Raw genomic sequence first — 144,179 nt, 5'->3', positions numbered from 1 at the left:
AAACATCACACCATCACACGTGCATCACACTTCCATTACATCCATTACACTTCCATCACACGTCCATCAAACCTCCATCACACGTCCATCACACTTTCATCATAGCTCTATCATGTGACCATCACATTTCTATCAAACGTCCATTATACTTCCATAAAACGGCCCTCAAATGTCCATTACAGGGCCGTTAAACTTCCATTACATTCAATACACATCCATCACACGTCCATCACCCTGTATGCATGTTCATTAAATCTAAACATAGCTATCAACCTAAACTGTAGTAAACATGGAGTAGAGTTTTCTTCTTTTTTGCTACAGAATGCTTGTGCACTGAAAAATCACAAATAAATACTAATAATCAGGCATTAAATAAAATCTATAAAAGCCTGGGCTAATAATCTGCCCACTAACAAACTAACAGCATTCCACTCTGCTCATAACCCTGAAGATAATGTTCCTGCACATACAGACTCAGCCTCGGACAACCTCTCCGCCGTGAACACGTTTACACAAACCTGCATCGATCTCTACGAGATGATTATGATGGAACGTCGTTATGGTGACTGAGAGTTTTAATCCGCCAGTAATGATTACAGCTAGCGGGCAGCCGCGAGACCGGGGGATGTTGCGTGCTTGCAGAGTAACTGATAGATCCGAGGAGCTTAGTGAGATCACATGAAGCCCTCGCTGTCGCACAGGATAAGCTCTTAATTAGTGAACTTGTGATCAGATACAGTTTGATTGGCGCATGCAGGGGGTGGGGGTGGGTGGGGTGTACGCTTTTCCAGTTCTATTACATTCCAATTTGACAAAAATCAGGTTAGAAAAGGCTCTAAGGGGGGGGGGGGGGGGGGGTCCATGTCTTACTGCACCAATATGGCAGTGGTGAAGATGGCACCATGGGGGTAGTTTTTAAAAAAGGAACTTATTCCTGTTAAGAGAGTGGTGGTATGTCCTCAGAACAAAATATTCCTTGTCAATCGATCAGCCTGTTCTGATTGGACAAATCATTTAAGCAAATGACTGATCCCTTTGACTGATTAGGACTATTAAAAACAATACTTCAGGACGTTAAAACTCTGAAGCTGAAATGTCTGGAGCACCGTTTTTTTGCCCCCAGGTCAGCTAATCCTTTAAAACTGCCATGCTCATCTTCCAGGGGAAAGAAACCCTTCCGCTTATATAACGTTTTCAACAAGGAGCGTATCTTCTCAAATCTCCTTTAAGCTCCTGTCTGGTTGCGAGACTCTAAAGTGAGTCTCAGCACAGTGAGACTATACGGTGATATGTTTCGAACATAAATACCCCCCCCCCCGCCCCCTCCCCCTTTATTGTACAGCACCGGGACCTAATATTACACCTTGTGATAAAATACGGCGGGCAAATGGAAAGAAGATGAAATAGAGAGAACATGAGATTTATTTCCCCAAGGCATTATGGCACAAACAGTGAAGAATGGACCGTGATCATCAATACGACCACCTAGTGATCCATCTCAACTCCGATTGAATCACGTTTAGTGTGTGTGTGTGTGTGTGAGACAGGGGAGGAAGCCATCATTCCTCTCTCACGTGAGCAATCCTTACAGCTGTGTGTTTTCTATCTAGAACCCACAAATTTTCCTTCGGTGTATTACATCACTCAGCCTAAATGCCTTTATGTCATAAAGGCGTCCATGGCAATAACAAACACATTTTCCGCTATTCCACTTTTCTCAAGCAGTGCAGTGGATAAAAAACGCTTTGATATATTTGAGCTCACTGAGACCTATGATTGGCTGATGCTGCTGTGATTGACAGGAGAGAGTAATGACATCCCTCCCACCCTGAGAACATGGCTAATTGTGATCCCTTGGCTCTGATTCAATTGTTTCCTAGTGCAGGAGTTATTGTTGTTTTTTTTTTTTAAATCCCTGTCACTTTTTGACCATTATTGGTGAGCCAAAAGTATGTGCACCCCTGACCATCACTCTCACATGGGGCCCTTCCCCAAATTGTTTAGATCGTCTTTGCGTACAAAGCCCCTGTAAACAAAGCTTTATCCATGAAGACATGGTTTGCTGTTAGAAGTGGAAGAACTTCTGACTCTGACTCAACCCCAACTGAACCCCTTCAGGATGAACTGGAACACTGACTGCACCCCAGACCTCAGGATCTAATCTCACTAATGAACTCAAACACAAATCCTCAGATCTAGTGGAGGTTATTCCAACAGCACCTATGGGTCTGATGGTCATGTGTCCACAAACTCGGGGGCGGGGCTTCCATAGAGCACCGGGTATCAGATGTTCAAAAATGTTGATTGACAGCCAGATCTTTTGCTTTATTTTGTAATAAACATCTTCTAAATATTTAAATGTTATTTTCCATCTCACACATCTCATGCTAGACAGCGCAGATGCTAATTCATCACCATCATCTTGTCGTAACATTGCAGTTTAACAATAGAGAGCATTCCCCCGGTGACAAATTAGAGCTTCATCTAGCAACTATTCCATCTGGTTAATTAATCGTGTTAATTTGTTCATTTGCGTCTGACAGACCATGACTTTTTTTTTTTCCCCCATATTCCAGTGAATGCAGCGTCCCGATCTGTACCGCAATCGGTGTATGAAACAGCAGTGTAATCTCCTGTAGTCTGTAAAACGGTCTGTCGACAGAAAAGCTGCTGGGCGCCAAATGTTTGGAAGGAAGTCACTCTGAAATCCATCTGTTGCATTACCCACATCTCTCAGCGGTGGCTCGGTTGTTGGAGGCGCTCCGTTTTCAAAGCCGTGTGGGCCTCAGGGCCTGTTAAGTGCCCTTGGAAATGTGTATAATGGGCTTATTTGTTTTGACATATATATCAGAGTGAGGCTCTGGATTCATCCGTCTGCTCGGCTGCTAATAGGTGAACTGTGAATCAGAGGGAATCGGTAGGTGTGTGCCGGTGAGCGAGCGTGAGCTTAATAAAGGTGGCAATTAAAGGAAAGACGCTGCTGATCTCTGGTCTGGTAAACGGATTGGTGAGTTCTGTCACGGACATGCAGAAGACACACACACACACACAAACGTTTTTCCCCTGAGCATGCTCAAACATCCACACCAAATGAAAGACAGCATGCAGCTAAAGGATGGCAGCTCCTGGGGCTAATCTGATTTGGGATTTGATTTAGTGGCTTGCACAAGCTGCACTGGCCACGTAAGAGCAATTCATATTTATTACTGTAATCAACAGGACACACGTTTTTTTTGCCTGTAGCTGTAAACTAGTGCTGTCTCTCATGCGCGTCTTCAGTCAGGTTGCGCTCGCATGTTGATGCAGTATATCATCACAAACCAAGGAGGTGGTGTCAGTCTAATATAATATTTATTGCGTAACACGTAAGCATACCAACATCTGATACCATGTGATACTACAAAATGTTATGTGATGTCACACTTACGAAGAGATGGCAATGATTTAGCATGTTTCACCATTAATGACTGCTAATGATTTGTTTGTTTGTTTTATAATACAGGGAAGCTGATTGAGTGTGTCAATCACAGTGTCTGACTTGAGAGTGTAGCTCGGTACCAACAAGTATGGTCATTAAAATTGTGCGTAAGGTTTCAGGAATTGTGTGTAGAAACTGCTGAATGTGAGAGTAGTTCACTTCAGCGAGCACTGAAATAAATAAATAAATAAATAAAGTAGTCGGATATAACGTTCTGTGGTTCTATTTGTCTGAATACAAAGCGCACTACAGTACATTAGATCTCATATGATGCGATAAAACTAGGCCTGTTGTGTAACATTTCCTCATCTGTTCATCAGATTGCCGAAAACACCTTTTATGCTGGCACTCTACAAGCGTCCAGACCCCACGGACCCAATAGTGAGAACTAACACTTCCATGTGCCGCAGCACGTCCGGTGTCGATGTAAACAGCGTCTGTAGGTAAAGCTCGCACGCCCACCGCTTCGTCGGGCCGGCACGGGCGCTTTCTACTCCACTCCACATGCAGAAGCTCAAGTGGAGCTTTGCAGGAGTGTGAGTCATCAGGGCTAATTAAAAACAAGAACGATCGCTGTGTGCTCGCAAAAAGGTATAGCTGAAGAATTACAGAAAAGGGGGGAAGTGAGAGAAGGAAAGGCAGGGGGACGGTGATGCAACAGTTGGCTTTGTAGATGGAGTAGACGTAAAAAAAAAAAACAGCGCAGGAGACAGGAATGATTGAGAGAAAGCGAGAGAGAAAGAGAGAGGGGGGGGCAGAGAGAGAAAGAGAGAGAGAGAGAGAGAGAGAGAGAGAGAGGGACAGAGAGAGAGAGCAAGAGAGAGAGGGACAGAGAGAGTGAGAGAAAGAGAGCGAGAGATAGACAGAGAGAGAGAGAGAGAGAGAGAGAGAGAAAGAGAAAGAGTGAAAGAGAGAGAGAGTGAGTGAGTGAGGAATATGAGAGTACAGCATAAAAAATCAATATCACATACTAAAGTGTGTTACGAGAAAAATGGTATTGAGAGAGAGAGAAAACAAGGAAAAATACGAAAATGTATATTGATGGAGTAGAGAGAGAGAGAGAGAGAGAGAGAGAACTAAAGAAAGAATCAACAGATGGAGGAGATCTGAGCAAGGATCTGTAAAATCTAAAATTATACCAGAAATGAGCAACAGGAGGGAAAGACTACAATCAGACAGTCAGTACTCACTGGAGTCGTCCGAGTCGTAGCCCTCCATGTCGGGTTCTTCCTCCTTCCTGCTGGGTGGAGGCAGGGCGGAGGCAGAGGCGGAGGCGGAAGCAGAGGCGGCGCTGAAGGCCCGGTCCAGGTCGTCGTCGCCATCTCCATCGCCGTCATCGTTCTTTTCTCTGCCCGTCTCGCCGGCTGAGGAGGCAGCGGCCGGGGCTGAGGACGAGGACGAAGAGGATGAGCGCAGGGAGCCGGCACGCCTCAGGACCGGGGCTGCTGTGGGAGGGAAACCCCGCGGGTAGCGGGGGAAATAGTCAGAAATCTGCTTGATGGGCTGGATAGGGCCCGGGCACACGTCAATAGCCATGTGCTCCTGGATGCTGATGGTGGGCTTTTCGCCTCGGCGCTGTGTCATGCATGCGGCCGTGCAGGTGACGCCCCCCAGGAGGCGGGGCGGGTGTAGAGATCGGCAAAGCAGAAAAGTGTCAAAAGAAAAAAAAAAGTTACAAAAATGTCCAACTTGATTGTCTACCTGAAGAAAGGAAATAAAAAGCCTTGATGAGATGGACGAGCCCGATGCTGTGTGTATCTGTGTGTGTGTGTGTGTGTGTGTGTGTGTGTGAGAGAGAGAGAGAGCTGAGAGTAAGCAGTTGCAACTACATGGAGAGTGCCAGCGGAGTGGTACTGCGAGCTGTAAGCATGCCGTCTGCCTCAGAGCTCTGCTCAAAGCGCTACAAAACGCACTGAGGCTGCCTGAGCGCCAGCCACTGGAATAAGTGGAGAGAGACAGAGGAGGAGACGGAGGTAGAGAGAGAGAGAGAGAGAGAGAGGGAGAGAGAGGGAATAAGTGAGAGAGGGAGGGGACGGGATTAGAGACAGAGAGAGACAGAGAGAGAGAGACAGAGAGAGAGAGAGAAGGACGGATTGGCTGATGTCAGTGCTTAGCAACGAGGCGATAAACAGGAACCGCCGGTGAGGCTACTTAATTATGCTATTAGTCCTTCCATCTGCCAGAGAGAGAGAGAGAGAGAGAGAGAGACAGCTACAAAGAAAGGGAGGGGCGAAGGAGCCAGTGCGTTCTCTCCATTCCTCTAGACTAACAGCAGCATCATCCCTTCACAGACACAACAAGCCGACTACAAAATCCAGCGCAACAAGTGGTACATTCCTGCACGCTCTGTATCACTGACGCAGTAAACAAAAGATTAAATAAATAAATTAAAAAAATCTACCATTTTATAAACTAATCTCCTCATACGTAGGAAAAAAGGAAAGGAAATAATTTCCTTCTCATGTAGTCTCAGGGTGCTTTTTCTTGTTACTCTTAAAAAAAAAAAAAACACCCTTCTATCCAAATAGAATTGAATAGAAATGTTGGAATTTATTGATTACAGGAATCACAAATACATATGCTAAATATATATCATTGAGAATTAAGAGGCTTACACGATCAAATGTTTCCCAAAAATAGGTGAATTGTTAATTTTTTCAGCCATTTTCAAATAATGATTAATAATCTAACACTGTGAAATTTTTAGAAATTAATAAATGTTAAATATATTAAGAACAAAATGTAATTCAGGCCAATTAATCTGCTCGAGTCACTGACAGTGCACCTGCCCATAATTTTGTAGACAAAAATAAATAAATAAATAAACAAAACCTCATTAATTCTCATCCTATCTGTGTAATCCCTTCTGGAGGACTTTCAGAGATGGGGAAAAAAATGTTTTTTTCTCACTGTACAAAAATAAATCCAAATTTATCCAGAACACATTTAATGTCCTGATTGAGAGAAAAAAATGAGGAGCAATTGAGTTGGAGTAGAAGAAGTGGCATGCGGAACACTGGACATCATCCATCCATCCATCCATCCATCCATCCATCGTCTATACCCACTTTATTCCTAATTAGGGTCACAGGGATCTGCTGGAGCGTATCCCAGCACACATTGAGCGAAAGGTACACTGGACATCATTCAGTATTAAAATAAACAGCAGAGCAATGCGTAATGAAACGGATGGAGGATGTGAATAATGATGGAGGAGAAAGTGATGGTATATGATACAGAGCTGATTATAAAGTAAATCATATCATGTGAACGTCACAAGTTCTCTTCATGATCAAACACCAGGTTCTGTAAACAAACATTAGACCAAGCTGTTTCTACTTCCTGTTTAATTTCTAATAGGTGCTTAACAAGTGGGTATGGTTTGTGGTTGTATTTTTAGAGGGAGAACTGTATTTGCTTAGATTTCATGTTTTGAATCAGAAAGGCTAAGAGAATTCGTATCTGGGTTGCTGATGTTTTCCGTCGATCTCACAGGGTAAGGTTTCAATGATAAAGTCACCTAATTGTTCAGATTTGTCACGTACACAACCGTACGCCGTATGCCGTGGAGTGAAATGCTGTCTCGACTGTCTGCATACTAAAGATACAATCAATACAAATAAAATAGAATAATAATAAGAAATAAGACTAAGGATAACATTTCAATAAAATTGTAATCAAAATAGAGAATTGACTAGTGAATAAAATAGATAATACAGTTTATAGGAAAAGACAATAAAACATATGGAAAAATATAAATAATGTATACATGATTTATACCAATCAGGCATAACATTATGACCACTGAGAGGTGAAGTGAATAAGACTGATGATCTCCTCATCATGGCACCTGTTAGTGGGGGGGGGGGTATATTAGGCAGTAAGTGAACATTTTGTCCTCAAAGTTGATGTGTTAGAAGCGGGAAAAATGGACAAGTGTAAGGATTTGAGCGAGTTTGATGAAGGGCCAAATTGTGATGGCTAGACCACTGGATCAGAGCGTCTCCAAAACTGCAGCTCTTGTGGGGTGTTCCCGGTCTGCAGTGGTCAGTATCTATCAAAAGTGGTCCAAGGAAGGAACAGTGGTAACCTGGTGACAGGGTCATGGGCGGCCAAGGCTCATTGATGCACTTGGGGAGCGAAGGCTGGCCCGTGTGATCCGATCCAACAGACGAGCTCCTGTTGCTCAGATTGCTGAAGAAGAACTGTAATGAAGAACTTAAGTCCTGTAAGGGTCCTTTAAGTCCTGTAAGGGTACTTTAAGTCCTGTAAGTTGCGAGGTGAGGCCCCACCTTGCAACTTACAAGACTTAAAGGATCTGCTGCAAACACTTTGTTGCCAGAGTCCATGCCTCAATGGGTCAGGGCTGTTTTGACAGCAAAAAGGGGACAAACACAATATTAGGCAGGTGGCCATAAAGTTATGCCTGATCAGTGTATATAAAAGTACATAATATGCAGCTGATGGTTTCTGTGGGGAGATGGAAGGAGTCTCGAGTGTCAGTGCTTTAGAAAATTCAGAGCTAAAGCTGTTCATTTTGACAACTTCTGTAACTTTGCAATTTCTCGGTAAGATAACAAGGAATATTTTTTTGTCTTATTAACTCCTAGAGAAAATAAAAGAGAGGCTAGTGAGAGAGAGAGCGAGAATTCTTATTTATTTTGAGCTATTGTGAAGCAAGTAATAAATTGTTTCATGGATGTTCTTCTGTAATAATCAAAAACAAATAGAAATGAGTATAAATAAAAATAATTGCCTGTGTTGGCGTGATGTTTAAGGAATACACCACTACAGAAAGGTACTGATAACTCTGTGTGACATCAGACAGTGTGGTTGATTGTTTTCCTACAGAAGCGCAGCCTGAAGTGTTTTATTCCTTACTTCAACAGCTGAGTCTGAAAACTGAAGATGGCAGTGTATTCCCTCGCCTTTCATTTGGCATCTCTTGCATTCTTCATCCTCCCACTGTTTTTCATCATTTCACTGAGCATACTCACACTCACACACACACACACACACACACAAAGACACAACACGTGAATCTCCTCCAGTTCACCGCATGCTTTTTCATCACGCCGTAACGACTCTTTCACGACATCGTCAGTAATTGAATCTGGGCTGAAATAACAGCAAGATGAAATAGACGGCTGGATGTTGGATGGAAGAACTTTGCAAATGTCATTCCGAGACTCCAGACATTCACAGGGAGACGTGGATCAGAGGCAGTGTGAGCAGGAAAGTTCATGAGTGGTGACATTTCTGTGCAAAAGCATGGCAGACACAAACTGTTTTTTTTTTTAAGCTAGTCTGCGAGGAACAATCGTGGACTGGAGCTGAGGAGCTGAGGGTTAGGTGACACTGTGTGCAAGAATTTTAAATGATTCACAGAATGATGCTTTTATAATGGGCTTTTTGAAGGGTAGCATTTGTACGCACAAAAAAGGGAAAGAAGACCGGCTTGTAAAATGCTCCTCTTATGTGGGAATTTTAATAACACTAATAGGTTTTTGCTTTGGGAACTACAGTGGGTTCGGAAAGTAAAACGTTACTGAATATATTCAATTTAAAATGGATTAAACTCATTTTTTGTCTATCATTTTATGAAAACCTTTTTATTATTTATTTTTAAAATATCCCATTCAGACCCTCGGCTAAAGTCACTCCAAATGGAACCCAGGTGCATCGCTCTTGGCTTTAAATATTTTGAGATGTCTCTAAAACTTGTCTGGAGTCCACATGGGGCAAATGCACTTGACTGGACATTATTTAGAAAGCACTCACGTTTACGGCATTTGCCAGACGTCCTTATCCATTTAGATGACTGAGGGTTAAGAGCCTTGCCCAAAGGCCCAGCACTGGCAGCTTGGTGGATCAGTAGTCCAACATCTTAACCACAGAGCTACCTTTTCCTGGTGGAATGCACAAAAGGCACACACTTGGGTATATGGTCCCACATTTCACAGTGTCTGTCAGACCTAACACCAACCATAGAGCCATTTAGAGCTGGGTACTCACCATAGACCTCTGGGATGAAATAATGTTTATACACAAAGGTATAAATCAAAGGCAAAGATATAAAACAATTTCTATAGCTTTGCAAGTTCCTATTCAAAGATGCTAGTCTAGTATGACAAAACTAGAAGTTGCTAAGCTCTCAGGATTATGGGAAAATCAGGTACTACTCATTAACTGGTGATACAAAGCCTACAGGGAAGCACAGTTGTGGAAGCATTATGCTATTAATATCAGTTACTGATCAGAAGAAGTATGGTGAAATTGGTCAAAATTGAGGGAAGGATGAATCCAGAATGTACACAACTTCAGACTGACAACAGCCAAGACAAGATGTTGGAGTGACTTGGGGCAAGTATTTGTACTAGGGTGGCACTGCCAAAGCACAGGCTTGAACCACCTGGAATATCTGTGGAGAAACTTGAAAATGAAAATGGTAGCTTACAGAAGCTCCTCATCCTATACTATCTGACTGGGCTTGAGAGGGTCTGACAGAAAGAATGGGTGAAACTGACCAAATCCAGGTAGGCAAAGCTTGTAGAGACCAAATACAAAAGTACTTCTGCCCCAGAACTTCAAACTGACAGCAACTTCAATACAGTCAAGACAATCGCTTGGGGCAAGGTTTTGTGTGGCCTTGAGTGGCACAGCCAAAGCCCATGAAATATTTATGGAGAGACCCGGAAATGGCATTTTACAGAGGCTCATCATCCTATCTGACTGAGCTTGAGAGGATATGCCGGGAAGAATGGGAGAAACTGTCCAAATCTAGGTAGGCAAGGCTTGCATAGACCAAATACAGAAGTACTTCGGCCCCGAACTTGAAACTGACAGCAACTCCAGTACTGCTAAGAAAATGGTTTGGGGCAAGACTTTTGTGTGGCTTTAAGTGGCACAGCCAAAGCCCATGGAATATTTATGGAGAGACCCAGAAATGGCAGCTTACAGATGTTCCTTGTTCTATCTGATTGAGCTTGAGAGGATCTGCCAAGAACAATGTGAGAAACTGTCCAAATCCAAATAGGCAAAGCTTGCAGAGAGCAAATACAGAAGTACTTCTGCCCCAGAATACACACAACTTCAAACTTTCAACTTCTGCCCCAGAATACACACAACTTCAAACTGGCAACTCCAATACAGCCAAGACAATGGCTTGGGGCAAGGCTTTGTGTGGCTTTGAGTGGCACAGTCAAATCCCATGGAATATTTATGGAGAGACCCAGAAATAGCAGTTTACAGATGTTCCTCATTGTATCTGATCAAGCTTGAGAGGATCTGCCAGGAAGAATGGGAGAAACTGGCCAAATCCATGTGTGCAAAGATTGTCGAAACCAAACAGAGACAAATCCTTGACAATCTGCCCTAGAATGCACACAACATTGGACTACTGATCCAAAGTTAGACTACAGATAGAAAGGTTGTGATTTGAAACCCCAACACTGCCAAGCTGAAACTGCTGGGCCATTGAGCCCTGTTGTATAAATCTAAGTCAAATCTGCCAAACAGCATAAATATAAACAACTTAAGCCAAATAATTCAAGTACAGACACAAACAAAACACAGCCAAGACAATGTTGGAGTGGCTTGGGGCAAGTCTTTGAATGTCCTTGAATAGAACAGCCAAAGTCCAGACTGCAGCCACATGGAATATCTATTGAGAGACCTGAAAATGTCAGTTTACAGATGTTCCTCTTCCTATCTGATCAAGCTTGAGAGGATCTGCCAGGAAGAATGATGGCCAAATCTAGGTGTGCAATGCTTGTAGAGACTTAACCAAGATGACTTGTCAATGGTGCTTCTAAAAGTAGTCGATGAAGTTTCTGAATATTTATCATATTGAGAGAGTTCAGTTTTGGATTATGGGTCTTCATTATGGGTTATTGTGTGTAGACAGAAAGTATGCAAAAACAATCAAAGGGGGTCTGAATAAACTCACTCTATATCAATTCCATATGATGTTAAAGCAAATATTCGGAAATATAAGGATGTGCTCTACACAGCACACACACAGACAAAAAAACGATCAAGCATCCCAACTGGTTTATTGATCTGGCTGTAACATTGTCCTCTTGCTGAGAACAACAGGTCCACCCACACTATAAAACACGATAGAACACTGGTTAATAGCCAAAACTGCAGGGGGAGGGAAGAGAGAAATGTGTACAAGCAGGGTGATTCAAGTTTATTGGTTTAAAGCTTGGCCACTTTGGAGTAACACGTTTGGCTGGACATTATACTGACTATCTACTATATAAGTACACAATAATAAAAGCTTGGTAGCTTACTCATGCTTTTACCAATTAGCAGTCATTACACATATCATCAAATCCTATTACGAAGATACTGCATTAAATAATTAATTAATCCACTTGTTTACTTTACTAACTACAGGTCCAAGTAACCATGCAGAAATAAAACATCACACTGAACTTCTGTCATTCTTAAAAGGTTAAATGACAGCTTGAGCTCACCCATGAGGGTCGCGCAGCAATGAAACAGTGCTGTGTGCTAATTGTCTAGCGTAGATTTTAATGGACCTAATCGTCCGTTCATTTATCTTCATTAGCTGTTATGCTTCATAAATTACCAACAGTCATCTAAAGGGTCCGAGGTCTCATAGGGATCAGAACATGTTTAAAGAGACAGTACGGAGATTCAGATACGTCAAACATCACCAGTTCAGGCATGAAAGAAGCGCAGCTACATGGTGAGAGACAGGAGCTAGCAACCAATCAGGAGCGTGAATTCTGGCTTTTTTTCCCCCTTGTTGAACAGGCAAAGCCATTTATTTGTTTGTTAGCCAGTTGAGACGTTAGTGGTGGTCAAATGTTAGCAAAGGAAGTGTTGAGGGTTTTTTCCACATTTTTATTTGAACTCAATTATATCGGACGTGAGCGACAGAGCGAGCCCTCTTGTGCGTCTTTTTATATTCTCGTCACAGTTTTAACTACCGTGACAATTCATTATGATTTTCTGCCAAACATTTTTGACTGGCTACACAGCAAAACACACAGATTAGCTAATAAAATACCAAGAGAACACAGATACTATGACTATGACTAGCTTTCCCATAATTTTTTTTTTTCACTAGCTAGCTAATGTTAAGTGATTCCTTTATGTTGCAGACCATGTGGTGTTTAGGATAGTGCATAAGGATAGGCATTGGACAAGCACTACTGCTCCCTCATCAGGGAGAGCTAAACAGCAAATGGTAGCTAGGTTGATACTGTGAGAGTCATACTGACAAACAAAATAACGTTATTTTATTCACATGACACTTCTGTAACAGAATGCCACAAATACTTTGTCTGCGTCCGAAATTGCATACCACTATATAAATTTTATATAGGTGTTAGCATTTAGATACACTACTTAGTGTGCATTGTGCAGACTGGGACATAGAATTGAATTCTATCTGTGAATGTAGGAAAACAGTGCAGCATTCTAGAACCAGCTTTCAAAAAAGCATTTTTCTCCCAGACAGAGGAACCATTCAAAAAATGGCAGATTTTTACATCAGGGTGGATTCAAGAGTTCACAGAGAGGTCAGTTACCCAGAGGTCTCCGAGTGGTTCACTGATCAGGAAAGGGCAGGCTATGTATTGCACGCTGGGCAAATTGCCTTCCGCCGGTTGAAAATAGAGAAATTAAATAAACATCTTTTTTCTGCCACAAATCCAAATATCTACACGATGGAAAAAAAGACAAAAGATAAAATGACAAATATATCATCATGCTTCATTAAATTTTGCGCTCATTGTTCTGAATTAATCGGTAGCGTATGCTGGAAGTGAACGCCGTCTGTTTGATTTCCAATCGTTTTCCCTTCTGGAAAGAACAAACGGTAACACGGGACACCCACAAAACAGAAGCCTGTGTGAGCGGCTCGGCAAACACATGTGGAACTGTTGCTTCGAACAAATCCCAGATGCCACCATTGGAAAACAGAGAGGCGAGCGGCGCCAGAAGAAACTGCTACAATTCAGGGAAACAACTAGCCTAGAGAAAAAACATTTAAATAATTCAGTGCTTTGACCATTTGTTGCTATGCAGGTCACATGACCCTGACTCTCTATAATTACAGAATCTATGATTTGTCTTTCTGACATAACGACTATACTCTGCCAAGCTCCCCCTACTTCTAAATGATATTATAAGACTAATGTCCATAAATTCTGTATACCTGTCTCATCCCTTATGCTGACGTTCAATAGCTTTTATGCTCTTTTCTCGTTACAAGTTTCAGAGTCTTGCAATCAGTAATCTCACTGGCTGTATGAATATTCACGCATCACAAGTTTTCTTGAACACTGTCCCATAACGGGCTTTCTTGGGGCAGGTTTTATTTCTGAAAGAGAGTAAACAAAATCTTAAGTGCTGTCAAATGGTCTGTGGTTGGACATTGTGAGTCAAATTGCTGGTTGTAAAGGTAGGTGGTTCTTTACTAGATGTACTGATTATACATACTAGATTCTCCAGCAAATGCTAGCATTGTTAGTTCGCGCACTTTTGTATCACATGATCAAATTTCCAAAAAGTTCTACTGAGAACCCTGTGTGAAAGGCAAGCACCGAACCTTTGCAGATTCTCCATAGAAAAATGCCAGCTCTTCAAAGGGTATACTTATTTTTTGTGTGTAATCTGGTTGTTCTACCATGTCATTACACTTTAGGTGAGGAAAAATGATCTTCTAAAAGGAATACAACAACAACAGAAACAACAACAGAAACAGCAGTAAGACATTAATTAAGCCAGCATGTTCTACAGGCAAAACAAACAAAAACACCTAACAAATTACACAGAGACCCGAATCAAAGCACAAAGAAATCCTACCTAAGCGAAAATGTGTGTGTGTAATGATGGACACACCAATTTCCCTACATCATGAATCATTATCTGTAATCACCACTATTCATCTCTCCCTGTCCATCCTGACATACGTGCAAAAACCCTACATTTCCAGCACATTAAATGCAGGTCACATACTGAACACAGGCATGGACAGGAGCATCCCACTGCACTTGAGTCCAACACATGCCTGAGGCAGGCAAGTCAAGGTAAGAGTAATGACCACCCATTTGCCCTTGACAAGTTGGTAAGGCACGGACCACACGTCAAGCCTCTCCCACGCAAAACAATAACCAATAACCAATAAACATTCAGTTGCTAAATTACCTTCTGTAACTCCAGAGGCTTATTGCACAATTTAAGATTTTAGGGTTAATTAAATGTCTGTCAGTGGTCCTATTCTGGAAAATTCATTACCATTATGACTCAAAGACAATTCAGGCAATTGATAGCTTGTTAGTTAACACTTCATTATGCAGGACCATAATCTGTGGGGGTTTTTTTTCTTCTGGAGAGCCCCTAGGCATGCTTCAAGCCAGGAGTGTACACCACGAGCCAATTACACCCCTGGCCTTTTAGAACCTGGCAACAACAACAGTCACTAGATTCAATGACAAAATAGACAAAACCGGTAATTAGAATTGCAACTCTATTGAACATTGTTGGAAGGTAATGGCAGCTTGTTGGAGGGTAGTGCCAGGTGAGTGCATCTTTATACAATTTAATACTGATTCTCTCTTCTTGTGTTAATGATAATGATTAGCACCTATTTAGGTTTGTGTTGTCTCCGGCATTTAGTACCTTTTCTGAATGTTGGTTGCAAAAATGTCTTGAAGATTGGGTGAGCAGCCATGCTTTTACAGGATTCTCTTGGATATTGGGGTGGTCTTTACACACCCAGACCTTATTCTAGACGGGAAAAGTCCAGGGTTCGATTTTATCCCTTGCAAAAAGTGCCATTAGATCACTCAGCCCTCTCCAGGTCATTCCATCAGTTTTCTATGGAACCGAGATCTGGCTTCTCATTGGCCATTTCAAAAGTCTGATCTTCCGATTCAGAAAGCATACTTTAAAAAATGAAATTCTTCCATGTTTTCAGTTTTATGTCACTGACCAACAGGTCTAGTGACATTTAGAGATATCATGATGCTACCACCACCATGCTTCACAAAACATAGTGTCCTATCTGCTGTTTGTTTAGAGAAACAAGCCTATTCAAGGCAACGTGAACTGATGCCTGCTGAACCTATTACAATATGTTGCTCCTCAAGATTCTAGGGTAATGTAAACTAGTAATGCAAACTTTATCAGCACAAACGCTTGGAGGGAGAAGGCTACAAAGTTAGCGTTTAGCTTAAATATTTTTCTCTTTCAAGGATTCCAACAGTTTAATTCAAAAATTTTTCTGTCGTTTTTAGATTTAACAGCCAGATTCACAGAAGTAACCATTACCATTTAAATGAAAGAGTGCAGTATTGCATGAAAGCAATTTGTACTAAATCAAACGGTGTATTAATTTTTAAAACATTATACCTATAAATCTTTGATACAGTGAGATGGCAACACAGAAATTATGATTACAAGAATACGTGTACCACAAAACCTAGCACTCTATGACTAAACACCCATAACTCTCGGAGCATTCAAATCCATTTTCTGTGCTTCATTAGTGCCCAATTTTGTGTCCATCTCACATTAGAAGTTCACTGGTGCCGTCTGACGCAATTGCTGGTAATGCTGGAAATGTGACTGGAGTAAGAACGTGGGGGCTAAAACAATATAGTACACTGCTACGGAGTTCAACTGTGCTTCAATACTACTACTATTCCTACTACTACTACTACTAATAATAATAATAAAACGTATAGGTCATGTAAATACATTGCGGTTTATCATTGATCATCATTTAGCTGACTAAACATTTTTGGAAAAACAACCCCGACCCAAAAATCAGCAATGGACAATGTGGAACAAAAAGCTTTTTAAAGAACCAGCCTTGGACAACGTGTCCGATTTGAATTGCAGTCTGAAAATGAACCTGCAGAGTAGGTAATGCTGGCTCTAGAAGCACTTCAGTTGATGGCACTGGAGAGTGTGGGGCCATTACTACAGCCTGCTGTGCAATACAGGGCCCATAATAACCCAGCTCGGTAGGGGAGGTTTTTATGTGCACCTGCACAACAAACGCTCATTTTTTACTTAGTCCACCCGGCAAATATAAATTTGCAGTGCGAGTTTCCAGGCACCGTCGACGTGTTGATCGACGTTCCGGCTGTTATTTCGTCCGCTATCTTTATTTGTGTAATCTAACAAACGGTCCTTTCTCGGATCCTAAAAGTTAAATAATAAGCTAAACGCAATCGTTCAAATGTAATTTGAATGAAATGACGCAACATAAAAATACAATTAGGAGGCAAACAAGTGTTGAGAATAAATGAAGTAATGAAAAAGAAAACAAAAACATTACAAATGAGGATGTAAGTGGTGATAAAAACAAAACTCCATGGAAAGACAAATGGATATTAAATCAGCTCCAGAATTATTGGCAATGCACTTTACCAATATACCACCACTAAAATCTCTTGTAGTGCATGATATGAATGCTTGAGGAACCTGAGAGAAGTCCTTAATCCAGAATCTCTCCAGGGTCCTAGAGCCATTCCTATAGACTAACCTCTTCAACTCACCCCACAGGCTTCCAGTCACAATATTGGAGTGGTCATGTCAAGACCTTGATTTTACTGGACTCTAATTCATGGTCAGTGTCTTGATTCAACCATCACCCAATTGAAACCTCATGGCAGAGGCAGCTTGGTACTTCATGGAGTCCATCTTGACATATACCAACAAGGTCACAAACCTGGTTCTTCACTGTTTAACAATCCTTCTGTTTATGCCAACCATTGGTAAAAGGCTCTATTTTTGTCTTATAACCAAATTCCAGCTAGAAGGATCCAGTGACCTCCAGACATCTTGTGTTTGTGCTGGATGAAATATAAGTTCAAGTGACATCACTGTGCACAGCCCTCTTCAGGTTATTCCACCAGTTTTCTATAGAATTGAGATCTGGCTTCTCAGTGGCCACACCAACACTTTAATCTTCCTGTTCCTATACCTATAAAGTTATCATGTTGGAAGACGAAATTCCTTCTTATCTTCAGCTTTCTGACACTGACCAACAGGTCTAGTGATATAAAAAGCTAGTCATAATCCCAAAAGAAGCAGACTTATACCGTGATGCTGCCACCACTGTGCTTCACAGGACATATGGTGTGTAGATTTTTCATATCTGTTAGAAAAACAAGGCTGATCTGATGCCTGCTAAAACTATTATATGTTGCTCCTCAAACATAAATGGAGACAGAATGATTCCACAAGGCAACACAGACTGAGACTGAGAACACAATTCCAGCCAATAGTATCTATCGAACTATAAATGTCTTTTGATTTGTGGTCAGGTGAGATATAAGGATTTCTCTGCCTTTGAAATAGTTGAAGTTTGTGTGTAACTGTAGGATCTGGGAGCTTGGTGAATCTCCAACTGTGATCCTTGTACAAATGTTTCATCTCAATCTCTGTGATGAGGGATAAAATACGCTCGTGTCCTCATCCAGACAGCTTCTTTCCAGTGCTGGTTGTCATAAACTTTATTATAAATGCTCTAACGATGGTGATGAATAATATTATAGCCATTACCTGATTTAGGAGATACACACATTTGTCTTGTGTGTATTCTGTAATCTTCCCTGTGCTGACTAAAGGGAATTTGGCATCTGTGTCACTTCTTGTTTATCTCTCAGTGAAACAGAAAGTCATAGATGATCATTTTGTTCTTAAAAATTTCTGATTTTAAAATGAAAAAATTCACTGACGGACATTTTTTTTTAAAGCTAACCACAAACCATAATTTCATTTTTTTTACACTCATCTTTGTTTATAATTCCATAGCCGACTGCACGGCTCATTATAGAGCGATATCTCAAACACACTGCTGTGGAAGAACACTAATATGACCTCCAAGAACCGCTATTATATTTCATCCTATCAGCACCCATAAAAATTCGGCAAAGAAAGGAGGACGACGCATCAGAAGAAAACGATGCAGAAATGATGCGATTTGGACTCCGCAGCCCAAGGCTTGACAATCGACTTCTTTAACCAGAGAAGAGAAATGATGTGATCAGTCAAACCCCAGCAGCCTTAAGGACACATGCTGGTGTATGATCTGTCTGTTGGACTCCTTGTAGAATCTGATTGATCATTGAGTCCGAGTCTGGCTGCACGGGGATGCAGCACGGTGTTCTCTATATAAAATTAAAAAAAAAATGTCCAGTCCATGTCATCTAAGCCCTTTCTTTAATCACACTAAATACCATTCTGATAATGGCATGGGCAGGACTGAATTAAGATTAAAAGAGGCTGTGTCTCTGATAGTGGTACAAATCCTGGCCTGGAAGTCTTATTTGCTGTAAGATAAGCCTAGAAAATCCATCCTGGAGAATTTGCAAAAAGATTTCTCAAATGATCTTCATTTGGAGTTTTCTTCCCCGATAAACAACCATTTACATTCCTCATAAAAATCTGCTTAATGGTAAGAGATCTTTGTGTGAATCGGAGTCTTTAATAAGTTGTTTTTTTTTTTTACCTGCTTATACAAAACATTGCCGTCTCTCTGATCCACATACCATCTGTCCTGGCATGCAAGCTCAATTAACGTAATCTCCAAACCGTCCAAATTATTATTTGCTTTTATCATTTGTTCACCAAGACAGGAACAATAAACTGCTCTCCCATTAACAGGCAGAGCCAAAAATGCCTGCTGAAGCAATTATCTCATATGCAAGCTGTTTCCAAATATCCCTTTCCATTCGATTCAATTACATTTTATTTGTGTTGCACGTCGTCACAAAGCAGCTGTAGAGAAAACAGGATGTAGATTTCGAACCCTGATGAACAAAACGGTGATGACACCAGGAAGAAACGTCGACACGACCCAGGCTTACAAACTACTTCGAGTTAATCCTGGAAGTAAATCAGCTGAAATACTAATTCTTTGAATGATCCCATGCTCGCTCTAAGAACGTTACAGGACAGTTAACAATGGTTGCCAGGGTGACGTTTTTTACCCCAAGTGGAAGAGCAGACTATTTGTCTATGATGTACAGAAAAAGAGTCCATAATGTCCATCAATCAGAAATGAATCTTGCACAAAAGTTGAGAACCTTTATTTATTTTTTTAACAGTCTGATTTGAAGCCTGAAACGCATTCTAGCCGGTTTCTCTGCCCAAGAACTACTCTCAGACAAGGATATTGCCAAGGCAACCAGAGGGTCTGGCATACTGACCTCCCTTATACAGTATGTGGTTATTTCCTTACACTGTAAGTCACTTTGACATCTCCAAGCACAAACCCCATGGCTTAATCTTCTCTAAAGTAACGTTAATTGACCATTTCATCAATTTTTTAATTACACAGTAACATCACTAATGCACACTAAGTAGCAGATTTCTCATTTGGCACCCGGGTCATCCAGAAGGTTAGAATTAATGATAAAGGCAAGAGTGATGTTTATTGATTGTGACTCGGTTGTTTGTGCTGAAAGACTGAGCATCAACACAACACGTGTCACGCTTGCAATCTGACAAATAATAAGATATTTTTAAGCTATTTGGATTGGAAAACCAGACAATGACAAATGCAAATGAAGGGCTCATGGTAGAGGGCTATAAATATGCAACCGTGGTTATGGCTGGAATTTAATTGCTGAGAATTTACATATAAAAAAATATTCCTATTACAAATGGACAAATTAAGACAAAAGTTTGCCCTCGCCTTGTTTCTAAATATTTTTATTTTATTTTTTATTTCTATTATTGATATCTTAACCTACTCTGTTGACCATTTTTTCGTTTCTTGATCATGTACAAAATCTTTTTGCAATCATTTTTCCCAATGCTTTGCATATTTTTGGTAAAACATGGCACCCGTCCCCGTCCGTATGTGGCATTAAACAGAATTAAGCCCATCTGAAGCGATTACTTCGCGTCCATGCTTGTGTTTTCCCTGGCAAGTGGATTTCGACTGAACGGGGTTTAACAAGGCTTCATTAAGGATTGCGGCTAATTCGGAAAAAAAATCAAAAGCATGCTGAGAAATTCTAATTATTCTCAAGCTGATGCAGCTAAAGATTTACATTATCTCGATGATAGACTGTAAAATCCTTGACGTTACACAAACCGGGATGATTAAGCTGTTTGTTAGACCCTGAGTCAAGTAAATCATAAAGCAAGTCTGACAGTCAGATTAACGTAGATGAATTAGATTAAAGCAATGGAAATGAAGAACTGTTCTAATATAAATAATCTTTAAATGATCTCCGGGTGTCTCTAGGTCCTGTGGAATGTGTTTACTCTTCAGAAAGTGTTCCCAGTCCCTCATTAGCAAGCTAAGAACACTTTGCACGGTTGAATGCTCAAATCTGATTGGTCAGAGTTCTGTAATATGAACACAAGGTTAATATTAATGGGGCTTCTAATGCAACATCCACATGGGACTTGTACAGCGGATGCTCCTGATAATTCTAATCATGAACAGATTTACAAATGTGTTGTTTAACAAAGTAATCGTTGATGTGGTGACTTTTTTGTTTTTTCTTTGGTAGGAGACATTTATGTAACATTAACGTTTATGGAAGGAGTCTCGGTTGTAAGTGCTCTCAGTCTTGGCTACACTTTCCATTTTCTTGGTGAATTGACAGGCTGTGCTTTTAGTGCGTCTGAGTGTGTGTGTGTGTGTGTGTGTGAGAGAGAGAGAGAGAGAGAGAGAGAGAGAGTGGAGTGAGAATGACTATTTATCGCAGTGATAACGTTAATGAGGAACTTGTCTCTTGGACGTTTCACATCATTAAATCTAAATATAAACCATTATAATGTGTGATATGTCATTCTTTAATCAATTAAACATTGTAATTATTGGCAAATAGCCGTAGTTTAAGAAGAATTGCACATTCCAGACCGTGCCGTTATATGAAATTCATTCAGAATGAGATTGGCAACCCAGTTGCGCGTTGTACCGAATCAAACCGCCCTGGAGTGCTTTATTTTCATATAAGAGCGCAGTCTGTCTGTTTTGTGTTATTCGTCACCTACTTATCCACTGAAGTCTTTAAGAACCTATTTTTCTAAAGGTGAGGTTTGTTAACAACAACAACACAAGCTAGGCAGTGTCACAATTTTCATGTAAATAAGGCAACAGAAACCCATTAAATAATGACTGATAAGTCAGATAACTCTATCCAGATAAAAAAAGTTGCTCAGTTTACTCACACCTCGTTTTTTTTTTTTCTTTACCTTTGTTGAATTTCACGCTGTTGCCCGTCATTTCTTGTAGGTCACAAGAGAATCAGAACACTTTCACAATGTACTAGCTGTAGGCTGGGATCCTGCAGGTATCAAAGTGAGTTAGATTAGCAAGTCAGTGCTCTCACAGTAAGAGAGATGCTTATCGAGGGCTGTTCTGTGGCTGCTGTGTAATTAGAGAGTGGACTGGACCTTTCCAGTAGACCATTACATGGGAGCAGAATGAAACCTGGAGAAACAGTGTGGGTGGAGATATATACGAGTCTGTCGATAGGACTCTGTCTAAACTCAGCCACGCGTTTATACAGTGGCGGTCGAACATGGAGACAAACCATGTAGTAAAAAAAAAAATAACCGGGTTATGGAGTAATGTAATTACAATCAGAGGGTCTATGGGATTTTGGTGTTTTTCCTCAGATACCATTGACAAGAGTGATAATTTGCTCTTGCAATCCATTTGCATGTCAATGTGTGAAATGTGCCGCCCTTCTGAAATGCTTTTCTGCTCAACGTGGTTGTAAAGAGTGGTAGTTTGCATTGCCCTTCCTGTCAGCTCGAACCATTCAAGCGTGCAGAAAGGGCTAAGGTTAACGTTCATGTCTCATGTGACAATATATTGAAATTGGTGGCAGGATATCCTTTCTTTAGAAAATCACACTGAGGATATAGGAAGAGAATAGACAATCAGACAAGCACTGATACATACAAACCTGTCAGATTCTTGTTGGCTCTACAGAAGCAATGTGTGCTTGTCAGTATTACTGGGGACGACAGACAGATAGAGACAAACACGGGGATAAGAGTGTGAAGGAGGGAATATAATCCTGAGATTAAGTGCCACAAATGTGATTCCTTCTGCCAGTCACGTTTAACACTTTCCGTCTGTCATGGTACTGATTTTGAATGCCAGCCATACAGCATACACCCCTGTATTTCACTTGTCTTCAAGTCTTCCACGAGCTTTGAAGAAGCCTTAACAGGGCTCGGCAGTGCATGTATTTTTGCACTAAATTGGATTAAGTGAGTAATTTAACCACGTATTATCAGGCAAGTCATTTAACTGTTTCTTTAAGGGATGATGAAAGTGGAGTTGTACTTCTCAGTGCTTTAGAAACATCCCATAAAGGTTCAATGATGATTTAATCTGGTGCTTGAGGAAGCCATGGACGGCACTTCAATTTGGTGTTTAACAAACCGTGCTTGAATGAATTTAGCAGTAAGTATGAAGGGGTTACCTTCCTGGAAGATGAGAAAAAAAGACATCCAGTAAAACTGCCATGTATTTATTGCCTGTTATACGGTCACGCAAAGCAAACACCGGATCTAATAATACTTGGCATTGGCATTGTGGGTTAAAAGCATCCACTGGAAACATGAACACAGATTATTTTCTCCCAGATTTTCAGGTGGTTCTTACACCAAGGTATTCTTTCTATAAAAATTTGGCTTTTGATATGAAAGATTTCCTCCATTAATTCCAGTTTTGTGAAGGTCCAAATGAGGTACAGTATTTGTTGAAACTAGTGTCCAAATCTGTAGCTATTTTCGAGGTCGTACTTGTACCTTCTGGAAAGTTTGTTCCTGTTCCTGAGTGTCTTCTTGTTATCACTACATGCCGTCTGGCCGTGTTTGAGATACCCCACCACTTTTCAAAAAGTATCCCTTGAATATCCTCATTCAAAGATTTGTGATTGATGCACCTGGAAATAGGGCATCCACTCATGGGCATCTGTGGGACTCAATCATGTTGACCTCTGGTTAAGCTGATACATGTCACTAGTCCAGTCTTTTCCTCAAAGGGTCAGTGTGAATGCAGGTTTTCGTTCCAATCAAGCATGAGCCACACCTGATTCCACCTGTTTAATCAGCTGATCTTGTTTTTGTTTTAGACTCAGGGGTGGCTTCTGCTTGGTTGGAATAAAAACCTGCACCAACACCAGCTCCGGATAATTGGACGTAGTGGGCTTTGTCCAGATGTAAGTTATACCACCTGTACTGTATGAGGGTACCAACAATTCAGACACAACACAAATGACCCAAACTAAAGACCGGACATCTAAATGATCAAGTAAACAGATTTTATGTCACTGTTTTAACATATCTTTTAAAATCCAAATTTTTATTTTATACGTTATTAGCAAAGAATGAGTTAAACTGCACTGCAGTTAAAAGCTATACGCAAGCTATGAGTTTTTAGGCTACACTGAAAACAAATCAGTGCAATACATGTACAAAATAATATCTCCATAAGCACCATGCTGCTTAAAAAACCTCACAGCTGAAACTGTTGATTCTGAAACTCAAGAGTGCGCAGTGTGGTAGCTCGTGTCCATCATCAGTTCACTCTCTGCTACCTCCACCCTTCCAACAGCAGCTTAATCTATTAGTTGACCGATCCTTATAACACTAATTCTTAATTTCTCAGCATGCTCCTATTAAATAAAGCAAGCTCTGGCTATGTAAATCTTATTTAGAACTGAAACCTAGCATATTGTGTTCTATGTATCTGCGTGAGAGCCGTAGCTCCCTGCAGTGAAAAACGAAGGTGAAGCAGTTTGACTCATTTATTCCTACCATGAGGCAGAACCTACTACAGCAATTCAAAACGAATCATATGCTCCCTGCCCGTCGTACAGAAGAGTAGTTCTCAGCTGCTATATATATATATTTTTTGCATGCTACTCAGACAACACGGCGAATCTGATTCTTTCACCATTCGCTTGGGATCACAGCCCGCTGATTATGTCCACATCCAGCTCATAGACTGCCACATACCCAGAGAAATGAACTGTCACACCGCCATCAGGACAACAACGGAGGCATATTGCTGCGCCGTAATTACTGTTTGGAAAAATAGATGTAGTTTTCTGTCTGAGCCACGGCAAGCATGACACACCGATAACGTGCACCGACAAAAACATCATGTCAATTGGATATTCACGAGCAATCTCATTGTGATGCTGCAACTACATCAATAATCTTGTTGATTTGGACATTTTATAGTTTCTCGGAGCTCGCATTTCTCCTGTTGCTTAGAGAGGTGTTTATGTCACGTCACGGTATCGAGTGAAGCCTTGTGGATTTACTGAGGTGTCTGAGCAGAAGGAGCACGGGATTAATAAGAGGGTGATCGATGCGTGTCAATGATCGATGATCCAGGCCCGTCTTGGGGCTTGTTCTATACAGAAGGATTGGGCTTCAAAGGGAGATAAGTGGTTGAAGATGATTGCACAGTGGCTGTTAGATGTTTTGGTGTTTTATAGGACTTGAGGGACAAAACAATGGAAGATAAAAAATGTTTGGCTTCGAGAACTGGAGCTAGTTAGGAGGGGTTACGTTACATGAGAGCAAATATCTGTGCTACCTTTATTCTCACAGATTCCCGGAAAGACCTTAAGGCACATACAAAAATACCAGCAAAGGGCTTTTGTGACTGCATCGACAGAGTGATTCAGCGCTCTATAGGTAGAGCAATACTGAATCAAATGCAAGACCCCATACAACTCAGAGAGAGAGAGAGAGAGAGAGAGAGAAGGCTCAGAACTGTACTGCTAAGAAGTCTTCAAAAGTTTCCCCAAAGAATTTGCCGGAATGATTCCACCATCTACCCATACGTTATGTACAGTCACTTTAGTTATAAATACACAAACAGAAATACAAATAAACTCGATGATCATGTCTACGGTTGTGTGGCAGCAGTGATGTGCATAATATCAGAAAAAAAAAGTCATTGCATGACTTGCCAGATAGGGTTGTTTGCCTGGGATTTTTTCCTGCTTTGGCTTTTACTATATATAAAATGCTGCCAAAAACATTGAAATAAACAAAAAAACTCTGTAATCTTTTTCCAATCTTCAAATATCCATGTATCTGGTTTATCGTTAGAATCCTGTTCTTGGGATCGGAGATGCTTTTCTGCTCATCGTGGTTGTACAGAGTGGATATTTGAGCTACTGTTGCCTTCAGGTCAGCTCAAACCAGTTTGCCCATTTCCACCTACTGACCTGTTTCTCACTGCATGTGACAATTTTCTGGCGTATTTCTGTTTACGGTCATTTTCCTGGTACAGGGAAAGATTTTAAGAGCCAGACAAAAGACTATATTGAAATTTGATGGCTTCTTGAAAACTGGACAAATCAGGAAGTGAAAAAATTAGATGAGGAGAAGCATTATTCATCTCTGCTCGAATATTCCAAAGATCCATTAAATCCTTAATCTAACCCTTGTGTCTTTCAGTATTGGCGACATTTTCTCTGCCCTCTTTTTCACTGCATGCCAGACTGTTTGCTCTTCTCCCCTGTCAGCCTATTTAGTAGGGAAAAAGATGGAGGTGCAACACAAACAGGACCACAGGAGGACCGTATCTCACTCTCCCTCCCCAGCTGTCAGGCTCTTTGACAGCAGCCCTCTAGGAGATGCAGTGGGTCAAACCGAACAGCAGGATCCGAGCGGCAGAATGGCGGCTCGGCTGTAACGCGCAAGGGGAGATGGAGACGCGGCAGACGGTGGAGACGTGACCTTGGTTCGGGATGGTGGCTTTCCGTGCGGTGTGGGTGTGTAGAGAGCGTATTGTGGGGAATGCAGTTAGGTAATAAAAAAAAAAACTGCATGTCCTGATTCGGGGGGAAAAAAGCTGCTAGCATTTTATTTATGATACCAATCGAAGGTGTTGATTATTTTTTCGTAAGAGCATCAATGACATCCGTTCCAGCTTTAATTCAAATGTAACGCAGATAACGGGCTTGCGTTTCTATAGTAACAGCTCATTCACATGGAATGGTGAGGAGCGAAAGATCCACATCATTGAAGGCTGACAATAAACAGATAACAACAACAACGACGGTGCACAATGAATGAAATGCATTCATTGACACGCTGAAGCATGATTCTAAATGAAAATCACGTTTCAGTACCTTCTCAGACAAGCCAGGTTTATAACCCGGAGTCTGAGGATTTAATTAATTTAATTTCATAAAGGTGAGCCAAGTTTCTGGAGAAATGATGAGGACAGAATGCATTCTCTTTTGAGTGACTTACAATGCCCTCTGATGTAGCAGGAGGAGCAGTTTGAAAGGATGTATTTGGCCTGGAAACGTGTGGAAAAGTGTTCACTTTTAGCCTTTCTGGTTGGTTGCTTTTGTATAAGAGGAAGCTTAGAGTATGTGGTAGTTTAGTAGTTAAGGTGTTTGACCACTGATCGGAAGGTTGTGAGTTTGAATCCACCAAGCTACCACTTGAGCAAGGCACTTAACCATCAATGAGATAAATTGTAAGTTGCTTTGGATTAGAGCATCATTTACAGAAATGCCTGGCTGGTGAGCAAGAATAAAAAAAAAAACTAACAAAATACCTGAAACAAACAAAGCTCCAACATTCACAGAATTTCTAACAAAAAGGAAACCTGGTTGGAAAAACGACGAGTCACACCACACACTTTTGTGCTCTTTTCCCAGGACAGTGGATCACAGGTACGAGAAAGACAGAACGTGATTAAAAAAGAAAGTCAAAGAACTGGCCGTTATGACAGTTTGCAAAGGTCACGCTGATCATTTGGATCCCCTTCACTCGATTCTCTTCTCTTCTCTCGTCGATTCATTTGCATATCTACGCTCCCCAGAAAAAAAAATAACTTTGCGTCTTCGGGCTATCATTAATAGACCATTAATCACGAGGAGGCAGACACTCCGCACACTTTGGACTTCCCGCTCTTGTTTAATCTGGTGGTGGCTTTTTTAATAGGAAACTTTCCCAAAGGGAAAACATGATGGACAAAAGAATAGAAAGCATTTTTTCCCCCCAAGATATATGGTCCATTAGGACAATGAATCCCAAAAAAACGCACTGCTTAGATTTCCTTTATCATATTTTTTCAAAGATAACCATCTGTTGCCAGAAAATACTTCAAGATTAGATATAATAAAGATGATTAAAAGATTACTGTGTAAAAGTCAGTCAGAGTGACACTAACCAATCACTAACGTGTATGAGTTGAGGTATGTGGAAGAGGGTAGAAAGCCGTGTTAAAGTACACTACCAGTCAAAAGTTTGGACACATCTTCTAATTCCATGGTCTTTCCTGATGTTTATTTCTTTCTACATTGTAAAACAATGCTGAAGGCGGCCGAAATACACAATAATGTCCTTTGAACAGTTGATATTGAGATATGTCTGCTACTGATGCCTTCATACTGTAAAGCCTTCATAACGGCTCTAATCTGAGGTGCTGTTAATTGGTGATTTCTGAGGCTGGTAACTCTAAATGAACTTCTCCTCTGCAGCAGAGGTAAGTTTTGGTCTTGCTTTACTGGGATGGTCTTCATGTGAGCCAGTTTCATCATGGTGCTTGATGGGTTTTGCAAATGCACTTGACAACACTGTTCCTGCAAGAACTGTTCCAGAACACCTGACCTTCGTGTCTTAAAATAACAACTGACTGTTTTTTGTTGTCATTACATATGGATTACTGAAGTCCATGTGAGTTATTTCATAGTTTTGAAATCTCCAGTATTGTTCTAGAATGTAGAAAATAAATCCCTAAACAAAAAACATTGAATTAAAAAGGTGTGTCCAAACTTTTGACTGGTAGTGTAGCTGTTGAATGCAATATGGAAGAGCTGTCTAGTGGGTGGAAATTGGCCAAGACAGAAAATAAGGTAGTGGGAAAGACTAGTAAAAAATTGTGAGGTGGAGAAATGGGCAAATAGGCAGTTCCAAGTATATCAGAGCATCTGCCCCAGCTTTTCTGTGCTGCATTACCACCATGAACAATATGTTATTGATATGGAGTTCAAATCCCAACGCCACTTAGCAGAAGGTTGTGAGTTCAAATCCCAGCACCAGTAAGCTGCAACTGCAGGGTCATTAAGCATAGTCCTGCTCAGTATTTTTCTTTTTTAATGAGATACAGCGGAACCTTGGCATACAAATGCAACCCCTTGCGAATTTTCACCTTAATAATTGAAATTTTGCAAGAAATTTGCATCGGCATATAAAGCATTTTGGGCACATGAACGAACTGAACCGAACGCCATCTAAGTTGCGCGTACATCTAGGAGCCATTTAAAACTTGCTTGAGTCAGCGGAAAGCCAACCGAAACGAGTTTACGAATTTTACATAATTTTTCCAGTCAGTGAAAGCTGTTTGGAAAGAGTCAACCCATGATACCAATGTTGCCTTCATGTGTTCAGAAGCTAGGTGATTTTTCGGGTGTTTTTTTGCTAACAGATTGGTGCCGTGGTTGGTTCTATTTTTAGCCCAAGCTTTGTGGCACGACTTCCTGTGAGGACCCTTGACATGAAATGCTTGGCTTGGGTCAGTTCTATGTAAGCAGCCATACAGTTTACATACGCTTTGTATTGGTAATATTGGTCATATTTTTGGGTGGAACTGATTATCTCCATTTACATTATTGCTTATGGAAAAATTGGTTTCGCAGTAGTTTTCACCTTAAGAACTTTAGAACGAATTAAATTTGTATGCCGAAGGTTTCACTGTAAAACTGTAAATGTAAGTCGTCTGGATAAAGGTGTCTGCCAAACGCCATAAAAGTAAATATAAATGTAATAAAAGTGAGAGGAATTCTAAGCATCACATTCTGTCCTCCTCCTCAGACAAAGCAAGTTCTAGGTCATGAAACTTGTTCTTGAGCCAGAAGGACATGTATATTAGACAAAGTCTCAGAAAGAAAGAGGAAAGCTTTGTGTTACACTAGGAACTCCCTAAAAAACACAAGAGATAACCGAGTGGAACTAAATGATAAATTAACCCGGGCAGAGAGTGGAAGGACACGGCGGAGATCAATTGTAATTAAGGTGCTTGTGGGAATTTGTGGCTTTACGGCAGCCAAAAAATGACACGCAAGCTCGAGGGTTACAGAGGAGAGAAAGAGCGATGATTGCAGTGAGAAAGCGCTCTGTGGCTCATCCTTTTAACGCATGCATCTTAATGAGGCAAGGCCGAATCATTAGAGATCAATATGATTCACTTCCTGCACACGGAAGATTTGGTTCACGCCGATAGATTTCTGTGGGATGGGATTAGCTGCAAATCCTCAAGTTAACCCCTTAAACCTATCATAAATACATACCTTTACTATTCTGCAGTATTATTTATTCTTTCAGGGTGCCAATCATTTTGGAGTTAGGAAATATACAAGCAGAAAGGCGATTTTCCATCGCACAGGACATTTGTAGGACCCATTTTAGATCAAACCAGGATTCCTGCAGTAACACGCGGGTTGTGCGGGCTCTGGTCTGGTTACCATGGCTACATACAGAACGCTAGCCGTCTCATGCTAGTGAGAGACAGACTGCAAACGAATGTGATTACTTTTATCACAGCCTCCATCAAATGTGCTTTATCTAATCGCCGGCCACCACAGCTGCACATCAAAGGCTCGAACGCAGGCCAAGGACAGGAGGCCTCTGTGAGCTAGGATTCCTCTGCCGGTCATGCACCATCGCTAGCGTGCAGGGAGCAATGTTTTTATGAGTAGAACAGTATGCCACAGGGTGTGTGTTAGCGATTTGGAAGCGTATACCACATAACAGAGGATGAATACATGTTAAAAGTGTTACATATATTTATAATAATAATAATAATAATAATATAATCAAGAATCACGTCTTTCTAGACTTATTGAGCTCCATAGCACTATTACTGCACCTAGTGGTCAAAATGGGAAATACAGAAATCACTAATAGAGGCCACAAGAGTCACGCTGCCCCCATATTTGCTCTACGAATATTTTTTTTTTTTTTTAGTAGAAGAGGAGCAGTGGACAGATCAGCTAATGACAGAGTTGCCAGGTTCATGGTTTTTACATTGATTTGGGGATGGTTTCAAATTTCTCTGTAGCTAAAAAAAGATCTTTTTTATACAAGTAGAATTATAATCGGTAGATTTTTTTTTAATAGTCAGAATTATGCCAGAGATACACAACGACTAAGAAAATGAAAAACAAGTCTGTCAATGCAATAAATTAATAAATAAATACATAAAAGTAATAATAATAATAATAATAATAATAAAAACATTTTATTTTAACGTTTAATTTTTAGGGCTGATTCAGCCAACAAAATCTTTTTTTAATTTTATTTATTTATTTATTTATTTATTTATAATAAATTTGATATGAATCTAATAAATCTCTGCAAACAAAGTCTAAAGATTTCTGTTGTTAGATGTATTCTGATATAAGGGGCGAGGGTGGATGATGTCTGAAATGCATGTGGCCTTGTTCTCCCACATAAAGCCCAAAAAAACGAAGAAAATTTTGCCAATTAAAAAATGTAAAAATAAAATAAAATAAAATAAAATAAAAATAAACGATGTACTGGAAATTTTCCTGACAGCTGATGGCAACCATGGATAATGAATTTACCTCAAACACAGCTGAAAAAAAAAGATATGTCTTTTTAAAAGAAAAAACCTTCTTAAAACATAAATGTATTTAGAAGATTCTCTGTAAAAATATATTTCCTGAGAAATGTCTTGCTTGGTGTTTTATACGATGACTCAGAGTTACACGCTCACATTCAAATCATTATACCACATTCTATCCCTGGGCTATGGAGCCCAAAAAAATGTTCAAGATCAGAGCTGAAGCTAAAATGGAGCTAAAGTGTGTGAGTCATCCATGTCATAGATGTTAGTTCGAGTGCACCAAAACCAGAAGGATTCAAAACCTCTGGGATTTGAGGCTTTTTCTACATGAATTATGGGATGCTAACCTCCAGAGTTCCCAATATAAGAGGCAACTGTTCAAATGAAAGGAACAGCTATTCCGTGACCATACTATAGGACAGATAGTAGCATAATCAGGTTGAGGTGAAGCTTGTAAAAAAAAAAAACCTTAAATCTCATTTTATACAGTGTTGTGGGATTATTGTAAGTGTAGGAGGAAGACTGACACTCATTATCCTGTAGAAAATGCACTAAGAGTACTGTATGTCCCCAAGTGTTTTACGCCTCTTATACCAGAACAACTGGCCAACAATTAATTTTTACTTGGTTTGATCGGAAGATTCATGAGCATTTCGGAACAACTGGTTCCTAAGATTCCTGAGCATCATCTGGAAGTGTGTGTTGGTTGTTGGTGTGTCTTAGAGGAAGTTTTTGGATACTTGACCATAACACCAAGAGACCATGTGCCACTTTCTCCAATCATCAAGGTTTTCTACAGATTTTCATATGTGACTGTGGGGATTTTCTCATTCAGTCACAAGAGCATTAGTGGGGTCATGCCATGAGGTTTATTACAGTTTATCCTAAAGATGTTCGGTCTGGTTGAGATCATGGGAATTTTGTCATGCTGGAAGATGTTTGTGCCCATTAGTTCCAATGAAGGGAAATTGTTATAATAAAAGCTATAGCATACAAAGACATCCTATACAGTTGTAAACTTTTCGGCAATAGTTTGGCAAAGAGCCACATATGAATGTGATGATCATTTAGTGTCTCTGGGCTCTATCAGATTTTCAACATTAGTTAAGATCTCCGGCTTAAGCTGAATGTGAAACTTGGTTAAAATGAAATATAGATCTTGTTACCGACCCAATTTTCTCCCTTGTCAATTCCCACCTACTAGCTAGCTCTAAAACATGGCAGCTTCTTACTGTGCTTCCTCTGAGATACATGAGAGCCAGCAACGACAGTGTTTCAAACTGCTGCTCATGCAATGGGGAGCACTTGGAGAAATCTTCATGTACATGAGCTCACAGATGCCCACGATTAAAGAAGAAGCCTTTATTATTGTCACATATACATTACAGCACACTGAAATTCTTTCTTCGCATATCCCAACTTTGGAAGTTGGGGTCAGAGTGCAGAGTCAGGCATGATACAGCACCCCTGGAGCGGAGAGGGTTAAGTGCCTTGCTCAAGGGACCAACGGTAGTGCTGGGGCTTGAACCCCGACTGTCTGATCAACATACCACTTGAGCTACCACTGTCACCGTCACTGTAGCCCTTGGTTGGCTATAAACTTCAGAAGCGATCAGCAACAAACTTCAGAACTCTCTGCAGTATAAATAAGTGAAATGACTTCTAATGACCTTGAAGCTAGCGAGCCAAACGGAGGCGGAGGGATGATCTTCTGCATGGTAACAAGTGCGTAAGTGATTTACGATAGAAGAATAAAGCCAAGCACAAACACATGCGCAGACCTTGTCCGTCGTCGCACATAACAGCCTTCCTGCCCACACCTGACCTCTGCCGCCGCCTCCCTTCCAACAATCTCCCTCTCCCCTCTCTATCTCTCTAATTGAACGTGCACTGTGTAAAAAAAAAAAAACCTTGGCTTTTTTCAAAGGATGCTGATTTCATCAATTCATCGCTTGATTGGCTTTCGCAGCAGTGTAAGAACTGTTTTTTTTTTCTCTCCTTCCAGAGCACACAGAAAAACTGTTCATGCATTACAATGGACAACATCTTCCCATTATTTTACAGTGCTGCACTGAGAACCTTGGGAATTGTACAGTGCAGAGAGTTGAATTGCAGCTTTAATTGAAGAGGCTGTCCGATAAAACTTCAGTTTGCTCTCTGAATAAGAGCGATAGACTCCGAAGGCTGCCGAGTGGATCCAGGACCGGCTCTTAAATGCACTCGATGACCGTGCTAAATAGAATTCAACAAGTGCAGGAGAGGCTGGATTTCCTTCAGCTCTGAATACACACGGGTCACTACTGTTTAGAGTGGAGAAAGCTGTCCATGATGCTTCATAGGAGTCGACCGAGGAGGCTGAGAAGCATAAAACCCTGTGCAGGAGAAGGCTAAAGTTTGTAATGACTTGTCTGATTGTCCATATTATCTTTAAGCTATTTGCATGTGCATGAAATTTCAATCACTGGCTTTAACGTCAGGATTTTCTTGTCTCACCGGATGCCATATCCTGTGGAAAAATGGAAAAGAAACACTCATTGTTCGAATCATATATGCAACCCTTCTGTGCTGAATTATCGACAAAGACTTCTATTTTTGTTGCCTCGTTCACTCCAAAAGAGGTCTGATTTGCCTAAGAGCTTCTCGGTGCTGTTTTTTTTTTTCACATGAAGTGTAGAAACAGATGATTATGGTGCAGTTCATTGCTTATTGTTCTCTAGGTAGAGCAACTACCTTCTTCATCATCATTAGTCTGAGAGAATGTTATAAACTCTCACAGTCCAGGGACGAATATTGAACTTTCCACGTGCATATTACAGAACCTGTATCATTACTGTTCAGTATGTTTGCATTTGAAGGACATTTAATAACATTGCCCCTGAAAAATTCAGGAAGATCATTCACTTTTGGTGTGAAATCTTCCCAAGCAAAAGCGATATATGCCGTGGAATTACAGTAAATAAATCCAGTACCTAATACAGTATTTTCCCCTCAAATATACCAAGAGATATTTGTACAATGATTTTGAGATTCCGTAATGTGGCCACGTTTCACAATTATAATTTGGATTAAATCTATATTTTTGACATAGTTTAAACTTAATCTCTGCTCTTACTGTGTGATTTCCTCACATCAATCAGGTATCTAAAACAAAATCGTCCTCCATCAGCGAGCCTGGCTACATAATTTGAGTTAATATCTCTGTCAAAGCTGAGACAGGAGTTGAATTCGTCCAAATCAAAAATGATTCTCTTTTCTCCGTCCACCTGGTCAAATCATCGAGGTCGCTCTTCCATACACACGGGTGGCCTAAACACCCCCATCGACTCTGATTAGAGCCTCATAAGCAGGACCCATGCGAGGAGACAGGAGTGCTTTGTTACCTTAGCAACAAGGGTGTAATTGGAGTGGACTCCTCATTCGAACTGACCTTCAGGAGCCTCGATGGGGGTAAAGCGGACAAAGCTGAGCGGTGAAGGCGAGGAGGTAAGTTATGGAAAGTGGACGTCTTTTAATAATACCAAAAACGCTGCCATTACCTTCTCCATCACATTGTTCATCATCTGCAATAGAGCACAAATGGCCTAGACCACAGCTAATGGACAGCTAAGGGATGTGGTTAGCATTGTTGTGGTTAAGTAGTGAAGACACAGTGTCTTAATGTAAGGTCAAGTCATCGATGCAGTTCATTTAGCAGCTGCGGATGGGAGGAGTGAAATGAAAAGACATAAATGAATGAAAACACATGGATGAAGGACGATAAAATTTCTTGTAGCATGAATATTGTATGATTAAACTCAAATTTCTCATGAGAGATAAAAATTCTCTCAACATGGAAAGATTTCTCTCTATCAATGAATGTTTGAATGGGGATGTGTCCCAACTAACCAACTGACATGATGAATTTGAAAACAAACAAACAAACACTCATTTCCTTGTGTTCAAAGTGTCTCAGTGCTCGCTGAAAAGAACTGCTCACTCACACTCTCTATTAAGGATGCTGTTTAGCCCTAGGTGTTTTTATTTATGTGACATCACAGGATGCTTGGTTTGTTTGTTTTTTTGGATTGGCTAAGAATGATATCCCTCCTCAGTGCCCCGCCCCCCAATTTCTGAAACTATTCATACTTTCATTCATATATAAATTGTATAAACACATGATATCACATCACCCACCATGTTTAAATACCAGACTCTTGCTATGATTTGCAAGAAACAAATGAACAACACAACACTGCAGCGATCACCATGGCAACCGACACCACATCACATCACACCAGGGTGTGTCCCAAAAACTGACAAGATTTTTAAAGGAGCTTTAAAGAAGCTTGTTGTTCAAGCTTAAATAAATGTGCACTAAACAAATACACCAACTCCTTCCTTCCTTCCTTCTCTCGCTATAAATAAATTCCAAGCTGATGAAGGCTTGCTACAGATGTCCTGAACGTCTCGGTGTCTAAACGCTACACAATATTCCTATTCCTATGTACTCAGGAAGTGATTAAGGCATACATTCATTTCTGGTGCTCAAGATCACAGCGGGAAATGTGAAAAGGTCCTAATTTGGCTTCATTATTCATTCAGATGAATGCTAAACTAAACTGAATGATTGACGATAATAATACGGAATGCTGTTATAATAATAATAGGATAGAATAAGGTATTTATTGGGACTGGAGACTTGCTGAGGTCCGATTCCTCTTTTAACACCTTTAATCAAAATTTTGGGGAATTTTTTTAATGCTGATCGATCAGAAGGTGTTGAGTGTATATACCTGCTATGCCATCACTGATTGTTCGTTATTGATCATTGGAACAGAGGGAGATCAATGATTGGTTATTGGTTAAGAATGGTGATCACTGATTGGTTATTGAAAACAATGGTGATAACATTAGTTTTTGATTAACAATGGTGATCAGTGATTAGTTATTGGTTAAGAGCAGTGATCAGTGGTTGGTTATTGGAAACAATGGTGATCAGTGATTGGTTATTGGAAACAATAGTAATCAGTGAGTGGCTATTGGTTAACAATAGTGATTAATGATTGGTTATTGGAAACAATGGTGATCAGTGATTGGTTATTGGTTAAGAGCGGTGATCAGTGAGTGGTTATTGGAAATAGTGGTGGTCAGTGATTGGTTATTGGAAACAATGGTGATCACTGATTAGTATTTGATTAACAAAGGTGATCAGTGATTGGTTATTGGAAACAATGGTGATCAGTGATTGGTTATTGGTTAACAATGGTGATCAGTGATTGGTTAACAATGGTGATCAGTGATTGGTTATTGGTTAACAATGGTGATCAGTGATTGGTTATTGGTTAACAATGGTGATCAGTGATTGGTCATTGGAAATAATGATGATCTGTGACTGGTGATTGTAAATAATAATGATCTGTGATTAGTTATTGCTTAACAATTTTGATCATTAATTGCTTATTGGTTAAGAGCGATGATCGGTGATTGGTTATTGATTAACAATGATGACCCATGAATGGCTATTGGAAACAACTGCGATCAGTGATTAGTTATTGATTAACACTGGAGATCTGTGATTGGTTATTGGAACCAATGGTGATCAGTAATTTGGGTATTGCTTTACAATAAAGTCTATTATTTTCTATTTTCTTTTCTGATGAAACAGACATTTATTCTGGCTGTACATCAAATCACAGTTTTTATTAACATATTATTTTTTTAAATATATTTTTTATATATAGTTGTTCTATATTAACAACTAATTCACAGAAAATAAAAGGATATGCCATGTAATCTAAGCCTTAAAAACAAAATAAAACACATTATATACAAATAAAAAGCAGAAGTAAAGCTGTAGCTTTATTTATTTATTTATTTATTTATTTATTTAATTTATTTATTTTAAAAATAATTTTAATGTTATAAGCATTTTCTTATAACAGCCCACCCCCAGAGTGTTTAATTCCTTACCTAACACCCTCTTGAAAACACACAGTAGGCAACAATAGCCGAGCGTTCGAATGTTGCACTCGTCTGGGTAATTTGCTACATGATTAGATTAGTCGGATCACTTGTTCTTTTGTTGTGCGGTGTTTATTCCTTAATGCGTCTTTCTTGTTTGTTTTCTATAAACACGCCGACACGGGTGACTTAAAAAGCAAGCCAGATTTGTATTTCCCTGGATCACAACGTTTCTGTGACAGTGCCAGTAAATCCCTTTTTAAGATTAAAGGTTGTATATGCAAGCACTATGCTTCAAGAAACTCTCAGATTAGACGGACGTTGTTTGTAGGCCACTTCAAATGTCTGTGCATCTGAAGCCAGAGAGAGAGAGAGAGAGAGAGAGAGAGATGGGTATGAGTAAGAAAGAAAGAAAGAAAGAAAGAAAGAAAGAAAGAAAGAAAGAAAGAAAGAAAGGAGAGAGCGTCTTTGTGTTGGTGTTGAAAGGTCAGCTTTTTGATGTGCTTCTGTTATGAAGACAGCATTCTTTGATTCTTTGATTCGCAAGCTGTGTGTCTTCATCATTCTTTACCAGCCTTTATTACATGTCTGCTGACAAGTAAGGAATAAAGGGTAGGATAGGATATGAGAGGACATGATGTTATAGGAAAACAGCTGACGAAGGGCGGACGCGATACGGCTATCCGAAGTAGATTATCTGATTATCCGTATAATTCAATTCAATTTATTTGTATAGCGCTTTTAACAGCGGACATTGTCTCAATGCAGCTTTAGAGAAGTATAGAAGCATAGAAAAGATTATAGAGTTTAAAGTTTATGGTTACTGTTTATCCCTAATGAGAAACCTGAGGTGAGGAAAAGCTCCCTGAAATTATCTGAGGAAGAAACCTTGAGAGGACCCAGGCTCAGAAGGGAACCTCATCCTCATTTGGGTGACACTGGACAGCAAATAATGTAAATGTTAATGATGTCCTTTCTACAACAGCAATCAAGAGCTCTTGAGGAGCTAGTAGGTCAGTGTCGTTTCTGACTTAGCACTAATTCCTTCCTGCTGTAAGCTGACTGAGGCAATGGCTGTTCACAGACGGCGTGACAGTCTTCAATTGCAGATCTATCCCCAGCAGCAGTGAGCATCACCAAGTGACCAGACTCCAACCAGGGGTAGAGTGTCTGGACAGATCAGGCAGATCCGGAAAGAAGAAGTGGTCACACTGGGAGCCCAGATCACTGGGACCTCAATAAGTGTTTAATTCCTCTTAATATTATACCCTCAGTGCCTCCACACTTCTCTTCTGGAACCAAGATATAAATTTCCTTTGTAAGATTTACCCCCTGATTATCTCATTTCCCAAAAACAGTAGTGGTGGTGGTGGTAGTGGGGAAGGACCTGACCATTCCCATTGGCAAACACTTGTATACAGTTCTGCTCACACAGCTTGCGATTTCCTTTTAACAATCGCTCCATCTCCTCTCGCTGTAGATTGACAGATGTCACCGAAAATGAATGATGTCCGGCTGCTCTATCACGTCTCATCCCTGCCTGTGTGTCTGGCACGTTAGAGATCGCTAATGAACTGGAGAATGTAAGTAAAAGCAGAACGATCGCCTTGTTCTTAATGGACTTATATCATGCTTGAACAGCACTGCTTTCTTCACAGCTCTTAAGATTCAAGTTCAGAAGCGAATGGATTCATTTGCTTCTTCGTTTTTTCTTTTTTTTTAAACACAGAGTTAATTAACGAGAGATGCTGTAGCTGGAGTTCAGGAAAACGCATCCAACTATGCAATTAAAATCATTACAAAACATGGCTGATATTCAATAAGAGATTAATTAATCAGATTTAATTAAGCATCAAATAGGTCAGACAAATAAATTTGGTTATTAAAATCTGGGCAAAGGGCCAAATTATGATTATGAACAGCTTCGTATAACTAGTGGATGTTTCCGTAGACCAAACAAGGCAACCTTTAATCATTTTCTTTTTTTATCAAAGCTACTCTCTACGGATTTAAGACCTGTGGTGCCCCTCTGGGAGGTTACAGGCCAACATGACTCATCTGAGCACGTCACCGTAGGGGATAAAAACTGTTTTTTGCCTACTGGTGATTCTCAATTTGCAGTTTTCTTTCCTCTCTTACTCTCGCACTCACTCGCTCTAGCTACCACTGAGAACACCTCTGATACTGATTTGGGATTTGCCAAAACGCCCTCCAGGATATAATTAATCATTAAGAGATGATTCATCAAAACTGGAGAATAATAGCAGGTGTGAGTGAGCATGAAGCATATTGCTATAGTGGGCTGAATTCTAAACAAACACTAATTAACTGCACGGGAAACAATGAATGTAAATCATTTGCGTCTGAAATGCAAGGCTCACGGGTGACGTTATGCAGGTCTGCTATTGCAATCATTTCAAAAATTCAACTAGGGAAACATCGATACCAGCACTGTTACTGGATGTTTGTCTAATAAAATGCTTTGTTAAAATATCAAGCATCTTCCTTAAGTTATACATACACTATATTGCCAAAAGTTTTGGGATGCCTGCCTTTACATGCACGTGAATGAAATATGGAGTTGGCCTGACCTTTGCAGCTATAACAGCTTCAACTCTTCAGGGAAGGCGTTCCACAAGGTTTAGGAGTGTGTTTATGGGAATTTTTGACAGACACTGATGTTGGACAAGAAGGCCTGGCCACACCAAACTCCTCCATCCATCATCTATGTCTTGGACCTTGCTTTGTGCACTGGTGTGCAGTCATGATGGAACAGAAAGTGGCCATCCCCAAACTGGGAGCAAGAAATTGTCCAAAATGTCTTGGTTTGCTGAAGCATTATGAGTTCCTTTCACTGGAACTGAAAGGCCAAGCCAAACACCTGAAAAATAACAATTGAATTCAATGATTTGTAGGGGTGTCTCCGAAACTTTTGGCAATATATTGCAAATCTTAGCACAAGGTAGTTAGCTTAGCTAAGAGTGTGTGATATAACGACTGTAATATTCCTACAGTGACATTTGCTCCAATTACATTATATAACCACACCCATTTTGAGCAGTTCCAAATTTTAACAAAGAAGTACACCAGTATGACTTATTGTTCATAAAAACCGAAAAAATTGCAGTCCACAATGTGACTGAAAGCCTCACCTCCTTCCCCCATTGTACAGGTTCTCCACTAGATGAACATATTGAGTTTAAAATAATGTAAAATAAAGTCTGCCAATGTACGTTTGACTCGGCTAATGAGGGAAAATACTGTATATATATATTTCATTACCGTACATTAGCTACAATAAAAATTTCACCCAAAAATGGTCCAAAAGGGAACTTGAGTTAAACAGACCTAAAAAGAAATCAGTCTACAGATAATGCAGTCTTTCTTACATTCATTTAATGTGTTGCCTGGTGTAATGGTGTCAATGATCTTTCCTGGATGATTAAATCGTCATTTTTCTAAATTTGTATATCACAAAAAAGGAAAATTATTACAAAGAAGGAGCCTAGCACCATGCATGTGCTCAGTATAAACCGAGGACACATAACTAGAGTTAAATGAAACGTTACTTAAAAAAAATGATACATTCATAATCTCAATACAATATGCTTCATTACAACCACCAAATTGTGTAATGATGTGTGTTGTCTTCTAAATAACAGAATTAGCATAATAGTGGGGAAAGAATAAGAAGGCGCACATTCAAATGAACTGGGTTGAAATACAGTCGGTGCATGACTGTGACAATACCGAAGCTCAACAGTGCATTAGGCAGGCGGTCTGCTCTTTCTCAGCAGGTCGCTGCTGAGTGTAAACGGATCTGAGCTCCCCGGGCCTAGCAGATTAATTCTGCTGCTTTGTGTCATAATGTCACGTTCATGAGAGGAGGCAGGTAACATGCTGAGCCTGTGGCGAACCGTCCATTATGAGTCTCCGAGCAACCAGAGCCCCTTTCTTTAAGAGAGCGCCTTTATCAAACATGGATCAGATACCTGATCAGAGAAGCTCTGATATGATACACACGCATACTGTAGGCAGGCCAGGGTGATGTTATCGCTGTCAGCAACTAATGACTTCGACAGTGTGTCTTGACATGGATTGCTTAAAGAAGCGAAGGCTGCGGCAGAAATTAGCAAAAGTGAAATGAGGACAAGTTTTGGCTTTAGTCATTAAAATAGTGAAGCCGCTGAGATTCTCAGTTTGAGTTTGACCAGAAATAGTGTTAGAATACAAACCGAACTTTTTATAAATCAATATGTGCAGCTCACACTGAAGAAATTAATATTGTGAGCAGCTCCTCGCTAATCATTCAGGGGCTAATTGCTGGGTTGTAACGCGTGAGGCGGCTGAACAGGCGTGCCACGTATCATTGACAGACAGAGGTATCGATTTGAATTATGTTTATCTATTGATCGTGTTTTGGCATTTGAAAACGCAGTGGGACGGCGTTAAACCAGATTATTGGTAGTGGGTTAATGGGGAGTAGGATGTGCTGTGCATTCAATAAATGCAGGCCAGTACTTCGAGGGCTTCTTGTAGAATTTGGGTTTGTAAGGAAACTGGGAAATATGAGCTATCTAAATATGAGAAATAGCAAAGAGCCTGTTACTTACTCTGGATACAGAAACCCTGATGGTGTGTAAAAGATGCTATTGGGTTCTTGCTCATTCCGACAAAGTGACCTAATCCAACAGTCATCCAAAAAATGGTGATCACATAAACACTCAGAAATTTCCATTTTTTAACACAAGGCATGGATGTAAAAGGGGAGGGAGAATCCATGCCGATGCTACCAAGTTGCTACTGTAGTGCAAGACCAATCTCTGTGGGTGGGGTATATACACTATATTGCCAAAAGTATTCGCTCACCCATCCAAATAATCAGAATCAGGTGTTCCAATCACTTCCATGGACACAGGTGTATAAAATCAAGCACCTAGGCATGCAGACTGTTTTTACAAACATTTGTGAAAGAATGGGTCGCTCTCAGGAGCTCAGTGAATTCCAGTGTGGAACTGTGATAGGATGCCACCTGTGCAACAAATCCAGTCGTGAAATTTCCTCGCTCCTAAATATTCCACAGTCAACTGTCAGCTGTATTATAAGAACGTGGAAGTGTTTGGGAGCGATAGCAACTCAGCCACGAAGTGGTAGGCCACGTAAACTGACGGAGCGGGGTCAGCGGATGCTGAGGCGCATAGTGCGAAGAGGTCGCCAACTTTCTGCAGAGTCAATCGCTACAGACCTCCAAACTTCATGTGGCCTTCAGATTAGCTCAAGAACAGTGCGCAGAGAGCTTCATGGAATGGGTTTCCATGGCCGAGCAGATGCATCCAAGCCAGACATCACCAAGTGCAATGCAAAGCGTCGGATGCAGTGGTGTAAAGCACGCCGCCACTGGACTCTAGAGCAGTGGAGACGCGTTCTCTGGAGTGACGAATCGCGCTTCTCCATCTGGCAATCTGATGGACGAGTCTGGGTTTGGCGGTGGCCAGGAGAACGGTACTTGTCTGACTGCATTGTGCCAAGTGTAAAGTTTGGGGGATTATGGTGTGGGGTTGTTTTTCAGGAGCTGGGCTTGGCCCCTTAGTTCCAGTGAAAGGAACTCTGAATGCTTCAGCATACCAAGACATTTTGGACAATTCCATGCTCCCAACTTTGTGGGAACAGTTTGGAGCTGGCCCCTTCCTCTTCCAACATGACTGTGCACCAGTGCACAAAGCAAGGTCCATAAAGACATGGATGACAGAGTCTGGTGTGGATGAACTTGACTGGCCTGCACAGAGTCCTGACCTCAACGCGATAGAACACCTTTGGGATGAATTAGAGCGGAGACTGAGAGCCAGGCTTTCTCGTCCAACATCAGTGTGTGACCTCACAAATGCGCTTCTGGAAGAATGGTCAAAAATTCCCATAAACACACTCCTAAACCTTGTGGACAGCCTTCCCAGAAGAGTTGAAGCTGTTATAGCTGCAAAGGGTGGACCGACGTCATATTGAACCCTATGGATTAGGAATGGGATGTCACTTAAGTTCATATGCGAGTCAAGGCAGGTGAGCGAATACTTTTGGCAATGTAGTGTAAATGTTCTAGGAAGACATTTAAGACATTTGTGGCACCTTGACTGGCATCTTGAAATAGTCTGTAGTGTATGAACAAATGTGTAATTGTGTGTGTTTGTGCCCTACTTGTCCAAGGTGTCCCCCACCTTGTGCTTCCTGGGAGTACCCTGTTCTAGGCTCCAGGTTCTTCCTGACCCTAAGTAGAATTAGGGGTACAGAAAATAGATGGATAGATGGATCTTGTCAATCCGTTTTTGGTATGCAGGTCTCTCACTGTCCAAGCAGATGGAATAAAGATGAAGGTCTGCCCAAGATGGCTGCCAAGTGGACAGACTTGTTGATATACCAGGACATCCCCCACATGTAACCTATGTGTAGGAAACAGTAAACCACAATCCCACACAACAGATACTTAAAAAAATATCTCTACTGTGATTGATTTACTGTCAAAATACTTCGGGCTGCACTGCAAATGATGACCACAACCATTAGTTGGACCCCAGTAACACAAGGCGCTAGGACTAAACACATAGCACTTAAGTGCTCGGGATGCTGCATAAACAAGAAACTGACCAGTCATGGATCAGCAATGAAGGACAGAATGATGGATCGATGGATATGAACATGCCACAGGGCTCTTCACTGCTTCACATCCATTTAGTTAGCACTAATAAATCATCTTTCATTGTAAGCAAAGTTTTATGGATATTAGAAAGGCGCCTTGCTTGAGGAATTTATTCTGGTTCTTAGGGGGAAAAAAGAAAGAATTCTTGCTGTAAGCTTTCACAAGCCTTTCCTCTGAATATGCTGCAAGTGAAAGATTTATAGGACTCTCTGCAGGACGTGAGAAATGATTCCTCAGCCAGGGTGATTTTAGTCCGAGCTAAAAATCCATTCTGCCTTATTGAAAATGAAGACTTTCCATCAGACTAAGCTCGATCAACCCGTGGCTTGAAACCACAAGCCCTTAGTATTTTATTTTTTGCAGCTTGCATCTACAGCGAGTATGTAGGTTTCTTTTAAAGGTAGCATGCTCGGGAGATGCTCGAACTACTCAACCGTGAAGCTGTGCTCTGGGTTATACTGTTGGTCTCAGCGACACTGTGAAAATGATAGTGTTTAAACCCCACCATCACAGATATGTAGTAGGAGTTCAGGCAGTATTGCTATTTGGGTGTCCACAAAAAAAAGGTATCTATTGGCGTAAAAGGAAAATTATTGGTTGGCTTGAAACAACGATGCTGAATACTGTTCAATGTGAGCACCATGGGGAGAGATTATATCACAGAGAATAATTCCCAATGACCATGCCCAGGGTCAGGGGTCAAATACTTGCACCCTTATCAGCCTCTCCTGTCACCTCATTCATTATGGAGCTGCAATCACTCCACTTTTAAGACAATCCTTTAGGTCATGTTATATTATTATGTGGTGAGTTGTTTTGAGGATTTGAAACTGTTTTTGTGAAGAATTATGCCAAGGATTTATTTGCTTGGAACACCAGGCACATTACCAGCATCCAAGTGTAATGGAATGGAATAAATCCCCCCTCCCCACATACACACACATTTGGTGTCCATTGGTTTTCCTAACTTTATGCTCTCCTGAGGTTCTCAGGGTCGTTACCGCTTGCCGTCACTCATCTGCTCGATCCCTAATGAGGGTACGCATTTAGCCTGTTTAGCGACTCATCATGGCTGCCATGTTTACGCGTCGTTAGAGCTCCACTTCCTCTCTCTCTGTCTCTCTCCTGGAGAAGAGAAAAAGCAGACGCCGGATCTTCCGCAAGCCATCTCCCCCTTGCTGCACACCCGTCGCCTCTGCGTGCAGCTAATCAGAGGAGACTGGAGTGGTATTAATTACGGCTGTTAAGAGACACCCATCCGATCCCCCGCCATGCTACAGCTTCTTTTAGAAAATGGCACTGGTTAGTTGCTTGGCAAATATTTGCAGCCACATTTTCTCCTGGCTTCATTGGTATTCTGGTTCAAGTGCAAATCGTAGGTCATTCTAGTCTAGTGTGATACAAACATTCTGTATAGGCAAACTTTAGACTTAATGTGGGTTTAAGTGTAATATGTAATTCTAAGTCATATAAGGGCCCCAAGCCAACAGGGGTTGCTGTGACAAAGTAGTCTATCCATTCAAAATAGTAGGAATTAGTTGACGTCTACAGAGTTTCAAAAACAGGGTTTATTACAAGGCTGAAATGTTTGTAGAAGAAACATTCTGCTATCTCATCTGTCATGAAGACTTCAGAGCAGCGGAAAACCTCTAAATATATAAACCTTTAAATATACACTGATCAGGCAAAAGACTATGCTGCCTAATATTGTGTTGGTCCCCCTTTTGCTGCCAAAACACAACAAACTGTGATGCACCATTTATTCTGACACCTTTCTATCAGAACCAGCATTAACTTCTTCAGCAATTTGAGTAACAGTAGCTCGTCTGTTGGATCAGATCACACGGGCCAGCCTTCGCTCCCCACGAGCATCAATGAGCCTTGGCCGCCCATGACCCTGTCACCGGTTCACCACTGTTCCTTCCTTGGACCACTTTTGATAGATACTGACCACTGCAGACCGGGAACACCCCACAAGAGCTGCAGTTTTGGAGATGCTCTGATCCAGTGGCCATCACAATTTAGCCCTTCATCAAACTCGCTCAAATCCTTACGCTTGTCCATTTTTTCCTACTTCTAACACATCAACTTTGAGGACAAAATGTTGACTTGCTGCCTTATATATCCCACCCACTAACAGGTGCCATGATGAGGAGATCATCAGTGTTATTCACTTCACCTTTATATTATTACTCTACACATTTTAACCAGAATGCTCACATTGACAGTCCCTTTAAAACAGCTGTTGCTTTAGAAATTCAAGCACAAATGATTCCAAAAAATGCATTAATATCTCACTGTCTCGTTTTCGGGGAGACGCCGCCAGATGTGGGGAGTTCGAGTTCGATCGCCCACAATACCGTAAATCAGACCCGAGTGCAGGACACCAGTTAACTTGTAGTCTATTACGTTAAAACAAAACATGACATGACCTGGACATAAAATAAAGGAAACATGATTACCTGGATACATAACAGCGTCATTTATACCATAAGAGGCGCGATATGAAAAACCATAAAGTGTCTAACAAAACTAATGTGAAATTGTTCAATGACTTGACAAAGACAGATGCAACAGGGCAGGTATATATATGGCAAAACATTAGGATAAATGGGGGACAGGTGACAAGGTGGGAAACAGGATGATAGGAAGTGCGTGGCAGAACACACAGGAAATCACAACGTAAAAATGCCATAAAAAAAACACCTGATAGCACTCCCCCTGGTGGTCTGGTGTGGAAATGTCCCAGTAGTTCCAGCCACACATGCTGAATAAGTAGAAAGACTTTACTTTGTACATATCTTACTGAACTGAAAGTCAGAGTAAATTTCATGTGAAAGTGAAAAATCAACATTAAAATGAACAGTCCAAACATGAAGGTTTAGTTACATTAACAAATATTTTGCTATGTCAGAGAATTTGGCTTGCTGGTTAATGTTTAATTAGCAAGGTTTAGCAAGCTGCAGATTTACCAAAACTTTGGTAAGCTGTATTTGGTAAACCATTTTGTTTTTGTTTGTTCTTTCGTGTCATGTGAAAGAGACACCATCTTTTATGAAATACTGGAAAATCTAACGTTAGCTTAAAGCCTGATTAGCACAGTTGTGTGCGGTTTCATTTAACGTTGATTGAGAGAACAGCTGACTAGGGAAGAAAAGTCTAATGAAAAATCTAATGGCATTTTGAGATTTGAGTTCTCTGAATAATAAACATGAAAAATAAAACAATTTTGTCAATAATAAAAGAAAATGACTTGAGTAAGATTACTAATAAGGATATTTTAGTGATACTGGAGTAAATTATAGTGCTCACATAAGTACAGTAAAGATGAATAATTCTTCAACACTGATTAATAAACTAAACACATAAGTCAGACTGTAGTATGAGAGTAGAAAGAAGCACTTTGAATAACAAATGAACATTTTGTGCACATCTTAACCATAACCGTATATGCGGCACTAATACTGTAGCGGTTCCACATCCAGGCCCTTTAACTCTATTGTGCTGATATCAGTCGGTTCCTGAGTGGCTTCTGGCTTTGGTAAAATCAGAATAATGAACGGCAGAATCAAATTGACTCTGGTTCGGAAAGCTCCGAGTCGGACCACTTGGGACTGATAGTGGCAGAGACGCATAAAACTCGAGAGCGGCTCCCAGACAAGCATTGGATTAACTGGGGTTTAAATGGAAGTGCTGCCGACTGGCCGTGTCTGGAGTGGGACTGTTACTGGCTTTGATGGCTCGGGGAAGCACAACGGTCCGATTTCAATTCCCGGGAGCGTGTCAAGGCGGATGGGGCTAGGACGGATTTGCAGGATTGACATGCCACTCGAATTCTGAGATAGCAACATAAAAAAAAACAAAAAAAAACCCATATATTCCTGGATGGTACTGGTCTCTCTAATATCACTTTATAAATAATATTCTTCTTCTCATATCTAGCCAACTACAAGTTTACATTTTCAGTCATGGTACCTGACATGGTACCTTACACAGCAGAGAACAGACTCTCTGATCTCTACATGTTTCTATTCCTGAAAACTTTTCTGTATGCGACTTCTGAATCAGGAAACTCAGGATGTAAACAGCCGTTCGGTTTGGACAAAAAGCTCAGGCGCTGTTTGACCATGAAGAGCAGAACGCTTCTCATTCAGCAAGAATTCCGCAAATCATTCATCACGCCGCTCACACGGCTGCTGCTGACGCGCACGGCGACATAGAAATGGCAGAGAATGATGAACCGCTGTTATGTAAGCCGGCGGAATGAAAAGACGCAAAAACTCTGAAAATGTCAAGGTAGATTAAATAAATGAAGAGGGAGGGAGGTGTGTGTGTGTGTGCGTGTGTGAAGAATGGCCTCCAGTTTAAGAGAAGGCGGAGGAGTGTGGTTTTAGAGTCAGACGGACCCACGCTGGTGATTTCGCTTCTGGCTATCAGCCAAGTTAAAGGAGAACTCTGCATCCCTTCTGCAAGCACATTTACGCCTATTTTTTCTGTCTTTTTTGGCCTTCCCTCCCTCTCTACTTTTTGTTTCCTCTCCCCTTCCTCGCTGCCAATTTAAGGAAACATTAAAGTGAAGCAGGATAAAAAATGAAATATTTTAAAAGCACATAAAGATCGAACGGCTCGCCAGGCCGAGGCACAAAAAGCAAGCAAAAGTGGGGGGATAAAAAGTTAAAAGTTTTAATTGGTTCATTTGCAATGAAACTGCATCGGGTTTAAAATATACACAGCTTTAAAAGCTGAGATGAGTACAAATTTAATGCCTTCTACTCTTCTGTCGTGATTTTTTTTTGCTGAAGTTGGCACTGAATATGTGGTCAAAACGTGATGTTCAGCTTAAGCGATTTTCTTAATTACTAGATTTAATGATATACAATGACCGTGATCATTTCACGTAGTAAAACCTAAACCAGTTACAGTATGAAATCTCACCAGGATGTTGGTGCTGATGCTGGAAGTATGAAACTGTGTTAACATTACCTGGAACTAATGCACGTACTTGAATTAAAAGAGAAGTTCACTTTCAGAACAAAAATCTACGAATAATCTCCTCACCCTCTTCGTCATCCGAGATGTTCATGTCTTTCTTTCTTCGGTCGTAATGAAATGATGTTTTTTGAGAAAAACATTTCAGCATTTTTCTCCATATAGTGGACTTCTACGATGCCCGCGAGATTGAACTTCCAAAATGCAGCTTTAAAGCTCTCTAAACCTCGATCCCAGCCCAGGAAGAAGGCTCTTATCTAGCCAAATAATCGGTAATTTTCTTAGAAAAATAAAAAATTGTATAGCTTTTAACCCCAAAAGCTCATCTAGCACTAGCTCTGGGATGCACGTCCGTGACGCTACGTACTACGTAATCACGTCGGAGCTACAGAACCAGTGTTTACTAGTGTGGAGAAAGAGGACCTCTCTGAAGTTGTTGCATGTGGAATGACACAAAGTTATATGCACCATTTTGTTAGTAAAGAGCGTTTGACTTATTTGCACTTCCTTGGTTTTTGCACGTTCGCTTTGTAAACACTGGGTCTGTAGATATTTGTACATTTTTGTTCGATTCGGACTTGTTTTCTACTTTGGGTATTTGCTTTTCTAATATTTAGTTATTGTAACAATTTAACCACATAAACAGATTCTTCACACGTTTTCTGTGTCTCCAGTGTCAGCTCTTGGCAATAGTAAGAGATCATGCTGCAATATATCCAGAGAAAATATATGCTGTTTTTCAGATGTTTCCATAACATGTAAGTAATTATGAACAGATAAAAACTGAGAAATTTAGTGAGACGCAAGTCTTGGGAAGTATGGGAATATTGGAAAGGAAATACTTTTCAGTTCAACATGTTGTAAATCTCCTTCCATTCACTCATTTATAAATCTCTTAGACTTCTCAGTCGGTTCCCCTTAATTTACTTCCTAATTGCTGGAAAAGAAGCTCTTGATGTATGTTGCGACAAAAAAAAAGAAAAAGCATCCAGACAAGGCATTTCAAACTGCACAGTTCAAACACACATCGAGAAAATCACTATCTGCATACATGACCTCATGGATGTCCATGTAATTGACAAGGAAAGAGAGAGGTAGAGAGAGGTAGAGATAGAAAGAGAGAGAGAGAGAGACTCCACTCCTCCATTACAGATCCAATTCTGCTATCTCAGACTCCCAGCTACAGATCCCAGGGATTCGACTCTTTCTGTCTTTGTTTTCATTCGTTTTTTCGATTGTGCCATTTGGGAGCTCTAGATGGCAGGCTTTTTAAAAGCACTCGCATCTTCCCCTAGGACTAAGTGTGAAAGCACATTTAGGCAGAACGAGTGCACGCCTGTAGACGACATACTTCATTACAAAGTGATTAACGATGCTCCGATGCTATACGGTTCCTGAAGAGAGAGAGAGAGAGAGAGAGAGAGAGAAATCACCTGGAACTAACCGTCTCGTCTCCTTGAAGCCCACTCTAAATAATTAGCGCTGTTTTGAACAGAGAGAAGTGATCACCGGGTCCCACCCCACCTTCGGCTGGGAGACTAATAAATAAAAACGCTCGACGTTTCCTCTGCGCCTCGTGAACGGCGAGAAATTTATTGACGTGGTGTTGGACGGCGTGGTTTAGGCGGAGGAAATGGAGTCGTCTTGATGGAAAGCGTGTGAAGAGAGAGGACGCTGGGAGCTGTAGAAGTGAGCAGTACAAATTGGACAGAGAAGAAGGCCAGCGCGCATGCCATCGCTCTGCAAATGAAAGCTAATTGGGCATGTGAGAATGAGTGGTTTGGCAACGTTGAGTTCGATAGCAACAAGAGAGAGAGAGAAAGAGAGAGTGAGAGAGAGGAAGCTTATTAGAGAAGCACAATAAAAAGCGAAAATGAGGTTCATTTACATGCAGCCAACATTAAGACATGAGGAATAGTGTGCACGTGCTGTATAAACACTGATAGCACGCAAGCACGCTCATGGAAAATAGCTGGATGTCCCTCGTTTTGTCCCTCTTTTTGTCCCGAGTGACAAAACTCTCTAAATCCTGGCTACTCAATTCTGCATGTATTTTTTCAAGGTATGAAGGATACGAGATCTTCTCTCACTCGGGCTTCACTAAAATGATACAGGCCATTAACTCTGTCTTACATGAAAACCGCTGCCCTGCGGGATGAAAGACATTCACACCAACAACCTAAAAATGAAAAACTGTTCTGTTTTGAAGAACATTTACTAGATTTAACCTTCCTACATTTTTTTTTTTAAATGAATATAGTCTAGATTTAAAAAGTATGTATTTTACAGAACAATTAATTTGATCAATTTTGCCATTTTTATATAAATAAATAAATAAATGAATGAATGAATAAATTCCGTGTTGATAAGATGCACCAGAAATGCAAAAATAAATAAATAAAAACAACTGGTGATATACCAATTTTGACCACAAGACACTACTTTTGTCCACTCATTAATCTTTAGGGGAGATATGATATAGACCTGGTCTGGATCTATATGATGTCTTAGTGCCCTAATATCTAGTGCCGTATCTAGGAAAGCTAAACCTAATACTTATTATATGTAGAATACTTAAGATATGTTCTTATACCTGCTGCATTTTTACATGACAGATTAAAGTGCTATGAAATCCTTCTATCTCTAGCTGGAGCTGAGCTTAGGAAGTTGGAGGACAGGAGGAAAGACACTGCCCTGTCCATTAGAGCAGTAAGTGGGTTAAGAGTTTGTGTGTGTGTGTGTGTGTGTGTGTGTGTGTGTGTTTACTTACACAATGACGTACGGCCCTGCTCCATGTCTTCGTCCTCCGGGGCGGGGGCCAGGCTGCCACGGTCACTGCCTAGACTGGAGTGGCTCCCAGACAGGAAGCTGGCTCGGGATGGGCTGCTCAGGATGGACTGCAGGGGCATGAGACCAACGCTCCCGCTCGACTCGGACAGAGCTGATTAGGATGAAAAAGAAAACGTGGTTTTAAAAAACGAATCTGAACAGTTAGATAGGATTTCCTAGCATATGTGTAAGAATGACGACAGCACACAGTTCTAGGCACGGGCTGCCGGAGTGAGCTTATAGAGTTACCCGAGTGTCGTCTTTTGATGCTCTCTGGGATGAAGGTCTTTCTGTCACTGCTGGCATCACTGAGCTCCGAGTCACTGCCATCGCTCTCACTCGAGTCGACTGTGGAGACAGAAAGAAGAGGGTGATGGAGGGGGGGATGTTGCAGCGGGTTTCAATTTGATCACATCTCTATGAGGGTATGATCCTGACTCTATGGGATTTAATTCTGAACCGTATTCTAAACACATGCCATATATTTAAATTATGTAAATTATGTATCGCAAAACAAAAATTTAAATAATAATAATAATAATAATAATAATAATAATAAAAATCCCACACGCAAGGAAGAATACAAGGAAGGAACCTTTAAGGCTTCTAGATGCTTCCTACAAGCAGGTAACAATCTCCAACAGCCACCAACTGGGCATATAAACAGTCCTGCAAGTGCATTTTGTCCTATGTAGTGCACATACACTGACCAGGTATAACATTATGACCACCTGCTTAATATTGTGTTGGTTCCCCTTTTGCTGCCAAAACAGCCCCGACCTGTGATGCTCTGTGTATTCTGACACCTTTCTATCAGCATTAACTTCTTCAGCAATTTGAGCAACAGTAGCTCGTCTGTTGGATCGGATCACACGGGCCAGCCTTCTCTCCCCACGTCCATCAATGAGTCTTGGCCGCCCATGACTCTGTCGCCGGTTCACCACTGTTCCTTCCTTGGACCACTTTTGATAGATACTGACCACTGCAGACCGGGAACACCCCACAAGAGCTGCAGTTTTGGAGACGCTCTGATTCAGTCGTCTAGCCATCACAATTTGGCCCTTCACCAAACTCGCTCAAATCCTTACACTTGTCCATTTTTCCTGCTTCTAACACATCAACTTTGAGGATAAAATGTTCACTTGCTGCCTCTAATATATCCCACCCACTAACAGGTGCCATGATGAGGAGATCATCAGTGTTATTCACTTCACCTGTCAGTGGTCATAATGTTATGCCTAATCAGTGTATATAGTGAATACTGAGCCATTTTAATTGTTTTAATTTGATGCCCTTATCCAGAGCGACTTACAGTTTTTATCTCATTTTATACAACTCAGCAATTAAGGGTTAAGAGCCTTGCTCAGGGGCCCAGAAGAGGTATCTTGGTGGACCTGGGATTCAAACTCACAACCTTCCCACCAGTAGTCCACGCCTTATCCCTATGAATCATTTAAGATCGCAACAAAACAAGATTTTTGTTGCTCTCTTTCTGCTTAAAAAATTAACAGTTTGTGTTTCGGGGGCATAGTGTAGCGCTACTATGAATATCCACTGTGTCTGTGGGTCATTCATTAATATTAAAGCAGATTTTTTTTACAGAAATTAAATTCTCTCGATTTCCAGAAATGCCATCCGGTAATATTACCAAGATGATTAACAAGTCACTGTTCCTACAAAACGAAGGAATAAATCAACACGCTAGACTGAACGACGGTGGCATTAGAACAGTTCGAATTAACCTGAATGAATTAATTAAACTGAACAGTGGGGGACGGCGATGAAAAATGAAATGTAATAGTGCAGAAAGGCAAGAGAGAAGCCGAGTTCAGAAGACAGGAAGAGATACGGGCTCAAAAACACGGAATGCTAATTTTGGTTTGAAAGACTTCCCATTGAACTGAAAATAAAAATCATTGTTTGGTTCGCAAGGATTTTTGTATTTCCATCACCATGCATACTAATGAAACGTATCATCAGCTCGTAATTTGTTGTGGGAGAGCTCGGCACCGTGAGAAAGGGGGAAAGAAACAACACAAAGAGGCAGAAAATGTGAGTGTGATTGCCTCCGTCAACCCGTAATTTCATTCCCACTAGGTCTCTCCGGCATCAGACGTAAGCAGAGGCAGAGGCAGCTGACAGCCAGGCAGAGACACCTGCATAGTCACACCGGTGCACATTTTGCACCCGCCAGTGGCCTGTGACCTACCTGAAAATTCAAATGTTTATTTTTTTATTTATCGGCACATGAAGAAGGCAAGCCTGAGAGCAGCAGAGCTCTGGCTCTCGATTTTCTGCACCCCATCTGCCGTGGTTTCAATCAGAGCAGAGGAGATGGGAGACTCTCACTGAGTGTGTCTGACTGAGATTTACGCTTCCCCTGCCTCCCTTCTTCACAGCCACACTCTTGTTATACGCACAAACAACACACACACACACCACACACACACACACCACACACACTTATGCTCTGTGAGATACCACCTGCCTCTCCAATCTGGCTTGATGGATACAGCCAAAGCAACAGTGACTTCTGGCTTACTGCTGACTCACTGTAACCCCTTCTGCAAACACACACACACACACACACACACACACACACTCACTGACATGACGTTTTCTTTTTTTAATAACCAAATCTAGCAGAACATGAGTTGACAGATCAGATCTTTCAAGCTGGAAATGAACTAGGAAAATAAAGAGAGAGCCTTAATAAACAAGTAGTGAAACTGAAAGAGCAGTTCATGCCACTTTTATCCCTCCATTTTGGTGACCAGCCAGCACTGCTCATCGTACCATCATATGACAGCTACCAAATTCGGCTTCTCACAGCGCAGCAAAACACACTATCTACCCTCTTCCATATACTTGAGCTCAGAGATTACCATGATTGGCTGTTGTCGCTGTGATTGTCAGGAGAGAGAGAGTGTTTAATTTTGCTTGTCTCCTAGCCATGGATGGCTGTAGAAATATTGGGATTTGAACTCATGACCTGATGACAGGAGTCTCACGGAAAACCTGCAAAACGTACATAGTCCTTGATTCAGTAGACTGTGGGTGTAGCAACAACCGAAGAAAGAAAAAGAAAAATCATTCTCCGTTCACTAAATAAATAAACACTGACCTACATCTGGACACATGTGGCGCTGGAGATAGTTTAAGATGATGTTTTTCCAATCTACCCCAGAATCCAGGTCTGGGCCGAACTAAGTGTAGCCTTATATTAAAGTTCAGTATATTGTGTTCTGAGAGCTGGTATTTGATTTACTGTAGCCTTCCTGTCAGCTCAAATCAGTTGTCTGGCTACTTTTACTCTGCCATGTCTTCTCAAAAAGATGTTTTCCGCTCACAAAACTGCTGCTTAGTTGAGAGTTCGTTTTTCTGTACAAACGCTGGAGACTCTTGTGTGCGAAAATTCCAGGAGATCTGAAGTACTCAAACCAGCCAATAAGCATGCCATGATCAAAATCAATGATCCCCCCCCCCGCCTTTCTAACGTTCTACATGAACAGGCATGAATTGATAATTGAATGAAGTGTGAGTGTATACCTTAAATTTCAAGTAAAATAAAACTCAAGGCAGTGATGAAATGTTTATGCAAAGCATGCCTTCAATTTATTTTTCAGGTCAAGAGCTCTGTAAATGATGCTTGAAATCGGTAGTTTGTCCTTCACATGGCCGCCACATGGAAGAACATGATTTATGAGAATTTATAAAAGAACAACTAAAAGGGAGAATTCTGTTTGTCCTAATCATCATTCTAACCTTAATTACAGCATACCGACACACCGATGCCTTTTAAAATTTCCCCTGGCTTTGACAAACAAGGATATTAACAGCAAAATAAGTAACGCTATTTGTTTCGTGCTCTGTTAACTGTGATACAATTAGCCTGACAGAAGAAAACAAATAAAAACTCCGATCTCAGTTCAGCGACCTGCTAAAAACCATTCATCATATGAACTATAATCAGAGCGACAATGGGAGGTGTATTCATCTCTTTCCTTTCTACCTTCCTTTGCCTTCTAGTATTGCCTCCTTCAATCACATTACAGTCATGACAGCACAGGCGCACGGTACGAAATGAAGAAAAACTCAATAGTGCTGGAGGCTATTTGATTACACTTTCCTCCAATTGAAATGCCACGTGTGTATCGGATTTACGGTTAAAGGTCTTGACAAGCACGATATGACTGTTTATGTTCGATCAGAGCCATGGAGATAAGAAAATGCGGGGTCTTAAGTGAAAACGATGGTGTTAAATTAACAGAGATGAATAGGGGGTGAACTTTAATGGATAGAAGCGTTTGTTTGTATATGTGTAGAAACAAAACACTAATAAAAGACTAATGTGCTCTGATTTCCTCTCCTAGTCTACAGACATGAGCTTCAGGCTGATTGGCATCTCTAAACTGTCTGTAGTGGGTAAGAGTGTGTGTGATTGTGCCGTAAGATAGACTGGCATCCTGTTCAGGATTTACCTTACCTTGTGCCCTGATTCTCCTGGGACAGGCTCCTGGTTCTCCAAGACCCAGCAGGGTAAGCAGTGTAGACAATGGATGTATGGATAAAAGACTAAATATAGTGGAACCTCGGCATATGAATGCCCTCCCTTACGAATATTCACCTTAAGAATTGAAATTTTGCAAGAAATTTGAATCACAATACAAAGAATTTTTGGCATATGGCACGACTTCCTGTTAAGACCCTTGACATGGAATGCTTGGCTTGGGTCAGTTCTTCAGTTGGGTCTGTAAGCAGCCATACAGTTTACATACGCATCATATTGGTAATATTTCTGGGTGGCTGGAACGGATTATCTGCATTTACATTATTTCTTGTGGGAAAATCCGTTTCGCAATACAAATTTTCGCCTTAAGAACTCTAAAATGAATTAAATTTGTTTGCCAAAATTCCACTGTACTTCATCTACTGTACAGTTCGGGACAGGAAAACGGCCAGGCTGCAGCAGATTAAGCTGGAAGGAAGCAGAAAATCTAAGACAACTAATCTAACAAGTCTTAACATCCATTCTAAGCAGGAAAGCATATCCAAATGCACAGCATATCCAAACCTGAGATGGACGGGCTAAAACAACCACTTCAGGTTTCTCCCCTGTCAATCGAAAAGAGGAATCTAAGGCTACACAGGCTGGCTGAATGTAGACGGCTAAAGAAATGATGCAAAAATGTCACCTTGTCTGAGGAATCTTATAGCATGAATCTGTGAACTCGACCCGCCTCGTGTCAACAGCTCAGGCTAGTGGTATAACCAGCTGAAGCTATCAGAGGAAGGCTGCTGAGCACCGGAATTACTTTATGGACACAATTTATCCACAGCAGATTCAGTGTAATGATGCGGCATGTCAGCTATTACTATCTTTTACATGACCATCACCACTGTGCTGCAAATATTTGCCGTTATAGTTCTAGAATGCCTTCAGTAAGGATGTTGTTTTGTTTTTTTTTGTCATTTTTCTGCCTGTTTTCCTCTCCTGCAGATTCTTTATCCATTCTGTTGGTTACTCATAAGTAAACACACCCGTATGCCTTTAATCTACAGCCCTGTGATCATACTTGTATGTTTCCTTGTCTCCATTCGGTAGATTTATTGGCTAGGCTTTGGATCTATTGGTCAAAGCCTTGATTTGCTGTCAGCTTATGTAATAAATAACTAGAATACTTCTAGAGTGATACAGACAATCACTACAGACATGATACAGACATGACAATCATCTGTCATGTCTGCACACACCTCCCCCCAGTTTGGACCAATTAACTGGAATCTTGTTAGAAATATACCCCAGCATTCAGTGTCTATCAAACCTATCATTTATTGGTGCCTAGAAAGCATCTGGGTTTTTTTTGGAACCAATACAGCTATAGGCTTGCCCAGCTTCCCCAAATTTACAAAGCAATCATCATTTTATAAGCTTGCTCAGCATTCTTTAGCAAGATTATGGTGAAAAAGTGTCAGTAAACCACAAAACCTTCACTAGCAGCATGTCTTTAAAACCAGGCTTCGAATCAGGCACCTAGTCGCTCTGATTTGACAGGTTGATGTAATGCAATAGTGCTGTGCTCTGAGAAAACCCAAGTGCTACCTGGAGCTCCAGTCTGGAAGAAGTCAAATCTGACCTAAAGTCTGGCCTTTAGAGCTCCTCCTCTCAGATAAATCCACCGAAGCCACAAAAAAATGGATCAACACTTTCTCTGTGTATAGTGATATTTGTACAGGTCTTCGACCTCCCTGTCTTATCAACAGCCTAATGAGCCCACATTACCGTATGCAAAGCCCATCAGGTTAGCGCATTACCATCACAGATCTGGTATTGCTGCCAAATGCAAGATGTTCATGCAATTCTGATGAGAGCCATCTAAACCATTTACATAAATTCAACCTGATTAACCCACCAGCATTAATTCACGAGACTCTCCAAATGGAATATGGAGGCCCGGACCAGCCAGGATGAAGGGCCGAGAGAGAAGAAAGAGAGAGAAAGAGAAAGAGATGCTGAGAGCTACTCGAGAAGCCATAAACAATACCGGCTATGCAAAGAGCACTCTTCTTCTTGACCCCAGCTTGATGATCATCTTTGAAGCACAGTATCTCTATAGTCAGAAATGATGAAAACAGGCATCTCAAGTGAGCTCAAAATGTATCTACTAATCAAATTCATTTGCCAACACACTATGACTGTTGATATTGAGGCAATACTGTTGAAAATGCTCTAGGGTGCTGAATTAAACCCTAAGTCATATGACAATGTCTTGAATATGTCGTACCGTGAATAAAGAGATGATGTTAATGAATGCATGGTTAAGACTATTTATTTCTTTATGCAAGGAACACAACATAATTAAACATGATGTCTAAGGAAAATAATCAACGATTACTTCGTAAAGCTCCTGTCCTGTTGCTTCCAATGATCTAATTCCTTCTGACCCTTTAATATCACAGCAACATGCCAACAATAACAATTCTTACAGAATGCTACACATGTACGTTTTGTCCTTTTACAGTTACACTTACTGATCTGAAGCAGAAACTCATTTTCTAAGCTCAACACCTCAACAGAGCTTTATCTATGAAGTGCTCACACTGGAGACTCCTTCCAGAACCTCGAAATAAAAATCCCTTCACAGAAAACTTACTCACACACCACCACTTCATCCACCATTTTACAGATTTTTCTCATCTTTTTTTAAAATCTGTTCATGTTGTGCGTCTAGCACAGGCATCCCTGCACACGTTACAAAAACAACAAAAGGATTAATTGACACCTCCCAGCCAATCAGATGTGAGATTTCATTAACAGCACTCTGGCAAAATACTTCAAGCTATGAGTGAGAAAAGTCCTTTGTGCGTATTTTTTTTATAGTTACAAAGAAATCATACAAACAAAAGACACCATGCCTCCACATTGGCTTTACAAGGTGGTTTTAATGTTGTCTAAAATTGCACCGTTATTGTTTTGACACACTGCAGTGGAATATTGACTTCGGGACACCTGCGTAGCCCCCGGCCGAGCGTCTTCAGACACTTCGATGAATTCCAAATTCATAACGCATCACTCTAGCCAAAAACAACACATGCAAAAATGTTGCCTTAGGGGTTTGACAATAAACTCTCTCTCAAAACAAAAATAGTGAGCAGAATCAATGTTGTTTTTTTACCAAAAACAAATTTATACAATCATTTTCAACCTTCATTGTACATACAGTACTTGCAGCCAAAAAAAAATAAAGTTTACTCTTAAATGTATTCACTCTGTACCACCATGTTCTAGACTACACTTCCCATAATGCCCCTGTGGCATTAAGTTTCTTGTGTCCACTGCCGCAAACAACCACCACTTGAAACTGTCTCAGCTATCCTCCGCCTCATCATTATTTATAGGTGTCTCTTGATATTTGCTGTAGTGACGGATGTATGATAAACACATGATTCGCGTATGCCACATGTTATGCGCTGTGAAAAAAACATGGGGTGTGAAAATAACACATGCGGTTTTTGTCATTCCGACAGAACAACCAGCATATGTGTGTGGGCATCATGACGACGAGGCGTATCCATATTCATATCACCTGCAGCCAGATTTAGCATTAAAACGGGGAAAAAATAATAATTAAAAAATTCTGTAGCTTATTATTCTTCAGCATTTTATTAACACCTCCGTATTAGCATTAAGAAAATTAAAAAATATTGCATTTTTTCTGATGTTTGCTAGTTTTTAAAAAGCTTTACCGGGCTTTACATTTCTGCTGCTATGGATAGTTTATTTATTTATTTATTTTAAGATGAACCACTGATGTATACTAATATACTTATTAAATCTATGATATAAATTAAACGAATTTTAAAAACATTCTGCTCAGCATGCAATTAAAATAAATCTAATCTCTCAACCCGCCTTGGGAGCCACATGTTATACAGCTGGAGATGCAGCTGGGTCCCCAAAGCCCATTTTAAACACTAATACCGCTCCTAATATGTTATGCTATAATGCTTGTGTTCCACAAAAGATAAAGTGTGGGCAAAATAGTAATTTCTGGTGCGACACAACATATCACACACAACCAAAATGAATAGTAGAATAGAACAGGAGAATAATACATAGTAGAAAATAAAACAGAACAGAATACAATTCACAAGACACTAACTCTGAACCTTCCCCTAATCAACAATAAAACAGAACTGGATAAAATAAATCATAAAAGAATAGAATAAAGCAAAACAATACAGAATGCAAAAGAGCAGAATAGAATGTAACAGAATCAAAACAGATAAGAGTGGAATAGAATAGGTATAATAAAATATTAAATAATAATAATAAAAAATAGTGTAATAAAACAGAATAGAATTGAACAGAATAGAATAGGTATAAAATGCAGAACAGAATAGAATGTAAAAGAACCAAAATAAAACAGAATGGAATAGAATAGAATAAAATAGAATAGAATATGTATAAAATGTAGAATAACAGAATGGAATGTAACAGAACTAGAATAGAATACAACAGAATAGAATAGAGCACAGAAATAGAATATAATAGAATGTTTAAAAAAACTAGAATGGAATCTAACAGAACCAGAATAGATTAGAATGAAATAAAATGGAATAGAATAGAATAGATATAAACTGTAACAGAACAGAATGGAACGTAACAGAACTAGAATGGAATAGAAAAGAATAAAATACAGAATAAAAAATAAAATAGAAAAGGACAGAATAAAACACAGCAGAAAAGAACAAATTAGAATAGAATATTATAAATAATATAAATAATAATAATTTAAAATATAACAGAACAGAACTACATAACAAAACTAGAACAGAATAGAATAGAATAGGTATAAAATGTAAAAAAACAAAAAAAAAAAACAGAATGGAACGTAACAGAACTAGAATATAATAGAATGGAATAAGGCATGGAACAGAATAGACCCAGAATAGAATAGAATAGAATAGAATAGAACAGAATAGAATAGGTATAAACTGTAACAGAACAGAATACAACATAACAGAACTAGAATGGAATAGAATAGAATAAAATAGAGCATAGCAAAATGGAATTAATTAGAACAAAACAGAACAGAATAGAAAAAAAATAGAACAGGTATAAAATGTAACAGAACAGAATGGAACATAACTGAACTAGAATAGAATAGAACAGAATAGAATAGTTATAAAATGTAACAGAACTAGACCGGAACGGAATAGAATAGAACAAACCATAGCTGAGTAGAATAAATAAGAATAAAATATATATAAAATGTAAAAGAACAGAATGGAATGTAACAGAAGTAGAATAAAATAGAACAGAATAGAATAGATATAAACGGTAACAGAACAGAATGGAACATAACAGAACTAGAACAGAACAGACTAGAATAGAATAGAATAAAGTATAGCAAATGGAATAAATTAGAACAAAGTACAGAACAGAGCAATAGAATAGAATAGAATAGAGCACAGCAGAGTAGAATAGAATAGAATAGAATAGAATAGAATAGAATAGAAACATAAGAGAACTGAGAGAACACATCAAACAGTAGAGAACAGTATAGAAGCTGCACCTTTCCTGTGGGCCCATGTGTAGGTGATGGGAACACTCCTGGCCACTGGCTGCTCCTCTCTCTCCATCACAGCCCTCTGGTCCATGAAGGAGTCCTTCTCTGGGTGAATGTACTTAGGCAGAGCCTTGTAGAACCATGCACCTGACCTCTTCCACACCTGGAGGGAGAGAGAGAGAGAGAGAGAGAACATTTTATATAGACTAAAAGACAAAAAAAGTGAGAGAAAAGAGCCAGGCTGGATTTGAGATAAAACAGAGAACTGTAATATCTTTGGGGAAAACATGTATCACTGTGATTCAGGAGGTTTAACACAGGGAGGAACCGAATGTAGCAAATAATGGAGTAAGTGGTTCTGAGCAGCAGGGGTCCAGAGTACCGAGAAAACACCCTGTGTTTCTAACAGCAAAACCGCTCTGTTTCTTAGAGCTATGGTTCTCTAATTGACATCTGTGAATTTTTATTATTTCGTTTCATCACAAGCCATTACATTTGTGATAAAGTTCAGGATTTGTAAACCACATCTGTAACTGCATAACTTTTTCAGGTCCCCTATCTTAGAGAGACTGAGAGTCTGGCTTCTTGTCCTTTGTGTAGAGTGTCTCTGTGTTTGTTTCTGAGTCAAATGATTGGTCTAGACATCTGTTCTGCTCAGGTCTGTGCACAGAGACCAGAACCAGCCATCATGGGCCACTAAAAATAATACAGTTCCATCCAAAAAAAACCCCACCGTGTCACCCTAATAGCCAGTTGGAAGCCCATGATGGATGTATAGCCAGAGTTTGTAATCAAAGCAGAAGGACGCTTCATGAATCTGAACCAAAATGGGCGCTACTGTTAAATCCTACCTAACGACGGCCATCGGAACGTGTCGGAGTCTTCTGCAGACCTGTAAATTGCAGGTACGCATGATGAAAGTGTTGTGTTACAAAAACAGCTCGTGCTTCACTCTCATGCCTGGCAGATGGCTATATAGTGACAGACAGCAGGTGCTAAAATGTCAGGGTTGATAGCAGCTGCTGCCATGGGTTTGGCAGGGACCATTACCCAGCTGGAACGACTCCGCCAACCATCTCCATCACCCCAAACCTCAAACCTGCTGTGAACCAGCCATGCTGATGCGAATGTGTCCCACCTTGACACCTTGCCTTTTCTCAAAAAAAAATCCATGATCCTTAAATGGGAACTCCATGCAAAAATTAGCAGCTGTTATCACTCGCCATGTCAAACTAGTTGATTGCTGAAGCAGAATTTTTCAATAGTCAAGAGTTTATGCCACCATAAGGACGGCTGATACAATATAATATCTATATAGTGATAAATCGATGCCTTTCTGAGATTTTTATCCTAAACATGTTTCAGTGTTCAGGGATGTTGGGACCTACATAGCCTTAAACATCACATTTACATACATTATCTTTTAAAGATAAATAACTAGAAATATGACAAGAAAGAGATTTCTTCCTGAGCTGATATTTAAAAAGAGTTGAACTTCAGTGCAACTCTGTATAGTCTGTGTCCCTGGATGCCAGTCACGATGCTCATCACAAGACAGATTCCTGAAGGTCAACAGGACAGACAGTATAAGTTATGCACAATGTTAAGCTTTAATACACTGAAATCTTTATAAAAAGAAAATGAACTTTGAACATGAAATTTTTCCCTCAAAGTCTCTACTTCACAGAGACTGACAGAAAGGCTAATTTATTCCATCTGATAATGCTGGAAATCATTATAGATTGAGATGCTATTCATGTTTTCTTCAATAGGACAAGACAGAAGTGCCACACACACACACACACACGCAGATAGGATAAAAGGCAAATGAGCTGACAGGAAAGCAAAGCAATCCACTTTTCTTTTTTTCTACAAAAATAGTGAGTAGAAAAGCGTCCAGGCTGGAACATGGAACAAAATCATAAGAGCATCCGAAGTTTACTTGGGATATCTGGGAATTTTTCAGTGCTGTATGCACAAAAAAACTAAGTGTACTTGTTTGAGTACCTAAAAAGAAAACACCCCTAAGTAGGAGTCCCTGTGTGAGCTCCATGAGGTTGCTTTCATACTAGCCAGTGTTTTTCACAAGTGATTTACGAGCAATCCATCAGGAAGCAAAACCTTTTGACGAAAAAAAAAATACTAATAAAAAATAATAATAGTAGAAATGTCGGCAAGAGGTTTTTGTGTCCCGATCATTATCCCATTTGCAGCTCAGAAAAGAGAATAAAAATGTGATGGACAAAGCCAGTAGGGGAAAAAAAGTCTAGTGAGATACTGATAGTTCAACTGTAGATATTTCAGAGCTTATAATTTAACACTGCAATGTAACTAGACATAACAAATATGAGCTAGGTTTGTATGCTGCTCTGGTCTACTAGCTAACATTACTAGAAAGGCAAGTAAATGAGACAAAACAGTAAATAAATACCAATTTGCTAATAATTCTGAGTCTGACTGTATAACCCTTACACAGCGAAGTATAATGAATAGACTTTCGCTTTTTGCCCCTTGTCAAATTGAGGATGTGTCCAATGAATAGCAAATGACTGCAAAGCATTTGCTCTCTTGACGTTTTAATTAGCGGCATGATAATATCGCTAATTTGCAATAAGAGGGAGAGGCAGCGTTTCGTGAAATTAGTTTCTCTGGATTGTGGATGTGCATCCGCCGATGACCGGAACCTCTGGTTGAGCCTCGCGGTCCAGGACCAGTGAGCCAGAACTCTATTAGTGCCGCCCAGTTCCTGTGAGTGGCAGCTGGACAAAAGGAGAAACCAGGTTCTGATATGGGGGCCTGTGAATAATCCGGACTTGCTAATGGGGGGGAAATGGAGATCAGCTGGCCTGGAACTGGCTGAGAAATGGTTTGAAAGTTCTCTTGAATGTCAAGTGTCAAAGCATTAAGGGTAAAAAAAAATGTATTTTACATGAGAGCATGTGTCCAGATCAAGGGGTGAAAGAGGTCTTCAGGTCTTGGTCAAATCAATCAACAGAATAAGGAAAAATTTTAATCATGGTACAGCTGTTGGTGTCTGGGTTTCTCATGGAAGTTTCTAGAACTTCTCTGGAGACTGGTCAGATTAGGTCGAGCTGACAGGAAGGCTATGGTTATATCAAATATTCACTATTTGTGTGGATATTTGTGTCACGTGTGGTGAGCAGAATAGCGTGACATGATAGCATGATTCTACTTCTATTCTGTCTTCAAGTGGTTAAGGCTCTGGGTCGTTGACCGGAAGATCGGGGGTACAAGCCCCAGCACCGCCAAGTTGCCACTGTTGGGCCCTTGAGCAAGGCCCTTAACCCTCTCTGCTCCAGGGGTGCCGTATCATGGCTGACCCTGCGCTCTGACCCCAACCGCCAAGGCTGGGATATGTGAAGAAAGAGTTTCACTGTGCTGTAACATATATGTGACAAATAAAGGCTATTTCTTTCTATAGATCTTGGCCTTTACATCAGATCCTGGAAGAGTTCAGAAAGTTCCAGGTGGCTACAATACAAAATATAATGTTCATCCTAGATTTTGCAGCATCTGTCTATAATCTAAACCGAATATGAGATACATTACGGTCTGGATCTTACTCAAGCAGGAGCATAGACAGGCACAGGTTCAAATCCAAACTACTTCACCGAATTCAATATCACACTAAATTAATGAACTTGATGCGATCATATAAGAGTGGTAGTGTTTTTAAAATGGGGTCACTGACTGAAGAATTTTGATCCTCAAGTTAAATTCAGGGCTTAGGACTGTTTCATAAAAAGTATAAAATGCAGTACAGGATCATTTGTTCTAGCCTTCAGGCCAGACTAAGCCTCTGAAGACCAGTATTCAGTCTGATCTAAGAATTTTATGTAGAGGCACAAGTCTGGGATAAAAGCGGATCTGATGGCATGTACCCGACATATGGACTTCAGTCTTTTACCCATCTTTTACATTTTATGGGAATTTGCCTGATTTAAGTGCATCAACACCATGTGATGATTATAAAGAGATATTGCTCATTGGGCACCACTGCCTGCCAGACAGCATTAATGCCTCTGAGATTTGTTTGCAGTCCAAGTTTGCTTTCAGAAAAACACATTATGAAACTGCATCTTAGCCTTGCATTAAGAGGGTGGACTATTTATTTTTCATAAGCATGCTTCTGGGACAAAAAAAAAAGAAAAAGAAAAGCTTATTGTTCTGACTTGTTTAAGCAATAAACCACAATACTGCAGACTTTTGGGTTTTCAGAGTCAATAGTAATGACACCAAGTAATAAATTATAGAAAAGCTTCGGTCAGCACCGATTTGTTAAAAACGGGTTTGATAAAAATGTCAACAATTTGGCTGCGATATTTGAGAAATGAGTTTCGGGAAACGTGATGTTGGAAAAAAAATAGTCTATTTCCCAGCAGGCTTAGGAGAGATATTTCTCGCTAGATGTTATGCTGTTTGCTCTTGCAGACCCTGTGAAAGTCTGATAAGGTTTAAGATGGCCTGAAGGCCCCGTACGGCCGAGCCGCCATCATGCCAGAGCTTGGTGTGCAATCCGGATGGTCCTCCCTATCGAGCTCCAGACACAGCGTCCCTGTGCCCAAACGTTTATTCCTGTCTTATCTCCTGGATTATCAGGAACAAAAAAAAAGAAGCAAATGCCATTCCAATTTAGTGTCTCTTACGTTCAGAAATGGTGGGGACGTACAGATGCACTTTCTGGAATAAACGAGTAAGCAATGTGATTACATTTATGCAGTGCTTGCACTGCAAATACGACAGAGTGCATATATTTTCCATGCACCCTAGAGGCACTTATAAAGTCGAGCTAACATTTTTCATTATCCAAATCAAACCGTGGCAAATTTGATTGTCAGAGGGCCAGGATAAAAGCTAAAGACAGCAGAGGCAGAAATAAAGACGAACGAAGAGACGTTAGAGCTTCGATTTGATTACTTATTCCTCGTAAGGTGAAGTTTGATTTCCGACGCATAAATATCGGCACTGCCTGCTCTTGACAGAAGCTGTTAGCAAGGTATTATTAATCAAAATGAGGCCAAATGAACAATGACGGAATACAAATAAGTTCTGTTTTCTATTCTGAAGTGATATAATTTCTCTACACTGAACATCCACTTTATTAGAAAGACATTAGAAGTACACATGCAGTGATCCAATCAGCCAATCATGCAGCAGCCAATCATGCAGAAGCTCAATGCAAATAATAATGCAGGTGCAGGTCGAGAGCGTCAGTTCGCATCAAAAATCAGAAGGTAGGTGATCTCTCTGAGACTCGGATCATAGCATGGGTGTTGGGATTTTCACACACAACAATTTCTAAAGTTTATACAGAATGGTGCAGGAAGAAAACAATGAAAGTGGCGCCTTTCTGTGGTTTCAAAGAGATCAGATGAGAATGGACAGATTGTTTTGAGCTGCCAGTAACTCATGTCATTACTTTTTACAACCATGGTGAGCAGAAATCCCCCAAACATTAAGATGGATGGTCAACAACAATCAAAGTCCACTCTGGTCAGGCAAGAACAAGAAAAAGAGGCAGTCATAGACACAGATACAAAAAAATCTGTCTTTTTTCCCATCACATTTACATTTCTGGCATTTGGCAGATGACCTTATCCAGAGTGACGTACATTTTTTAGCTCATTTTATACAACTGAACAATTGAGGGTTTAGGGCCTTGCTCAAGGGCCAAGCAGTGGCAGCTTGGTTGACCTGGGATTCATACTCACAACCTTCAGATCAGTAGTCCAATGCCCTAATCACTGAGCCACCACATCCTCACATTTTTCCAGTCTTCAACTGTGCAGTTTGGGTAAGTCGGAGCCCATGATAGCACCAGATTCTTGTTATTGGCTGACAGAACTTGGACCTGATGAGATTTTCTGCTGTTGTAGATCATCCACATCGAGGTTCGATATTTTGTGTATTCCGAGATGCTCAACAACAAACCCTGCAGACCTTCTTCTCACAGGAAGGTTTTCACACCATTCTGTGTAAACTCCTGTGTGAACATCCCAGGAGATCAACAGTTTGTGAAACACTCAAACCAGCCCACCTGTCAGCGACAATCATGTCACTTCATTTCCCTTCTTCTGATGATTGAAGTGAATGTTAACTGAAGCTCCTGACCTGCATCTATATGAGTTTATACACTGTGGTGCTGCCACATGATTGGCTGGTTGGATCACTGCACAATCGAGCAGGCGTTGTACATGTAGGTGTACGAGTACATGTGAGTGTAGATAAGTCAGATAAGCAGAAACATGAAAGAATCAAAAGACTTTAAATAATGTCCTTCCATTAGCATTTGTGGACCAAGATTCTTGTTACAGTTAAGAATACCTTTGTACAAAATCTGAGGACGATAGAGATTTAATTAAACAATAAAATAAAAAAGTAAGAGCACACGTTTGTTTCAAAGACCAAAACAACAGATTTGAACATATTTGTTTAGTCATCTTGCTCAAATAACAAGTAAAGTTCTCACCCTTCTAGACAGAGCCATAAATAGCTGCAGCAATTAGGCAATCAGGAAAAAAAACAATCCAAAACAATGATAATGTTATTTGCATTAAAAATAAAAGCTGAGTGAAACGTACTAGACGTTACGGCCTCATACTACATTTCACTCAAGGGGCTTGAGTTGTTGGTTTTTTTTTTATGATGATGATGATAATGATTATGTAATATTCATCTACAAACAAGCCACAATTAAGCTGATTAAGTCACACAATAATCAACTATTTAAAAATGCCAGATGTAAGAAATCCCTAAACCGTAAGGAATTCTTTTCTCATTTAGCCTTCTGAGATTAAGAGATGGCGATATGATAAAATTTCCTCCCAAGATACTTTTTTCATGTGTATGTGACATTTTTCACATACTTCTCAACAAGCAGCAAAAGTTGTAACATAAATTATTACGTATAAATTAAGAGCACAAAAAAAGGCAGGTTTTCTCAATGTAAAAATAGAAGCCTAGACAAATAATGTGAGATCTTTAAGAGCAACTAACAAGATTCAAGTGAAAAATAAATAGAAACCTTGCCACCCAAAGAACATCTGAAGCATGGTGATGGCAGCATCATACCATAATCCTTAATCCTTTAGCTAGGATTGTGACCTGCAGGTTTCTGTTACACAGCTGAGTCTGAGGAAAGAAAATTTCACTTTCCGGCTTGATTATTCCCCAGGGCATAAAGTCACAAATCAACAAAGGAACAGCTTAGAAGATTAACGGCCCAGATATAAATCCCATCGCAAACCTGTGGAGATCCAAACAGTGCAGTACTACAAGCAAAAGGTGTTTTACATTTAACACAGTAAAACATTTCAATTTCATCTGAATATTTGTGGGTGCAAAAGATCTCACATGATTTATCACAAAATCCTGTGGTTTTAACAGGAGTGTATAGACTTTTCATATCCATATCCAGATATTTTGTTCGGTTATTCATAATTTATGTCACTGTAGTGGCATGAGAAGAATAATACACTGCTGTTACAGAAAGTAATCAGCCTGGCCCTATTATTGTCCTATAAAACAGACCTTTTATTGCTTACTTTAAAATGTTATAAAAGGATATCGTGGTACACGGAGCGTATTAGAAAAGGGCTCTGAAGAGGCTAAACCATCTGTCGCAGAACGACTTGTCCTTGTTTTCCTTCCCACAGAAGACTATTCTCGGTAGTCGGTCTACAGCAGGTAAATAAATGTTTCATTTCAAACTCCAACCACAAAGTTAAAATCCATCATTCTAACAATCTACCTCAGATAACCAGGAAAGAAGACGAAACCTCCTGTTACATGTCAAGTCTGAAGAAATATCACAAACTATTTAAAAATGTGCTCCTCGCCTTGTCTCTGTTTAACCTCTGAACGCCTCCATCAGACAAATGGAGGTCTGGAGGAGGACGAAGAAAGGGAGCAGGAGACCAAGATCAGCACTGAGTGACTGTGATAAAGCAGCATATTCAGGAAGGAGAGCAGCAGCCCATCTGATAACAGGTTCTGACTAAGAGCATTCACTGGCAACTGGCTGGCTGAACAGTTGGTACAAAATGCAGGAGCTCCCCTGACTCTGTCTGTAAATTTCATAGCAGACAGATAAGCATGTAAGAGACTGGCATTCAGAAATATTGCCATGTACAAAAAGGTATTATATCAGGCAGGACTGTTTTGCAAAAGGGAAAAAAATAAAAAAAACTATTATCTGGATTTATACAGTATGTCCTGAAACGTTCTCCGATATTCATCCGAGTCGATGATAAATACAGAGGCCTTGAGGCAGAACGTCAGACTAATCCTACTGTATTACAAGCCTGTGGTGTTCAAGTAGAATTTCTTTTTTTAATGGACTGACGCAAGTGTTCCTGTCGCTGCGCTGGATTTCAAATTCATTTTTAAATAAGATGATTCTGTGCACGGTGGGGCTCTTCGGAGGTCACGTCATATAATGTGCACACCAGTAAAACTCAGCAAACGCAATTACATAAACCGCCCATGCTTTACCGTGTCTCTTATCGGCTAAAAAAGCAATTAATCATAAAATTATAGCATATATATGGAGCTGCGGCATGTATTATATGATATGTAATACCATATGCATGGATGCATGGTGGATGCTGGTACTGTGTAATATAGACCCCATACTGCTAATCAATCTAAGGTAACGGATGTAGCGGATGAAACTAGTGCACTTCATTTAAATGTTGGAAAGAATAAACATAAACAGAGCTGAACCCTATAACATGTTCTTTGGTGTTTCTGATTGATTAATACCAAATACATTTTCAATATCAATACACTGGTATCCAAGAATATCCCTGCACAATAAACAGGAACTCAGTGAAGATCCCTTTGCTTTTAAATAAACTCTTTGAAATGCAAAAGCTGATAGTCGGCGAGCGAGTTGTTAGAAACATATTGGAGAACTTGCCATATTTTCTCCACAGACTTTGGCTGTGACTTGCTTCCATCTCTTCAAGGAATCCCAGACAGCCTCCATGATGTTAAGTTTAGGGCTCTGTAGAGGCTATACCATCTGTCGCAAAATGCCTCGTTGCTTTTTTTTCTCCATTCCCACGGAAGATTGTTCATGTTGGGCGATAGCTGGTAAATAAATATTTCCAAAAAGTTTGGCAAAAACGTCAAGTTAAAATCTAAAGACGTGTATAAATAGTATAAAAACCTGGGGGTGCCAAGACTTTTGCACAGCCCAGGATTTGGCCATTGACAGCTTCTCCATAGCTTAATTTAAAGCTTTCGCTTCATGAAGTCTTCATACATTCTAAATCCCACTGAAGTACTGAATATCTCTTTGACTGACCGATGAGCCGATATTGATTTATTCACCTTTCTAATGCAGTTGTGATGCTGTGTCCCATTTAGCGCTATTTAGTTATTACAGCCTAGTGGTAACAAATGGAATTGCAGCAAGCTCTAGTAGAGGCCCAGTGGGGTGGCAATCATGCTGCTCCATGCTTTTGGGAACAGCAGCAAACAGAGAGGACAGGGGTGCCAAGATTTTTCTGAAAATTGGGGTAGGTTAAAGATAGCAACCAGTATCTAGCTTTACAGCAAATAATCGAAATTAAATCTAATATACAGCATTTCTGTGTAGGGTCAGTGTAAAGATAGAATAAACCATTTCTATTATAACGCATATTGCAAAAAAACAGGACAGAGAGTGTGATTATGAACAGGAAATTGTCCGTACAACGGTTTAAAACTGCTCAAAATTCACAACTTGACTGCTGGATATGTGGATTGTCTATTACAGGGTCACTTGAAAATTTCACAAGATGGTAGCCTATAGCATAAGACAAGTGTTTCAGCCTCTTGACTTAATTTGGTTTGAGACCGGATTGTTATTCATTTCTTCCTCCTTCACCCAAATCCATCATGCTGACTATCTATCTATACATTTCAGCCTCTGTGTCTTTGTCTAGCCAAGTTTTTTTTTCCATAGTCCTCCTCACTCTCTTAGCCATGTCTGCATCAGTCTTGACAACAGAACTGAGTGTATGAGAGCGCACGCATGTGGTTAATTGGAGTGCTATTATGTGTTGTGCTGAATGCTAAAGGCTACGTTATTGTGCATGCCAAACTCCACAATATCTCTGGGCGACAGGGAGCTGAGTTTAAAAAATGTGTGCGTTTGTTTTTTCATCAGTGACAGGCTCGAGGAAAAAAATGTGGAATTAGCATGCTAACATCCAGACCCAATTTGGGCAATGTACTATATGTACAAAAGGCAATTTTTATCCATGTTGCACTCATGGGGTTCAGGTCAGGGAGACATAGTAAAAAAAAAAGAGAAATAGATTATTTGGTTTATGCACCAAAGAACATGAGGAGAACTTTAACACAGTTATTAGTGAGGTCATGACTCAGGCGTTGTTTTTTTATTTGTATTAAACTTTGTGTGTCATTGGTAGCCTTACTGGTTTTAAAACCTCTAGTGCAATTCTAACAATTAAATGTTTAAACACAAAACATTTATGGCATTTGGCAGACGCCTTCATCCAGAGCGACTTACATTTTATCTCATTTTATACAATGGAGGGTTAAGGGCCTTGCTCAGGGGCCCAGCTGTGGCAGCTTGTTGGACCTGGGGTTTAAACCCACAACCTTCTGGTCAGTAGTCCAACTTAACCACTAAGCTACCACATCCCACACAAAACACTGCATGGTCCAATGTACTAACAACTATTTACCAAAATTAACTTATAAATTCCCTGTTTGAATGAAGGACAGAGACACTTCTGTGGGCAAAAGTTCAAATAAACAATCAGTACAAACTAAAACATGTCCCTGTGTGCTGCTAAAAATAAAAACATACCATTCTTATCAAGAGTTTTTACTCCATTGTTATAATTATTAAGTGGGAAACAGTGAGTGTAGACAGGTCAACACTATCAATGACTGGGTCATGTGACAAACAACTGAAGCCTAATTAAGAAACCTCAGATGGATTTAATCAACACTGTAAAATCCTGACTTTGCAGATGACTTGGCAATGTTTTTCCACACCTACTGGCACAAACATCTTGTGTAAGCACCTTTGCGAAATCAGAGGTGAGGATGCTGATGCTGAACATGCCGAATGTGGCAAGAATACTACACAATATTTGCCTACATTTGAAGAGTTTTCTCAGCAAACCCAGAAATACCTTTAAAATGTTGACCAATATACAGAGGTCACTCCTGTACAGTATCAACACCTAGTTTGGATTATACCAGAGATATGTTCTTTGTACTTCAAATGCTGGAGAATGATGAGAATGAAAATGACTAAAACTAGCTGTAGCTACATTACAGCACGATGGAACTGTTTTCTCCGCATATCCCAGCTGAGGAATTTGGGGTTAGAGCACAGGCGCAGCTATGGAGCAGGGAGGGTTAAGGACCTTCCTCAATTGCCCAGCAGTGAAGCTTGGTGCTGGGACCTGAAGCCTGATCCTCCAATCAACAACCCAGAGCTATAACCACTTGAACCCCCAGTGTCCCCCATGGGGCAAAAAGAATCCTATAAATCTTTGACCCCAACACCACTGCCAACCAGAAACTACTCTTCTGGTGCAATCAAGAGAGTGTAGACACCCTCATTAGAAGGTAAAACATATCTAGGGAGCTCATCTGAGGAATAAAGGACAACATCCCACAACACTCCAAGATGCAAAAGAGAGCATACCTGGTGGACCATAATGAATCAGACATAGAAGAGAAAAGGAATGAATGTTCTTTGCAGTTACACATGAAGGACACAGGATGGATGTATGGATGGATGAATGGCACGAGGAACTCACTCGATGATTGGAACATCATCGTTGGCAGATAACTCGGCTAAATGATCTGAAAACCGGTGAATGTTCTGACGCCAAAATCCATTGCGCCTCTGTTCATAGAGTGGACCACTAAGTTTCTATCAGGTTTGACTTCAAGCATCACCCCCTTAAATTAGTGTGAGAGTTTGTCACAATCTGAAGGCTCCCCAGGAGAAACTGAAGTGATCGAATTGGACATGTGATTCATTGAAACGGGCAGGCAGAAAAAAATCAGCATGGTAAATTGAACTGAACGGTTACTTTACCAACAACAACCAGTTACAGTTTCTACTGCAAAGAGATACAAGAGTTTCTACATCTTAGCTATGCAGGACTGACAAATAATGCTGAATAACTCAAGTGAATGTAAAAAAAAAAAAGAGCTTCTATTCTACTCCTCTTTCCTCCCTGCCAAAAACAAATGCTAGTGCTTTTACCATATTTTATAGAGACACAAATCCTATCACTCACCAAACATGTATTTCATTACACCCGTGAGCAAATAATTCGCTGACCTTTTCAAAGCACGGCAGTCGGCAGAGAGTGAGCTCAGTGCGGCTGCCTGCTTGATTCCAAAGTATTCAGTCGCTGTGTTTGTTACGAACCGTAAAGCGTAATGTTCTGCGAAAATGGAAATTTCGATAAATCTGAATGCTGTACCTGCAGCACACCAAGAGGATCCTCTAAAGCAGAGAATACCTTAATTATAGCCTCAAAAGCCAACTGGAGGAATTTGTCAAAATACGACTCAGGGGAAAAGCAGCAGGGGTATAACAATCTCTTCCCAAATCCACCCAAGAGCAGTCATTTTGACAAGAAGCTTCCGTTATCTGTCTATCTATGATAAGATTAGTCGGTACAATGTCAGTCATATTCGCCGCTATCTCCGTAATACAGCTTCACAAGTGACTCACAGTGTTGCTCCAGGCAGCTGAATATAATCTCGGAATGTTTTTGGAAAACTTTTTTTTTTTTGGCATGCAAAAATATTCACTGTCGTTATAGTTTGACAGTGTGACGTTTGCTTGCTCAAAACTCTTCCAAAAAAAAAAAAAAAAAACCTCATGAGATATTGGTTTGACTACCAAAACTGTCCAAGCTTCTTTCTTTGCACTGCCGCCTTGAAATGCATCGCAGTCACACGTGCATTGGTGGAGGCGTTTTGTTTTCATTTACATACACTGTTTACTGCTCAAACGTTTTCTACAGCACTGTTTAAATGTCATGAAGACAGCTTGGAAATAATCTATGGGTTATGATTTAATGTATAGAATATATTAAATACACTGATCAGCCATAACATGAAATAACACTGATTATCTCCTCATCATGACACATGGCAACATTTTGTCCTCAAAGTTGATGTGTTAGAAGCAGAAAAAATGGACAAGCGTAAGGATTTGAGCGAGTTTGATGAAGGGCCAAATTGTGATGGCTAGACCACTGGATCAGAGCATCTCCAAAACTGCAGCTCTTGTGGGGTGTTCCCGGTCTGCAGTGGTCAGTAATCTATCAAAAGTGGTCTAAGGAAGGAACAGAGGTGAACCGGCGACAGGGTCATGGACGGTCGAGGCTCATTGATGCATGTAGCTGGCCTGTGTGATCCGATCCAACAGACGAGCTACTGTTGCTCAAACTGCTGAAGAAGTTAATGCTGGTTCTGATAGAAAGGTGTCAGAATACACAGTGCATCACAGTTTGTTGCCTATAGGGCTGCATAGCCACAGACCAGTCAGGGTGCCAACAACAAAACAACAACAACAAAAGTGCCAACAATGAGCATCAGATCTGGACCACGGAGGAATGGAAGAAGGTGGCCTGGTCTGATGAATCACGTTTTGTTTTCAGTGACATGGATGGCTGGGTGCATCGCTTACCTGGGGAACACATCGCACCAGGATGCACTATGGAAAGAAGGCGAGCCGGCGGAGGCAGTGTCGCACTTTGGGCAATGTTCTGCTGGAAAGCCTTGGGTCCTGCCTTCCATGTGGATGTTACTTTGACACATACCACCTACCTAAGCATTGTTGCAGCCCTTTCATGGAAACGGTATTCCTTAATGGCTGTGGCCTGTTTCAGCAGGATAATGCACTGTGCCACAAGGCAAAAATGGTTCAGGAATGGTTTGCTGAGCACAACGAGTTTGAGGTGTTGATTTGGCCTCCAAATTCCCCAAATCTCAATCCAATCGAGCATCTGTGGGATGTGCTGGACGAAGAAGTCTGATCAGTGGAGGCCCCACCTCACAACCTACAGGACTTAAAGTAACTGTTGTTAACATTTTGGTGCCAAAGGCGGACCAACACAACATTAGGCAGATGGTCATAATGTTATGCCTGGTCAGTGTATAGAAAATCCTTTGTCTGCTTATGTTGGAATTATAGAAATGTGCGGAATCCACGGTGTGGCATGTGTCTTCTCAGTTAATTAACATTCAACTTATAACATATCCATTTCATTTCTGTTTGACATGTAGAACACGCTTCATATGCTTTGGCAACACATCAGAGCTTCACACACCAAATAATGCTTTCATGAAGGTCTGTGTGTGTAAAAGAACCCCACAGCGGTAGCACTCTGCACTCACCTTGTCTAATGAGAGAGCTGGGTTTGTGTCATGCTGTGGCTTATCGAAATCCACCTGTTATATCTAACCCAGATCTGTGCTTTAAGGTACATATGGTACTGAACTGCTGCTCCATAACAATGAGTGATGGCAAACATTTGGGTTCATCAAGTTTAAAGCAAAAGAAATTTTAAAAAAAAGGTAATTTTGGTGTTGGTAGCATTGTTATTATGTTCTGGTGTAAATGTGAATAATTACCCTAGATTGATGGTGCATTTTAATATTAGCTTTTCTATCTATCCATGTATAGCCTTGGAGTTCTAAGGAACAAAATGTTATCTGGAGCATGATGGATGACCCCCAGAAAACATCTGCAGAAGGCATCCAGCTCAGACTAAAGGAGATTCTCTGGCCCGATCAATTCATGCTGACCTGACTGGTCTTTGATTTCCGTTCGTATTTCCCTCAGGACCCGTGCTCTGTCAATGCCCCGAGCTTAAAATGCATGCACCCTCAAAGACCCCAATCAACGTGAAGCACGGAGCATCAGTTCACATCAGTTCACTTGCTCCTCTTCGATTTATAATGGACATGGAGTGCTGGACTACCGATATGTGTCTATTCACGTTCTATCAGGATGCACTGAAGCGCCCGAGGTTGTCGCCCGAGGAAGTTGCCCGATGTGTCGTCCTCATCGAGCTTCGCAAAGCACCGATTGTATTTTTCAGATTAAGTGGGGAAAATGCTGAACGGTAAAACTGTTCAGTCTGGCTTTACCTCTCTCTGTTCACTGCAGATCTTGCAGAGCCACTGAGCTCTCTTCTGACTGCAAGCCGTCTCAATCCCACACTTGGTGCACACTTTCTGAAAAAAGGAAAGAAAAAAAAAAAACACATCTGTATGAACTCTCTTTAATGCAAACTACATGAAATGCTTGAAGAAAGCTGATTGGCTCACATCTTTTTAAGTAGCAGTCATCAGTCAAAAAAAATAAAAAAAATAAAAATCCAGTTACCACGATGATGCAAAACACCGAATTTCAGCTTGGTTAAATATACAGTTAATATATAATAAAACTGCTACACTCCACAGATTCTTGTGAATCCATGCACTTGACTCCGCCCCACAATGATTGATTGGCACGTGGTGGGCATAATGTTGAATATCCATCTATTTATTTTATTATATATCCTACACAGGGTCACATGGAACCTGGAGTCAGAGCACAAAGTGGGACATAACGGACAATTAAGACGTGCCAATCAGCCTTGGACTAGCAGAGGAAACCGAAGAACCCAGGGGGAAACCGCGTGAACCATTCAAACTCCGTCCACGCAGGGCAGAGGTAGGAATCCAACCCGCAACCATGGAGGTGTGAGGCACACATGCTAACCACCAAGCCACATACTGGTTAACTAACTAAATTCCAAGAACTAGTTTGCAAAAGTAACTTTCATTTTTTACAGGAATCATCTTCATCAAGAGTGGGCGGGGCTATATTGTGCTAAAATGTATATTGGCTTGAATATTTTTTCAGGACACTCAGTATTTTACAGTACTGTGGTAGAAATCTGTAGTAAATTCAAATGATTGGAATTCAGATGAATGGACTCTCTACTTAAGCAACAAATATTAGCGTTTCTTTATCCATCCAGCTTTGTTTATAAAGAATCTGAAAGATCCTATAAATACGTTTTACGTGCGCTGCAGAGAGACTATCTTTCTTCATTTAAATACAATTGAAACGCTGCTCCGTTTCAAATAGTAGATGAGATCAATACATGTTATGTTACGTGTCTTGACAAAGGTTTTAAATCAAACAGTCTGGAAAATATCCAGCACGCAGACAGTGATATGGTCAAGCATGCTCAAGTGTGGAAGCACACATACTGTAAAATCGTGTATAACCTACTGATGCTGGAGAAAACCCTTCTATATCCTCGCTAAAGAAAATTAATTACTACAAGATATTGGAATGGCTTCTATTGGACTTGAGGCCAGGAATAAATTGAAATGCAAAAGATTTCAAGCGAAATCGAAACAGGAAAGCAAGCAGAACCTTTAATCAAGCTTTCCGTAAAGAAAGACAAAAGCCTAAAGTAATTACTGCTCCTTCTTCCAGGAGTCCTGTCTATTTATGTAGCATTGAGAGAGGGATTCAGATTGAAAGAGTGCAAGAGAGAATGAAAGCAAACAAGAGAGAGAGAGAGAGAGAGAGAGAGAGAGAGGCCACTCAGAAAGCCCTTCAATTTTCCACAAGCTCTCCAAAAGGAATCCTAACAGTGAGCATGAATGCCTTGCATAATTTGCTTCAGGCTCTGAATGGCAACTGGCTCCAGCTCCACATTTTAGTGGTGCTTACAAAAGGCTAGATTTAAAGTACACCTGAATTCACGGTGTTTTCATTCCTGTCCCTTCGGAATTTTGCTCACCAATACGATTAGGAAAGTTAGAGATCTAAAAAAAAATACATTTCATAGATTAAATTCTACTTCAGAGAGAACCATTTGTGTACTAATGCAATTAAATTTCGCAACTGATGCAATTATCCAATCAGCCAATCATGTGGCAGAAACACAATACACAAATTGATGCAGATGGAGGACAAGAGCTTCGATTAATGTCCACTTCCAACATCAGAATAGGGGAAAAATAGTGATGTTGTGATCTCAGTGGCATGTCTGCTGGTTTGAGTGTTTTAGAAACTCCTGGAATATTCACACACACAAACACACATAAAAAACAATACACAATGGTGCGGAAAACAAAACACATCCGATGAGCAGCAGGTTCTGTGGGTGAAAATGCCTTGCTCATTTGAGAGGCACAAACTGACAGCAAAGTATAACATCTGGGATTGGTGCTAGAAACATTTTTAACATCCAGGGTATTGAGACAAAAACATGCCTGATGGGAGTTTATGCTCATTCTGAGATGCTTTTCTGGTGGTAAAGCGTGATTATGTGATCAGCTGTAGAATTCCTGTCAGCTTGAACCAGTCTGGCATTTCTCCTCAGACCTCAATCTTCAACAAGGCATATAGATCCCCAGAGCTGCTGCTTTCTGAATCACTCCACAAGAATCATCATCATATGAATCATATAAACATATGTAGACAGTAAAAAGGCACCAATTATGTATTATTCCCAGTCGAAAGCAAATACAGATTAAGGTACCTTCAGAATTTAAACACACATAATTACCAAAACAGGACAAACATGTAGTCAGGTTTTATCCTTATTCCTTCTAAAACAAATGAGTGTGTGTGTTTGTGTGTGTGTGTTTGTGTGTGTGTGTTTCATGCTGAATCACTCCTTCCATCTGGCACCACTGACCCCAAAAAGCTGGGCAAGGCTTTCGACAAATAACCTGAACAAATCCTGAATCTCAAAGCAATGAAGAGGCTGTAGTGTGTAAGTTTAGACACACACTGCCCCCTGCTGGTGCTACTAGTCACTTGCATTTGGACAGAATACCTCGAAACAGATTAGCGTTTTATAGCTCTCTGCTGCAAGCTGATGGATATTTAGTGCTACTGCATCAAATTAGAAAAAGACTATGGGAAAAAAAAACAGGAATATTTCTTCCCACTTAATTTTATATATATATATATATATATATATATATATATATATATATATATATGCATATACTGTATCTTCTATATATTATAGCGTCTACACATATATACACTATATTGCCAAAAGTATTCGCTCAACTGCCTTGACTCGCATATGAACTTAAGTGACATCCCATTCCTAATCCATAGGGTTCAATATGACGTCGGTCCACCCTTTGCAGCTATAACAGCTTCAACTCTTCTGGGAAGGCTGTCCACAAGGTTTAGGAGTGTGTTTATGGGAATTTTTGACCATTCTTCCAGAAGGGCATTTGTGAGGTCACACACTGATGTTGGACGAGAAGGCCTGGCTCTCAGTCTCCGCTCTAATTCATCCCAAAGGTGTTCTATCGGGTTGAGGTCAGGACTCTGTGCAGGCCAGTCAAGTTCATCCACACCAGACTCTGTCATCCATGTCTTTATGGACCTTGCTTTGTGCACTGGTGCACAGTCATGTTGGAAGAGGAAGGGGCCAGCTCCAAACTGTTCCCACAAAGTTGGGAGCATAGAATTGTCCAAAATGTCTTGGTATGCTGAAGCATTCAGAGTTCCTTTCACTGGAACTAAGGGGCCAAGCCCAGCTCCTGAAAAACAACCCCACACCATAATCCCCCCTCCACCAAACTTTACACTTGGCACAATGCAGTCAGACAAGTACCGTTCTCCTGGCAACCGCCAAACCCAGACTCGTCCATCAGATTGCCAGATGGAGAAGCGTGATTCGTCACTCCAGAGAACGCGTCTCCACTGCTCTAGAGTCCAGTGGCGGCGTGCTTTACACCACTGCATCCGACGCTTTGCATTGCACTTGGTGATGTATGGCTTGGATGCAGCTGCTCGGCCATGGAAACCCATTCCATGAAGCTCTCTGCGCACTGTTCTTGAGCTAATCTGAAGGCCACATGAAGTTTGGAGGTCTGTAGTGATTGACTCTGCAGAAAGTTGGCGACCTCTTCGCACTATGCGCCTCAGCATCCGCTGACCCCGCTCCGTCAGTTTACGTGGCCTACCACTTCGTGGCTGAGTTGCTGTCGTTCCCAAACACTTCCACGTTCTTATAATACAGCTGACAGTTGACTGTGGAATATTTAGGAGCGAGGAAATTTCACGACTGGATTTGTTGCACAGGTGGCATCCTATCACAGTTCCACGCTGGAATTCACTGAGCTCCTGAGAGCGACCCATTCTTTCACAAATGTTTGTAAAAACAGTCTGCATGCCTAGGTGCTTGATTTTATACACCTGTGTCCATGGAAGTGATTGGAACACCTGATTCTGATTATTTGGATGGGTGAGCAAATACTTTTGGCAACATAGTGTATTTTATTTTTTCACATATACTATATATATACACTATATTGTACTGTATTATATTAGTGTATTATATTTTTGTTTTTTTTTATATTTAGTTTTTATAAAGCAGTTTTATATTTGTATACATTATATATTATATTACTATTTTCTGTTAATATTTTTATTATTATTATATTATTTTATTTTTCTTATTTTTCATATTTATAATATTTACTGCTATTGATATTACATATATATCTATTATATACATATATATCATATATATATATATATATATATACACATATATATATACACATTGACATATATTTGCATATGCATATCTGACACTTGACTTTCAAGTTATTTTTGTTTGTGACTTCTACCATTTAATTTTCCCTACTTTTCCCTATATATTCTTAACTATATCCCCTTTTTTTCATGTCCAAATTTAATTTTAAATTTTTCTTTTTTTTTTACTCTTTCTTTTTATGTAAGACAGTCGTAAAAAGCATTTCACTACATGTTGTACTGTGTATGATTTCGTATGTGACCGATAAAATTTGAATTTGATTTTGAATTATACTACATACAGGACAATGTTCTGGAAGATCCGCTTTGGTCAGAATTTACAATATTCCTGTGTCTTATAACAGCCTGTGTTGGGATTTGTGGAGTGCAAACTACACTGATACCAATGCAGCTTAAATGTTTGGCTTGTAAACAGTAATATGAGCTAAATCACTGAAGAAGGATCACTGTACTAATACTGAACTGTATCTAAATGTGGCTGAGATTTTTATTTCTGTATAGCATTTCTATTTAATCTCAACAACATTACACAGATACTGAGCCTTTACAGTCATAATGTTTGATTAGTTACTGAATATTTTACATACTATACACCACATATACACTGATTTTTTTTTTGTCCGTCATAAACACTGAATTTCTTTTGTAATCTTTTTTTGGCCACGAGCTTCGGGATCTTGTTGCTTTCTGAACGCATGCTGAGATCAAGCAGGGAAATTTTTTTGAAAACCAAGACACAACCAGCTTTTGCTCATAAGCTAGAGTCATTAGATTAGTGCTAGGGCTAGCTTTGTTTACGTTTTTATTTAACTTATTTTTATTGTAGCATTCAACTAGCTTTTATTCGCCTCATCTTTATTGTCGTGTTACCTTTACATTACTTTATATAATATTTTAATCATTTAATTGTATTACTTTTATTATACTTATTACTACTGTTATACTTTAAATGATTTATAATATTTTTATTGATTTATTTATTATTATTTTTTGCTTTGTCACTGCTTACATTTATTGCATTCTTCTTCTTATTATTATTATTATTTTTATTATTGATATTTGGTTAAAAGAAGTTGGAAAATTATAATCTACTCTTTAAGTCTATATTAAATAGTTAAGAAAATTTATTTAAAAAATAAATAAATAAACAAACTGAGAAATACACGAATAAGGTGAGTAAATAAGAAACCTTCCATGTTTAAAGGTAGGCTTTGGGAAAAGCTTTGTGCCTCATCATCTGCCTTGTCAGTCAAATTTCTTCTTTCTTAACAGAATGTGCCAGACTCGCTCCTGAAAGATAAACGCAGCGTCTTTCTAGAGAATGCTATCTTCTGAACTTGAGGATTCAGGAACAGTCTTGTTCCAGCCCTGAGTTTTCATATCATCCCAGAGCTACTCATTCAATAGAAAACAGAATAAAGAAGCAAGGCAGCGGACTCTCTCCAGCTCTGCGACAAACAATGAACACATTTCCGTTTCCCAACTGTAAGTTCTCCTCTTATCTCAGAACCCAAGGGCTGTGTGAAAATATTGTGAATTGTGATAATGAACAATCCCACAGCGCAGTGAAAGGAGTTGAAGGTGGTGGTGTTGTACCTTGCAGCAGTCAAAGCAGAGGACTGAAGGAGTTCCCAGCAGCCCGAGAGCCTCTCCACACAGCAGGCACTGAGACAGGCCATTCCCCACTGCTGACCTCCTCATGTTATCCAAACGCTCCATCAGACGCCTGCAAAACACAATCGTCCAGCTTTTATATCCACGCATAGATGCAAAAGAATCCGATACGTTAGATACGCCACTATAAAAATGCCAGGATCCGTGGTTAAACTCCGCATGCACAAATTAAAGGTCATAACCTTTACCACTGTGAGTACATTTCATGTATATACAAAGATGGTCATCAAAACACCAGCAGTGAGTGAGAAGTATGAGAAAAGGGCATTTGTGGAGAAAGACTGATAAGATTTCTACCCGATTCTGTGCTGCTCGATCAGGTCGAGCTGCTCGGCTCTGTGGATGACGCTCAGGATGATGTCCAGCTCCCGCTTGCTCAGCACCTGGGTTTTCCGCTGCCTTTCTGTCTGGAACGTGTGCACCGACCAACCCGTGTGGAGTCTGTCAAAAAAACATTATGGTGACTATAATTAGGCTAAAAAAATCAGCATGGTCCAAATTAGTTTTGAGATAAAGATGCATCCTGATGAGAATCAGGTGAAAAACAACAAAAAAACTGGTTTGAATTGAAAAAAAGGGAAATTGTGGGAAGCTTTAACTCTGAATAATGTCATTTTTCAGGATAGGAGCTGTGTCCCAAATGGTGTACTATACAAAATACACTTACACTATGCACTACCAGACAATATGAATAGGTTCATTTTAAGTGTTGTTGGCCGTCTCTAAATGTTTTTCTCACCTAGTGTCAGTACCTGGTAGCCCCGCCCCTCTTCTGCTATGTAAACAAAGCTGTGAGTGTTGTGTGCATGAAGTCTCCAATATTCCGTGAGTGCATCATCTGGGTGCTTTTTTCTTCTTGGAAATTTTTTGTGTGAACAAAACACTACTTTAGGCTATTTATACTTCAAAATGGCATAAAATAGTGTATGATTTGGGACGCAGCTCTGGATGTGTCGTTAACATTAGTGACAATACATTTATTTCCTTTATTAGATCAGTGAACTGTACAGTTCTAGACTTAGACTAACTAATGTGTCTCTAGTGATTGATGTGGATGACAACATATGCTGAACTTTTTCCAGAACCAACAAAGCAACATGTAAATAAAAAATGATCTGATTATAAATTGTTGATGTTATTTTATAAATAATGTTATGGATGTCATTTAAGGTGGTCCAGCTTTGTATCAATGAACTGGATCATACACCGATCAGGCATAACATTATAACCACCTGCCTAATATTGTGGTCCCCCTTCTGCTGGCAAAACAGCCCTGACCCGTCCTGCACTGTGTATTCTGACACCTTTCTATCAGAACTTCTTCAGCAATTAGTAGCTCGTCTGTTGGATCGGATCACACGGGCCAGCCTTCACTCCCAACAATGAGCCTTGGCCGCCCATGACTCTGTCGGTGGTTCACCACTGTTCCTTCCTTGGACCACTTTTGATAGATACTGACCACTGCAGACCAGGAACACCCCACAAGAGCTGTAGTTTTGGAGATGCTCTGATCCAGTCGACTAGCCATCACAACTTGACCCCTCATCAAACTCGCTCAAATCCTTACGCTTGTCCATTTCTCCTGCTTCTAACACATCAACTTTGAGGACAAAATGTTCACTTGCTGTCTAATATATCCCACCCACTAACAGGTGCCATGATGAGGAGATCATCAGTGTTATACACGTTAACTGTCAGTGGTCATAATGTTATACCTGATCAGTGTATTTATTGAAAGTGCTGGATCTTTTAAATTCCATATGCTTGGAGTAGATTATCTTCTCTACACGTTAGAAAGTAAAAGTTACTTACTTGGCTCTGAGAGCGAGTTGTCGGTCATTGGGGCAAACCCACTGGTGGTTCCCGTTTCCAAACATGGTGTCAGTCATACCTCAGGAAGACTCTGTAACGGAAAACAATACCTGCACATGAACATTTGACATTTTCAAGCCTTAAAAAAAAAACACAGTCACTTAAAAACATTAATTCCTTATAATTAATCTCTAGACTGAAATGATTTTTGCCCAGAAAAAAAGAAGGCATAAAACCTTCTAAAAGCTGGTGTTACGGCGCCTAATGTGTTTCCCATTAATGTCAGTCAGCTTACAAGGCAACAATGTTAGATAGTTGCCACGGGGCACCAATTAGCCGTGACACTGCCGCTGCACATTTTCCACATCGAAACAAAAGCTGCACAGCTGTTTAGTGCAGACGCACCGCTTCAGAGACAACCACATGACCTTATCACAAACAAGACTGGAAGACGTTTATAACGAAATTACCAGCCCTAAAGGCATGCCGCAGTCAAAACGCTGTGAGGTTTGCATTTAGATGTGCTTTGTGTTTATTTAAAAAAACAAAAAAACAGGCTTGGTCCTGACAGCTGTTCCTGGTCCTTGTTTGTGTACTAACTGACTAAACTGTCCAACTACAGAGAAGAAAAACAGTTTAGAAAAGCAATACAAAGTTTATATACAGCAAACAAGCGGAGAGAATATGAAACTTAGCTACAATATTAAGCGTAATAGCTTGATTGTAATATGACAAGTCATAAAAAAAAACACCTGCTACACACTCTTTTTCTCTCACACACACACACACCACGTTTACTAAGCAACTGAAACTGTTTACATTTCCATGCAACCTATTGCCCTTTGTCCAGCTCTACTCTTGAGCACAGCTGTTTGTAAGACCTTACAAGAGTACAACCCTTCGCAATTCAGCAGCCCGAGAAAGCTATTAAACTCTGTTTAAAAAAAATAAATAAATAAATACGACCCCTAGAACGTGAACCGGCAGCCCGGGACAAACAGCATGCCCAGGAAAAAGCCACTTTTGAAGGCTGTGAGCAAACAAAGACATACAGCGAAAGAAAAGAAAACAATAGAGAAAGTGTTTACCTCACTGAAAACCGGCGACGCCAAGCGTTAACAAAAAGGAAACCAATGCTACACCAAACCCTGCTTCTGCTCCGTGATGAGATTTCCTCATCCACATCCCGATCTCGATGTGAAGCCAAGCCTGATCTCAGATCAGCGCAGCTCTGTGGCTAAGCTCTGTCACATGATGGTTGAAACAATCCTTTTAAAACATCCTGTTCCTCCTCTGGCTGCTGTGATTAAAATGCATTACAGCCAAGTGGCCCCTGAAGATACGCTTCCCTTACATGAGCCTGGTTTAAAACGATTACTATTGACCTGGCCTTTAAATCTGGGTGCTGTGTGTCGCCGTGATCTCATTTGGTCAGCGGGGTCTGGAGTAGCCACCAACCAATCCAATATTGAAAGTTAAGAGAAACAACCTGATTATTTTGTTTTTGTTTGAATTAGCAGTCATTGAAACCCGGTGCTGCAAAAGAGACGTGGTTTGATTTTCTTTAAAATAATAAGCAGAGGTCTATTGCTGTGGAGAATTTATAAAGTTATAGCTTCATCAAAATTTGTAAAAAAACCTCACACATCTGGAAATACATGTATGTTTAACTTCATAAAAAGATTTGTGCCGTGTCTAAAAAAGCAATAAACTACTATTCAATTTCTATTATGAACTAAATGGACACAAAATGGACATGCTTTATAAAAACTGACAATTGCATAATAGAAACTTAATTCAATACAGATGCAAATTGTGCGTGCTTATTTAAAGAGTTTAAAGCTTACTTCTAACCAAAATAACAAACAATACTACTAACTTCATATCATAATAACACACCAGACACACAGCAGTTGCTTTCTGAAGCCAAATAAGATCAGATAATAAAATTAATAACATCTAACAGGGTGTTATTTCTTTAATTCAAAAGTTTGACCCAAAAAATAGATGTTGTGAAAGCATTGATAATATTGTGGAGGTTTTGGAGAACCCTGGTAACTCATGACTCAAACTTTTAGCATAAAAAGCCATTATATAATATGTTAAACAACCGATTAGGGTCAATGTATATTTTAGTGATTAAAGCAAACCATTTAAAGGTCAAGGCTTTGTACATTTTTGGCTGCTCTAAGGTGCATTTAGGTTATAGTGCTCAGTTTTCCACATGAATCATTAAACCCTGCCATCAGAAGAAGGTACAAGTGAAACAAATCTGGAAACCCATTCATTCTCCACTCCTTTAAACTCTTCCTTTAAGCCTTAGGATTAACCTTTCTCACCTTGCGAGATTCCTTACCTGTCATGCAAGACGCTCTCTTCCTTTCAGGAACACACACACAGGTCAAAGCTGGAGATACACGGAAAGGCAGCAGGTGGGACACAAAAAGACTCTTCTTCCTCCAGAGCATTAAAAACACTTCCGGCGAACACGTTCTTCCTCGGCCAATGGACACGTTATCTACATCTTCAACTCTGCAAATAAGTGAGAGGGGAAAAAAGAAAAAAACAACAAAAAAAACAACAGAGGTCATGTGACACCAGTGCCCCCTCCTCCTCCTCCTCCTGCTGTGTGTTCCCTCCCAGATACTCTGCAGGTTTCCTAGGAGAGAAGGGAAACGTCATTAACTTCATGAACAGTGACTTCTTAGTCTGTGTACTGAGATTGCAGCGAGATTGCATGATCATCTGAGGCGAACTGAATAAACGGTATTGTAGACCAATGGCAGATTTGTTGCTAGGAAAACACCAGCTGTGGTGTGTATACTCACCCGGCCACTTTATTAGAAACACCTGTAAATTCACGCAGGTACCATCTGGCAGCAGCCCAGTGTATAAAAACATGTGAATACAAGTCAAGAGCTTGAGTTACTGTTCACATTAAACATCAGATTAGAGATAAAGTGTGAGCTCAGTGACTTTAACCTGTGGCATGGATGTTTTTACATTTTATTCCTTGCTTATAAGCTTGACTTGAAGGATACATTCATAAAATTGAAAAGGAGGTAATCACTACAAGTACATTTTATTGCATGTGTCGGCAATGTTCATTATGATGTTTTAATAATAATATGTTTTAATGGCAGAACTTAGCCTACATTAGACAGATTACAGAAAATTAAGCTTTCTGTGGTAAAATACATCATGTAGGCATTCTGAAGTAAAATAAACTATGTAGGCTTTCTGAGGTAAAATACATTGTGTAGGTTTTCTGAGGTAAAATACATCATGTAGGTGTTCTAAAGTGAAAATACTACATCATGTAGGCGTTCTGAAATAAAATACACCATGTAGGCTTTCTGAGGTAAAATACATACTGTGGGCTTTTTCAGCTAAAATACATCATGTAGGCATTCTGAGGTAAAATACATACTGTGGGCTTTTTCAGCTAAAATACATCATGTAGGCATTCTGAGGTAAAATAAACTATGTAGGCTTTCTGAGGTAAAATACATTGTGTAGGTTTTCTGAGGTAAAATACATCATGTAGGTGGTCTAAAGTGAAAATACTACATCATGTAGGCGTTCTGAAATAAAATACACCATGTAGGCTTTCTGAGGTAAAATACATACTGTGGGCTTTTTCAGCTAAAATACATCATGTAGGCATTCTGAGGTAAAATACATACTGTGGGCTTTTTCAGCTAAAATACATCATGTAGGCATTCTGAGGTAAAATACATCATGTAGGTTTTCTGTGGTAAAATAAATAATGTAGGCTTTGTGAGGTAAAATACACTATGTAGGCTTTCTAAAGGTAAAATACATCATGTAGGCGTTCTGAGGTAAAAAAAAAAATACATCATGTAGGCTTTCTGAGGTAAAATACATACTGTGGGCTTTTTCAGCTAAAATACATCATGTAGGCATTCTGAGGTAAAATACATACTGTGGGCTTTTTCAGCTAAAATACATCATGTAGGCATTCTGAGGTAAAATACATGATGTAGGTTTTCTGTGGTAAAATAAATAATGTAGGCTTTGTGAGGTAAAATACACTATGTAGGCTTTCTAAAGGTAAAATACATCATGTAGGCGTTCTGAGGTAAAAAAAAATACATCATGTAGGTTTTCTGTGGTAAAATAAATAATGTAGGCTTTGTGAGGTAAAATACATCATGTAGGCTTTCTAAAGGTAAAATACATCATGTAAGCGTTCTGAGGTAAAATACATCATGTAGGCTTTCTGTGGTAAAAATACATGATGTAGGTTTTCTGTGGTAAAATAAATAATGTAGGCTTTGTGAGGTAAAATACACTATGTAGGCTTTCTAAAGGTAAAATACATCATGTAGGTGTTCTGAGGTAAAATACATCTTGTAGGCGTTCTGAGGTAAAATACATCATGTAGGTGTTCTAAAGTGAAAATACTACATCATGTAGGCGTTCTGAAATAAAATACACCATGTAGGCTTTCTGAGGTAAAATACATACTGTGGGCTTTTTCAGCTAAAATACATCATGTAGGCATTCTGAGGTAAAATACATCATGTAGGTTTTCTGTGGTAAAATAAATAATGTAGGCTTTGTGAGGTAAAATACACTATGTAGGCTTTCTAAAGGTAAAATACATCATGTAGGCGTTCTGAGGTAAAATACATCTTGTAGGCGTTCTGAGGTAAAATACATCATGTAGGCTTTCTGTGGTAAAAATACATCATGTAGGCGTTCTGAGGTAAAATACACTATGTAGGCTTTCTAAAGGTAAAATACATCATGTAGGCGTTCTGAGGTAAAAAAAAAAAAAAAAAACATCATGTAGGCTTTCTGAGGTAAAATACATACTGTGGGCTTTTTCAGCTAAAATACATCATGTAGGCATTCTGAGGTAAAATACATGATGTAGGTTTTCTGTGGTAAAATAAATAATGTAGGCTTTGTGAGGTAAAATACACTATGTAGGCTTTCTAAAGGTAAAATACATCATGTAGGCGTTCTGAGGTAAAAAAAAATACATCATGTAGGTTTTCTGTGGTAAAATAAATAATGTAGGCTTTGTGAGGTAAAATACACTATGTAGGCTTTCTAAAGGTAAAATACATCATGTAAGCGTTCTGAGGTAAAATACATCATGTAGGCTTTCTGTGGTAAAAATACATCATGTAGGCGTTCTGAGGTAAAATACACTATGTAGGCTTTCTAAAGGTAAAATACATCATGTAGGCGTTCTGAGGTAAAATACATCTTGTAGGCGTTCTGAGGTAAAATACATCATGTAGGCATTCTGAGGTAAAATACATCATGTAGGTTTTCTGTGGTAAAATAAATAATGTAGGCTTTGTGAGGTAAAATACACTATGTAGGCTTTCTAAAGGTAAAATACATCATGTAAGCGTTCTGAGGTAAAATACATCATGTAGGCTTTCTGTGGTAAAAATACATCATGTAGGCGTTCTGAGGTAAAATACACTATGTAGGCTTTCTATAGGTAAAATACATCATGTAGGCGTTCTGAGGTAAAAAAAAAAACATCATGTAGGCTTTCTGAGGTAAAATACATCATGTAGGCTTTTTCAGCTAAAATACATCATGTAGGCATTCTGAGGTAAAATACATGATGTAGGTTTTCTGTGGTAAAATAAATAATGTAGGCTTTGTGAGGTAAAATACACTATGTAGGCTTTCTAAAGGTAAAATACATCATGTAGGCGTTCTGAGGTAAAAAAAAAATACATCATGTAGGTTTTCTGTGGTAAAATAAATAATGTAGGCTTTGTGAGGTAAAATACACTATGTAGGCTTTCTAAAGGTAAAATACATCATGTAAGCGTTCTGAGGTAAAATACATCATGTAGGCTTTCTGTGGTAAAAATACATCATGTAGGCGTTCTGAGGTAAAATACACTATGTAGGCTTTCTAAAGGTAAAATACATCATGTAGGCGTTCTGAGGTAAAATACATCTTGTAGGCGTTCTGAGGTAAAATACATCATGTAGGCATTCTGAGGTAAAATACATCATGTAGGTTTTCTGTGGTAAAATAAATAATGTAGGCTTTGTGAGGTAAAATACACTATGTAGGCTTTCTAAAGGTAAAATACATCATGTAGGCGTTCTGAGGTAAAATACATCTTGTAGGCGTTCTGAGGTAAAATACATCATGTAGGCTTTCTGTGGTAAAAATACATCATGTAGGCGTTCTGAGGTAAAATACACTATGTAGGCTTTCTAAAGGTAAAATACATCATGTAGGCGTTCTGAGGTAAAAAAAAAACACATCATGTAGGCTTTCTGAGGTAAAATACATACTGTGGGCTTTTTCAGCTAAAATACATCATGTAGGCATTCTGAGGTAAAATACATGATGTAGGTTTTCTGTGGTAAAATAAATAATGTAGGCTTTGTGAGGTAAAATACACTATGTAGGCTTTCTAAAGGTAAAATACATCATGTAGGCGTTCTGAGGTAAAAAAAAATACATCATGTAGGTTTTCTGTGGTAAAATAAATAATGTAGGCTTTGTGAGGTAAAATACACTATGTAGGCTTTCTAAAGGTAAAATACATCATGTAAGCGTTCTGAGGTAAAATACATCATGTAGGCTTTCTGTGGTAAAAATACATGATGTAGGTTTTCTGTGGTAAAATAAATAATGTAGGCTTTGTGAGGTAAAATACACTATGTAGGCTTTCTAAAGGTAAAATACATCATGTAGGTGTTCTGAGGTAAAATACATCTTGTAGGCGTTCTGAGGTAAAATACATCATGTAGGTGTTCTAAAGTGAAAATACTACATCATGTAGGCGTTCTGAAATAAAATACACCATGTAGGCTTTCTGAGGTAAAATACATACTGTGGGCTTTTTCAGCTAAAATACATCATGTAGGCATTCTGAGGTAAAATACATCATGTAGGTTTTCTGTGGTAAAATAAATAATGTAGGCTTTGTGAGGTAAAATACACTATGTAGGCTTTCTAAAGGTAAAATACATCATGTAGGCGTTCTGAGGTAAAATACATCTTGTAGGCGTTCTGAGGTAAAATACATCATGTAGGCTTTCTGTGGTAAAAATACATCATGTAGGCGTTCTGAGGTAAAATACACTATGTAGGCTTTCTAAAGGTAAAATACATCATGTAGGCGTTCTGAGGTAAAAAAAAAAAAAAACATCATGTAGGCTTTCTGAGGTAAAATACATACTGTGGGCTTTTTCAGCTAAAATACATCATGTAGGCATTCTGAGGTAAAATACATGATGTAGGTTTTCTGTGGTAAAATAAATAATGTAGGCTTTGTGAGGTAAAATACACTATGTAGGCTTTCTAAAGGTAAAATACATCATGTAGGCGTTCTGAGGTAAAAAAAAATACATCATGTAGGTTTTCTGTGGTAAAATAAATAATGTAGGCTTTGTGAGGTAAAATACACTATGTAGGCTTTCTAAAGGTAAAATACATCATGTAAGCGTTCTGAGGTAAAATACATCATGTAGGCTTTCTGTGGTAAAAATACATCATGTAGGCGTTCTGAGGTAAAATACACTATGTAGGCTTTCTAAAGGTAAAATACATCATGTAGGCGTTCTGAGGTAAAATACATCTTGTAGGCGTTCTGAGGTAAAATACATCATGTAGGCATTCTGAGGTAAAATACATCATGTAGGTTTTCTGTGGTAAAATAAATAATGTAGGCTTTGTGAGGTAAAATACACTATGTAGGCTTTCTAAAGGTAAAATACATCATGTAAGCGTTCTGAGGTAAAATACATCATGTAGGCTTTCTGTGGTAAAAATACATCATGTAGGCGTTCTGAGGTAAAATACACTATGTAGGCTTTCTATAGGTAAAATACATCATGTAGGCGTTCTGAGGTAAAAAAAAAAACATCATGTAGGCTTTCTGAGGTAAAATACATCATGTAGGCTTTTTCAGCTAAAATACATCATGTAGGCATTCTGAGGTAAAATACATGATGTAGGTTTTCTGTGGTAAAATAAATAATGTAGGCTTTGTGAGGTAAAATACACTATGTAGGCTTTCTAAAGGTAAAATACATCATGTAGGCGTTCTGAGGTAAAAAAAAATACATCATGTAGGTTTTCTGTGGTAAAATAAATAATGTAGGCTTTGTGAGGTAAAATACACTATGTAGGCTTTCTAAAGGTAAAATACATCATGTAAGCGTTCTGAGGTAAAATACATCATGTAGGCTTTCTGTGGTAAAAATACATCATGTAGGCGTTCTGAGGTAAAATACACTATGTAGGCTTTCTAAAGGTAAAATACATCATGTAGGCTTTCTGTGGTAAAAATACATCATGTAGGCGTTCTGAGGTAAAATACACTATGTAGGCTTTCTAAAGGTAAAATACATCTTGTAGGCGTTCTGAGGTAAAATACATCATGTAGGCATTCTGAGGTAAAATACATCATGTAGGTTTTCTGTGGTAAAATAAATAATGTAGGCTTTGTGAGGTAAAATACACTATGTAGGCTTTCTAAAGGTAAAATACATCATGTAGGCGTTCTGAGGTAAAATACATCTTGTAGGCGTTCTGAGGTAAAATACATCATGTAGGCTTTCTGTGGTAAAAATACATCATGTAGGCGTTCTGAGGTAAAAAAAAAACACATCATGTAGGCTTTCTGAGGTAAAATACATACTGTGGGCTTTTTCAGCTAAAATACATCATGTAGGCATTCTGAGGTAAAATACATGATGTAGGTTTTCTGTGGTAAAATAAATAATGTAGGCTTTGTGAGGTAAAATACACTATGTAGGCTTTCTAAAGGTAAAATACATCATGTAGGCGTTCTGAGGTAAAAAAAAATACATCATGTAGGTTTTCTGTGGTAAAATAAATAATGTAGGCTTTGTGAGGTAAAATACACTATGTAGGCTTTCTAAAGGTAAAATACATCATGTAAGCGTTCTGAGGTAAAATACATCATGTAGGCTTTCTGTGGTAAAAATACATCATGTAGGCGTTCTGAGGTAAAATACACTATGTAGGCTTTCTAAAGGTAAAATACATCATGTAGGCGTTCTGAGGTAAAATACATCTTGTAGGCATTCTGAGGTAAAATACATCATGTAGGCATTCTGAGGTAAAATACATCATGTAGGCATTCTGAGGTAAAATACATCTTGTAGGCGTTCTGAGGTAAAATACATCATGTAGGTGTTCTAAAGTGAAAATACTACATCATGTAGGCGTTCTGAAATAAAATACACCATGTAGGCTTTCTGAGGTAAAATACATACTGTGGGCTTTTTCAGCTAAAATACATCATGTAGGCATTCTGAGGTAAAATACATCATGTAGGTTTTCTGTGGTAAAATAAATAATGTAGGCTTTGTGAGGTAAAATACACTATGTAGGCTTTCTAAAGGTAAAATACATCATGTAGGCGTTCTGAGGTAAAATACATCTTGTAGGCGTTCTGAGGTAAAATACATCATGTAGGCTTTCTGTGGTAAAAATACATCATGTAGGCGTTCTGAGGTAAAATACACTATGTAGGCTTTCTAAAGGTAAAATACATCATGTAGGCGTTCTGAGGTAAAAAAAAAAACATCATGTAGGCTTTCTGAGGTAAAATACATACTGTGGGCTTTTTCAGCTAAAATACATCATGTAGGCATTCTGAGGTAAAATACATCATGTAGGTTTTCTGTGGTAAAATAAATAATGTAGGCTTTGTGAGGTAAAATACACTATGTAGGCTTTCTAAAGGTAAAATACATCATGTAGGCGTTCTGAGGTAAAAAAAAAATACATCATGTAGGTTTTCTGTGGTAAAATAAATAATGTAGGCTTTGTGAGGTAAAATACACTATGTAGGCTTTCTAAAGGTAAAATACATCATGTAAGCGTTCTGAGGTAAAATACATCATGTAGGCTTTCTGTGGTAAAAATACATCATGTAGGCGTTCTGAGGTAAAATACACTATGTAGGCTTTCTAAAGGTAAAATACATCATGTAGGCGTTCTGAGGTAAAATACATCTTGTAGGCGTTCTGAGGTAAAATACATCATGTAGGTGTTCTAAAGTGAAAATACTACATCATGTAGGCGTTCTGAAATAAAATACACCATGTAGGCTTTCTGAGGTAAAATACATACTGTGGGCTTTTTCAGCTAAAATACATCATGTAGGCATTCTGAGGTAAAATACATCATGTAGGTTTTCTGTGGTAAAATAAATAATGTAGGCTTTGTGAGGTAAAATACACTATGTAGGCTTTCTAAAGGTAAAATACATCATGTAGGCGTTCTGAGGTAAAATACATCATGTAGGCTTTCTGTGGTAAAAATACATCATGTAGGCTTTCTAAAGGTAAAATACATCATGTAGGCGTTCTGAGGTAAAATACATCATGTAAGCGTTCTGAGGTAAAATACATCATGTAGGCTTTCTGTGGTAAAAATACATCATGTAGGCGTTCTGAGGTAAAATACACTATGTAGGCTTTCTAAAGGTAAAATACATCATGTAGGCGTTCTGAGGTAAAAAAAAAAACCATCATGTAGGCTTTCTGAGGTAAAATACATACTGTGGGCTTTTTCAGCTAAAATACATCATGTAGGCATTCTGAGGTAAAATACATCATGTAGGTTTTCTGTGGTAAAATAAATAATGTAGGCTTTGTGAGGTAAAATACACTATGTAGGCTTTCTAAAGGTAAAATACATCATGTAGGCGTTCTGAGGTAAAAAAAAATACATCATGTAGGCTTTCTGAGGTAAAATACATCTTGTAGGCTTTCTGAGGTCAAATACATCATGTAGGCTGGTAAAATACACTAAAATACATCATGTAGGCTGGTAAAATGTCGTTTCACGTCGTTCAGCCTTTCTGAGGTAAACTACGTCATGGTGACTCTTGTAGTATGTGCTTGATAGTAGCTTTAGCATTTGTAACTTGAAACATTTCATACGTTTTAAAGAGTGAATTTAATATATAATTTATGACATGGGTGCCTGAGGTAAAATCCTAACATTTCTCATTGCAATATACGACACATTTGTGACGTGTGATGTGTTACAGAGATGCTTTTTGTTTGTTTGTTTTGTGACAGGATCTGCTGAAAATAAATAAGTAAACATGGCACTAGTTACTCTTAGTGCACGCGAGCTGTAGGGCGCGTGCGGCACAGATTTGTGACAGAAAAAAACATTAAAGATATATAGAAATTTTTAAGGCAAAACAGTCACCTGCTACTGTCGTCGCCCCCCAAAAACTTTTCTTAATATATATTTAAAACACTTTGTTGTTTCCTCTTGTTAAAACTCTTATTTACGCATCAGGAGTTAGAGATTTCCGAATGAGGCGAGATTCTATGTGTCGTTTTCGAACGAGTCGGTTCATTGAGTCGGTTCTTTTTTTGGATGAACACATTGATGAGAGCAGACTCGCATCCTCAGAAGGAGCATTTAGAATATTGGAGTGTTTCGTTAAACGGCTTCATCCATGAGCTAGTACTGAAAAACAATCGCAAACTTTGTCTAGCCTCTTATTAGTGTGCTGAGCCAAATAATCTGACAAACAAAAAAAGAACCGGAACATTTGTCCCTAGTGCGCATGCGCGCGAGCAATAACAATTAATAGACACGAGACTGATCTGTCAGTTTGATCAATGTAATAGGGTTGTACATTAAAACACTAAAAAACAAATGAGGTGGTTTATTTGTGTAAAGTCAGTTGTGTCTTTATGTAAACATCTGCTATGTGGAATAACTTATTCAGTGCATCACTGAATAAACAACAAAATGCATTCTTTTTTTATGATCCCTTTTTATGATTCTTTTTTAAATGATTAACATTTTGCAGATTCTGCAAGGCTCACAGTATGTAAACCTACCACAGGTGCACTTACGGGTTATATAATGACTGAATCCCATCTGTTGCTAGGCAATTTGTCAGTCTAGACATGATATTGTTTGCTGTGGTGGTAAGGGTATCAGTATCATGTGCACAAGGAGTCTAAAAAACACCTCAGTCTCGCTGCAAATATTCCCACAACCCAAATAAATGAACGATGATTCCTTCCGATTTCTTATGTAACATTATTTATACACACGGTCATAAAATCCACTCAAAAACATCCACTCAAGAGTTGTTCCTTCGGGTAGACTGACACGAGGCAGCCACTGATTCCACTATTGACCGAAAATCAAATTAGTTCCACTCTGATGCCGATGAAGTGCAGGCGCCGTTCTCCAACGTCGCAGCAACGTCGATACGAGACCTCGGCTTTCGAGGCAAACTCGAGCGTTCTTTTATGCTCTCACATTCCTCTAATGGATTCATCGTGCGATTGGCTTTGATCTCAGATAACAGAGAAGTCATTTTCTTTCCATAACTGAAAGAAATCGGCTACTTGACATGGCTGGTGCTTTCTGTAATATACCGTATAACAAAGATCAAACCAAACCGTAATCGTGATTCATTATTCATGGTTGATTTTTATTCAGCGAAGCGTGTGTCTACAGTCATTTACAAACAGCACAGAAACAATGGGATTGTCTTCTAAGGGACCAGTCAGCAGGTAGGACATTTACAATCATGCATTAAGACAGGTGAAAGGAGGAGCGCGATGGCATCACACACTTGCGAATAGGTTAAGCAACTCAGGTTAAGGATGGAATTAAAACGTCTCACATGAGGGAAGGAACACGAGGGGACAGATCAATATGATCCAAAAAAAAAAAAAAGAAAAGAAAAAAAGGCAGCATCCAGAAATTCCACATCACATTTCCATTGCTCATCACTTTATCCTTCACTTTTTTTTTTTTTTTTGGGGGTGGGGGATTCACATTAAAAGTGATTGAAATGAATTAAAAACTCAACATAAAACTGAAAAAAGTATATTTATGGATTATATAAGCAATACAAGACAAAAAAAAAGAGAGAGAGAGAGAGACACTTTTAAATGTGAAGTATTGCTTTTCTGAAACACATCCATTAATGAATCCTAACTAAACTTGAACCGGTGACTGGTTTTCTGGAGAAAATCACGAACGCCACAAGACATTATGGCTAAAGATGCGAACACGAATAATTTCACCTGCTAGTTTTTGATTAAGACATTAATTAATTTAGCGACAGGTTCAGTTCCGGTGTTTGTCTGGTGTTGCTAATCAAGTGGGTGAGCTATGTACATGGATGTTTAGTGCAAAGGCACATTAGTGGTCTGACAGCACGTGTTGGTGAGCGGCTAGAGTGAAAGAGACGTTGGATGTCGGCGAATGTGTTATTAATCCTTCTCGCTTAAAGAAAAATAAAAAGGCAACAGCAACATCAGAAATATACTACATTGCCAAAGGTTTTCAGACACCTGTTGTTTTTTTCAGGGGTTGGGCTTGGCCTCTTAGTTCCAGAATTCTTAATGACATTTTGGACAACGTCATGCTCCGGACTTTGTGGGAACAGTTTGGGGATGACCCCTTCCTATTCCAACATGACTGCACACCAGTGCACAAAGCAAGGTCCATAAATACATGGATGAGTGAGTTTGGTGTGGAGGAACTTGTGGAGTCCTGACCTCAAACCGATAGAACACCTTTGGGATGAATTAGAACAGAGACTCTGAGCCATTCCAAAACTGGGATGTCTTGCCTTCCCACAAAGTTGGGAGCATGAAATTGTCCAAAATGTCTTGGTATGCTGAAGCATTAAGAGTTCCTTTCACTGGAACTAAGGGGCCGAGCCCAACCCCTGAACTCATTGATTTGGTGAAGTGTCCCAAAACTTTTGGCAACATAGTGTACGTTGTCTTCATTCCTTGCTCCTTCCTGCTGATTGGACACGGTGCATGCCTATTGCTGTTCAGAAAAAAACCTTTATTATGCCATTAGTATAGCAAAAACAGTTACTAATTACTGTACTGAAGAATAATTTTCTTTTCACAAACTTGGCTTCCTTTAGGCAGGTTTTCAGTGAACTCTTATGAATGGCATGCAATTAACAGTTGACAGCATACATTTTCAAAACAAACAAACGTAGGAATGTCGTTGATAGAAATGAATCTGAATAGCCTGGTTCTGATTTATTGTTGACTTCACGCTTTCTGATTTTGCTGTTGCTTTTTTGGTGGTCAATATGCCCCTCCCCCACCGCTTCCTAAATACGAGAAACAAAGCCAAATCCTTGGAAAATTTCCTTCTCTAACGCAAATCCGCTAAATAATCGCACTGTCGAATGTGAACGCAGACATTGTCGTGTTACGGGATGATATCTCGTTCCATACGTGGAATTAGGCAACGAGGTTAAAAGATTAAAGACGAATATGATGATATGTAACGCAGAACAGACACCAGGAATGAATTTCTAAGTGAAAAGAATTTAGCAGGAAGCTGTTTCATGTCCAAAATTAAATGAAGCGATAATGTTTGAGGTAATAGATTACACATGATAAAACTTTTTTTTTTTTTTTTACATCACATTTTAAATAAGACTGTATGTGAGATTTTCATGAATGCTGTATATTCAGTCATTCAGTCTACCTGGACGTCAACCAACGTCAAAATCTGAGAGGTGATGAATCAGTCCCGATCGGAGAATCCATCAATGACGATTCTTCCTGTTTCACTGATGTCTGGAGCATCGTCCAGCCAAATCTGAAAGAAGACGAACTTTCTGTCCTTCAGGTCTTAGGAGTCTTTTTTTTCTTTTATTAAATGACCCTTATATCTACTGGCATCTAGGTAGCACACATACACACTGTAAATAAAAAAAAAAAAATCATCTGGATTATAAATCATTGCTGAGCAGTCCACTGGCTTTCCAGGTCATTCTCTAGATGCCATTACTCTCTCTCTCAAAAAAAAAAAGAAGTTAAACAAAAGAGCAACAAAAAAAAAGCAGAAACACTACTGGACAGTTATCACAGATGACACAAATAAGAAAGTGGGAGACAAAAAAGGTGCTCAGAGGGAAGGGGGAAAAAAAAAAAAGTCGAATGATGTTTGAATGATATCATGGTTAAGTGCTGTCGCTCGTTCCGTCTTCACATACTTTGTGGCACATGGGGAAGTGGGGAGGGGTTTAGGCAAAGTGCTTCTGTACTGAATATAAGGGTCCTACAAGCATTTACACAGTAGATACAGGCACTTGAAAGTCTTTGGTTGGAGTGACCCAACATTGCAGAGATTCGCATCACAGTTTGTCGTCACCTTCCTACTGGCGACTAGTTGTTGTTGTTGTTTTTTTCCGTGCCCCCCCCTCCACGTCCGATATGGTTTATTCCAGATTATCCGGTCCGCCGCTGAACAAGTTCAGTCCGTATTTTTGCCCATGATCGGATTTATCCCTCAGACAAGGCTACCTGGAAAACATAGGGTGCACATGTAAAATTCTACAACCTCAAGATTCAGGGGTTTGCTGCTGGAGGAAAATAATCCAGAACAGGATGAAGCAGCTGGTCAGAAAGCGGAATTACCACACAGGTTATTCTCTAATAACAGCAAGTGTTTTATTCCTTTCAAGATCACAGCGATTTGACAATTAGAGTGTTTTACAGTAAACTCGGCACATCGTAATGTTTACCTGTTTTCCCAAATGAAAGAGTGCTGACACTGGAGACTCCTTCCATAAACAGAAAACTTTAACAATTATTACTAGCCTTAGAATATGTAAAGCGCAACTTAGTTCCTTCTAGCTGCTTCTAATGACGCTTCTATACACAAGAAAATAAAACACTGGAGGAACTGATAGACGACTGCAGTGAACTTCAGACCGGCCACGGGTATACTTGGCTCTCAGGGTATTTTTCTTATTATTACAGGAAGGAAAGAGACAGTTAGTCTACATCCAAATTCAATTCCTACCACAAACCAAAGCTGCGAGCTTCACAAGCCATAATAATTGTTCATTCACTCATTAAAACTTGTCAGCATAGTCGGGCTGCCAAAAGCTTCCCAAGCTAGCTAGATAATGCTAACGAGGCAAATGGCAGAGCAATTTGTGTGGTTCATGGTGTATGTGATCAGCAAGCGATGACTGGATTCATTGTTCTCACCCATGGACTGAGCACTACACAGACAGGTATATCAGTGATGTTCAAAATGAGTTTTTTTTTTTTTTTTATCAAAAGGACTAGAAAAAGCACATGGCATACCTTTTCTGGACAGAAATCCGGGTTGCTCTGTCTTACTTTGCCAGGTCTGCCCTTAATGACTGCATAGCAGAACATTGTAATCACCATGACAAACAGAAAGTAACTGGTGTGCATTAGGTGCAGGTTGATGAGAGAGCGGTCGTCCTAGAAAGACAGAAAGAGGAGCTCAATAATACTGCAAGTAATTCAAGCCAGGCAAACTGGCTAAAGTCCATTGAAACCCCATGCTATTAAAGTACTTTGCTGAAATCCTATTATGTGGTTATGCAATTGCTTTCTCTGGAAAGTGTAATACCAATAATTAAACTAGCCCCGAGACCCACTAGCAGGAAGTGAAGAGAGCATTGTGACTCACTTCTGGTACAATGACTGTGAGTTTAGGGTTCAGAGTGTGGTACACCTTCCCGACGGCACCTTTGTAACACCAAAAAGGGTTGTAGTCCTGCGTGTATTTGGTGTCTGAATCCCGAGCTGTGGTGAAGATCTTGTACCAGGATGTTGCGTTGCTGTACGTCTCTGGAATACAGTGCGGTGGCTGCCTGGAAGGCAAAAATGAGATTTGGTTGAAAACTAAAACACTAAATTTTACCATTAAGTCCTGAAGGAAGCACCAATAGTTTAATGCTTTCGAGATATGACTACACTTCACATATAACTGACCTAAGACCTTACTTAATGATTACTAGGAAGTACAAAAGTAACACGCTTAGCAGTTTGTGAACCTGTTACACTTAGGCGGGTTCATCAGATCTTATCACGATGGAAATCCATGCTCCTCCAAAAATAACACCGCTATCAGTTTCATGTTTCATAACAAGCACCTGAACAGAAGGACTACGAGAACAATGTGTGTATCTGTGAACCCAAAACTCAAACTATACCACAATGCGTTCACGGAGCTGTGATTAAAAAAAATGTTGCAAAAGATCTAGTTCTCACAATTCTATTGTCACTATTATTCTGCATGTTTATCAAATAATAAGGGGTCATACGGGGGGGGAAAGGGGTCTGTGAATGAACTGTTACTATACCAATGATCATTTCTGTAGTATTAAAAGACATTATAATAAACATATGACTCATTATGGAATTACAGAAAATGAACACATCCTGACAAATCAGATCAGAGAATTCGACAGCGCTGTGCTGGAGGATAAACCTATTAATCTTTGTTGCATTAAGACTAAGAGATCCTTTTAACACAGAACCTGTGATCAATATTCTTAATCTACTTCATGACTACTGTATTAAAAAGGGCCCGGCTTGCCATCACAAAGACAAAGAATATATCCTTTTATTTAACCTAGACTTAGATACAGACGAAAGCAACGATAGAGCCGCGGTTTTTCAATGCGCACCTGACTAACAAGACATCGCTGAATCAACAGTGTAAACCTGTGTCAATATTTGCTGCCAAAACACAAGACGAATACAGGTTCCGTTTACGACGATGTCCGCTGGCAGCACGGCAAGTGCAAACAGGAACTTACACTGTTACGGGGAAGACGTTACTGGCTGCGCTGACGGTCATGCAGGTGCTAAAGACCACCTGCTCGCAACGTCCGTGCAGAACGCAGTCGTCCGAGTTCCAGGACGCAGGCAGTGTGAAAGTGATGTTCATCTCTTCGTGAGCTTCCCTGCCTACAAACACAACCACACCAGCAGAGATTGGTCAATAACTCCATATAGGCCAAACATATCTGACACGGTTGTTGTATTTGGTAGAAAAACATTATGCAGAAATGATTCACAAAGAACCGATCCATCCAGTATGAAGGTTATTCTAGTCCAAACAAGTCACACACACACACACACACACCTGTAATCACTGATTAACGATCAATACCCACCCATCACCCACACTTTATCTTTTTTTTGTTTATATTTATGATTAGGCCCAAACAATTTCCTCTTTTTTCCTCCTGAGCTCTTAAAAAGAAGTCAACATGAAGGCTGGGACTGGAGCCAGATTATTGTTTACAACTTCTTGTAAAAGGAATGTCAAGGTCTGGGTATATTTCCATTCTCTATAATAACATGACCTGAGAAAACCAACAGCTCTGGAATTGTGGTAGGTTCAATCTGAGCTTTACGCACAGCATTTTTATTAAGTAGGGAACAAACCATCAGGGAAAAATACAAGCCTTAAACGTCTTTACCACACACTTACCAGCCAGGCCAACCTGATGGCCCATTATGGTGGAGTACAGGTGGGTGATGTTGCGCGAATAACCGCCGAACGGCTTCAGAGGATCCAGGGTGAGCGTAATGGTGACGGAGATGTTAATCGGACCCGGATCCTCCAGCAGTAATGGCGCTTGAGTGCTGGTTCGTGATTGGCTGCTTGTCACGGTGCTCTCCGGTGTGGTCGACTCGTTCAGGCCATGCTTGAGCGTCTCGTTCTCCGAGATGCAGAAGTCCAGCTCGTTGAAACGCAGTAGAAAGGTGTTCCAGTCCTAAAGAATGTGATCATTGGTTTGTGGTTGTATTGAAATGTTCAGTGATTATTCATAGAAAATATCTAGATTTGCCTGTAAAAAGGGATTTTGGGCAGCATTTTGCCCTCACTCTGACTCTCAAAACAGAAATACAGTGGAAGAACAGAAGAGACAGTTGTCTTATCAGAAGACAATAGCCATAACCTGACCCAACAGGAAGCACATGCAGGGCTGCAGAATGTGACCATAATCATCCTTCTAATACCCTTTGTGCAGCATGCATATCTCCTGCCAAACTTTTATCTTCAGTCTGGCCACAGCTTTTCTGTCTAATTGTCCCAATTAATGGATTTAACACAATGTTCTGGAATCCAATTGTTTTTCTGTTCAAAGGCCCAAGGACCAGAATGGCTGAAACCCTATTTATTTATTTTTGTCTGGATCTTACTTCTTGCTATTATTCTTTTTCCTTCCCTAAATGAATCATGTTGACCAGAATGAAAGTGAGCACAGGGTTCATACTAAGAGACCATTTCAACTCCAGAACATTTGATCTAGATCCCTGCGAGGATCAATTAAACATGCATTGTTTTTGGTACAGAGATGATAATTCTGTAGAATATTCTGTAACTAATGTTTTTATGGTTGTTGATTATAGTAGAGTTATACAGAGTGTGGACTGAATGATAACTCTTATCAGTTGACTTGCTGTACAATGAACCACATCCATTTTCTTGCTAGTTCATTATTAACCAGGAACATACTTGTATTTATTTCCCCCTTTACTGCAGACATGCTGCTGGAATTTAAAAACTACAGCATTTTCATGCTCTTTTAAGCCAAACTGCAAGATTTTTCCAAAAAAAAAAAAAAGAAAAATGAAACAAGGGTCTCTTACCTCTGTCATTTCAGGTGATTTAATTTCCTTGATCTTGAAGAAATACCCAACCGTGAGGAAGGTAATGGCCACGGCGCTTACACTGACCATAAATATGACCAGCGGCGGACGGTTGCTTATGTAGGTCTTCAGATTCTCCAGAGGGTTTAACAAGAACACCTGCAGACAGAAAAAGGCCAGGCAGAACTGAACTCAACTCTTTATAGGATCACTGCTTCACACGTTATAATATTCAGGGAAAGGAATAAAACATGCAGAGTTACTGTCCTTGTGATGTAAAGACTGATGGAGCGGTGTGATGTGAACTTCTGTAGAATTGAAACTTCCTCATTTTGAACAATAACAATAACAACGCTTGCAACCATCACAAAAATAACAGGTTTCTAAAGCTGATTTGTATGCTCTTTCCTCCTTTCTACGTGTATAATGCAGGATTTGTTCTTGGCTCGACTACAAAGAACACTAAATCACACGTGGAGCTGTCAGTCAAAGAATTCAACATGGAAAATATCACAACAGCTCAAGTTATTGTCTTTACTGTGTAACTGTCTGCTGCTGTAACACAAGAATTTCCCTCATGGGATTAATAACGTCCATCTATCTATCTATCTATCTATCTATCTATCTATCTATCTATCTATATGTTCTCCACGTATCCGTGTTTTCCTCAGAGTTCTCCTCCCACATTCTCTCGTCTGGTAGGGGGACTGACTACTATAAATGTGAGCATGTGTGTAAATGGTACTTTGCAATGGACCGACATCCCGTTCACATTTCTCGCCCCGTGATCCACAAACAATACACGGCAGGTGAGGTAGGTTATAAAGTGAGTACATTTCATTTCATTCATCTACTTCATGTCCGTATTAAATGATGCGAGAGCCATGATTTGATAGATTTCCTATTGAGGTGTGACGGTGTGTTGAAGTTATTTACTCAGACAATAGACCTCGCTTAGCTTGGTAAACATGGGCAACAGCTTATAGCGTGGAGGACTTCACACTGCCGCCTTCACTCATCCAAAATAACCGGATGTTGTGTGTTTTTAGACATGTCGGGGCTGAGGATGCTGCTGACCCGGAGCCGCAGCGTCGACACGGACAAACAGCGGGCCTGAACAACCCAAAGATGGTTAAACGCTCCTCTGAAAAGTGTCATGTCACATAAATTCAAACAAAGTCCAAACCATTTTCCCCTCAACCAAGAGATGACCGGAAAAGGCAATATACACAGGGAAAATCCCAATAACAAACCATAGTCGCACAAGACACGCCCACAGACCCGCCCATTACCCCACAGACCCGCCCATAGCACTTATTTTGATGAGTACAGGAAAAACAAAACAAAAAACCTGTTATCAGTTTTCTCAGAACTACAAAAATAAAAAAAAACATATTCTATTCACTATTGTATTAGTGTCCATAACATTAAGATATAATAAAAAATAAAAAATAAAATAAATAAATTTTGACTGCAGAGCACGTATTGCTGGCAAAACTGTTCTTGTAAAATATTAGCAAAAGTCTAAGCTGGACATAGCAAAAACAAACAAACAAAACTTTTACATAATTAACAAATATATAAATGACTGGCTTAGTTATAATGTGTTGGAGGGTTTTATTGGGCTTTAAACCAAGAAATATTGAGCAATCCAGTTTAGAAAGTGCTGTGAGGTCGCCAGCTGCATCAACACACAGGATGACAAGCAGCTACGCAGCTATCTACACTGTCTAACGTTACTGAGTGCTTTTAACATTGAACTTTTAACACAAAATATCTCAGTTGTCGCCAAAAAATAAATAAAAATAAAATAAAGTCCACTACATGCAACACAAAGTGCTTTTATGTTAATTTAGCGTCTTGCTAACTTAACATTAAGACCTGACCTGCCTGTGTTTACGTTAATGTTCAAATACTGAAATAATACACGTGAAGAGATAACGACAATTAATAGTTAACGTTAATCAGCTCTGGTTTAGTAGGAAATGAGAAGCTGGTTAAGGTTTCTAGCTAACCAGGTTTGCCTGGAAGCGTCAACTCACCATTTTGGGGGTCAGTGTTTGTACAGCTGCTGATGGCTCGCGCGCAGGCTAACAGGCTAGCTCCAGGTTCGGTTCAGACGAGATAGTAAGCCGGCGTGCTGCAGAACAGCTCGCGCACCATGCCATTATTGAGAGAGCATTGAAATGTCGGAAACTGCACGCGACTTCTCCTGTGAAGCACAACAAACATCTCGAAGGTTCCAGACAGCTAGCCTAGCCCTGGAACTACGACGGTGGTGAGCTCGTCGCTGCGAGGTTGCCAAGTCTGACATAACTCATCCCAAAGGCCCTACCTAAACCCTGACCTAATGTCTTTAATCGAAACAGACGAGTGTTCATACAAACCCAGACCTAATGTCAGCATAGAAAACAACAAAACATGGCAATAACAAAGAGATTAGTGTTCATACAAACCCAGACCTAAAGTCAACACAGAAAACAATAAACACATTAATTAAAAAAAAGAGCTATCTGTTCGAACCCAGACCTAAAGTCAACACAGAAAACAACAAACACATTAATAAAAAGAGATGAGTGTCCATACAAACTCAGACCTAAACAAACACGTTAAAAAACACTATCTATTCGAACCCAGACCTAAAGTCAACACAGAAAACAACAAACACATTAATAAAAAGAGATGAGTGTCCGTACAAACTCAGACCTAAACAAACACGTTAAAAAACACTATCTGTTCGAACCCAGACCTAAAGTCAACACAGAAAACAACAAACACATTAATAAAAAGAGATGAGTGTCCGTACAAACTCAGACCTAAACAAACACGTTAAAAAACACTATCTATTCGAACCCAGACCTAAAGTCAACACAGAAAACAACAAACACATTAATAAAAAGAGATGAGTGTCCGTACAAACTCAGACCTAAACAACAAACACGTTAAAAAACACTATCTATTCGAACCCAGACCTAAAGTCAACACAGAAAACAACAAACACATTAATAAAAAGAGATGAGTGTCCGTACAAACTCAGACCTAAACAAACACGTTAAAAAACACTATCTATTCGAACCCAGACCTAAAGTCAACACAGAAAACAACAAACACATTAATAAAAAGAGATGAGTGTCTGTACAAACTAAGACCTAAACAACAAACACGTTAAAAAACACTATCTATTCGAACCCAGACCTAAAGTCAACACAGAAAACAACAAACACATTAATAAAAAGAGATGAGTGTCCGTACAAACTAAGACCTAAACAACAAACACATTAAAAAACACGATCTATTCGAACCCAGACCTAAAGTCAACACAGAAAACAACAACAATCTCTTTAATAAAAAGAGCTTAGTTTTTTGTACAAACCCAGACCTAAAGCCAACCCACAATCAGTCAACTGGTCAACAAAAACAGTTCAATATTCTTACAATATTCCCAGAGCATAATAAAAAAAACAGCTCAGTGTCCAGACAGACCTAAATTTGAAACCAACCCAAAACCAACCAACTGGGCAACAACAACAAAAGCTTTTTGTTAGTATAAAAGCAGACTAGACCCAAAAACCAACCCAAACAGCTTGGTTTCCTGACAAACTCAGATTCAAACCCAACCCAAAACCAGCCAACTGGTCAGTTAAAAACAACTCAAAGTCCCTACAAAACCCAGACCTAAAACCCAAAGGAAAAACAGCTCAGTGTCCTAACAAACCTAGATTTGAAACCAACCCAAAACCAACCAATTGGGCAACAACATCAACAAAAAGCTTTTTGTCTTTACAAAAGCACACTAGAATTAAAACAGCTTGGTTTGCTGACAAACTTGGATTCAAACCCAACCCAATACTAGCCAACTGGACGATTAAAAACAACTCAAAGTCCCTACAAAGCTCAGACCTAAAACCTAAAGAAAAGACAGCACAGTTTCCTGACAAACCCTGATATAAACTAACCCACAACTGGTCAATTAAAAAACAAACAAACAGTTAAATGTCCCTACAAAACCCAGACCTAAAATCAATTATTCAGCCCAAAACCTACAATAAAAAACTCCACTGCAAACAGTAAAACCAGCACTAAAACTAGCACATATTTTATACAACCAGCACTTTGTTTTTCTTACGCACATACTACCTGCCATAGCCTAATTTATTTGTTTAACATTATTATATTATTTACATATTTACCTGCACTTGTTCATTTACAGTGTCTACCATTTGCACTTCTTGAATATGCTAAACAGCATTTCGTTCCTATTTACCTGTACTATGCAATGACAATAAAGTCGTATCTATCTATCTAAAACTTATCCACTGACTGTACCGCAATGGTCAATAAAAACCACTCCAAGAACCACTATGACCAATATATCCAGTCACTTCACTACATTCTGCCTAAATCATATCAGAGAACAACCCGTACAAAGATCCAACCCCAGAGTTCTCAAAACTCTCTCACCCAATATCATCCATTCATTCATAACAGTTTTATCTTGGTTAGGACTGCAGCGGATTCTGGGGACACTGGGTATAAGGTGTTAATGCATTCTGGATGCCAGTCCAGTAGAGAGAACCTTTCGATCCACACACCCAGTCAGTGAAACTAGAGAACCTACAGAACATGAAAAACTCATAGCTTAGATCAAACTGGAGAACCTGGAACTGTGACATGGTAAAATACACCAAAAATTACACTATGCCAAAAAATACCACATCCCTGTGGTTCCTTATTATTATACTACGATACTGTCACAAATAAAGAATTGCTGTGAGATTAGATTGAGAAATAACACATTCAGCAAACTAATACAGAAATAATATTGTGTATAAATGTTTACAGTGCAAAATATTCATACATATATACAGTAAATATAACGTAAACATCCTGTATACCAAATACTCTATTGTATAACGTGTTCACGGTGCGTGAAAAACTCGGATCTGGCAACTCTGATCTGTTCCTGCCCTTAAACCCTTTGCATTCCCCCCACCCTCAACTGTTTTCCGACAAATCCCGCCTTCTAACAGCTGATTGGCTAATAGTTAAACACCCTCAAGCAACGCCCTTCGTCCGCTGTTGAATCAGAAAATGTGATCGTCAGGAGAAAATCTCATTTTCATTGGCTGATATAGCGCTACGAAAAAGAAAGAGATCATTTGATTGGCTGGATGCGCTGTCAATCTAGTAGTCTTGGATTCAATAAGGCGCGAGTCGCCACTTTGGAAGATGAGTGAGTTTTAATCAAGGGGAATGTTTATATAGTTTAATATAATGGTTTATTGTTATTTTTTATATTAAGGAGCAACCGATTTGTTTTGCCCGATTGGTTGTAGTCACGTTATTCTCTACAGAAAGCTTGTAGACTGTTTGTGAGTAGCTGGGTAAACTGATATTATTGTATTTCCAGATGACTGAATACTTCCGCCGGAAGTGTCATGGTGCTTCTGAGGGAAGGTCTGTGTCCAGGGTTGAGTGAAGACCTCATCAAGGCTCTTCGTGAAGGAGATGTTAGAACAGGTTCTGCTTGACAGACAGACTATTTTCCTGTTAAAATCAAACTCAGCATTTCTATTCTATGGTTAAGTATTGCATACTTAACCATATCTGTCTTTCAGTTGAGGACCTTGTCTTGTCTGACCCAGAACATCTGGCCCAGAAATGCTCAGTGTCCTATAAGGTTTGTAATGAACACAGCTGTACGCCAAGTATTATAATGTCTAACATCTTTCTAAGATGGTAAATCAAGGGAATTTGAACCCATAACTGTAGTTAATTCTCTCACTTCTAACTGATGTTACCCCAGAACATGTCATCTGTTCATCCATGTTCATTAACCGCTTTATCCTGGTAAGGGTCAGGGTGGATTCGTAGACTATCTGAGGAACAATTTCCCATGAAGTGGGAATACACTCGGGTTGGGACACCAGTCGACTTTCTGTGACACAATATGTTAACAAACTTTTAGCAAAACACCAGTGTTGCATTTCCAAAATAAAACATAACCAAACCCATGTAACATTCACTATATGGGCAAAAGTTTTGGGACACCCAAATCATTGAATTCAGCTGTTGGGCTCGGCCCCTTAGTTCCAGTGAAAGGAACTCTTAATGCTGCAGCATACTAAGACATTTTGGACATTTTCATGCTCCCAACTTTGTGTTTGGGGATGACCCCTTCCTGTTCCAACATGACTGTACACCAGTGCACAAAGCAAGGTCCATAAAGACATGGATGAGTGAGTTTGCTGAGAAGGAACTTCAAAGAGTCCTGACCTCAACCTGATAGAACACCTTTGGGATGAATTAGAGCGGAGACTGCAAGCCAGACCTTCTTGGCCAACATAAGTGCCTGACCTCACAAATGCACTTTTAGAGGAATGGTCAAAAATTCCCATAAACTCACTCCTAAACCTTGTGAAAAGCCTTCCCAGAAGAGTTAGAGCTGTTATAGATGCAAAAGGCGGGACAACTACATATTACATTTATGTGTATGAAAAAGTAGACGTCCCAGTTTTGGCCTGGCTCACAGTCTCCTCTCTAATTCATCCCAAAGGTGTTTTATCTGGTTAAGGTCAGAACTCTCTCAGGACTCAAGTTCCTCCACACCAAACTCGCTCATCCATGTCTTTATGGACCTTGCTTTGTGCACTGGTGTGCAGTCATGTTGAAACCCATAAAGTTCCCATAAAGTTGGGAGCAGGAAATGGTCCTAAATGTCTCGGTATGCTGAAGCATTAAGAGTTCCTTTGACTGGAACTAAGGGGCTGAGCCCAACCCCTGAAAAACAACACCTGAATTCAATGATTTGGAGCGGTGTCCCAAAACTTTTGGCAATATAGTGTATGTAAGTAAATTTTATTAATGAAGCACATTTAAAACAAGGGCAGTTCCCAAAAGAACCATAAGTAAAGGTTTAGAAACTGTAAAAAATTGTTGACATTTAAAACATAACCCAACCATTTCACAGGAGTTACAAAAATTGGAAGGAAAAATAACTCCACATCAGTCCCCCTTAGGACTTCACCGTCATGCTAAAATCTATTTATATTTACAAATATAATGCTCTGAATAAAAGAATATATATATATATATATAAGTGCAAGATAAATGTGAAGTGTTTGTGTGTGATTTTCATTTTCAGGCCTTGGTAGCAGTGCGGCGTGTGCTTCTGGCTCAGCACACTGCGTTTCCTGTCTCGGGAGCCGACTTGTACGACGAGCTGCTGAGCTCCACTTCTATTCTCTCCACAGGAATCGGCAGGTGATTGCATTCCCTCACTGTCATATACAAACAGATGAGAGATGAGTAATACAGTAACACCCAGCTGGAAAATGGCAAACAGTTTGGACGTTCCAGGATTCAGGATTCACAGAAGGGGAAAGGGCACTTAAGAAGAAATAGTGGTTACTTTGACTCCTTAATGTTGTTTGATGCATATCTGGGGCTAAAAATCTATTAGCTAGTAAGTGTTCTTAAACAGTTTGCTGATGAATATCTCTCACTGCCGTTAATCAGATATAACGAGAGACCAGTCTAATCCAGAAAAGGGTTGGTGTCGTTGCAGGGTTTCTGTCAGGAGCCACACCTAATGCCACTTGTTTAATCAGTCGTTCTTGGTGTTTAATACACTCAGGTGTGGCGTCTGTTTGGTTGGAATGAAAACCTGCACTCGCACCCACGGCCCTTTCTGAAGAAGACCAGACACTACTGATATACACCAGTCGGGCATAACATTATGACCACCTGCCTAATATTGTTTCGGCCCCCCTTTTGCTGCCAAAACAGCCCTGAGCTGTCGAGGTAGATCCCTGGCACCAAGATGTTAGCGGCAGATCCTTTAAGTCCTGTAAGTTACAGGACTTAACAGATACTTTTAATAGATACTGACCACTGCAGACCGGGAACACCCCACAAGAGCTGCAGTTTTGGAGATGCTCTGATCCAGTCGTCTAGCCATCACCTTGTCAAACCCATTCAAATCCTGACTCTTTCCCATTTTTCCTGCTTCTAACACAACATTGAGGACAAAATGTTCACTTGCTGCCTAATATATCCCACCCACTAACATGTGCCATGATGAGGCGATCATCAGTCTTATTCACGGCACCTCTCAGTGGTCATAATGTTATGGCTGATCGTCCTACCAAAACCGTGGGCATGAACGCATATTTTCTGTCCCTCTTTTTGCTAGTAAAGCTGGAATTTGTATACTTGGAGACAGTACTGTATACTTGTGTGCAAACTGGTTGCCATAGCAACAAAGTGCATCAGTGGGTGGAGCAAGTAATCACAAATCAGATGTCTTGCCACTAAGATGAAACATTCAGGAATTTCGCTCCGTATTTGCGTAGAGTTCATCTTTTCTCAACGTTGTCATGTCACTGGGCACGCCCACATCTAGATACCAACATCTCTGGTCTAAAATCTTTCCTTCTGTCCATCTGTGTAGTGTGGACAAGCTGCTAGACTCGGGTTTATACACAGGAGAGATCACTGAGCTGTGTGGAGGACCAGGAACAGGTAAAACACAGGTGAGCGTTCCCATTCAAACCTCCAAAATGGAGTCATTTGACTCATTACACATCCGGGGGACCAAAAGAAAGTCAGTTTACTAGTCCAGTAACATCACCAGGTGGGTTCATTTATCAGCATTAATGTGCAAAAAGTTGCATAAATATTCACGCCCATTCTCGTGAAAGATCTTGGTAATTTTGAAAGAGACATCTTAGCGCATCAAATATATATACCAGTCTATACAGTATATTTATATTATTCCAATTATTCTCCTCAAATCGGAGATTAAACCGTTGTTTTATCTTTTCTTCACCCTTTAGACGTGCTTCAGCGTAGCCGTCCACGTTGCCCACGAGCTCAAGCAGAAGGTAATGTACGTCGACACAAACGGAGGAATATGCGCTAACCGACTGCTTCAGATTCTCCAGCAGAAAACCGCCAATACAGCAGAGCAGGTAGGATATGCACCCGGATCTGATCTGATCACCTCCGTGCCTTAGCGTGCTTCGTTCCCATTGATCAGAAAGCGTTGATTAATTTTCCTATACATGGTTTGGATTATATATTTGTTTGTTGCTACTGTAGCTACACAGGGACTTGAATTGTAGATGGTGTAATGTAAGTGATGACATGAAAAACTGTTACTGCTTTGAGCAACTCCACCCACACTGCTGTTTATTATTTTCCTACAACTTTAGTAAATGCTTCGTTCATTACATATCCGCTGTTTCTTCATGTATGGCAGATGAACGCTCTTCAGAGGATCGACGTTCTCCGAGTGTTTGACGTCTTCACCTTACTGTCCTGCCTTCAAAATCTAAGAGCAAGCAGCCTCCAGAGGGTACGTCGATTTTGACTAATTTGTGTTCATAAATATGTTCTGGTTCGATCTGACGACTTAATTCTCTTAGGGATCAGTCGGTGTTGGTGGCTCAGTGAAAGCCGTGATCGTGGACTCCGTGTCGGCCGTGCTCTCCCACATGCTCGGAGGGAAACAGAATGAAGGTGGATGATGTTATTTATTTTATTGATTATTTATTTTTATTTCTCCGGCTCATACAGCTGAACGTTGTCAAATTGTCTCTTCTTGTTACTGTAGGTATGTCCTTGATGATGCAGGTGGCTACAGAGCTGAAGATAATCGCCAAAGATTTTAACGTCGCCGTTCTGGTGAGTATTTATCATCACAAGTGAGACTCTTTTCACACTGCGCCAAATCCCGGGGTATCGGTGTTCAAAATGATTTTAATCCTGGCCAGAGGAACGTTTAACACTTGTAAATACACCGAGCAGGCTTAACATTATGACCACCTGCCTAATATTGTTCCCCTTTTGCTGCCAAAACAGCCCTGACCTGTCCTGCACTGTGTATTCTGACACCTTCCTATCAGAACCAGCATTAACTTCTTCTTCAGCAATTTGAGCAACAGTAGCTCGTCTGTTGGATCGGATCACACGGGCCAGCCTTCGCTCCCCATGTCCATCAATGAGCCTTGGCCGTCCATGACCCTGTCGCCGGTTCACCACTGTTCCTTCCTTGGACCACTTTTGATAGATACTGACCACTGCAGACCGGGAACACCCCACAAGAGCTGCAGTTTTGGAGATGCTCTGATCCAGTGGTCTAGACATCACAATTTGACCTTTCATCAAACTCGTTTAAATCCTACTGGTTGCTGCTTCTAACACATCAACTTTGAGGACAAAATGTTCACTTGCTGCATAATATATCCCACCCACTAACAGGTGCCATGATGAGGAGATCATCGGTCTGATTCACTTAAGCAATTGTCAGTGGTCATAATGTTATGCCTGATTGGTGTATGAAGCATGGTTTAATACCTGAGGTTATGAGAGCTGAACAGTGTACATGATGCTTACAGCTAAGTATGATGTTTAGTAACAGACCCTGACAACAGATCATGTGCTTTGTACACAAGGCACAGAAACCCCACATGCTGTTTAAACAGTAGTTGCAGCTTTTAAGGCGGAAAAGGTGACGGAAAACACATCAATTGGAACAAATAGGAGACAGATTTATTGTTACAGTAAACTTTATGGCCTTTATGGTTTCAGGAGGCTTTTAAACAGCCAAAGAGTATTTACTGATGTGAAAGCACGAGAGGAGACGTTCTTTAAACCCGGTTGCATGCTGTATTTATCCGGTTTTAGGCAAATAAGAGGATTAGGAATTGTTTAATGTCGAACAGCAGATTGTGAATACCCAGAATTAATTGTTAACCCCAGGTAGAGTATGTGGATATAAAACAAAACAGCCCAGGATTCTGTTTACCCCACAGGGTGAACTATTACAAAGCGTGAAAAGCCCTTTAATACCACGCTGAAAGAATTCATTTTGCTATATGAATATGTCAGGTGACCAATCATGTGACGCGAGACAGGAACAATCAGCTGAAGGCAGGACTGGGGCAGACATGGAGTCATGTTCCACGCACACGAATCCTCCTTCAGCGAACAGAGCAGCCTGGAGCTTCTTCCAGCTTCCGCACGGCTACTCTTCTTAAATCCTCTCGACGGGTCAGTTTCAGAAAAGCAACAGCAAAAATGCTTCAACATGTAAATGTCGTTTTGAGGTAGAGGTGACGTACATCATGTGATGATGGAAGGATTTTGTTAGCAGAAATGGGATCATTTTTAAAAAAAAGATGATGCTGCACTTTTTAGACAGCTCCAGAATTAATGGCTTATTACCCTTGCTTAGAAAGTTATTGGGTGGTGGGGCATTAATAGTTCCCCCCCCCTCCTTCATTTCCTTTAAATACATTTATTTCATTTAAATGATTAGATTTCTTTCATGTCCAGTGTGAAGCTGAGCTCATTTATTCAGAACTTTTTACCAGGTGCCAATAATTTTGTTGAATATATGGAAACTCTGTCCAGACGTGAAACATTCTATAGCTGTTCATTAGCATGGTGATGTGTTTTTATTTGCTTTAAAGCCCTGCTACCTGATGGAGGAGTTTGATTTGAGCCCGCAGCCTCAGGAAGAGTCACGACCTCGCTTTGCAGGGAAGAGGAAACTGGACACTGATTCATAACAAGCTGCTAACATTTAGGTACAGAACATCACGACATGGACCATATTTGTAGCATTAAAGCGCTAGTTTTCCACACAGTAATCAGTTATGTAAGGAAAGAATCGATTATACAGCACACCCTGAAACACTTTATTCCTCTTATACCACACTGATTACGTTATTTATTATTAAAGAACGATCAAACAGGCGATTTCCCGTTAACGGCTTGAATCCTGTGTCAGTTGTTACTATAGTAACTGTACTGAAAGTTTGCTGGAATAGAAAATGTATCAGCGCAGCACCATGATATAAAAATCATTCATTATATACACCGCCAGGAAGAAAATCAGTAAACATACCATTTACGTTTCAGACGTAAAAGGAAAAATGCACCAGTAACTGAGCTGAATGGGTTTGTTTTTTAGGGGTGAGAAATGTTCAGTTTCGTTATGTTAACGGAAATATTCCTGCAGATGGTTTCTGATGTAAATAAACATTGAAAACAGCAATCTAATCTGCACCTGAAATGTCATGTGATGTGGTGATTGACTTTTATTGCTTTGCTCTGCTCTTTAGAAACAGACTCATTGTGTAATAGTGCAGTGTTCTGGACTGTCTGCCAAACTGCCCTCCTGCTATTGTGTTAACTGATACAGCTCTGTAACACACTGTATCGTGGTTGTTTTTGTTAGTGTATAAAATTCATCTCCATTTCAAACAGGAATGATGCTTTTCCGTTCAGGTTGCTCGAATGTGCCTGTTTCTATGCTTAAGTTTAAAACGTCTCTCCACTGATGTTTATAATCCATAATGTAAGTTGAGCTGAATGCTATACAGAGTAAACTTTCGCTGGCTCATGACCGGGACAAATCCAGAAAAATGGCCAATCTGATCTAGCTAACTCATCAGGAACAGAGCCAGGAGTGTGAGTGTGTGTGTGTTCTGCTTTGCATAGGCAAGCTACATTCTCTCCTGTTCTAAAAAGCCCATTTCTTTTCCTATTAAAAAATAAAATGGAATTCGGCACATGATGTGCTCAGACACTGAGTTTCTGCATAATATCATGATCCAAAAACTTCTACAACCTCTATCTATCTATCTATCTATCTATCTATCTATCTATCTATCTATCTATCTATCTATCTATCTATCTATCTATCTATCTGTCTATCTATCTATCTGTCTATCTATCTATCTGTCTATCTATCTATCTATCTATCTATCTATCTATCTATCTGTCTATCTATCTATCAGACAGGATTATATGTACAAATGGAGAACAGCGATGGCTTCTGCCGCACATGTTAAAAAAACTAACATAAAACTGATCCTATTTGGAAATAGTGGAAAGCTATTGAGAATCCAAACCATAGGAAAGTTCATGAAGTTTGTCCTGAATGAACAGGAACACGCGCTGTGTTTATGGTCAACAATTGCCTGGAGATCTGAAGGCCACTTTGTTTTTATTCGTTCCGATCAGAACGGCCGTGTCTTTTCAGCAAGCGGGAACCACTCTTCTTTTCCTGATGCACTGCCAGATCCAGTTGGAGCTGACTTTCTGGGCCTGGCAGCTCTCCTCTGGTTCGGCTAGCGTGTGTGTCGCGGAGGCAGCGTCGTAATCGGGAACGAGGTCGCCGTCGTACGCCACGAAGTAGCGCCGCAGCTTGTGGAACTCTTGTACCGAATCCGGGAGGTACAGCTTTACTCCGGTGAAGATGTTCAGCAGAGTCTGCAGACATGGGTTCATAAGTGAATAATCATCTTGAGTAAGAAACAGGGGGAAGAAATAACTACACCCATTGTTGATTATTTTCCTTTAGCAGCATGAGGGGTTTTATTTCTCTTGTAGCACAGGAACTTAATCAATTACTATTTTAGCTTTTAGACTGACAAGTTAAACTTTTTATCCGTTTATGGTTACATTTGATGACATGGAATGTCCTTAAAACAGAGGTTCTGTTAGTTGCAGCTCTTCCCCACCCCTCATCCTAAGAAAGCTACAGCATTATAGAGTGCTGGAACTGGAGACCCCTTCCCAAAAATTGTACAAAATGTTGTATCAAGGTCCTTAACCCTCTCTGGTGCAGAGAGGGGTAAGGGCCTTGCTCAGTTGCCCAACAGTGGAGCTTGATGGTGCTGGGGCTTGAACTCGATCAACAACCCAGAGCCTTAACCACTGCCCCTACTCCCCTTACACAGTTTTCTTTGAGCTGGAACTTAATCTAAAGGAAGCTGAAACTTTCGAGACTGATTCTTGTTCTCATGTTTTTTTCACCTTTTCAATGCATAATTAATAAATAAATAAACAAACAAACAAACACCGACCTTTTCAGACTGTGGGTCAGCTGCTTTTGCTGGAGAGGCTTTTGCTGGAGAGGCTTTTGCTGGAGAGGCTTTTGCTGGAGAGGCTTTTGCTGGAGAGGCTTTTGCTTTGCTTTGGCCATTGCTGTGAACTGTTTCGACTTTAATCTGAAACGAATCAGAGCAAGTGACCTGAGTAAAGCTCTGCAGGAGAGCAGGAAAAGCTGTACAAAGTGCAAAAACCTGTAGCACGCTCTGTGTGGGGTAGAAGAAAATAAGATTTCTGTCTGTTTGGATATGCAGCAGACCTTCTTTGCGGTGTGTTGCTCTGCAGGCAGCTTCCTCTTGGCAGGAGTTGCAGGTTTCGTCGGCTTCGGCTTTGGGGTGTGACCGTTTTCTGTAACGGGAATATGGCATAAATTAATGGTACTTAAAGCCAGGTTCTACAGATCTTCCTAGAGATTACTCAGTTGATGACAAAGCACCAGACCGCCTGCATTAACTGTAAGCCTTTACATTTCTGGCATTTGGTAGACGCCCTTATCCAGAGCGACTTACATTTTTATTTTTAAGCAATTGAGGATTAAGGGCCTTAATTGAGGTCAGGGGCAATGATCCGTGTGAGATCAGTTCTGAAGTGATTTAGCATCGAATCTAAAGGTAACACAAGAACCAGGATTACTGAAACAGAGTTAAACGGCTGCACTTACTGGCTGTAGTCGAGCTTGCTGCTCCACTGGAGGTGGACGGTGAGCTGCCTCCGCTGTCTCCTCCTGACGAGTCCTTGTCGTTTTTGCTGCTTGTAGACGGTCCTGCTGTCACCTCAAAGTCACACCTCTCCTTCGAGATGCGGTAAAGTTCCTACAAAATGGTCATCATTTATACTTTGTATATTCTCACCAAGAGGTTTGTGAGTGGCATGGCATGGCATGTCCAGGTAATCCTGACCCGGTGGTGGAGACATGACAAGTGACCCAGAGCAAAGCTAACCTTATTTAACTGTAAAACTTAAATATTAGTCTCTGGTTTAACATGCATTATATGGCCACTAGTATGAGGACACCTCCTCAAACAGAAAATGCCGTAGCAGTAAGATTCCTCGTCACTGATACTCGGTCTGTTCCAGCACAACAATGCCCCCCGTGCACAAAGCCAGCTGCAGTTAGACTTGATTTTTTCCAAGGCTGGAGTGAGCCCTGTCTTGAACACATTTGGGAAAACACCAAGACCTTCTTTTAGTGGCCAGCAGTCTTGAGAACAAATCTCACATCCTGATTACAAACAGTGCAGGCTGTTATAGGAACAAAACTGGGACCAGCTCTATTTTGTTGGGTATATATATCTAATAATCATGTGTCCACATACTTATGGCCACATAATTAAATGCTTCTTAGAGTTGTCGAACCTTGAGCTGGGGAAGGTTGGTGGCCGTCTTCCAGTCCTTATCGTCGCGCATCCGAGTGCATCGCGGAAAACGGATGGAGATGCCGTCGGCCGTGTGCATTTCCGACTTGGAGAACTCGGCTCCTGTGATCTCCCACACCGGAGCTTTCTGTGAGCGAGAGAAACGTGCGTTTCACAATAACGACACATCCCAGAGATTTTTATTACTTACAATATGCAAGGGTTTCACTTAATTAATGAAAACATAGCAAATTATACTGTTTTATAGTTATATAACCGTTTTCTCCATCCCAAAGGCTTCCATGTGGAAAGACACATGACATTGGAGACTCCTTCCATAAAATGTTCAATTATATCCTTACAGAGAACACTGCCATAGGATGTGCTACACATTTTTCATTCTTAAACGTTTTCATATCAGCCTTGTACAGGGCTGACTGTTCAATTCCAGCTGTTACTATAGAAACTATAACATATTACATGTATAAAACTGCTCACCATCTCTGATACACCTTTGATCAGATTTCAGAATTTGCATTATTGTATTTTCCATCTACCATCATCTTAGACCAATGAAACCAGTTCAGAAACCAAATTTACTCTTAAACAACAAACCACAAGTTTTTACCTCAGGATCTCGGATGAGAAAATCGGGATAATAATTCTTCACTATTTTTAGCCAGGGTGGGATTTTGCTGGGATCCTGTGAAGGAGAGTAATCAGTTGTATTGTAATTAGCATTAAGAGGAAATAGATAAGCTTGATGGGTTTTTTTTTTTACCTTGCCGATTTTAATGACGTCCAGCTCCTTTTGCAGTCTGGCTAGCGTGGCGTCGTCGTAGCCTCCAGAGCATTTCGTTACCGTGCACCATTTCTTCGAGTCGGGATCGTAGCAGCCCATGAGGAAACTGGACATAATTCCGCCTGTGTAGAACAGATAGGCAAGGCTACAGTTAGCTTGGATGTTAGTGATGGTAATTTCTGGGCCAGAAAATAAATGTGAATCCACGCTTTAAATGAATTGTAGCATGAAGTTACTGCAAAGCACTGCTGTTAAATGCACACCAATCAGGCATAACATTATGACCACCCGCCTAATATTGTGTTAGTTGCCCTTTTGCTGCCAAAGCAACTCTGACCTGTTGAGGCATGGACTCCACTAGATCCCTGAAGGTGTGCTGTGGTATCTGGCACCAAGATGTTAGCAGCAGATCCTTTAAGTCCTGTAAGTTGCGAGGTGGGGCCTCCATAGGGTCTTAAAGGATACTTTTGTTAGATACTGACCACTGCAGACCGGGAACACCCCACAAAAGCTGCAGTTTTGGAAATGGTCTGATCCAGTCGTCTACTAAATCCTTACACTTTTTCCTGCTTCTAACACATCGACTTTGACGACAAATAATTCACTTGCAGCCTAATACAGTATATCCCACCCACTAACAGTTGCCATGATGAAATGAACAAACACTATATCCTCACCTGTCACTGTTCATAATGTTATGGCTGATCAGTGTATATAACGTTTAATACAATGCACCATTAAGTAGGGGATTTTACATACCCTTTGAGCCGGTTCCATAAAACGCCCCCAAAACCACCAAATCTGCCGTGTCAGCCATGGCTCCTTCATTCAGGTAGTCTTTCTTCACCTTCAGCCAGTGGCGTTTCCCAGGTTCATACGCCCCCTGTGACACACAGACACCTCAGAGATCATGTCTCACTCACACACCGCATACAGCATCATCAAGCTAGTTCTATTAGAGCCTCGAGCGGGGCATCTGACCCTTAACTCCGAGTCGCTTTACCTTGATGTCTTTCAGGACGAGTCCCTCCAGTCCCTCTCTGATGACCCGCGTGATCATTTCAGCCAGGTCAGCAGCTCTCTGTCAGAACACAACCCTTTGTTTATCACCACTCGCCGAACCATTTATCAAGCTGATTTATTATCCAGAAACGTGCAAACAGCTTGCTAATGTAATTAGGAAAAGGAAGACTTACCGTGACGTGCTTCATCTCGGAGAACAGAATCCTGTTCGGGACTTCCACCATGTTGTCGTGAAGAAATTTTCTTCTCTCGCAGAGCGGCCTGAAAAACACGATGAGACGAAACTGACGCCACTCTTACACTTGCTTTCACCGGGTAAAAGAATTGAACAGCTGTTAATAAAGCACTCACTTGTCCATGAGACTGACGCCGTTAAAATAAATGCAGTCGAAAACAAACAGGCACACTTGTGCGTCTTGAAACGCGGCTTTCTGAAACAGACAGAAACGTCATGGGTTATCGTTAGAATCGCCGTCTCTGTGTTAAACCGTGAACTCTGCTCACTAAGCCATGCTTACTTTGTGAACGCCTAACGTCCCGAACGGCAGAGGTTTACTGGTCCTGGTATCGATCAGGAGAACTTCAGCGTCTAGAATCATGCTGTCGCCTCCAGCAAAAGCTCGAGGTATAAACTCTTTAAAATGGGCCACCTAGGAAAGAACGCAAATCCGTCTCGAGTGTGAATCAAATCGTGCTTGATTTCTGTGAGGGCGAATTTGACTCTTGTGACATACCTTGTGAGGCAGCACGGGTTTGAGGCTGCGGCTGAAGTAGCTGAAATGATCTCCGTTCTTGTGCACTTGCACACGCTCGCCGTCGTACTTGATCTCCGAGTACATTCCGTTGGGGCATTTCTTCATGGCGTGCTCGATGGACTTGCAGGCTTCTGCCTGGAAAAGGAAAGAAAAAAGAAGAAGAAGCACAACAGCTCGAAACTCGTAGGTGTCTCGACTTAAACACGTTGACGCTTCATGCAAATGACCAGTAAAGTAGAGTTCTGACCAGCATGGGCTGCACTGGGGTCATAAGCGTGGCTTCGATACTCAAGAGCTTCCTCGGGCCTCCACCATTAGATGCCTCCTCCTGGTTACGCAGGACTCTGTCGACCACGTCTCCGAGGTTTCGAGAGGCTTTGAAGGCATCGTAGGCGTTCGGGTCTAGAGCGTCCAGGCTGTGGAGAAAAAATGGTCCGGTTAGGTCAAAAGGTCGTGTTTATTATTTATTATGGATGTGTCGGAGTTTCAAATTCAAATTTTATTTGTCACATACATATACATACACAGTATGACATGCAGTGAAATGTTTTTTCACGACTGTCCGGCATGTAAACATTTATAAAAAGTATGTTAGAAAGAGACCCATAAAAAATAAAGATAAAAATAAAACTAGAGTACCTTAAAAGTATAAAAATAGAAAATAAAGTAAATAAAATATAATATAGATAAATAAAAAATAAAAAAATATGAAAATATAGGTGTAAATAAAAATATAATAAATAAAAAAAATAAAATATGAAAATAGGTGTACAAATATGAAAATATAGGTGCAAGTAGATAAATAAATTATATATATATATATATATATATATATATATACACTAGCAAAGTGGTATATACACGTATATACACATAAATGCAGACATGAACATGAAGGGATGTATGTGTATATGGCATATATTGAGGTGATCCAGTGTTTATAGTGTGTAGAACAACAGTTGTGAAGGAAAACTTACACGTGTTTGGCACCAGAATTAATCTTCAGGTCATGTTTCACTAGACGGATGTAACACTTCAAGTCGTTCCCCGTGCATCTGGTAACCAAACAAATGAGTTTTGACAAATGAGGGACAAAATACTGACTGCTGAATACTCTGCTGAGTTGTACTGGGGAAAAAATTTCAAGAAAAATAATTTTTCAAAAATCAAAAAAAAAAAAAGTAGTACAGTGCATGTGTGTACTGACAATAATACAAGGCTCACTTTTTCGCGATGGCTTCCAGTTCTGCCTGCTGTTCATCTTCTTTAGTGAGCTTAGCCAAGCGGGTTAGAGAAGCGTCCACTTCCTGGATGGTCAGCAGACTCTTGCTCGAAGGAGGAAATGACTTGCTGGCATCGAAAAACATTCGCACCGTCTCCGAGACGTCTCCCTTTGACAACAAAAAAACAACAATTTTTTTTATCCAACTGTTCAAACATACTCCAAATCTATGTCATGTTTACGAGTTAGAGGACTGACCTTTTCTAAGTCTCGCACCATCTCGTCCTGGTTGCAGTTCAGGATGCGGCCGAAGAGTTTGACGATTTGTTTGTCGTTGAGGTTGTACACGCTTTTCACTACGCCCGGGAGGAGCAGCTTCACCGTCAGGTAGAGATCGCCTTTAAACTTGTCTTTGTAGGAGGAAGAGAAGAAGAGGTTGTTCCAGAGACAAAAAGGAAACCACAGTCTCGGACACGTTCTTATTTCTTGTGAGTAGATCCTACCTCCACCAGTACCCTTCTTTAGGAAGTCTTTGATGATCTCGGTCTTCGTGTTGTAGCTGGATTTCTCGGACACCATGCCGCAGAGCTTGCGGAACTCGCGGAACAGACAGTCCTTATGGTCCGGCTGACAAAACTGAGCGGACAGAACGCTGCCCTGTGAGGCTTTGGCAGGAGACGGACCAGGACTTGATGAGGATGAACCTGCCTTTGTTGCTGTGAAAAACAAAGAGCATGATTGAGCTAAATACGCTAAAATCATTCTCTAAAGTCTTATTACACAATATACAGCGAGTTCAACTGACCTGTCTAATGTGATAAGACTTGTGATATGATAGTACCTGTAAAGATTGCCAACCCATTTTTTTAAGTAACAGCATGCCCTGAAGAGTATTACTGAGGGTTTGTGGGACTGCAAGTGTTATCATAACTCATGTTTGCCTTAGCTCCACTGAATACCTGTGAATCCGGAAAACTTGCGCGGCGCGTTCACTGTCGGATCAGCAAGAGGAGCCGATACCTGCCCGCTCGTGTTTAACTTGGCTTGCACCTTCTTCTTTGGACTTGCGTTAGCCTTGGCGGCCAGATCTGATCAGACAAGAGAGAAGGAAGGTTTAAGCATTTCAAACATCATCCCTAGGTTTTTCCCCATGCAGCTCGCACCACATACCTGCAACCAGCTTATTGATCAGATCTTTTTCCTCATCCTGCAATTCCTCCCAGCCCTCCAGGTCAGTAATGTCCTCGATCTTCTTAGTGGTGGCCCTAGCACGCTCCAGCTTCTCGAAGATGCACTTTACGTGATACCACTCCTTCATTTCTCCGGCAGACTCGCTGAACGGGTTGGGCACGACCTTCCCGATGCGCACCAGCCCCTTCATGATCTTCTCCTTGCATTTCTTGCAGCCTGCCTGGCCACGCTTGGCGTACTCCACGCAGAATCTCTGCTCCGCCATGGTCGACCAGTCGTCCTTCCACAAGGCACGTGAGACGGCAAGGAAAGACGGAGACGTGAGACCAAAGTCTCTCGATGGTTGTCTGTCTATCAAGGCAAAGCTCCAAGCGTGGATCAGAGGGCGGCGGCACTGCTGGAGTGGACGTGTGCCTGGTGTCTGGCACAGACGGAAAGTCCTACAGATGGTTCTTGCTGCCTTGCAAAAGCCGAGCCCATGCATTCAGGTTATATTAGAAAGCGGGGCATCTTACACAGCGCAATGTGATTTCTAGAAGACAGGATGTAGATAGTAGTCATTACTTTTCACATGGCACGTGGCATTTTTACTGCAACAAGATGACGTCACACGCATAAACAGGAACTGTTTTCAGTTGAACCTTAAAACTGAAATTCTGTGTTTCATAATAACAATAATAATAATAAGAAGAAGAAGAAGAAGAAAAAGTTACATATAATAAACTAAGTTACTAAGCTTTAACACATACATTTGCAAAACAATGCTGATGAACTTCAATGGATTTTGTGAAGTAAACAAAGGCGTTAGCTAACCAAGCTAATTCAATTCGCATTCCAACACGCTGACTTTAAATTAAAGCGAATAAAATTAACAATTAAAAGCTGTTAAATCATACAACCTGCTAATGTTGTTGACGGTAACCAAGACAACGAAACTAGCTAGCTTAACTAACTTGTTATACACCATACAGCGACTCCAGTGTGAGGTTCCATCCAGAATATCCCGGTTTTGTAGATCAAGTGCGCTACATAGGGAGTCATTATAAGTCATAATATTACACTATAAGTAGTAGACTTTGTTATAGGGCGCACAGGAGAATTTAGGATCAAGCCTGAGGGTAACGCTAACTGGTGCAGCTAAAGCTGGCTTAATTGATAGTTAAGTTAACGTAAAGGCTCTAGAAGCATCTATCCATATTACCTCTTTAGTATACGTTTTCTCTTCTCCTCCTTATTCCGATATTTCTCTTTATTTGGCTGGAAATATGGTGCCGAATGGAACAATTGTGCTCACTGCACAGTGAATTCCCCTTTAAGCCAAACACACGCGCTTCCTCTTTGTTTGCATGTGCTTCCTGTGCACTGCGCGTGCGTAGAATTATTTTTGGCCGACGAAAAAAAAGAAGTCCTGCCTGCTCAGGGCTATCTGGGGCCAGCAGATGTCTGGTCATATGTTTGACTAAAATCGAGACAAAGTGTATATTAAAACATATTTAAATACATTTCTGTATACAGACGTGTCATGAATTATCTATGGAAATATGAATTCAGCATGATTAAAAATCAAAACAAAAACATACAACCATGAGTAGACCATGAATAACATTCATAGAGTTTATGGCGGTCCAGCCGTTTCCAATATGGCGGATGTGTTAGCCACTGGGGCTGTTTTACTGTTTATGGTCCAGTTATTACCCTCACTACTGATTTGCAGTGTTAAAATAGACCATTCTGTAGAACAAAGTGTAGAAAAATAATTACAAATGACCAATGCTACAAACATACCTGAATACTGCCAACATTTTCCAAAAAACAAAAAAAACTGGTCAAACAGATGGACATTTTGCAGCTTCCTTAATACTTGACTAAACAGATCAATACAAGTCAGGGGCAATTGTGTTTTTCTTGTGTTTATTGTCTGAGAAACAATTCACCCATGATGGAGAAGCTGTAATTGAGATATTCTACACCAGCTTGACTTTGTTGACATATTCAACTGTAAAACTGACATTCTATCTGCTACACGTTATGTAAAAAACACTTTACAAACAGGCGATTCCTCTGTTTCCACGTTGGCTGTATGCTTGTCACTATTATGGATGACACTGCAGAGCTTTCAGCAGCCCCGTTCTGACTGAACAGACCATGGTTCCATCTGTTGTTGATATGACTTATGGGCCATCTGTGCCCATTACCCATCAGACCAGACCTGGTGTCCCAGATGAACAGGTCACTGTGGCACACACCTTGAAATGATGGGTAATGCCCCTGGAGGTGACCCTAGCATACTGGGATGTTTGGATTAGTAATGGCCACCTGAGTCCACCCAGTTTTGCACTGAAATATCTTAGTCCATCACAACAATCCAGTATTCAGCAATCCACCATTATTTTTTCTGGGAGCTTGTTTTTTTTTTTTTTTTTTTTTTTGCCAAACATAACAGTGGTTTGTCATAGCCATCAAGCTTTGTTTTGGTCCCCTTTGACCAAAAAATCCACAATTATACTCGAAGCTCCATTAACATTTGGTGAAAACAGCTTGTGGAGGTGATGATAAATAACAGCCTAGAGATTTGACATATCTTAGATTAAACAAGACAGTGGAACTTCTGAGAGAGAATTTCTGAAAATCTTGTCTTCTTCCTCACTGGGTGAGAGGAACATAATGCTCATGATGGCACAGTATCAATGTTTAATCAAGGATATAAGACAACGAGTAATGCATATAGACTACTGTATATTGTTTCTAGGAATTTGATTTGTTTGCATTTATTTTGCATTGTATTATATAATAAAAATAATTTTGCCATATATGTTATCGGTTATTATGAGTCCCTGGGGAGAAATTTAAAAAAATGCTAGAGAATATTTTCAGTGGCTGGTTTGTAGAACATGAATTTTTATTTCCATAAGAAGAAAAACAAGCAACATACACTAGACGTAATTCCTTTTCCTTGAGTCTTAATTAAATACACTGTTTGAATAATGTATGGATTTTCATAATTCATAAAAAGTTTTCTGGCTTCCCTTAGTAGTAGTTTAGTAGTTAGTAGTGTTTTGTGTGAATCCATCCATCATGTTTTATATCTATATATATAAATTAGGTTTCAGCACACAGTGAATTATTGGCAGGCAGCAGCCATATTCTTCAGAGTGCATCTCCTAAAACTGTTATATAAATATAAAAATGATAAAAACACAATTTTAATTGAGCAGACAACCTGACTTGCATTTCTCCAACAACCCAAAAGATGTCAGCATTTCTCTCACACAAAAAGAGTTCTAAAAAAGAAAAAAAAAAAATCCTCCATTCTCTGTTTACACCAGGGTTTTCAGTAATGTTTGAAATCTGTTCATTTTTATCATTTTTAAACAGGCCCCATCTAGTGCTCAGAGCAACTCTCATTTCATCTCAACATGACACATGGAGATTTGATCATCACTTGAACTGTTTTGGTTTGATAGCCAAAGATTTGATTTACTCCCATCCACCTCTTCACCTCATCTCTGAGCCCACATGCTGGATCATCAAAGCAAGAAGTCCAAGCCTATTATTTATGACTCCTTTTACAATCCTGCCTCCATTCCCAAGATTAAATCTTTCAAAATCACCCTGCTGCTTATTGGGTTCTGTGACTGACTAATGTAAAGGGTTCTGCTGGTGTGCTGTCCGGTGGTTGGAGCATCATATATATATATATATATATGTATATATATATTTATTGATGCATAATTAAGTTGAAGCATGGACATTCCCAGGCAATCAGTCTCACTTGCCAGTTGCTGCAATCTACTGAGTTTAATGTTTTTCAAAACATATATATCGAAAAAAGGAATTGTTTAATAACTTGAAGAGTTTGGGATAGCTCGGTTTTTTCTTGAATCTTATCCCTTCCATTAAAGCACATTTATAACCAGCATATGGTTATGGATTAGTCATGTTGAAAGATTCATCAATATCTATCTATGACTTAACTTCCTGGCAGAGGCAAAGAAAATTTTGGGAATTTTGTATTCCAGTTTGAACATTTATTATATTTATATATTATTATTATTTATACACTATATTGCCAAAAGTTTGGGACACCCAATGCAGGTGTTGTTTCTCAGGGGTTGACTAGGCCCCTTAGTTCCAGTGAAAGGAACTCTTAATGCTTCAGCATACCAAGATATTTTGGACAATTTCATGCTCCCAACTTTGTGGGAACAGTTTGGGGATGACCAATGAATGAATGAAATTCAAGTGCATGTAAAGGCAAGCATCCCAGTAGAAGTTGTTCTATCGGGTTGAGGTCAGGACTCTGTGCAGGCCAGTGAAGTTCCTCCACACCAAACTCACTCATCCATGTCTTTATGGAGCTTGCTTTGTGCACTGGTGTGCAGTCATGTTGGAACAGGAAGGGGTCGTCCCCAAACTGTTCCCACAAAGTTGGGAGCATGAAATTGTCCAAAATGTCTTGGTATGCTGAAGCATTAAGAGTTCCTTTCACTGGAACTAAAGGGCCTGAGCCCAACCCCTGAAAAACAACACCTGAATTCAATGATTTGGAGGGGTGTCCCAAAACTTTTGGCAATATAGTGTATATGAGTGTAAAAAATGTATAAAAATGGAAAGTTAAAAAGGAATTGATTTAGACATGACAAATGACTGACATTAGTACAGCTGTCATTGACTATTGTTGTTGACTTTTTTCCAGCGTTGTTGATCAGTTCTAGCCCATTGCTCTTAGCAAATCATCTTCAGTTCCCTGTCGTTAATGGACTCACAATTTTAAAATCTTTCATGAATGTTTAATGGGATTCAAGCATGCAGGACAGTGAGTTATTTTTGTCGTATGTTTAGGGGTCTCTTGGGCATGTTCAATGGCATGTAAAGACACATTATTATATGCAGAGAAGCAGCGCTATCATGATACACCCACCACCATGTCTCACTTACTTCTCCGAACATGATATGAAATATTGGCAACAAATTCTAATTTTGTTTCATTTGACCTCTTTCAAAGTGGTAGCTTAGTGGTAAGGTGTTGGACTTCTGATCAGAAGGTTGAGAGTTTGAATCTCAGCTCCACCAAGCTACCACTGCTGTGTCTGTGAGCAAGGCCCTTAACCCTCATTTGCTCAGTTGTATAAAATGGGATAATAATTGCTCTGGATTAGGGTGTCTGCCAAATGGCAGAAAAGTAAATGCGTCTATATTTTTCTTCTATTTTACTGTATTATGTGATGTGTAGGAACATAGATGACTGTGATGCAGTTAATTGCTTGTTTTTCTCTGTGTAACAATTCTTTTCAAGTAAGTAATGCCTTCTTTTTTTTAACCTTCCCTATCCTAAGAGTGCATTAAAATCTTGTGTGAAACACCTGTCCAGATATATCCAGCTGTGGTTCCACAAACTTCTCACCTGCTTATTATGAAACACATCATATTTACATGGACGTTTATTTTCTTTGTTACCGTTCTTTATTGAATATTTTGTGATTCTTGAGAATCAGCTTCACCTTTACCAGGATTGCTGATTAAAATCTTTCCATCCAATAATTTATAATTACACCAGCTGAAACTTGCATGACAGCTACTTTGGCAGCACTTTTACAGTATGTGAAAGAAACATGTCAATCAGGCATAACATTATGACCACTGACAGGTGAAGTGAATAAGACTGATGATCTCCTCATCATGGCACCTGTTAGTGGGTGGGATATATTAGGCAGCAAGTGAACATTTTGTCCTCAAAGTTGATGTGTTAGAAGCAGGAAAAATGGACAAGTGTAAGGATTTGAGCGAGTTTGACAAGGGTCAAATTGTGATGGCTAGACCACTGGATCAGAGCATCTCCAAAACTGCAGCTCTTGTGGGGTGTTCCCGGTCTGCAGTGGTCAGTATCTATCAAAAGTGGTCCAAGGAAGGAACAGTGGTGAACCGGCGACAGGGTCATGGGCGGCCAAGGCTCATTGATGGATGTGTGGCGCGAAGGCTGGCCCGTGTGAAGTTGAAGAAGTTAATGCTGGTTCTGATAGAAAGGTGTCAGAATACACAGTGCATGATGGGTCAGGGCTGTTTTAGCAGCAAAACGGGGACCAAAACAATACTAGACAGGTGGTTATAACGTTATGCCTGGTCAGTGTATGGTACAAAACATACCATACAAGAAAATTGGTAGCCTTAGGTAGCAGCACCACTATGTTAATTCTCTAGTAAAAGAGCTCGCTTGCAGGTTATTCCCTCACAGAGTGCGATATGGTGCATCTAGTAAAGCATGTAAAGTCTCAGGAGACAGCCATTCATTTACACTGAATAACATTAAATAAAATATGAATACACCTTGCAGCATACTGTAAAAGTGATGCTGGGTGTCAGAAGGAAGACACACAATTTTCACACAAAGCTCACTTAAAGTGGTGCATGAGTAAAATCTAAACTAAGTGTGTTTGGTTTGGGTGAGCGTGATGGTTTTTAAAATCACACACATTCTGGTCCTATCTTACCTGTCTTACCTGTCATGGGATCGACAAACACACACACACACACACACACACACACACACACACACACACACACACACAGAATCTTTGACTGACATACATACATTCATGTACACACACACAGACACACACATACACACACACATTGACAATCTGGGACTGGCATACACACATGCATGTACACACACACACACACACACACATACACACACGTTCTCCTATCCCAGTGGTGGAGTATTACCTGTCATGGGATCGACAAACACACACGCACACACAATCTGGGACTGGTATTCATCCATGGACACACACACCTGAGCCTACACAAACACAGATACTGTTAATAACTGTGGGTGTGTGTGAGTGTATGCATAACTCCAAACCTAACTTTAAAAACTATAATACATTTTAATTAAAAAGCACAGGATATGATCGGAATAAATCATAAACTCTTAAACTGCTTTGACATTTCTATTAATAAATACATCCTGATACTGGCTCACCGGGTCTCAATCAAAGAATACCATCAGTCTAAACACTCATTTGGGGAGATAATATAGAAAGAAAAGCACACAGACAACACAATATTTATTTGAATGTTTTTTTTTAGTGCTAATTTAATTTAGACTCAGGGTTAATGTGTTAGAATTGGGGTCGACCCACCCTCTTATGCACCGAGCTACCTTCTTAAATACCCAATAGCAGACCTGTCCCAGTTTAGCCTTAAGAGTCTTATCCGTCATGGAATCATGCTGGTACGGCAAAATGCTGTAATCAGTATTAATAACTATATAATAACAGGATAATTACAATATAAACTCATCTAGGAGCACGTATAATTACTTTCATAGAAATATCCTGTTGTAATTTCAGAGCCAGTAACTGTCACTTGTTGATTCTAATAAGTTTTAATATGAATAGGAGATTAATACAATTTAATTCTAAAATTATAAAATCACTTTAGGCAGCAGTATAGAAAATAAAAACGAACAGGTGAGGAGGCTTGGGTTTAGCTTATGTTTAAGAAAAGAGTGTGTGACTAAACTGCAAATTCATATATATATATATATAATACAATATACAAAGAGGATGACTTCAAACACTCATTACTACTTTTCCTCCCTATAAAAAGGCCCCACACAATCATCGGCTTTACTGTCTGAGCGAGAAGTGTAACGTTGTAGAAATTTACTGCTTGCTATAATAAAAGCCAAGTCAAGAGTCAAGACAAGAAGATTTTATCGTCATTTCAAACATATATAGCTGGTGCAGGACAGAGTGAACTGAAATTACGTTCATCCAGGGTCATGGCGACACATAAAGACATAAAGCTACATAAAACAACAAGGAACTAGGGAGTGAGTGCAATCACAGAGCTCCACATAAAGTGCAAAGTCAGTGCAAAGACGAGAGACAAAACAAACACTCCACTACGATAGGAAGAGACAGCAGTGCCGAGGAATATGCCGTAGTATTTTGGTCCCTAGCTTTGTAGTATATTTTCACACGTTTGTTTGCTACAAAAACAAGAAAAAAAGTGCTTCTGAAATAAGAAAAAATGAAACGATCGATCGGAAGTGATGGTTCCGAGCCGACGAATATCTCAAACTTGTATTTTCTAGAGTATAGAAGAAAACTCTGGTGTATTAAGTGACAAAAAAATTGATTTGTAAGTGATTCAGAAGCATGGAGTTATCAGTATCTGTGTGTAAAATGATACCCGAACATTATCAGAGCTAGTTGAGGATAAAAGTTTGTTTTTTTTAATTCTATGAAATAATAATAATAATAATAATAATAATAATAATAATAATAATAATAATAATAATAATAACTACGCTGTAAAATAATAAAATGGAATCAGCACCTGGGTACACAATAGTACAGTAAAAGCTTTAGACAGTATAATAACAGTATAATTACAGTATGAAATCATCTAAGAGCACGTTTAATTAAAAATATTTTCATAGAAACTTCCTATTCTAATTTCCTAGCCAGTTACTATCACTTGTTGATGTTAAAAAGGTTTAATGAGTAGGCGATTAATAATAAAAATGGCACCTCATCCATCCCTGAGGATGATATTCTGAGCCTCGTAGATGCTTTCTTGTGGCGTTTTCTGGTTCCACTGCAATTCTAGGGTTCTAATCTGTAACATTCCGAGTCCTGTTCTGTCACAATGACACTTCCCCTTTTAAACCCTCTCACTTCCTATTCGGCAAAAAAAATCCTATAATGTCAATTTGTTAGAAATCACTAGAAACGATGTGGTTTTTCTACTATGTAAAAATTACCCACTGCTTTTCTGTGCATAAAAATCCACAATCCACAAATTGTACAATGTAAAATCTTCAAATACACCCAACGTTTTAATGGTCTATCTGTTGCACTCCATTTAATTCATTAGCATATCTGAAGGGGCTGATACAGACCTTCAAACTAGGAGCTGATAACCAGAGGTTTGCTCGTTCAGAGCCTTGGACCATTTTGGGGGGAGAAATTAATTAGTGAGGAAAAACACTGCTGCGGAAAACCTTTTAGATTTGTTGGGGTCCCTGCAAAACAACATTAGTATAATCAACATGCAGTGGGTAGTAGAAGACTAAAATTTGGTATGAAACATTCAATCTTGATCTTTTTAGCCTTGCGTCTCATCTGGTATGGGGCCGGTAGTTAGAAACAGAATACGACATCTGAGAAAACTGAAAATGTGAGAAAGACTTTAAAGGAAACTTCTAAGAGAATGAATGATGCAAAGTATATCTTAGAGAATACACAATGCAGCCTATAATTTACTGCCTCTGGCATGGAACAGCAGACGAAAAAAAAAAACAAAAAAACACAAATTAGAGAGATAAGATCTAATAGTTCTTGTTCAAGCTTGATTTTCATAGTGCTTCATTCCTAAAATCCCTGAGCCTTTAAATTCTACATTATTCTCTAAATAAATAGCATGTATCTTCATATTATGGTGTGTGTGCAGCTACGGCAAGACAGCCGTCCATTTTCTGTTACACAGGGTCATGAGCCTTTCCCAGGGGACTCCAGTAAACACACTACAACTCTGGTCAGTGGACTGGGCAGGAAACCAGGAAAACCTGGAGGAAATCCTGACGCTTGGGGTGAACATGAGTACAGGGAGGAGCTGGGAATCGAATCTTCATCCCTAGAGCTGATATATAATCTGAGTTATTGCAGATCCATACAGCTTTTGACAGGTATGTTGGGGAAAAGAAGACGAAGATGAAGATGATGCTGCTGTGGTACCCTCAAGGATTTGACATATTTACATAGGTACACCACGTAGTTCTGCATTTTGAGATGCTTTTCTGTTTAGCACACCAGCACAAACTGTGTGTTTGTGTGTATAACGGTGGCAGCAATGTCTTTTTCTTTTTCTTCTCTTGGCTTCTGCACCATTCTGAATAAACCCTATAGTTGTATGTTTACATTTAACTGAGTTACGTCCTATCCGTCCTAAATATGTTGCATCACAATCATGGCTTTACCTTTTGACATTCTCCCTACGTCTCGTTCAGTTCCCTGTATACATCTCTAGCACCACATGGACGTTCCTGTTACTTGAGATTGCCGCATCTATCACCACTGATGTTTCTGCTCCTTATATATTATTAAAATGTCTGCTTCATTTGTTGATCTGTCTGGATCTAGGGGTCCCACAGGATCTTTCTACTACCCTTCCTGCAAATTTTCTTTGTTATTTTGCTACTTCTGAGTGCATGTAGTTCCTGTCTGCTGCTAGGAGTAGGAATGTTCAAGGGATTTCCTTACATTTGACTGATTGGTAGGTTGACCCTCCGATGATTGGTGCTTAGTGGTAGAATTTTGCCACAATAATACAAAGCTAATAAACATTGACATAGTTCATACCATATAAGTGAATGATGTTAAATTTCCATGACATCATAGATACACATGAAAAAAGAAGAAAAATTTAAATAAAACATGACCAGGTGTCCAGTTCATCAATGGATTGTTCTATTTCTCTTATATTATAAGAAACCAAACCTTTTAGTCACAGCAAAGCTTTTACTTCTCCCAAACCATATTTCCATCTAAGCCAATGTCAAGACATTTAATCTTTTATTTATTATTCTCTCTGGCCACCACTCTCTTCTCCGGTCTCATTTTTCTGCACAGCTCCAGTCGATACTGGCCTTGAGAGTGGCCTGTTTTCTTTCTCTGCACTTTTCCACACTCCCCACATCCTTGCATCCTGTCCTTTTCCGTGACACCAAACAGATCTCACGCTTGTGCTTTCTCCAAGTTCGTGTTGAAATTGTTTGATTTCCAATTAGGGTGTCTAGAAGAGTGACGTCCATTTGGCTTCTTTTGCTGACCACATGACACACAGTCGCATCGACCGCCGCCCGTCCGAAGGGGAGGCGAGACGAGGTGATTGAAGAGATGTTTGTGTGAGGCAAATGCCAGAAGGTTTACTTTAAAAAACCTACATTTTCTGTTGCAGTAAAGCCTCTATGGCAACTTATTTGAGTCACGATGACGAATCCTCTCAAAGCGATCCAAGGGAGCTATCGAAATGACGAACTATCCGTAAATGAACTTCTCTATGAACCGAGCTCTATTGCTCACACGCACCGTTTTCACTTCTCCACCGTAATGCTGTAATGATTACACTCCATAACGAGAAGCCGTACGAATGTGTTTTGCTTGAGCAACCAAATAGCAAGAGTCACTTTATGGAAATAGAATAGTCTCATTAAATAGAAGTGCACACAACCAACAAATCCATGAATGTGTTTGGTGGTTTATAAATAAACATACGAGACTTATTTACACATTTCAGACGCAAATTCTTTTCATCTTGTAAAGAAAATCTATACGCCGGGTTATAATTTCAGATCTTACTCAAATACTCAAACTGGCCTGTCTGGCATTAATGAAATCACATGTTCGACACATTTTGATGTTTGATGTGAACATTAACTGAAAGTCTTGACCTATATCTGCATAATTTTATGCACTGTGCTGTTGCCAAACTCTGCACTGAGCTGAAATAAACCAGCCGTAACACTAAAGAAATGAAATGATTTATGGAACTAAAATAAAAATAGCAAGGATTTAACTGTATTTTCTCAGAAATGTTCTAGACAGGACATTAACCAAATCATTCTGAGCACTGACCGGTGAAGTGAATAAGACTGATGATCTCCTCATCATGGCACCTGTCAGTGGGTGGGATATATTAGCCAGTAAGTGAACATTTTGTCCTCAAAGTCGATGTGTTAGAAGCAGGAAAAATGGGCAAGCATAAGGATTTGAGCGAGTTTGATGAAGGGCCAAATTGTGATGGCTAGACCACTGGATCAGAGCATCTCCAAAACTGCAGCTCTTGTGGGGTGTTCCCGGTCTGCAGTGGTCAGTATCTATCAAAAGTGGTCCAAGGAAGGAACAGTGGTGAACCGGCAACAGGGTCATGGATGGCCAAGGCTCACTGATGTACGTGGGGAGCGAAAGCTGGCCCGTGTGATCCGATCCAGCAGACGAGCTAATTAAGAAGTTAATGCTGGTTCTGATAGAAAGGTGTCAGAATACACAGTGCATGATGGGTCAGGCCTGTTTTGGTAGCAAAAGGGGGACCAACATTATATTAGGCAGGTGTTATAATGTTATGCCTGATCGGTGTATATAATAAATGGATGAACCTAGAATAAACGGATGAAACTAGTTCCTAACATTTCTGCAAACATTTCCACAAATCTTGTGTATGGAATTGCGTATTTGATCAGTTGCAATTGATCAGTCCACCCATGAAGATTGATTGAGTCCCTTCTTTCAAATGAGTCCAGAATCGAACAATATTACAATTAGAGTATTACAGAATTGAACAATATTACCTGACTTCACTGACCACTCGATAATTCATTTAAACCTTCATGCTTCAGGATATCTGATGAGGAAAAGTGGGACTTTACAGACCTTTATATAAACATAAGCATCCAATGTCTTGATGCTTATTTATCAGAAATAATTCAGAAATATTCTTAATTGTAATCTACGATTTGGACACAATTTTCCCTGAGCCAAAGATGAAAATCGGTCCCTCCTCATAAAAAAGATCTCATTTAAGAAAATCATCCATCAAGAAGTGTACTTTTATCTCATGAGCTCTTCTCTCCTGTCATCGACTCACAAAAGTTCAAATATTATCCAAAGATATTTGACCTCTGTCTTCTCTTTGGAATGTCATTACCATTAGGATTTTTTTTCCCCTCGTCGACGGAGTGATTAAATGTCTTCAGGAGCCGCAGGCAAATGAGGCAGGGTTGAAGTGAGGCTGGACTTTTTGAGAGCTTTCTATCACTAATAGTGTTGGAGGCTTAGACCCTGGAAATGATTGCTGTCTGGTCTTGAGGGCTGGCTAAGTAGTTTTGCGAGTTGTTAGTAATGAGGACTGAATATAGAACAGCAATATTATGTAAATTCGGAGATACTCACAGTGCTTTCTGGTCATTTAACCTCTTATTTCTAGATTATTATTCAGTTATTCACCTTCTATCATATGATTTACTAACTAGCAGAGGTGTTTCAATTCTTTAATGAAGAAAAAAGCAGAATTAATAAATTAAATTAAATTCAAACTTTATTTTTATTTTTATTTAATTACTTAAGAAAATTAAATTCTTCATTCTGGGTAAATAAGATCTTTAAAATTACTAAATGTATAAAAGTATTTTCTGCAAGGAACATGGGAAAACCATAGCTCTCGAATGTTAGCTACACTACATTGCCAAAAGTTTTGGGACACCCCTCTAAATCGTTGAATTCAGGTGTTGTTTTTCAGGGGTTGGTCTCGGCCCCTTAGTTCCAGTGAAAGGAACTCTTAATGCTTCAACTTCATACCAAGACATTTTGGACAATTTCATGCTCCCAACTTTGTGGGAACAGTTTGGGGACGACCCCTTCCTGTTCGCACCAGTGCACAAAGCAAGGTCCATAAAGACATGGATGAGCGAGTTTGGTGTGGAGGAACTTCACAGAGTCCTGACCTCAACCTGATAGAACATCTTTGGGATGAATTAGAGTGGAGTACATTTGATTCAAACTAGCTGAGTGCTAATAGCTAGCTGTTATTAGGTCTCATTTTCGCTGCCATGTCCACTAAAGCTCAGAGCAGTGAAATCTTTAAATCTTACTGACGTTAAAAGTTCAGTAACAAATTCATGGATATCGGGAAGTATATAGTTTACTTAGGTTTTTCTAATTTGGACGTCTTTTTGATTCTTTGTCTCTGGGTAAAAGCATCTGCCAAACTAATATACGTAATGTAAGTATAAAAGTTCATTTCCATAATTTAGGTGCAGCTCCAGCAGTTTTTTTTTTTTTTTTCAGAAGACTCCACCAGTTATTTGGCAAACACTTTTGGCCCAGGAAGTGTAAGTAATTTGAGGCTGGAGTTTTTGGGGCTCACAGACAGGAGGGAGGTAGGCTGAGTGGTGCAGGATGGTTTACCTCTTGAGAGACTTCTGGATAATGGATACCTCAGGAGTGAGCAAAGGAAAAAAATAATTAAAAAATCCCAGTGAAATGAAATGGGGAAGCGAGAACGAAAGATAAGTGTGTAGTGGAGAGCTGGTTAATGACTGGAGAAGGAATGAGAGCGAGTGAAGAAGTGGGAAATTGATTAAATGACAGCTAACGTGAGACAAAGCAACATTCTGATGTAGTGATACTGCTGATGTGGGATAAGGAGAATGAACTACTGTGGACACACATAGGCCTGTTTTATTAAAAAAATAAAAAAGAATAAAAAAGATTCAGCACAATGAGCACAATAACACTGAATCGTTATTTAGATTTCAAACAAAAAGTCAAAGCAAAAAAAATCAAAAATAAAGCAAGCTCATCACTGAGACAGAACGACTCATTGTTTTGGACAATTTGCAAGCGCAGACCAACCAGACGACCGAAATTGGTTTTGGCGTCTCCGTATTTATTGACTTATTCTTGTTGATTTGATTTGAATGAAAAACCTGAGCGGCATTCACTGTAATGAAATGTGTTTATCATATCTGCCTTCATCTTTGGAAAAATAGAAAAATTCATTCGTTCAAATAACCAAAGAGAGAGAGAAAAAAAAAAACATTTAAGGTAGGAATGCTGAGTGCTGAAATTAAGCTGCCAGCTTTGGGATTCGTAAAAAGACGTCTCTGTGTAGAGTTTACGGGACGTAATCCATCGTCTGTTTTCAATTCATGGGTTTTAGGAATGTTTTGATTGGGGAAGGTTAGAGGAAGTGAGTGCGCTTGGGATTGATTATTATTCAGCTATTGTTAGTGAACTGGGTTTGTGGATCAAACATCACCATCAGACCTCAACATCAGATCCAGCTGGCACCATGGGCAAGCTGAGCAATCAAAACTTTTCTTAAAACTTCATTTAACTTTTCCTACAACTTCATTCTATGTATGAAAAAGTTATATTATGTGAATTATACTAATTTATGATATTTCTAATGATGTTTTTGTTCACTTGTGATTTCTTCCTCCAAAGATTAACTTATACTTTCATGTTATTTTTAAACTTTTTCCTCTTGTGCTTTTCACCTGTGATTTCAACGATTTGTTTATTTTTCACAAATGGTGAATAATATTTCACATAATTTTGCAAATGATCCCTTTATTCTTACATGTAATATTTTTTGAAGCTTGTTAATTTTTTAAGTAACAGGTTTTTTAATTAACATTTTTCTATTTAACAATTTTTTATGTCATTTTTTCCACCCCCTTGGTCCATATATTTTTAAGATTTTTGTTTCTTTTTTTATGATTTTTGTTTCTAATGATTCCATTTTTGCTGACTTTTCAAACGATTCATTTATTTTTGATATTTGATTCTTTTTTAAGGACACACGATTCAATTATTTGCACATTTGATTCTTTTTAAGAACACACTATTTATTTATTTATTTATTTATTTATTTATTTTTACATTTTATTCTTTTTTAACAGCACATGATTCATTTATGTTCACATTTGATTCTTTTTTTTTTTTTAACAACACCCGATTCATTTATTTTTGACATAAGATTCTTTTTTTTTAAAAGCACACAATTTATATGATTCTTTTTTAAGAGCAAATGATTCATTTGTTTTTGACATTTGATTCTTTAAGACCACATGATTAATTTATTTTTGTTATATGATTCTTTTTTTAAAAGCACACGATTTATGTGATTCTTTTTTAAGAACACTATTTATTTATTTATTTATTTATTTATTTATTTTTACATTTGATTCTTTTTTAACAACACCCGATGCATTTATTTTCACATTTGATTACTTTTTTTTTTTTAACAACACCATGCATTTATTTTTTGACATTCTTTTTGAGCTCGCGATTCATTTATTTTCTCTTGATTAATTTTTTCTCACCTATGACTTTCCCAAGGATTCTCACATCTAAAATTTTCTAGTGATTAATATTAGTAATTAGTTTTCTAATGTAATATTGTTTACACATTTATATTTCGCATGTGATCACATATCCTTCTCCACACACCGAATACAAACAATCAGTTTCAGGATAAAACACTAAACTGCACCTTCACATATTTTTCACGTATTCATCACGATCCTGTAGCAAATATATTTGATTTTTTGCAGCTCACAAAAACTTCTAAAACAACTATGACATCACCACCACGATGCCTTTTTTTTGTTTAAGGTTCCTCATAAAATTCCCATCAGGCACTAAATCAGATTCTGCCTTAATAGTGTTAGTAGGATAAATGGTTCAATCACCAAGAGTCTGCTTTGTTTCTCTACCACAAGAGAGCAGTCATTTCACACAGAACAGTTCTTGGTGCATTCTCCTTAAAGCATAAAAAAACAGAAAAAAACCCCCGTTGAGGTGGGCCGCCACAGCCTATTAGTTTTTTTCCCCTTCATATACAAGCAAAAACAAATGAAGATGAAGAACAGACATAATTTAAGGTTTTAAGGTGTAGCAAGCAAATTGCCATACAGAATTGAATAACAGAACTTCCAGGCGTGTGATAATGTTCAGTCTCTCATGGATGAAGAAGGTTTTATTTTCTACACATTTTGGCGCATTAGCACATTTCCTCTCGCGTCACTGACACAAATCTTAGGACAGAAACGTCCCTGAGTACGTCTCGGCGCGGATATTTACAATCAGCATTCGAACTGCGTGCTGCAGCACAGTTTGGGCCATAACGATGATTTATGCTGCATTTAGGAAGGATCTCGAAGCTGTTTGGGGAGATGGATGGAAGGGTCGTGATGTGGTAGCTTTCTGCTATGCCGTTATTCATGGGACTTTAGTGTTTAGCGATGTTATTGTGGAGGGCTAAAACCCGGCTTTCGTCCCATTCTTCACTACTTTGGAGTTCGATTTCAAACGTAACCTCTCTCACGCAGAGGAAAATCCCCTTTCCACATGACTAGTAGTCTTAGTTCTCCATTTCCAATGCTTTATATTAAACATGGCTAAATCAATGAAAAAGTTTTAGCTGCTTCCACTGTACAATCCATAAAGGTCGACCACGCTCATCTATAATGCCCAAAACAGAGCCCTGAGGCTAGGCGTTTCGAAAGCTCTAGCCTGTCAAAAGATACAACCCAATCTCATGCAAGATTCATAGAATCCTCCTCACCATAAGCTCAAGCATTTGCAGCTTTTCATGTGAGTTGGCATATGCAAATTCATGGCATTTTATTTAGATAGTCTAATGTAGACACTCTTATTGTGGAGGTGAGAGCGGGTAGATAATATGCACAAAAAAAAGTTACTTGCTAGATTAGTAATTAGTGTTTATGAAATAATATGGATTTTCAGATCAATATTTAGACCTTATTCAGATTCATTAATTCACATTAAATTAATGCTGTTCATATACACCAACGCCTTAAACCAGCATAAAGTAGCATGATTCATATAGACTAAAACTTTAACCTAGCATGATAAAAAATACACTAAACCTTTACACTAGCATGATTTATATAGACTAAAGTCATAGACTAGCATGGTTCATATAGACTAAAGTCTAAAACTGGCATGATTTATACAGACTAAAGTCTAAAACTAGCATAAGTCATATAGACTAAAGTCTAAAACTAGCATGACTTATATAGACTAAAGTTTTAATCTAGCATGATTCATATAGACTGAAGTCTAAAACTAGCATGATTTATATAGACTAAAGTCTAAAACTAGCATGATTCATATAAAGTGTTAAACTAGCATACCTCATATACACTAAAGTTTTAAACTTGTGTGAATTATATACACTAAAGTCTTAAACCACCATGAATTATATAAACTAAAGTCTAAAACTAGCATGATTTATATACACTAAAGTTTAAACCTAGCATGAATGATATAGACTAAAGTCTAAAACTAACATGATTTAAATAGACAAAAGACTAAAACTAGCATTATTTATATACACTAATGTCTAAAACTAGGATTCATATAGACTAATGGGTTAAACTAGCATGATTCATATAAAGTCTTAAACTAGCATAACTCACAACACTAAAGTTGTAAACTAGCGTGAATTATATAAACTAAAGTCTAAAACTAGCATGATTTATATACACTAAAGTTTAAACCTAGCATGAATTATATAAACTAAAGTCTAAAACTAGCATGATTTATATACACTAAAGTCTTAAACCACCATGAATTATATAAACTAAAGTCTAAAACTAGCATGATTTATATACACTAAAGTCTTAAACCACCATGAATTATATAAACTAAAGTCTAAAACTAGCATGATGTATATACACTAAAGTTTAAACCTAGCATGAATGATATAGACTAAAGTCTAAAACTAGCATGATTTAAATAGACAAAAGACTAAAACTAGCATTATTTATATACACTAATGTCTAAAACTAGGATTCATATAGACTAATGGGTTAAACTAGCATGATTCATATAAAGTCTTAAACTAGCATAACTCACAACACTAAAGTTGTAAACTAGCGTGAATTATATAAACTAAAGTCTAAAACTAGTATGATTTATACAGACAAAAGACTAAAACTAGTATGATTTATACAGACAAAAGACTAAAACTAGCATTATTTATATACACTACAGTCTAAAACTAGCAGGATTCATATAGACAAAAGACTAAAACTAGCATTATTTATATACACTAATGTCTAAAACTAGGATTCATATAGACTAATGGGTTAAACTAGCATGATTCATATAAAGTCTTAAACTAGCATAACTCACAACACTAAAGTTGTAAACTAGCGTGAATTATATAAACTAAAGACTAAAACTAGTATGATTTATACAGACAAAAGACTAAAACTAGCATTATTTATATACACTACAGTCTAAAACTAGCAGGATTCATATAGACAAAAGTCTAAAACTAGCATTATTTAAATAAACTACAGTCTAAAACTAGCAGGATTCATATAGACTAATGGTTTAAACTAGCATGAGTCATATAGACTAAAGTCTTTAACTAGCATGAATCATACAGAACAAAGCCTTAAGATAGCATGAGTTATATACGCTAAAGTTTTAAACTGGCATGAATCACACACTTCTACACACTTAAGCTTTAAACTAGTTCCATTCATAGACATTAAATTCTTAAACTAAGATCAAACGTATAAATCCAGTCAGCAGAAACCTTGACTGTGAACATTTTGCAAATATGAAATGAAAGACTTTCTCTATAAAGCAGTCGGAAATATCATTTCACCCTCATTATTCTAAGCCCTTTCAACTGTTCTGACATATTTATGGAATAATGACGATGATGAATGTCATAAAAAAGTTTGAATGTAAGACTAAAAATAGTTATTATCAGTATTTTATTCAGTCATAAATGTGAGGATCTGACTAGCAGCTTTAATCCTCGCTGCTTGCTAGCTAGATTGCCAAAAATGTGTCTTTTGGATAAACAGTAAATCATAATCCCTCAGCAACTTCTCTATTCAATTTATAATAAAGTATATTCACGAATGAAGACGCTTCGTTTAAGTCCATGTGAGCTAACTAGCTGATCAGCTAGCTAGCTGCGGATGACGTTATCGCTCTAGCTAAAGCTATAACAAATTTATGAAGCGAGGTGAAATTAAATTAAGAACTAGTGAAGTGCTTTGCCGCAGGAGGAGGGATACAAGAGGAATCATAGCAAGCGTGCAACTAACTAGTCTCACTATCAGAGAGCAGCGATTGTTTGCTAGTCCTGCTCCTGACGGCAGACGAAAACAAATCACCGTCTAAACCAATCGACAT

General features: G+C 39.6%; 5 protein-coding genes across 7 annotated transcripts in view; 1 reads left to right on the top strand and 4 right to left on the bottom strand.

Moving 5' to 3' along the window:
- Positions 1–5,432, bottom strand: part of LOC131348488 (double C2-like domain-containing protein beta) — a 71,991-nt gene extending 66,559 nt beyond the window's left edge. Inside the window, exon 1 of the mRNA XM_058383503.1 lies at positions 4,669–5,432. Within this exon, the coding sequence (XP_058239486.1) occupies positions 4,669–5,062 (394 nt within the window). The 5' untranslated portion in view covers positions 5,063–5,432. The remainder of the gene's footprint in view (positions 1–4,668) is intronic.
- Positions 5,433–58,963: 53,531 nt separating this feature from the next.
- doc2b (double C2-like domains, beta) lies at positions 58,964–87,340 on the bottom strand. Its single transcript, XM_058383504.1, has 7 exons — positions 87,065–87,340; positions 84,709–84,799; positions 83,194–83,337; positions 82,819–82,948; positions 76,776–76,862; positions 61,608–61,764; positions 58,964–59,103 (listed from the first exon to the last, which is right to left on the bottom strand). Exons 2-7 carry the CDS (start codon positions 84,783–84,785, stop codon positions 59,099–59,101), a joined length of 600 nt encoding a protein of 199 aa, XP_058239487.1. The 5' UTR covers positions 84,786–84,799; positions 87,065–87,340; the 3' UTR covers positions 58,964–59,098.
- A 9,817-nt stretch (positions 87,341–97,157) lies between these two features.
- On the bottom strand, positions 97,158–106,479 carry tmem248 (transmembrane protein 248). The gene is made up of 7 exons (XM_058383520.1): positions 106,209–106,479; positions 104,167–104,325; positions 103,001–103,286; positions 102,321–102,471; positions 101,186–101,369; positions 100,831–100,974; positions 97,158–100,038 (listed from the first exon to the last, which is right to left on the bottom strand). Exons 1-7 carry the CDS (start codon positions 106,209–106,211, stop codon positions 100,018–100,020), a joined length of 948 nt encoding a protein of 315 aa, XP_058239503.1. The 5' UTR covers positions 106,212–106,479; the 3' UTR covers positions 97,158–100,017.
- A 2,839-nt stretch (positions 106,480–109,318) lies between these two features.
- rad51d (RAD51 paralog D) lies at positions 109,319–116,839 on the top strand. 2 transcript variants are annotated; one of them, XM_058383648.1, is made up of 11 exons: positions 109,320–109,399; positions 109,577–109,686; positions 109,785–109,846; positions 111,311–111,429; positions 112,619–112,700; positions 113,004–113,138; positions 113,429–113,524; positions 113,595–113,688; positions 113,783–113,853; positions 115,060–115,221; positions 115,644–116,832. In XM_058383648.1, exons 2-11 carry the CDS (start codon positions 109,605–109,607, stop codon positions 115,740–115,742), a joined length of 1,002 nt encoding a protein of 333 aa, XP_058239631.1. In that variant the 5' UTR covers positions 109,320–109,399; positions 109,577–109,604; the 3' UTR covers positions 115,743–116,832. The 2 variants fall into 2 exon arrangements, with proteins under 2 accessions (XP_058239632.1, XP_058239631.1); XM_058383649.1 differs by lacking the exon at positions 115,060–115,221 and having other exon boundaries at positions 109,319–109,399; positions 115,644–116,839.
- Positions 116,840–116,870: 31 nt separating this feature from the next.
- On the bottom strand, positions 116,871–125,764 carry lig3 (ligase III, DNA, ATP-dependent). Of its 2 annotated transcripts, none has more exons than XM_058383645.1 (21): positions 125,621–125,764; positions 124,399–124,951; positions 124,188–124,316; positions 123,732–123,944; positions 123,487–123,638; positions 123,231–123,397; positions 122,984–123,061; positions 122,254–122,422; positions 121,986–122,141; positions 121,770–121,901; positions 121,603–121,682; positions 121,425–121,512; positions 121,232–121,309; positions 120,988–121,111; positions 120,208–120,350; positions 120,055–120,129; positions 119,428–119,574; positions 118,733–118,883; positions 118,331–118,419; positions 118,047–118,190; positions 116,871–117,450 (listed from the first exon to the last, which is right to left on the bottom strand). In XM_058383645.1, the coding sequence occupies exons 2-21, from the start codon at positions 124,901–124,903 to the stop codon at positions 117,217–117,219; spliced, it is 3,054 nt and encodes a 1,017-aa protein (XP_058239628.1). In that variant the 5' UTR covers positions 124,904–124,951; positions 125,621–125,764; the 3' UTR covers positions 116,871–117,216. The 2 variants fall into 2 exon arrangements, with proteins under 2 accessions (XP_058239628.1, XP_058239630.1); XM_058383647.1 differs by lacking the exon at positions 125,621–125,764 and adding an exon at positions 125,319–125,558.
- Between the last annotated feature and the right edge of the window lie 18,415 nt (positions 125,765–144,179).

The sequence above is a fragment of the Hemibagrus wyckioides genome, linkage group LG28, assembly GCF_019097595.1.
Source record: "Hemibagrus wyckioides isolate EC202008001 linkage group LG28, SWU_Hwy_1.0, whole genome shotgun sequence".
Taxonomy (NCBI): Eukaryota; Metazoa; Chordata; class Actinopteri; order Siluriformes; family Bagridae; genus Hemibagrus; species Hemibagrus wyckioides.
Note: the sequence above shows the minus strand (reverse complement) of the source record. Positions and strands in the feature narration are given on the sequence as shown.

What these genes read in the sequence shown, in the direction of transcription:
- doc2b (XM_058383504.1), bottom strand. Translation starts at nt 84,785, where the DNA reads ATGACTGACACCATGTTTGGAAACGGGAACCACCAGTGGGTTTGCCCC. An exon ending in TCTGCTTTGACTGCTGCAAG is followed by an intron (nt 76,863 to 82,818) that starts GTACAACACCAC and finishes TCCTTTTTTCAG; the next exon opens with AAAGTGTGCACCAAGTGTGG. An exon ending in TCTGCAGTGAACAGAGAGAG is followed by an intron (nt 61,765 to 76,775) that starts GTAAAGCCAGAC and finishes CTCTCCCTCCAG; the next exon opens with GTGTGGAAGAGGTCAGGTGC.
- tmem248 (XM_058383520.1), bottom strand. An exon ending in AATCACCTGAAATGACAGAG is followed by an intron (nt 103,287 to 104,166) that starts GTAAGAGACCCT and finishes CACATTCTTTAG; the next exon opens with GACTGGAACACCTTTCTACT. An exon ending in TCACAGTCATTGTACCAGAA is followed by an intron (nt 100,975 to 101,185) that starts GTGAGTCACAAT and finishes CTGTCTTTCTAG; the next exon opens with GACGACCGCTCTCTCATCAA.
- rad51d (XM_058383648.1), top strand. Translation starts at nt 109,605, where the DNA reads ATGGTGCTTCTGAGGGAAGGTCTGTGTCCAGGGTTGAGTGAAGACCTC. An exon ending in GAGCAAGCAGCCTCCAGAGG is followed by an intron (nt 113,525 to 113,594) that starts GTACGTCGATTT and finishes TAATTCTCTTAG; the next exon opens with GGATCAGTCGGTGTTGGTGG. An exon ending in TTCTTAAATCCTCTCGACGG is followed by an intron (nt 115,222 to 115,643) that starts GTCAGTTTCAGA and finishes TTTGCTTTAAAG; the next exon opens with CCCTGCTACCTGATGGAGGA.
- lig3 (XM_058383645.1), bottom strand. Translation starts at nt 124,903, where the DNA reads ATGCATGGGCTCGGCTTTTGCAAGGCAGCAAGAACCATCTGTAGGACT. An exon ending in GATCAATAAGCTGGTTGCAG is followed by an intron (nt 124,317 to 124,398) that starts GTATGTGGTGCG and finishes TTGTCTGATCAG; the next exon opens with ATCTGGCCGCCAAGGCTAAC. An exon ending in AATTCTGGTGCCAAACACGT is followed by an intron (nt 122,423 to 122,983) that starts GTAAGTTTTCCT and finishes TTTTCTCCACAG; the next exon opens with CCTGGACGCTCTAGACCCGA.